Genomic DNA, 144,179 nt, shown 5'->3' with positions numbered 1-144,179 from the left:
GAGTCCTTCAGTCAAGTCAAGAGAGAGGGGAGAAAGGTATTTATGGGGGGGGGGGGGGGATCATAAACCTTAACCACAGGCCAACATCATGACACTGTTTTTCACCATAATTGCGCACACCTCGGTTTTGTTGCCAAACAACCAACCCATCTATAGTCAGATGAGAGTTGTTTCTTCAGTAGCTTACTTTTACTCTGGTAAAACACAATTTTCAACAGCACGTTTAATAACAGTAACTTATCAAATTACATTGGTTGTAATAATAAAGCCTAATATTGCAGAAGTCATTTACAAGCATTTTTTTAATGTTTAAGGTGCGCAGATGTGCAAAATCAGGGGTAAATATCTCGCACAACAGCCTCACACGAAGCTGCACACAGTGTGCAGTTTGACTAGGCTACTGATATTGCCTGGGGTTGTTCAACATACAAAATGACTTGTAGCTCAGTGACTGAGTGTCAACACAGTTACTTGCTTAGTTCAACACTGAAGGAGAGGACACATCAGTTGTCACAAAAGATTAGGTACTTTCAGGAGGTAGAAAGAAAGTAATTTGCAAAAAACATTTGTGAACCAATGATTCGTAGTGTTTGAATTGATTTTCTGACCTATGCATGCTTCATTTTGATCGTTTCGGGGTCCCGCAGACCGATGCACTTCTATCTTAAAAATACTAACTGGGGGCCGATGCTTATTGGTGAATTGTTACATACCTATGTTAACCTCTCTAGGATAGGGGACGCTTGCGTTCCACTAGGCCAAAAGCCAGGGAAAATGCAGCGCGGCAAATTCAAATAAAATGATATAAAAATCTAACTTTCATTAAATCACACACATAAGATACTAAATTAAAGCTACACTTGTTGTGAATCCAGCCAACATGTCAGATTTTAAAAAGGATTTTCGGCGAAAGCATAAGACGCTATTATCTGATGATAGCACAACAGTAAACAAAGTAGCATATTTCAACCCTGCAGGCGCTACACAAAACACAGAAATAAAATATAAAACATTCTTTACCTTTGACGAGTTTCTTTTGTTGGCACTCCAATATGTCCCATAAACATCACAATTGGTCCTTTTGTTCAATTAATTCCGTCCATATATATCCAAAATGTCAATTTATTTGGCGCGTTTGATCCAGAAAAAAACAGCTTCCAATTTGTGCAACGTCACTACAAAATATCTCAAAAGTTGCCTGTAAACTTTGCCAAAACATTTCAAACTACTTTTGTAATACAACTTTAGGTATTTTTAAACATTAATAATCGATCAAATTGAAGACGGGTCTATCTGTGTTCAATACAGGAAGACAACAAACCAACGCTACTTTTCAAGTCTTGCGCAACTTTCAACAGTGTTACCCAGTTCCTAGATGGCCGTACTTCTTCATTGCACAAAGGAATAACCTCAACCAAATTCCAAAGACTGGTGACATCCAGTGGAAGCGGTAGGAACTGAAACCAAGTGCCTAAGAAATATAGTTTCCCAATGAGAACTCACTGAACAGACAGACCTCAAAAACTAAAAAAATCTGAACGGTTAGTCCTCTGAGTTTTGCCTGCTACATAAATTCTGTTATACTCACAGACATGATTCCAACAGTTTTAGAAACCTCAGAGTGTTTTCTATCCAAATATACTAATAATATGCATATCTTATATTCTTGGCATGAGTAGCAGGAAGTTGAAATTGGGCACGCTATTTATCCAAAAGTGAAAATGCTGCCCCCTGTACCTTAAGAAGTTTTAACCTTTTTGGAAAATTTGGAAAAACCTTTAACATTTTGAGGGAAACTAAATGGAATATAAAAATGACAGATTTTATAGGGCCCTAATATTCCACGATATGCAATACATAGAATCATTGTAAGATTTCATTCGACAACACTCAACTTGGCATTAAATTGGCCTTTCATAATAACAGGGTACTCACACCAGAAAGAAATAGAACACAAGTCGACCTATTTTGTGGTATGTATGAATTATGCACATTGTACTAGTGGATATAGTCAGCAGATGATGGCCAGCAGTGATTTCTGCGTCCTGTGTGGAGCGGTGGGCATAATCAGGCCTAATTGCCTCTCCCAGGAAACTAAATTACTGTTTGACAGAGACTCAAGTCTCAGTGGGGGAGAAATATGATATATAGCAGCTTTCTGATATTTTTGGAGTTGATAGGGCTCCACAGTTGCCCGTTAGAAGGCAATAGGGGCACTAGTTGTTGGTCTAATAGGGTACATTTTCAAGAGGTTCTGATCAATCAATTTAGCAAGTGAAATGTAGAATTCAAGAAACAAACTTGACAAAACAACTGCTAAAACGGGAAAATGAACATACATGACTAAAACATGGGTCAAGAAATGCTGTAGAATAGCCCTGGACTAATTCAAACAAACAACTGTAGAATAGCCCTGGACTAATTCAAACAAACAACTGTAGAATAGCCCTGGACTAATTCAAGCAAACAACTGTAGAAAAGCCCTGGACTAATTCAAGCAAACAACTGTAGAAAAGCCCTGGACTAATTCAAACAAACTGTATAATAGCCCTGGACTAATTCAAACAACTGTTGGGGAGAGAACCTGTTCTGAGTGGAACAGCACACCCAACTGTACAAATTAGGAATCACAGCCTAGGCAACAGCAACAGACAACCCAATGAATTAATCTCCGCCAGCATGATTTGTTCATTGTTTTCTAAAAGTATATTGCATCATATCAAAAGACATGCAAGCAAGCAGAGTGCAACAACTAAAACACTAGGCCTACTGTGTGAATTGAAGCATAGTAAACACAATTGAATTAATTCGACAACACATTTTGCAATAACCGATTGCAGCAGTAATGTGCCTTCAAAGGGATCAAGCCGAGGGCATGGTCCAAAACTACACAATCACCATGGGGACTAAATAGCAACTCTGCTGCAGTTGAATAATTAGCATCTATCCCTGAACTTCTTTTCCATTCCACTGTCAAAGCCAGTTACTTAAGTGTCTTAAAGTGGGGTGTTTAGGCTTTCCGGGGGTGGCCTTGTCTGCTTTTAGCTGGGCAGTGTTCAAAAGGGACAAAACAGAAGAAAATGCTCTAAAACAGAGTAAAACGGGGTGGTACTATGTGAACTTGTCCAATAAGAAACAAATGTTTTTGTTCACTGCTACAAAAATAATTCTATGCTCTGACCTAATGGTGAAATTTCTGGCACAAAATGGATGCCATGGCATTATCCAGGTGGGTACTTCACAATTACAGTGGACGAGGAAAGTACTCCCAATACAATGTAAAGCGCCAGGAGCACCTAGAACAGCTAGCTGCAAATCCAATCCATTATAATCAAGTTATCAATGCCTACACACTGAATACAATATTGGATACAAACAGTGGGTTCTACAATAGTGTATACCTACTACTACTGCTGGCCCTATGATATAGTTGTGGGAACCTAAAGTAGCCTAGCATATACTACACTACGTGGCAGAGCACTAGCTCCTACCCTTCAGCGCGCTATGCAGTTTAGCCTTGTGGCTGACATGCTGTTTTCATTGCACTTCATTGCTGGTCCAGCAATTTTATTTTTTTATTTTACCTTTATTTAACCAGGCAAGTCAGTTAAGAACAAATTCTTATTTTCAATGACGGCCTGGGAACGAACAGTGGGTTAACTGCCTGTTCAGGGGCAGAACGACAGACACCTTGTCAGCTGGGGGGTTTGAACTCACAACCTTCCGGTTACTAGTTCAACGCTCTAACCACTAGGCTACCCTGCCGCCCCAATGACAGCTGGTATAGAGAAACATGACTAGAATATGGGTCGAGAAAGTCTGAAATATCCCCCTCTCTTTTCCTACAAGGAGTTAATAGTGTTAACCTTGTCTTCTGGCATACCACTTCTCACGGAGGAAAGGAAGCAGATGAGGACTATTGGATTGGGACACAGCCCATGAAGCTCAATGGCAGGCAGGTTCAAGAGGGATTTAAAACAGGATATGATGTCAAAGGGTAGATGTTCTGAATTGTTTAAAAAAAATTGAGAACGTCAATGTTCTCTCAGCCTAGGTCATAATGAACAAAAGTAGTTTCACCTAATGAGAGTCACATTACCATAGTGAACCTTATAAAAGGTGAAAAGAAATCACTGCAGTTTGAGGTCAGGACAGAAAGCTGACAAACACATGTTCGTGTTATAGCAGACACACAGGGCTGTTTAGAATGTGTTTTCCATTTCCGGAAACACATTAGCAGAACAGCCAAGCTTTACAGATCTCAAACATTGATGTCAACCACACATTAGTACATTACACAGCTTCCTTTTCAAGGGTCTTATTTCTTCATCCTTGTGTGAGGGGATGGAGTTTCCTTGTCAATGTTAAGGGGTGATTTTATTTGATTGCCTCTGTTTCTTGAGCAAAACCAAAGTTATGGGTTCAACTAACATAAGGCAAGAAACTTGTCAATAAACTACAGTAGTATACAACAGTTCTGACCAGTGTTGGTAAAAGCACATACCTCAAATAGTGCATTTCATCAGCTGCCTCTCTTCCTCTAAATGTCTATTCTCCTCCTCCTCTTCATACTTCTCCAGGCGGCCCTTGATCCTCTGATTTGGGATGCCTTTTGTCTCCTTTGGACTGCTTTGCCACCGAACGGGTGTTCTTCTCTATATGACACATAGGAGAGGGGATATTGGATGGTGCATTGAATAAACCAATGCATGAATGAATAAATAAATGACAAAACTTTATTGATCATCAGATGGGAAATTGCATGTGACATGTCACCCCACTTGTAGAGATACTAATGGGAATAACAATAGTGATACTGTATACAAACTATCCTAAATTGCTAAATTATCACCCATGGCTGTCACCCTTTAGTTAGAAATGGCTGCCTGTATTGTTAGGATGGAATGAATAAAATTCTGGAATTATTCTGGAATTAATCCATGTCAACTTTGTATTAATCTTTCTCAGTCTTATTTGATTGAATTTCAAATAATTTCATGACTTGGGTATGTTATCCTGTGCATGCCTATGTTTGTGTTGATTCACAGATCCCGCGGTTCCATAAGGCGTATTTTAACCTTTTTAATTCTGATTCTACTGCTTGTGTCAGTTACTTGATATTGTATAGAGTTCCATGTAGTCATGGCTCCATGTAGTACTGTGTGCATCCCATGGTCTGTTCTGGACTTGGGGACTGTGAATAGACCTGTTGTGGGATGTCTTGTGGGGTATGCATGAGTGTCCGTGCTGTGTGCCAGTAGTTCAAACAGACAGCTCAGTGCATTCAACATGTCAATACCTCTCATAAATACAAGTAGTGATGAAGTCAGTCTCTTCTCCACGCCAGGAGAGACTGACATGCATATTATTAATATTTGCTCTCTGTGTACATCCAAGTTCTGAACAAATTGCAATTATTATTAATTCAATGCTTGTCTTTCATAATTTGGTCAGATATACTTGGATGTGTAGTGTCAGCGTTTGTTGCTGGCATGTCATGACTAAGTTTGCTAATCTTGCCGATTAAAAAAATAATTAAAGTAGTTTACCGCCAGCAGCATACCACCCAGCATACCACTGCTGGCTTGCTTCTGAAGCTAAGCAGGGTTGGTCCTGGACAGTTCCTGGATGGGAGACCAGATGCTGCTGGAAGTGGTGTTGGAGGGAAAATGACTATAAAAACTGTTAAATCCCGGTGAATTGACGAGGAATTGAAAAACTGTATGGTTGAGAAGGATGAGGTAAAAGGAATGGCAAATAAGTCTGGCTGCACAACCAATTGGCAAAGGTATAGCAAATTAAGAAATCATGTGACTAAACTGAACAAAAACAAGAAAAAACTACACTATGAAGCAAAAACGATATAATGATAGTAAAAAGCTTTAGAGCACCTTAAATTAAATTTTGGGGAAACAAGCCAAATCGGCTCCGTCATTCATTGAATCAGACGGCAATAGTTTTGTGATAAATGAGCCAACTACTTTCATGACTTTTTCATTGGCAAGATAAACAAACATGGCAGCAACAAGTGCTGACACTACACATCCAAGTATATCTGTCAAAATGTAATTCCGTAAAGTGGGTGTGGAAGAGGTTAATTTTTTTGTTGTCTATCAACAATAAGCCACCGGAGTCTGACAATCTGGATGGAAAATTACTGAGAATAATAGTGGACGATATTGCCACATCTTCAATTTAAGCCTAGAAAGTGTGTGACCTCAGGCCTGGATGGAATCTAAAGTCATTCCGCTACACAAGAATAGTAAAGCACCCTTTAATGGCTCAAATAGCCGGCCAATTAGCCTGTTAGCAACCCTTGGTAGACTTCTGGAAAAAATTGTGTTTGACCAGATAAAATGCTATTTCACAGTAAACAAAATGACAACAGACTTTCAGCACGCATATAGAGAATACAGCAAGCACGGCTTTTACACAAATGACTGATGATTGGTTGAGAGAAATTGATTATAAACTGATTGCGGGGGCTATTTTGTTAGACTTCAGTGCAGCTTTTGACATTATCCTCTCTAGGATATGTGGGACGCTAGCGTCCCACCTCGCCAACAGCAAGTGAAATTGCAGGGCGCCAAATTCAAAACAACAAATCCCATAATTAAAATTCCTCAAACATACAAGTATTTTACACCATTTTAAAATATACATTTGTTGTAAATCCAGCCACAATGTCCAATTTCAAAAAGGCTTTACGATGATTATATTAGGTCAGCACCTAGTCACAGAAGAACATAGCCATTTTTCCAGCCAAAGAGAGGAGTCACAAAAAGCAGAAAGAGATAAAATTAATCACTAAGCTTTGATGATCTTCATCAGATGACACTCATAGGACTTCATGTTACACAATACATGTATGTTTTGTTCGATAAAGTTCATATTTATATCCAAAAATCTCAGCTTACATTGGCGTGTTATGTTCAGGAGTTCCAAAACATCCGGTGATTTTGCAGAGAGCCACATCAATTTACAGAAATAATCATAATAAACATTGATAAAAGATACAAGTGTTATGCATGGAATTTTAGATCCACTTCTCCTTAATGCAACCGATGTGTCAGATTTCAAAGAACCTTTACGGAAAAAGCACACCACGCAATAATCTGAGTACAGCGCTCAGACACAAAAACAAGCCATACAGATATCTGCCATTTTGTGGAGTCAACAGAAGTCAGAAATAGTATTATAAATATTCACTTACCTTTGATGATCTTCATCAGAATGCACTCCCAGGAATCCCAGTTCCACAATAAATGTTTGTTTTGTTCGATAAAGTCCATCATTTATATCCAATTACCTCCTTTTTGTTTGCTTGTTTAGCCCAGTAATCCAAAATCAGTAGGCGCAAGCACTAGGACCAGACGAAAAGTTCCGTTACAGTTCGTAGAAACATGTCAAACGATGTATAGAATCAATCTTTGGGATGTTTTTAACATAAATCTTCAATAATGTTCCAACCAGAGAATTCCTTTGTCTTTAAATTGCAATGGAACGCAGGTCACTCTCATGGGAGCGCGCCTGAATGAGCTCATGGCCTTCTGTCAGACACCTGGTTGAAACAGCTCTCATTCCCTCCTCCTTCATAGTAGAATCCTGAAACAAGATTCTAAAGACTGTTGACATCTAGTGGAAGCACGAGGGAAGTGCAATATGACCCCATAAACACTGTATATTCGATGGGCAATGACTTGAAAAACTACAAACCTCAGATTTCCCACTTCCTGGTTGGATTTTTTCTCAGGTTGTTCCCTGCCGTATGAGTTCTGTTATACTCACAGACATCATTCAAACAGTTTTAGAAACTTCAGCGTGTTTTCTATCCAAATCTACTAATTATATGCATATTCTAGCTTAAAGGCCTGAGTAGCAGGCAGTTTACTCTGGGCACCTTTTTATCCAAGCTACTCAATACTGCCCCCCAGTCACAAAGAAGTTATCGATCATAGTCTGCTGCTGGAAAAATGTATGTGTTATGGCTTTACACCCCCTACTATAATGTGGATAAAGAGTTACTTGTCTAACAGAACACAGAGGGTGTTCTTTAATGGAAGCCTACGCAAACATAATCCAGGTAGAAGCAGGAATTCCCCAGGGTAGCTGTTTAGGCCCCTTGCTTTTCACAATCTTTACTAATGACATGCCACTGGCTTTGAGTAAGGCCAGTGTGTCAACACTATATACGTCAGCTATTACAGCGACTGAAATGACTGCAACACCTAAAGAGCTGCAGTTAGAATCAGAATTGGTAGCAAGGAATAAGTTAGTCCTAAATATTTCCTAAACTAAAAGCATTGTATTTGGGACAAATCATTCACTAAACCCTAAACCTCAACTACATCTCGTAATGAATAATGTGTAAATTGAGCAAGTTGAGGTGACTAAACTGCTTGGAGTAACCCTGGATTGTAAACTGTCATGGTCAAAACATATTGATACAACAGTAGCTAAGATGGGGAGAAGTCCATAATAAAGCACTGCTCTGCCTTCTTAACAACACTAGCAAAAAGGCACCTGGACTACTGTTCAGTTGTGCGGTCATGTGCCACAAAGAGGGACTTGGGAAAATTGCAGTTGGCTCACAACAGGGCAGCACGGCTGGCCCTTAAAAGTACACGGAGAACTAACATTAATGACATGTATGTCAATCTCTCATGGCTCAAAGTGGAAGAGAGATTGACTTACTCATTACTTGTTTTTGTAAGAGGTGTTGACATGCTGAAGGTACCGAGCAATCTGTTTAAAATACTAGCACACAGCTCGGACACCCATTCATACCCCGCAAGACATGCCTCCAGAGGTCTCTCATCATCCCCAAGTCCAGAACAGACCAAGGAAGGCGCAGACTACATGGAACTCTATTCCACATCAGGTAACTGATGCAAGCAGTAGAATCAGAATTAAATAGCAGGTTAAAATACACGTAACATAACGTGTATTTTTACCTGCTTTTAAAATCTGATTCTACTGCTTGCATCAGTTACCTGATGTGGAATAGAGTTCCATGTAGTCATGGCTCTGTGTAGTACTGTGTGTAGAATGTAGTGTATATATACAGTGGGGAGAACAAGTATTTGATACACTGCCGATTTTGTAGGTTTTCCTACTTACAATGCATGTAGAGGTCTGTCATTTTTATCATAGTTTTTTTTTAAAAGTAATTAATTTGCATTTTATTGCATGACATAAGTATTTGATCACCTATCAACCAGTAAGAATTCCGGATCTCACAGAACTGTTAATTTTTCTTTAAGAAGCCCCCCTGTTCTCCACTCATTACCTGTATTAACTGCACCTGTTTGAACTTGTTACCTGTATAAAAAAACCTGTCCACACACTCAATCAAATACACTCCAACCTCTCCACAATGGCCAAGACTAGAGAACTGTGTAAGGACATCAGGGATAAAATTGTAGACCTGCACCAGGCTGGGATGGGCTACAGGACAGGCATGCAGCTTGGTGAGAAGGCAACACCTGTTGCCGCAATTTATTAGAAAATGGAAGAAGTTCAAGATGACGGTCAATCACCCTCGGTCTGGGGCTCCATGCAAGATCTCACCTCGTGGGGCATCAATGATCACGAGGAAGGTGAGGGATCAGCCCAGAACTACACGGCAGGACCTGGTCAATGATCTGAAGAGAGCTGGGACCACAGTCTCAAAGAAAACCATTAGTAACACACTACGCCGTCATGGATTAAAATCCTGCAGCGCACGCAAGGTCCCTCTGCTCAAGCCAGCTCATGTCCAGGCCCGTCTGAAGTTTGCCGATGATCCAGAGGAGGAATGGGAGAAGGTCATGTGGTCTGATGAGACAAAAATAGAGCTTTTTGGTCTAGAGTGAAAGCACCGCCAGCATTCAAAAGTGACCAAAACATCAGCCAGGAAGCATAGGAACTGAGAAGTGGTCTGTGGTCACCACCTGCAGAACCACTGCTTTATTGGGGGTGTCTTGCTAATTGCCTATAATTTCGACCTGTTGGCTATTCCATTTGCACAACAGCATGTGAAATTTATTGTCAATCAGTGTTTCTTCCTAAGTGGACAGTTTGATTTCACAGAAGTGTGATTGACTTGTAGTTACATTGTGTTGTTTAAGTGTTCCCTTTATTTTTTTGAGCAGTATATATATATATATATATATATATATATATATATATACACACACACACATATATACACACACAGTGGGGCAAAAAAGTATTTAGGCCAGCCACCAATTGTGCAAGTTCTCCCACTTAAAAAGATGAGAGGCCTGTAATTTTCATCATAGGTACACTTCAACTATGACATACGAAATGAGGGAAGAAAAATCCAGAAAATCACGTTGTAGGATTTTTAATGAATTTATTTGAAAATTATGGTGGGAAAAAAGTATTTGGTCACCTACAAACAAGCAATATTTCTGGCTCTCACAGACCTGTAACTTCTTCCTTAAGAGGCTCCTCTGTCCTCCACTCGTTACCCGTATTAATGGCACCTGTTTGAACTTGTTATCAGTATAAAAGACACCTGTCCACAACCTCAAACAGCCACACTCCAAACTCCACTATGGCCAAGACCAAAGAGCTGTCAAAGGACACCAGAAACAAATTGTAGACCTGCACCAAGCTGGGAAGACTGAATCTGCAATAGGTAAGCAGCTTGGTTTGAAGAAATCAACTGTGGGAGCAATTATTAGGAAATGGAAGACATACAAGACCCCTGATAATCTCCCTCGATCTGGGGCTCCACACAAGATCTCACCCCGTGGGGTCAAAATGATCACAAGAACGGTGAGCAAACATCCCAGAACCACACGGGGGGACCTAGTGAATGACCTGCAGAGAGCTGGGACCAAAGTAACAAAGCCTACCATCAGTAACACACTACGCCGCCAGGGACTCAAATCCTGCAGTGCCAGACGTGTCCCCCTGCTTAAACCAATACATGTCCAGGCCCATCTGAAGTTTGCTAGAGAGCATATGGATGATCCAGAAGAAGATTGGGAGAATGTCATATGGTCAGATGAAACCAAAATATAACTTTTTGGTAAAAACAACTCGTCATGTTTGGAGGACAAAGAATGCTGAGTTGCATCCAAAGAACACCATACCTACTGTGAAGCATTGGGGTGGAAACATTATGCTTTGGGGCTGTTTTTCTGCATAGGGACCAGGACGACTGATCTGTGTAAAGGAAAGAATTAATTGGGCCATGTATTGTGAGATTTTGAGTGAAAACACACCGCCCGGGCAACGAAGGAGTGGCTTCGTAAGAAGCATTTCAAGGTCCTGGAGTGGCCTAGCCAGTCTCCAGATCTCAACCCCATAGAAAATCTTTGGAGGGAGTTGAAAGTCCGTGTTGCCCAGTAACAGCCCCAAAACATCACTGCTCTAGAGGAGATCTGCATGGAGGAATGGGCCAAAATACCAGCAAGTGTGTGAAAACCTTGTGAAGACTTACAGAAAACGTTTTAACTCTGTCATTGCCAACAAAGGGTATATAACAAAGTATTGAGATAAACTTTTGTTATTGACCAAATACTTATTTTCCCACCATAATTTGCAAATAAATTCATTAAAAATCCTACAATGTGATTTTCTGGATTTTTTTTTCTCATTTTGTTTGTCATATTTGAAGTGTACCTATGATGAAAATTACAGGCCTCTCATCTTTTTAAGTGGGAGAACTTGAACAATTGGTGGCTGACTAAATACTTCTTTGCCCCACTGTATATACACACACACACACACACACACACACACACACACACACTACCGTTCAAAAGTTTGGGGTCATTTAAAAATGTCCTTGTTTTTGAAAGAAAAGCTATTTTTTTTGTCCATTAAAATATCAAACAATTGATCAGAAATACAGTGTAGACATTGTTAATGTTGTAAATGTCTATTGTAGCTGGAAACGGCAGATTTTTTTATGGAATATCTACATAGGCGTACAGAGGCCCATTATCAGCAACCATCACTCCTGTGTTCCAATGAAATGTTGTGTTAGCTAATCCAAGTTTATCGTTTTAAAAGGCTAATTGATCATTAGAAAACCCTTTCACAATTATGTTAGTACAGCTGCAAACTGTTGTGCTGATTAAAGAAGCAATAAAACTGGCCTTTCTTAGACTAGTTGGGTATCTGGAGCATCAGCATGTGTGGGTTCAATTACTGGCTCAAAATGGCAGGAAACAAAGGACTTTCTTCTGAAACTCGTCAGCCTATTCTTGTTCTGAGAAATGAAGGCTATTCCATGTGAGAAATTGCCAAGAAACTGAAGATCTCATACAGCGCTGTGTACTACTCCCTTCACTCGACCGGGGCAAACTGTCTCTAACTAGAATAGAAATAGGAGTGGGAGGCCCTGGTGCACAACTGAACAAGAGGACAAGTACATTAGAGTGTCTAATTTGAGAAACAGACGCCTCACACGTCCTCAACTGGCAGCTTCATTAAATAGTACCCGCAAAACACCAGTCTCCATGTCAACAGAGTCAACATCAGAACAGCTCACAGATTACTGCACCTGTACATAGCCCACCTATAATTTAGCCCAAACAAATACCTCTTTCCCTACTGTATTTATTTGTTTTGCTCCTTTGCACCCCATTATTTTTATTTCTACTCTGCACATTCTTCCACTTCAAAACTACCATTCCAGTGTTTTACTTGCTATATTGTATTTACTTTGCCACCATGGCCATTTTTTCCCTTTACCTCCCTTCTCACCTAATTTGCTCACATTGTATATAGATAGACTTGTTTCTACTGTATTATTGACTGTATGTTTGTTTACTCCATGTGTAACTCTGTGTCGTTGTATGTGTCAAACTGCTTTGCTTTATCTTGGCCAGGTCGCAATTGTAAATGAGAACTTGTTCTCAACTTGCCTACCCGGTTAAATAAAGGTGAAATAAAAGAAATACATAAAAAGTGAAGAGCCAACTCCGGGATGTTGGCCTTCTAGGCACAGTTCCTCTGTTCAGTGTCTGTCTGTGTTCTTTTGCCCATCTTAATTTAATATTTTTATTTGCCCGTCTGAGATATGGCTTTTTCTTTGCAACTCTGTCATCTGTTACTCCCCAACCTTGGATATGGCTACTATATCCAGGTTTGGATACTGCTTTCAAGCTCATTTCTGCAGCCTTAATAAATATGTGATCAATAGATTTAATTCCTGTCTGTTTGTAACTCCCCTGGTAGGTTGACTGATAACCTGAACCCGGTTGCAGGCACTGGTTACAGTAGCAAGAGTCAGAAGAAGTGCAATGTCTCCCCCTAGTGAGCTTCATAGGAGACACACCTGAGTTGGCATCTGGTTCATTAAAGTGATGGTGAGGCTATCCCACTGGTCCGACAAGTCGGTGATATGAGCTGAATAACTGCTTTTGGTTTTGCCACGCTCTGTTTGGCCTTTCTCCTGTCCTAAACTTTTTATAACGAATTAGACATGTCACGTGATATAGGTGAGGCCTCAATGCAACCAAAGACATTAGGAAAATCTAAAGGTAACCAATTCAGTGTGTTTGTATGGGTTCTGCTTTGTAGGTAATAAAGCCTCTACTGAAAACTATACACCATCGATCATTCAGATAAATGCTTAAGAATATGCTAAGTGTAAAAGGCTTCCGTTTTAACTCAAACAGAGACGCATATCAACATATGGTGTTTACCTTTGTGTGATATTGGTTTATATCAGTCAGGGCACTGGCACTAGCTACTGATAGACACTCACATTGAACCTCTCCGGCAAAGCCTTGTTTCTCCTCATCTCTTCGATCCTCATTTCCAGCTCTATGGCTGTATTGGATGGGTGTACAACCTCCATCTCTGCAGAACACTAGCAAGGGGAGAACATGGAGTTAATTAACAAGCAACTGTATAACATCTTTGTGAAAAGTAACTGAAAGGCAAAACAACATTTGCTGGAATGATCAAAAGAACATGGAACAATAACATCCACAATGGCCAATGAGAGAGAACCCTTACTATGGGCCTCTTGTCAGTGCTGCTGTCCTGAGCAGGTAGCTAGGTCCGTTTGAAAGAACACCTGCATTAACTAGTCTCACCTTGACAACAGTTTTTTTTCTTCTTCAGAATAATATTTCTCTATTAGGATGGTGCGGCATTCAGCGTTGTAGAGACATCGTTGTCTTGTTGACTCTTGCATTGGCATAGACCATCACCAAGTTTTCAAAACAGAATGAAAGTGTAGTGTTTAACAAGGACAATTTCATTTGAAAAACTGAAATAGAGTAAATATGTACCACTAGATAGCTGACTAAAGCTAACTTATTGCTTTGCTAGAGTTTTTTCCCAAAGCTAACTAGCAGCTATAACGTTAGCTAGCATTGCTAGAATTGTGACTTTGCCACAAAATTGACCGAGTAAAAATTCACAAAGTAGGAACAATGCTTGTAGCAACTAAATTACCTAGCTATATCAAAAGCAAACTTTGCTTGTACTTTATTTTACCTTTAATACTAACGTTATGGGCCATGATGAATTTGTAAACCAATACACTTTGGCAAGCACATTTTCGCCATCTTGTTTCTAGCTACCACCGATAGCTAGCAATATTTTGGGAGGAGTTGAGTGAGAGTTTAGAATGTGGGGGCAGTATTTGCGTCAAACAGAGCAGGAGGCACAGACGACGAACTAATCAATGATTTAATTAAAATGCCCATCTGACCAACATAGCAGGCCTAGCCTTCTCCAGGTACCACCTAGGTTTGATTTGGACAGTTATGCATGGTGCATTGACAAATAAAAGCAGTTTGCACCATACTTAACTTGGTTAAAACTATCAATCTCGTTTTTTCATGTCGTGCAATCAGTTGCTGTATCACGACCATTAACTTGTGTCTATCCTAAAAATACTCCATATCAAGAGTGTAGTTGCAGCAAAACCAATCATAATATACCATTTGCACATAGCTCTGTTATCTGCCCTGTTGGATTATACTCTAAATCATTAGAGTACAAACCAGGTGCTCGATCCCTCTGATATATGGTCTAGCTACATATCTAGGACTTCTGCCAGGTGCTGACTAGTGCTGACTGAGGGAGCTAGACTTATTTTGTATATTTCTCCATCATGAAATATATTAAATACTCAGTGCTTGACTCGGATGGAAATAGGTTTCGGTACTCATTTTGGGTGTCAGTACTGCTTATATTTAGGTGCAGGAGCTCCACAATACTTTTGAGCTAATATTCTAGAAGAGAAAGAGGAGCTCAAGCAGTATAATATATTTTCATAACTCAGCTCCGGCAAGCTCCTGCTGAAGTCAAGCACTGAAAATACTACAACCCTTGCCTAGATCCGTTATGATCTCTTCAAAGTGGGTTAACTCTATTGGAGCCATGGTTAGCAAGTTTGCCTCTGGGCTGTTGTTGCTCCCTACATTGTGATCAGAAGTGGGATGAGTCTATCAGAGTTGTGTATACACGTGAGGGACTTGTTATGTTGAAGCCAGGGTACATGCTTTTCCGAACAGAGGGGATAGGGTAACAACCCTTGACCTAAGTAGGCCTATTACGATTTCCCCCCACGTGGGTTACCGTTTTGGAACAGTGATTAGAAAGTTTGCCTGTGGGCTTTAAGACCCATAGGGGAGTTGCACTGTTGCTGTCTGCTACAATACTTTGTATATATGTGGTAATTAAGTAAATGGGAGACAACATGAAAGACTAATTAACATAACCCACTGGAGTTTGATAGAAACAAAATGTTTTTTCACACGGAGAGTATCCTCTTGGTTTATTCAGACCTTGAGAAAAAGCATCAATATCCAAATGAAAACATTAACATTAATCGCCCCTGAAGGGATGTCACCCTGTTAAGGTAACTAATAGACAATATCCATACATGGTTATTTTGTAAGCTACATTGTGATGGTTTAAGAGGCTTCACTAGCTCCCACACTAATGCATGTCGTGTCAAGAAGTTTTCAGAGATTATGTTCTCTCTGCAGTGAAACAAACAACATGATTGGCATTTCACAGTAGCAACATGTGTGTGATACTATCTAACATGCAGGAGACATATTGCTCAAGTAGTTCCCCGCAATACAACACCAATGTAGGACAAACCTTAATATTGGCTGTGCAATGCAATCATACAAAAAGGGCTGATCTGATTGGTCAAAAGACCAGTTAGTGAAATGGTCTGCCTGTGTAAATGCAGCCAAGTTAATACAAAGGCAAATGTAAAGGGAAGCTTTAAATGTAACACACATTTGACTTTGATACCTATCCAAGCTGAAGAGAAGGCTAAAGTAACATGAATGAAATAGAGATCACTTAGTACATAAAAGTTCCTAAGAGTGGATTCAGACTTAATGATTTTAAGCTGTGTACAAAAAGGAAATATTACCGTTTTTGATTTGTCTGTAAAGCCAAATTGATAGCTGTCCTAGTCACTGGGTACATAAGTTATGTTGCTAATTGTATAGGTAATTTACAATACCCCTACATTGCCATGAAATCTGAACAACAGATTAAATAATTGATTATGCAAAAGAGCGAGTGCATGCTCTTGCCTTTGTGGCATGAACAATTTCATAGGGAATTAAGTTATAACCATTGCCAATATTCAGTATGCATTTCTATTTGTTCTGGTTTCAACCAGTGGAGCAATTCTAGTGTTTTTGTGCATTGACATTATTTTAAATGTATAAGTGCTGGTACAGTAACTGCTCAACAAGACTATATTGAAGTGTGGATTCATATTACAATAATAATAAAAGAAGCTTAATTTGAATCCACTTCATTCCATTAACTGTCTATTGCATAGGCTGTTTGCTAGACACTAGATTCCAAAAGCATTAAAACATGAACAAATTTGCTCAGGATTTGTCTATAAATGTTTACATTTTTAATTTAACTAGGCAAGTCAGTTTAGAACACCAGCCAAACCCGGACGACACTGTGCCAATTGTGCGCCACCCTATCTGACTCCCAATCCCGGCCGGTTGTGATACAGCGTGTACTCGAATCAGGGAGTCTATAGTGACGCCTCTAGCACTGAGATGCAGTGCCTTAGACCGCTGCGCCACTCTTCTGTGTGTGGCAAATGTGCTAAGGATTTGTCTACTGTATGTGGAAATGTCATGAAATTACATTGTGTGTTTAGTACAGGGGTGGAAAACAAATAGACATCAAACTCAAAAATATATGCCTAAACTTTTAGGCAATAAGACACTTCGATTATGCATACATTTTGAAAGTGCAGATTTAGTAGGTTCTATTTTTTGGTGTTTAAGTGCATACATTTGTTCTCACGTTCATGACTTTGAAGTAACAGACAGACATTCATTCAAGCAGGACACAGTCTTTTGGTGTGTTTGGAGTTGTAGTGGCTCCGCATGTCCTTGCGAAGGCGAAACTTCTCCCCACAGACGCTACAGATGTACAGGTGCACGTCCATGTGCTTCTCCAGGTGCTCTCCGCTGGGGAAGATTTGAAAGCACACCTGGCAGATAGTCTCCCCGGCCGACAGGTGCGAGGTCATGTGGCGCACATGGTCGTGTTTGAGGAAGGTGCCCTGGTCGCACACGGGGCAGACGTAGCGCGCCATGCCCTTGTGCATGTCGGTGTGCAGCCGGAGCTGCCGCTCACGCAGGAATTGCTTGCCGCACGTCTGACAGCTGAACTGCTTCTCCTTGGTGTGGACGGTGTAGTGCTCCCGCAGGTGGCAGCGCTGGTAGAAGCCCTTACCACAGATGGCACAGAAATGCTTGCGCCGGTGGTCAGGCTCGACACCGTCATCCTCCAGCAGGACAGGGCGGAACAGCTCCTGCTCGTGGCAGGTCAGAGCGTGTTCCAAGGCCAGGCTTTCACTCTGGAAAAGCAGGCCACAGTGGGGGCAGGCCAGGTCGCCCCCATCCAGCAGCCCATCGTCCATGGCCTGCAGGTCCTCTGGCAGGGGCGTGTCGCCTTCCTCCCCATGAGAGTCAGTGTCCGCACTCTGAGGTTCGCCACAGCGCTCAGCATGCTCCTGCAGTTGCCACCCCCTGATTAGGACCTGGCCACACCTCCCACAGGCACAGATGTGTCCCATGTGGCTGGAGATGTAGTGGGCTGACTGGTACTCCTCCGTGAGAAGCTCTCCACACAGCTCACATGGCAAACTTTTCCCGTCCTTCTTCTCCTCTTTCATCTTGTGCATCTTAGGAGGTATGCCAGAATCCTCATTGCTGGACATGTGCCCTTCAAATGGTTTGTTGCTGTCGTTCATGACGGAAACACCAGCCTTGGGCTCCTGGTCAAATTTAATCGGGTCCCTCATAGTGTCATTGAGTGCACTGTGCCTCGCACTGATATCTTCCACCTGGACCACCTTAATGCCATCCATCATCTCGGACACCACGTTTTCTTCCGGCTCCACCTTGATGGTGATATTTCTGGCAGACCCAGGCTCGTTTTCCGTACCAGTTGCCACAGACCTGATCGCCGTGTCGGATTCAGACTTGTGGTCCGGCCAATCTCCTCTAGCCTTGCAGACCACCCTGTGCTCCCCCATCTCCTCAGAGGCCGAGCTCTCCGCCTTGCTGGAATCATTGTCTGCCCCTGCGCTGGTCCTGGGGACCTTGAAGGCCTTACGGTTGGTGCAGGTGAGGATATGCTCAATCAGCAGCTTCTCGCAGCTGAAAACAAAGCCGCAGTCATCGCAGGTGTATGTGCGTCCGAAGCGGGGGCGCTCTTTTAAGGTGGCGATCCGGGCGCTGGGCCTCTTACGCAGGTCACAAGGTTGCTCAGCTACACTGTCTAGAAACGGTGATGCTACTACTACCAAAGGGGGTGCCACTTCCTCCACCACGAGTGGAGGCCTGTTGACTGGGACAGGAATGCTTGGTTGCACAGCAGTAATTGCAACTTTGGGCTTGCTCTCTGGGGCACCTGGCTTCTGCTGCTCATACATGCGGACTCCAAACATCATTTTGCCGATAATTGCCGGGCCAGCGGAGGAAGAGGAGCTGGACGAGGAAGAGGAGGACGGTGTGAGGTTTGAGGCGCTTCTGATGTCCCCGAGGTCCTCCAGGGAGTCAGGGATGTAGTACATCTGCAGGAAGGCCATTGAGGCCTTGAGCTCCTCGAACTCATAGCTGCCCACCGCGATGCGGCCCAAGTACATGAGCTGCAGGATTAGGTCGAAGCACTCCGCACTAATCTGCATGTTGCTGAGGTCCATGCGCGCCGTCCCCTGTTGGTCTCGGATGAACATCATGCGGAAATAGGAGCTGCAGGCAGCCAGCATGGCCTTGTGGGCCCGGAAGTGGATGTCGCCAATGGCAATGCAGCAGTCACACAGGAAGCCCCACTCCCGCTGGTTGTTGAACTGCTGCAGGACATGCTCACTGTGGCTCGGCCTCGCCATCAAACTGGAAAAGGAGCAGAGAGGAGAGAATTAGCAAAGCAATGCTTAAATCTACAGATGCTAAACAACAGCAATGTAGCACCAAATCTGTTTGAAAACAAGTGTGTTAAACTTGTGCAGAGACCAATTGCATGTCTTACGATGTCTTTATAAGCTAAATTAAGCTGTTATTTCTTCATGATACCCCAAGAAAAATAAAGGTTAAATGCAACAATATAAGAGACATATCTGAATCAGTCTTTTCACAACACAAGAGGAGACCCAACAAACGCAACATAAAAACACAATTGTAGGTACTCCACACTCCTAGGCATTCGATAATTTACAGATTAATGGTTGCTTATTAAATTATTTTTAAAGATTAACACTCATGCCTTAAAGGTGGAATCCACAGGTCGCCCCACTTCTTGTGTTGTGTTTTCACTTTGAATGAATACAATAGGGTTGAGCCCTCAGCCGCCTTGGGCTGGCCTTTTGGGCAAGGTGTGTCATTGTGCTAAATCATGCCTACTCAAACGACGCTGCTGCCATGGCTTCGGGGCTGAAGAGGAAAGAAAGTCACCTGCGAGCTACAGCCGCCAAAAGCAAACACAGAGCAGACTAAGCCAACAAGCTAGCTAACTTGTTTGCAGATAATGTTGTCCCTGCTACCAGGACAGTTTTTCAGAAAATATCGACAGAAACAAGCATAATTCTCAGTTTTTGGATCTGAATCAACTCGACACCAAAAGAGAAAAAGAAGCGATAAAAAGACTGCTCATGACCAATCCAGAAACTGGATATACTTTGGAATACATTTAGAAAGTTGGAAGAGTGGCGCCGAAATGGCCCCTTTCTCATGGACTGGTAGGTAAGTGTTGGGTGGAGTTTTTAGCCAGCTAGCTACTAATCTTAGTGTATACAATGTTGAAGCTAGCAAACAGGGCTACTTAGCTGGCTAGCTAACATCTTCTGTATTCAGACTGTTTTGTTCTCAAAGGAATCAAACGATATCTATGGGATGTAAACAAATGTGTGTGCAAAATTGGAGAGAAATAAGCTTTTTGTGCATATGGAACATTTCTGGGATCTTATTTCAGCTCATGAAATATGGGACCTACACTTTACATGTATATTTTTGTTCAGTATAGCTTTAGCTAGCTAGCTAACATTAGCTAGTTGAAATAAAGGCATTGGGCTACTCATGGGTTTTATGCAGTGTAGCCAGCATCCCAGAGTCACCTCTTCACTATTGACATTGAGTCTGGTGTTTTGCGGGTACTATTTAATGAAGGTGCCAGTTGAGGACTTGTGAGGTGTCGGTTTCTCAAACTAGATACTCTAATGTACTTGTCCTCTTGCTCAGTTGTGCACCGGGGCCTCCCACTCCTCTTTCTATTCTGGTTAGAGACAGTTTGCGCTGTTCTATGAAGGGAGTAGTACACAGCGCTGTACGAGATCTTCAGTTTCTTGGCAATTTCTCAGATGAAATAGCCTTCAATTCTCAAAACAAGAATAGACTGACGAGTTTCAGAACAAAGTACCTTGTTTCTGGCCATTTTGAGCCTCTAATCGAATCCACAAATGATGCTCAACTAGAGAAGGACAGTTTTATTGCTTCTTTAAATCAGAACAGTTTTCATCTGTGCTAACATAATTGAAAACATGTTTTTCTAATAAACAATTAGCATTTTAAAATGATAAACTTGGATTAGTGAACACAACATGACATTGGAACACAGGAGTGATGGCTGCTGATAATGGACCTCTGTACTCCTATGTAGATATTCCATTAAAAATCATCAGTTTCCAGCTACAATAGTCATTTACCACACTAACAATGTCTATACTGTATTTCTGATCAATTTGATGTCATTTTAATGGACTTTGAAATGAGCTTTTCTTTCAAAAACAAGGACATTTCTAAGTGACCCCAAACGTTTTGAACGGTAGTGTATATTTGTGCGATGTTACTGTACCAAATGTAATAGCTAGATGCATTTTTAGTGGTGTTCCTGGGCTGACAATGCTGTAGACCACCTATCGGCCTCTAAAGTCAAATCGGCCTCTAAAGTCCATTGTGCGAGATGGAAAGATGGAAATGTCGAGCTTGATGAAACATCATTGAGCAAAAAAAGCACAGATGAGAAGTCCAGTGAGCAGAAGATGAGTGTAGCGGGCACACAGGCAGCAGAGGCACGCAAATTAAACTTGCAAGTGTGAGTTTGAGCATGCAGAACATCATTACCACTTGCAAAATATTCATTTGAGAGCAGAGATTTGTTTTGCAGAGATACTACATGTTGATACTCAGAAGTTACTGAGCTCTCACGTACACTCCGCACCCGACATGGATTTATTCTCTCACACCAAAAAATCTTGCTCTCGCAACTGCAATCTTTTACTCATCTTTTAATGCAGGTGACAATTATAGCCAATGAACTTAGTTGTCACTAAATAACACAGCCACAAAGTCATAACGATTAAACTCTCTTACTCACTTATTTCTAAGAATGTATCTTATTTAAATCTGATTTTGAACCTAACCACACTGCTAACCTTACACCTAACCCTAACCTTAAATTAAAGCCAAAAATAAAACATTTGTTTTCATACATTTTTACGATGTGGCTATGCTATTTAGTGGAAACCGGATTTTGATGGTGAAAGTCAAGGTGATGGTGAAGTAGGGACGATAATAAAAAGCTAAGCGCTATCATTTTTCAGTCCAGAATCTAACTAACCAGGTAATCAACTATGATTTCAATATTCAATTACCAATAGTTATTTATTTGAGCTTCTGTTATTAAAGCAGGCTATTGATTAGGCAAGCTCCAATCATAATGAGTGGAGGACAGAGGAGCCTCATAAAGAAGAAGTTACAGGTCTGTGAGAGCCAGAAATCTTGCTTGTTTGTAGGTCACCAAATACTTATTTTCCACCATAATTTGCAAATAAATTCATAAAAAATCCTACAATGTGATTTTCTGGATTTTTTCCCCTCATTTTGTCTGTCATGGTTGAAGTGTACCTATGATGAAAATTACAGGCCTCTCATCTTTTTAAGTGGGAGAACTTGCACAATTGGTGGCTGACTAAATACTTTTTTGCCCCACTGTACATATGAGATGAGTAATGTAGGGTATGCAAACATTATATGAAGTGGCATTGTTTAAAGTGACTAGTGACACATTTGTTACATCCAATTTTTAATTGTTAAAGTGGCTAGTGATTTGAGTCAGTATGTTGGCAGCAGCCACTCAATGTAGTGATGGCTGTTTAACAGTCTGATGGCCTTGACATAGCTGTTTTTCAGTCTCTCAGTCCCAGCTTTGATGCACCTGTACTGATCTCGCCTTCTGGATGATAGCGGGGTGAAGAGGCAGTGGCTCGGGTGGTTGTTGTCCTTGATGATCTTTTTGGCCTTCCTGTGACATCGGGTGGTGTAGGTGCCTTGGAGGGAATAGCTACACTGTTTGTGTTCGGTCATGTTTCCAGTCGCCTTGCCCCGATTAAAAGCAGTGGTTCGTGCTTTCAGTTTTGCTCAAATTCTGCAATCAATCCAAGGTTTCTGGTTGGGGAAGGTTTTAATAGTCGCTGTTGGTACAACATCACAGATGCACTTGCTAATGAACTCGCTCACCAAATCAGCCTATACATCAATGTTGTTGTTCAACGCTATCCAGAACACATCACAGTCCACGTGATCGAAGCAATCTTGAAGCGTGGAATCAGATTGGTTGGACCAGCGTGGAACAGACCTGAGCACGGGCGTTTCCTGTTTTATAGGCTGGGAGCAGCAAAATGGATTCGTGGTCAGATTTCCCAAAAGGAGGGCGAGGATGGCTTTGTATGCGTCGCGGAAGTTAGAGTAACAACGATCCAGAATTTTCCCAGCCTAGGTTGCGCCTTCCATATGCTGATAAAATTTAGGGAGCCTTGTTTTCAGATTAGCCTTGTTAAAATCCCCGGCTACAATAAATGCAGCCTCAGGATATGTGGTTTCCAGTTTACATAGAGTTCAATGAAGTTTGTTCAGGGCAGACACCTCGACTGCTTGGGGGGGGGGGGGGGGGGGGGGGGTGGACAAAAGGACTTGAGTTCCTGTATGTTGTTATGATCACACTACGACTCGTTAATCACAAGGCATACACCCCTGCCCTTCTTCTTACCAGAGAGATGTTTGTTTCTGTCGGCACGATGTGTGAAGAAACCAGGTACGTATACGATAACGTATCCCGAGTGAGCCATGTTTCCGTGAAACAGAATGTTAAAATATCTGATGTCTCTCTGCCACTGGATCCTAGACTTCCTGATGGGCCGTCCCCAGGTGGTAAAGGGCAGGTAACAACACATCTGCCACACTGATCCTCAACACGTGGGCCCCTAAGGGGTGCGTGCTCAGTCCCCTCCTGTACTCCCTGTTCACCCATGACTGCACGACCATGCACAACTTCAACACCATCATTAAGGCCTGATCACGGACAACGATGAGACAGCCTATAGGGAGGAGGTCAGAGACCTGACCATGTGGTGCAAGGACAACAACCTCTCCCTCAACGTGATCAAGACAAAATAGATGATTGTGGACTACAGGAAAAAGAGGACAGAGCACGCCCCCATTCTCATCGACGGGGCTGAAGTGGAGCAGGATGAGAGCGTCAAGTTCCTTGGCATCTACATCACCAACAAACTAACATGGTCCAAGCACACCAAGACAGTCGTGAAGAGGGCATGACAAAACCTATTCCCCCTCAGGAGACTGAACAGATTTGGCATGGGTCCTCAGATCCTCAAAAGATTTTACAGCTGCACCATCGAGAGCATCCTGACGGGTTGCATCACGGCCTGGTATGGCAACTGATTGGCATCCGACCGCAAGGCACTACAGAGGGTATGAGCGTACGGCCCAGTACATCACTGGGGCCAAGCTTCCTGCTATCCAGGACCTCTACACAAGGCGGTGTCAGAGCAAGGTCCACAAAATTGTCAAAGACAACAGCCACCCAAGTCATAGACTGTTCTCTCTGCTACCGCACGGCAAGCGATACCAGCGCGCCAAGTCTAGGTCCAAGAGGCTTCTAAACAGCTTCTACCCCAAGTCATAAGGATCCTGAGCAGCTCATCAAATGGCTACTCAGACTATTTGCACCCCACATGCTGCTACTCTCTGTTATTATCTATGCATAGCCATTTTAACAACCCTACCTGCATGTACATTATTATCTCAATTACCTCGACACCGGTGCCCCCCTACATTGACTCTGCACTGGTACCCCCTGTATATAGCCTCCACATTGACACAGTATCGGTACCCCTTGTATATAGCCTTCACATTGACTCTGTAACGTAACACCCTGTATATAGCCTCCTCATTGACTCTGTACCAGTACCCCCTGTATATAGCCTCCACATTGACACAGTATCGGTACCCCTTGTATATAGCCTTCACATTGACTCTGTAACGTAACACCCTGTATATAGCTCCGCTACTGTTATTCACTGCTGCTCTTTAATTATTTGTTTTTCTCATCTCTTACTTTTTTTTTTAGGTATTTTCTTAAAACTGCATCGTTGGTTAAGGGCTTATAAGTAAGCATTTCACTGTAAGGTCTACCTACACCTGTTGTATTTGGGGCATGTGACAAATATCAAAAGCATTATGTTATTAACTATTATCAACTGCTGTCTAATTGGTTAGAAAGATGGTTCTATACAGAGGATAATTCTGTACTGACTGGAGAGCCATAGGTTGACTTCATCCCTAAACACACACACACACACACACACACACACACACACACACACACACACACACACAGGTAAGGGATGAAGGGAACCTGTAGGAGGATAGCTCTCCATGACAAGGGTTGGGCGTGAAATGACAGTAGGCTGTTTGGCTTAGTATTATACTGACTGATGAGTGGCATGGATTGGTACTCGACTCAGTCCCACATAGTATGTTATCATTTATTTAGCTAAATGATTATCCATAGTTGCCTCTTGATACAGTAACAGTCTTAAAATGCACTGTTACCTTGAATGCAACATTAAGATGTTAAACTTTCCAACTCCAAATGAACTATGACATTTCCTATTTTTACTCTCTCTCTCACTGCAGTTGTTCTCAGATGACAGATCAGTGTGCGTAGAAAACATATCTGACAAGGTTAGTCAGGCTTCTACTTCATCACCCTGGACCACTACACCTACGAGGCAGAGGATGCCAATTTTGATCTGTGTGTTACCTTTGACCTTGACATAACTTTCTAAGGCTTTTGGGGTCATGGGAGTTCCCCAACTCATTTTGTGCCGTACACAACTTAACACATATGTATCCATTCACCTTCCTCAGTGGAGTCCTGACCTGGGGTATCAAACTCCAATATTTGTGAAATCAGAGGAAGGCTTCAACAGCAGAGGGACATCAGAGAAATGTGGCGTCTGTTTTTACTAAGACGTGGCTTACGAACAATAAACTCGACTCTGCTATAGATCCGGACGGCTTCTCCATATTTCGATTGGATTGAGTGGTGGCTTCTGGTAAGTCAGGGTTAGGGGCTGTGCTTTCTCAAACAATTCCTGGTGTCCCGAAGTTGAAAACATTGCAAGCTCCTCTTCACCCCACCTGGAGTTTCTGATGTTTAAATGCTGACCCCACTATATGCTGAGGGAATTCACGTGTGTTATTATCACATCTGTGTACATACCGCCACAAGCAAAACCAAGGCGGCACTGTCATGCAATAAAATGCAAATGAATTACTTAATCATACAATGTGATTTTCTGGATTGTTGTTTTAGATTCCATCTCTCACAGTTGAAGTGTACCTATGATAAAAATTACAGACCTATACATGCTTTGTAAGTAGGAAAACCTGCAAAATCGGCAGTGTATCAAATACTTGTTCTCCCCACTGTACATGTGTAGGTAGATGTGGAAAGATGGATACGAATAACTTGTTGCAAGTTGGGGGGGGGGTTCCACACCTAGCTTGGGTATTAGACAATTCTTTAGTAAAGGTTGGATAGTCTATTGTTTAGCTAATAGCCCATCCTAGCAATATTGTCAGCAGAATTCACTGCCTGCTATGCTTGTGGAAAACTAATAATAATACTTTGTCCCCTTTCCACTTGTTAAAGATTCCAATTGATAAAGTGTTTTTAGCTACAATTGGCCCCAACCCCAATTAATACATTTGGGCACAGTCGATAGCGTGCTGGACTTCGGGCTAGAATGTTGAGGGTTCGAAATCTGCTCCCTGCTTGTTTCATTACATCATTATGACGGTCTCAGAGCAAACAGCCTGGATTGTTCTCCCATCTTGTTCCTCGCTCTCTTCCACGTGTCATTCAGCACACTTGTGGGCGTGCTGGCAGGATGTACTGTTGTTATTCTGTATACAGTGGGGAGAACAAGTATTTGATACACTGCCGATTTGGCAGGTTTTCCTACTTACAAAGCATGTAGAGGTCCCAGACAGACTAAACAACTTCTTTGCTCGCTTTGAGGACAATACAGTGCCACTGACACGGCTCGCTACCAAAACCTGCGGACTATCCTTCACTGCAGCCGACGTGAGTAAAACATTTAAACATGTTAACGTGCAGGCCCAGATGGCATCCCCAGCCACGTCCTCAGAGCATGCGCAGACCAGCTGGCTGGTGTGCTTACGGACATATTCAATCAATCCTTATCCCAGTCTGCTGTTCCCACATGCTTCAAGAGGGCCACCATTATTCCTGTCCCAAGAAAACTAAGCTAACTGAGCTAAATTACTTCCGTCATCATGAAGTGCTTTGAGAGACTAGTCAAGAACCATATCACCTCCACCCTACATGACACCCTAGACCCACTCCAATTTGCTTACCACCCCAATAGGTCCACAGACGACGCAATCGCAACCACACTGCACATGGCCCTAACCCATCTGGACAAGAGGAATACCTATGTGAGAATGCTGTTCATCGACGACAGCTCAGCATTTAACACCATAGTACCCTCCAAACTCGTCATCAAGCTCGAGACCCTGGGTCTCGACCCCGCCCTGTGAAACTGGGTACTGGACTTCCTGGCGGGCCGCCCCCAGGTGGTGAGAGTAGGTAACAACATCTCCACCCCGATGATCCTCAACACTGGGGCCCCACAAGGGTGCGTCCTGAGCCCTCTCCTGTACTTCCTGTTCACCCACGACTGCGTGGCCACGCACGCCTCCAACTCAATCATCAAGTTTGCGGACGACACAACAGTGGTAGGCTTGATTACCAACAACGACGAGACGGCCTACAGGGAGGAGGTGAGGGCCCTCGGAGTGTGGTGTCAGGAAAATAACCTCACACTCAACGTCAACAAAACAAAGGAGATGATCGTGGACATCCACATCGATGGGACAGTAGTGGAGAGGGTAGAAAGTGCCTTGGCGTACACATCACAAACAAACTGAATTGGTCCACCCACGCCTCTTCAACCTCAGGAGTCTGAAGAAATTCGGCTTGTCACCAAAAGCACTCACAAACTTCTACAGATGCACAATCGAGAGCATCCTGGCGGGCTGTATCACCGCCTGGTACGGCAGCTGCTCCGCCCAAAACCGTAAGGCTCTCCAGAGGGTAGTGAGGTCTGCACAATGCATCATCGGGGGCAAACTACCTGCCCTCCAGGACACCTACACCACCCGATGTCATAGGAAGGCCATAAAGATCATCAAGGATAACAACCACCCGAGCCACTGCCTGTTCACCCCGCAAGCATCCAGAAGGCGAGGTCAGTACAGGTGCATCAAAGCAGGGACCGAGAGACTGAAAAACATATTCTATCTCAAGGCCATCAGACTGTTAAACAGCCACCACTAACATTGAGTGGCTAACCATGTGTATGTGACAAATAAAATTAGATTTACGCTACTTCATAAATTATCAGTATTTATTCATTCTACATAGCTGAGCATCTCAAATAACTTTTGAAATAAATTCTGTTCCCAAATAATGACATTAACATATTTTGCTAGGGATGTGAGAGAAGGGTGATTCGCTGCACGGGTGGGCAATTCCAGTCCTCGAGGGACTGATTGGTGTCACAGTTTTTACCCCAGCTAACACACCTGACTCCAATAACCACCTAATCATGATCTTCAGTTTAGAATGCAATCCGATTAATCAGCTGAGTTTGCTAGGGATGGAGAAAAAGCATGAACCCAATCAGGCCCTCGAGGACTGGAGTTGCCCGCCCCTGTGGCCTAGCGGGTCTCGAACCCAAGCCACCAGCACTAATGACTAACGCCATAATGTTGCAAGGAGGCATGAGGACTGCAGATGTGACCAGGGCAATAAATTGCAATGTCCGTACTGTGAGACGCCTAAGATAGAGCTACAGGGAGACAGGACGGACAGCTGATCGTCCTCGCAGTGGCAGAACACGTGTAACAACACATGCACAGGATTGGTATATCCAAACATCACACCTGCGGGACAGGTACAGGATGGCAACAACAACTGCCCGAGTTACACCAGGAACGCAAAATGCCTCCATCAGTGCTCAGACTGTCCGTAATAGGCTGAGAGAGGCTGGACTGAGGAATTGTAGGCCTGTTGTAAGGAAGGTCCTCACCAGACATTTACCGGCAACAACGTCGCCCAAGGGCACAAACCCACCGTCGCTGGACCAGACAGGACTGGCAAAAAGTGCTCTTCACTGACGAGTCACGGTCTTGTCTCGCCAGGGGTGATGGTCGGATTTGTGTTTATCGTCGAAGGAATAAGCGTTACACCGAGGCCTGTACTCTAGAGCGGGATCGATTTGGAGGTGGAGTGTCCGTCATGGTCTGGGGCGGTGTGTCACAGCATCATCGGACTGAGCTTGTTGTCATTGCAGGAAATCTCAACGCTGTGCGCTACAGGGAAGACATTCTCCTCCCTCATGTGGTACCCTTCCTGTAGGCTCATCCTGACATGACCCTCCAGCATGACAATGCCACCAGCCATAATGCTCATTCTGTACGTGATTTCCTGCAAGACAGGAATGTCAGTGTTGTGCCATGGCCAGCGAAGAGCCTGGATCTCAATCCCATTGAGCACCTGGTTATTCTTTAAAAGTGCCTTCCTCGCCATCTTAAATAAGCATGCCCCATTCAAAAAATGTAGAACCAGGAGCAGATATAGCCCTTGGTTCACTCCAGACCTGACTGCCCTTGATCAGCACAAAAACATCACGTGGTGTATTGCATTCGCATCAAATAGCCCCCATGATATTCAACTTTTCAGGGAAGTTAGGAACCAATATAAACAAGCAGTTAGGAAAGCTAAGGCTAGCCTTTTCAAACAGAAATTTGCATCCGGCAGCACAAACTCCAAAAGGTTCTGGGACACTGAAAAGTCCATGGAGAATAAGAGCACCTCCTCCCAGCTGCCCAATGCACTGAGGCTAGGAAATACTGTCACCACTGATAAAGCCACTATAATTGAGAATTTCAAGAAGCATTTTTCTACGGCTGGTCATGCTTTCCAGCTGGCTACCCCTACCCCGGTCAACTGCCCTGCAACTCGACCAAGCCTCCCTATTTCTCCTTCACCCATATCCAGATAGCTGATGTTCTGAAAGAGCTGCAAAATCTGGACCCCTACAAATCAGCCGGGCTAGACAATCTGGACCCTCTCTTTCTAAAATGATCTACCGAAATTGATGCAACCCCTATTACTTGACTGTTCAACCTCTCTTTCGTATCGTCTGAGATTCCCAAAGATTGGAAAGCTGCCGCGGTCATCCCCCTCTTCAAAGGGGAAGACACTCTAGACCCAAACTGCTACAGACCTATATCTATGCTACCATGCCTTTCAGATCACCGACCGTTTCGAATCCCACCGTACATTTTCCGCCATGCAATCTGGCTTCTAAGTTGGTCATGGGTGCACCTCGGCCATGCTCAAGGCCCTAAACGATATCATAACCGCCATTGATTTACTTCTTTGGGCTGGGGGCAGTATTGAGTAGCTTGGATGAATAAGGTGCCCAGAGTAAACTGTCTGCTACGCAGACCCAGTTGCTAATATATGCATATTATTATTAGTATTGGATAGAAAACACTCTGAAGTTTCTAAAACTGTTTGAATGATGTCTGTGAGTATAACAGAACTCATATGGCAAGCAAACACCTGAGAAAAAATCCAACCAGGAAGTGGGAAATCTGAGGTTTGTAGTTTTTCAACTCTTTGCCTATCGAATACACAGTGTCTATGGGGTCAAATTGCACTTCCTAAGGCTTCCACTAGATGTCAACAGTCTTTGGAGCCTTGTTTGATGCTTCTACTGTGAAGAGGGGACGAATGAGAGGGGAATGAGTCAGAGGTCTGCCAGTAAGCCACGAGCTGGACGCGCGTTCACGTGAGAGTTAGCTTGAGTTCCATTGCATTGCTACAGAAAAAGTAATTCTCAGGTTGGAACATTATTGAAAATGTATGTTAAAAACATCCTAAAGATTGATTATATACATAGTTTGACATGTTTCTACGGACTGTAACAGAACTTTTTGACTTTTCGTCTGCTCCTAATGTTCGCGCGTCATGAATTTGGATTACTGGGCTAAACGAGCGAACAAAAAGGAGGTATTTGGACATAAATTGACATTATCGAACAAAACAAACATTTATTGTGGAACTGGGATTCCTGGAAGTGCATTCTGATGAAGATCATCAAAGGTAAGTGAGTATTTATAATGCTATTTCTGACTTCTGTTGACTACACAGCATGGCAGATATCTGTTTGGGTTGTTTTGGTCTCTGAGCGCTGTACTCAAATTATAGCATGGTGTGCTTTTTCCGTAACGTTTTTTTTTAATCTGACACAGCGGTTGCATTAAGGAGAAGTTGATCTATAATTCCGTGCATAATAGTTGTATCTTTTATCAATGTTTATTATGAGTATTTCTGTAAATTGATGTGGCTCTCTGCAAAATCACCGGATGTTTTGGAACTACTGAACGTAACGAGCCAATGTAAGCTGAGATTTTTTTAAATAAATATGAACTTAATTGAACAAAACATACATGTATTGTGTAACATGAAGTCCTGAGTGTCATCTGATGAAGATCAAAGGTTAGTGATTAATTTCTCTCTATTTCTGCTTTTTGTGACTCCTCTCTTTGGCTGGAAAAATGGCTGGGTTTTTCTGTGACTTGGCTCTGACATAACATAATCTTTTGGTTTGCTTGCGCTATAAAGCCTTTTTGAAATCGGACACTGTGGTGGGATCAACAAGAAGTGTATATTTAAAATGGTGTAAAATATTTGTATGTTTGAGGAATTTTAATTTGGGGATTTCTGTTGTTTTGAATTTGGCGCCCTGCACTTTCACTGGCTTTTGTCATATCGATCCCGTTAGCGGGATCTAAGCCCAAAGAGGTGAAAGACTGTGCATCCGTATTCATAGACCTGGCCAAGGCTTTTGACTCTGTCAATCACCACATTCTTATCAGCAGACTCAACAGCCTTGGTTTCTCAAATGACTGCCTTGCCTGGTTCACCAACTACTTCTCAGACAGAGTTCAGTGTGTCAAATTGGAGGGCCTGTTGTCCGGACCTCTGGCAGTCTCTATGGGGGTGCCACGGGGTTCAGTTCTCGGAACGACTCTTCTCTCTTCTCAATGTCGTCGCTCTTGCTGCTGGTGATTCTCTGATCCACCTCTACGCAGACGACACCATTCTGTATACTTCTGCCCCTTCTTTGGACACTGTGCTAACTAACCTCCAGACAAGCTTCAATGCCATACAACTCTCCTTCCGTGGCCTCCAACTGTTCTTAAATGCAAGCAAAACTAAATGCATTCTCTTCAACCGATTGCTGCTAGCACCTGCCCACCCGTCCAGCATTACTACTCTGGACGGTTCTGACCTAGAATATGTGGACAACTACAAATACCTAGGTGTCTGGTTAGACTGTAAACTCTCCTTCCAGACCCACATTAAGCATCTCCAACCCAAAATGAAATCTAGAATCGGCTTCCTATTTCGCAACAGAGCATCCTTCACTCATGCTGCAAAACATACCCTCGTAAAACTGACCATCCTACAGATCCTCGACGATGTCTTTTACAAAATAGCCTCCAACACTCTACTCAAGAAATTGGATGCAGTCTATCACAGTGCCACCCGTTTCGCTGAAGCTGGAGACTCATGTCTCCCTCACTAGCTTTAACCACCAGCTGTCAGAGCAGTTCACAGATCCTTGCAACTGTACACAGCCCATCTGTAAATAGCCCATACAACTACCTCATCCCCATACTGTATTTATGTTGCTCCTTTGCACCCCTGTATCTATACTTGCACATTCATCTTTTGCACATCTACCACTCGTGTTTAATTGCTATATCATAATTACCTTGCCACTATGGCCTATATTATTGCCTTATCCCTTATCTTATCTAATTTGCACACACTGTGTATATACTTTTTTTCTTCTGTATTATTGACTGTATGGTTGTTTATTCCATGTGTAACTGTGTTGTTGTGTTTGTTGAACTGCTTTGCTTTGTCTTGGCCAGGTCGCAGTTGTAAATGAGAACTTGTTCTCAACTAGCCTGCCTAGTTGAATAAAGGTGAAATAAAATAAAACCTCTGGGACTTGTTGGATTGGAGGGTGAGGGCTAGGTCCATTCCCCCAGAAATGTCTTAATGCAGCTGGTGGCGACACCAGATACTGACTGTTACTTTTGACCTCCCCTTTGTTCAGGGACACATTATTCCATTTCTGTTAGTTTCATGTCTGTAGAACTTGTTCAGTTCATGTCTCAGTTGTTGAATCTTGTTATGTTCATACAAATATTTACACATGTAAATGTTGTTGAAAATAAACGCAGTTGACATTGAGAGGACGTTTCTTTTTTTGCTGTGTTTATGTCAAGGAAACAACTTTATAGGTGTAAGTAATAGAGTGAATGCACTTTGAAGTAAATCTCAGCTCTGCTAAAGTGGCAATATGTAACTTTTTGGGGTACCAGACCAAATTAACATAGAAATGTGAGTTATAGATCTGTCATTCGCATTGTAAGCAAGTCTAAGAAGCGGTAGATCTGTTCTATGTGCCCTATTTCTATGCTTTCAGTTATTTTTTTGAAAACACATTTTTTCTTTAACTAGGCAAGTCAGTTAAGAACAAATTCTTATTTACAATGACGGCCAACCCCAGCCAAACCCTAACGACGCTGGGACAATTGTGCACCGCCCTATGGGACTCCCAATCATGGCTAGTTGTGATACAACCTGGAATTGAAACATGGTCTGTAGTGACGCTTCTAGCACTGAGATGCCATGCCTTAGACCACTGCCACACTTGGGAGCCGTAAGTTTAGTTTTTGTGTCTTTTACTATTGATTTTGTACACCAGCTTCAAACAGTTGAAAATACAATATTTTGGGAAAATATATTTCACAGCGGTTTAGATGGTACAATGATTCTCTACACTATACAAGCTGATTTTGCCACAAACTGAAATTAGGCCAACTATTACAATTTTGCTAACTAGGAAATGGCTGAGTGATTTTTTCATAGTCTAACTATAAATGTACACAAAAATATTTTATTGATCATAGTGATTCAGGATTATCATTAAAAACAGGTTAACATGCCTCACCAACATTAGACAACTATACAGAAAGCTCTTGAAATAAGTAAATCAAATCAATGATGAGAACAGTCAGGGCTTGATGTTAGGCAGTGTCAGAGGAAGGCCCTAAAAATTGCAAAAGACTCCAGCCCCCCTAGTCATAGACTGTTCTCTCTGCTACCACAAAGTACCAGAGCACCAAGTCTAGGTCTAAGAGGCTTCTAACCCCAAGCCATAAGACTCCTGAACATCTAATCAAATGGCTACCCAGACTATTTTGACAGTGCAGCAGTATCTAACAGGTAATATCTAACAAAACCTAATATCTAACACATTCCGCAACAAAACCTAATACACATAATCAAGTAAATGAATAGGATGAGAAAGTAAAAGTATAAAATATATGGATGAGCAGTGACAGAGTGGCTAAGATGCAATAGATAGTAAAGAATAGATAGTGAAGGATACAGAATATACATGAGATGAGTAATGCGAGATATGTAAACATTCTTAAAGTGACTAGTGTTCCATTTATTAAAGTGGCCAATGATATCAAGTCTGTAGCTAGGCAGCCGTCTCTCTGTGCTAGTGGTGGCTGTTGAACAATCTGACGGCCTTTAGCTTTGATGCACCTGTACTGACCTCGCATTCTGGATGGAAGCGAGGTGAACAGGTACTTGTAACTTTTATTTCTTATTCTTATGTTTTAAACTGCATTGTTGGTTAAGGGCTTGTAAGTAAGCATTTCACTGTAAGGTCTACACCTGTTGTATTCGGTGCATGTGACTAATCAAATTTGTTTTGATAGGCTCAGAAACAGCAACAAGGTGTAATTAAACTCTTTGGGGGTTCAATTACACCTGACAACTGATACACAGAAATTATCCCATAAAACGTGTCTAGAACATTAACATCTTAGATTCTGATAAAGTAACCATATTCTGGGTAGGATCTATGTGACATTAAGTAGATGGTCTCTTAGAAACATTCATTACATCACACAAACATTCCTATGAAAACGTTATTTAATGACCTAATGAGATTCTTAAGGAACCTTCTCTAAAGTTGTGGGGACGTTCTTGTTAGCTGGGGTGGGCCTTCAACCAGAGGGTACAATAGGGACAAATCTGCTGTGATTCGGTTATTCTAGCAAGGCCCTTAATCCCTATACTCCAGGCGTGCTACACCGTGGCAGACTCTGGCATCCAGCCGCTCAGTACCTCGGGAAGCAAAAAGGAATGATTTCTATATAGCTTATCATTGTTGATGTGATATACAGCCAGCCTGTCAATGACATATGTTCTACAGTGTTGACATAGAGGAGTTCAGTCTGCAATAACTAAGCATTTGTAGCCTTTTTTATTTTAAGCCTTAGCTGACTAAAATCCACTCCATAGTGAAGGAAGTTGAGTTCATCAGAAATGTCTTTCAGCTATTCAAGCCTAGATCTATAAAAGTCTAGAATGCATTTGAACGTAGTTGACCACAATGAACTATCTGCTATCATCAATGGTCTACTTTGAGAATGTGCAGTCAGTAAAAATACCCTCATGTTTGTGGTTCAAAACAGCAGTTTCTTTGTCAGGACTCCACGACGGCTCAAATTGAGAGGTTTTACATCCCACCCACGCATCTTCATTGGCCTATTTTGGAGACTGTCGCGCGGACATCATGTCTGTCAATCATACCACAATAAATAGTAATAATCAGCTAGACAAATTTACAATCATTCCGATCGGAGCAACAGAGTGGTACTTCTTGAAAATATCGGGGGACCAAACAAAGTGAAACCAAAATGGAGAGCTCCACGGCAGTGTTGTCGGAAATGTCACGCAAGCACGCACTGCCACCCCGCGCTGCTTCCCGCATTCACGCTAGGTGAAAAAAGGCACAAGGTTTTTCTAAACGCAGGAATGTTGACCCTGTGAAACCACTGAATAAATACTCACCGAAAACAAAGGTGGCTGTAGTAAAACTCAAGTTGGGTTGTACTGTCCAGAAGTTCCACCTGAACCGCTTTTATCCAAGCATAAAGTTGTGACGAGGATAATCGCGAGGGCGAAGCCCCTTCTGCAGCACGGATGACAGAACTTCCGCACAGCCGCTGTTTGAGCTCGTTCACCGCACTGAGCCTGATCGAGCCCCACTCACGCAAATCCAACCCTCCCGAGACTGGGTGCACAGTAGAGTAACAAGGCAGGTAACATTACTCAGTTGAATGCTTGCAGTTAAAATGGACGAACATAGAAAATGTGATGTATGTGCTACTGGCATAGTAGGCTAGTTATTATATTATACATGTAGGCCTGTACAATTGAATTAGACATATCTTCCTCATCATTAATTTGATTAATAGACTATGTGTATTGCCTTTCGTCTCCACATGCACGAGCATTTACTATAATGACCGTCGATGATGTTTAGGCTACATTTCAGCATAAAGGCAAATTAGAATAAACTTTGACATCTCCAATGTATACGTTTATTAGAACTTTGCTGCACCCATTGGCTGAGCTTGGCATGTACATTTTATGATATATTAGAAAGTGTTCTCTGCTGCAAAGTTTGTTAACGAACATCAGATTTTTATTAGGATAGCGTAAAACACACTATGTACAAAAAAAACGTGCGTTCGCTACCCAGACAGGTGATTTTTACACATTTTATGACCTGACAGAAAATGTACATGGGACACACTCTTTTCACGCATTTTGCCCGGTGGGCAGTCCCATACGTGGGCGTCGGTTTCAAAGTGCAATGACTGTCCCAATGGCATGGGATTGTCCGATGCACGTCAACGTTCTGCAGAGGCTGGGTCCAGTTGTTTTAGCTAACATTCCACTCCCTGCCACTCCGGTCATTTCCCATGTCTTTGGCAAATGCCATGGAGTAGCCTACAAGGAGTGGAATGAACGAGCTGAACTGAGACCATAACCAGGCAACTCCACCTGGGATCTAATTCATACATTAAGCTATGAATACTGCCATAGCTACAACTGCAGCTATGGCAGTGGCAAACATCATTAATGCACTTGATAAAAAGCAGCGTTGTGCTGCTCTGTTTGTGAATTTATTAAAGGCCTTTGATTCCATTGACCATGAATAGTTGCTAGCTAGACTCAGTAACATCGGTCTCAGTGAAGGGGCAGTAAATTGGTTTAGGAACTACCTTTCTGACAGAACACAATGTGGGACAAAATAACAATGCAAAGCTGGCAGAGACTCTTTTACTGTGGCAGGGAGTGGGCCAAGAGGACAAAATAACAATGCAAAGCTGGCAGAGACTCTTTTACTGTGGGACAAGAGGACAAAATAACAATGCAAAGCTGGCAGAGACTCTTTTACTGTGGGCCAAGAGGACAAAATATGAATAATGAAAAATAAAATCACCCACTCGCTACTAGAGGGTCAATGTTTAAGGTAGTTTGGCGTTTTATTATTTAAAATGGAGAAACATTAAACCTGAGATTATAAATTATAAGAGATTAAGAGTTATAAATCTATCTATATTTACTCGGAGAGGAGACACGTGTCGACATAATAACCCATCAAATTAACGAGGCGGCTACATGGAAAGCGACAGTGTAGAGGGGAAACAAGGTAGCTAGTCACGCAATCCCCTTTAAACGGAATATACTATAGATAATCTCCTGTAAAGAGGAGCACTAAATTGCTTCCTCTAATTGCAATGACATTTTTCCCCTAAGAGGTTTAAATCAAAAATTGGTCACTGGTATAGATAGTACATAAAATTTTTGCCAGTCTGTAATGTTTTCTAGATGTTGAGGCCACTTTCGCCAGAGAGCTAGTTTCTTGTTCATATTTGGGTGCCACTTAGATTCAAATTCACATCAACAGTTTTGTAACATGAGTGTTCTGATGAGGCGGTCTTGCTGTAATTGCTTGTTTTTCAACAACAACCCTAATTCCTTAATTATTGCCAAAGATTCATGACATGCTTCCGGTGTATTAATCATAGGAGATATGTATCTGAAAATGTGTTTAGAAAACTTAGCCTCTATTCTAGCTGAACTAAGGATACATATATGTAAATATACATAAGCTACACAGATTTCCTCAAAACAAAACCCCATTTAGAACGAGGGAAGTCAGGAAATATATTAACACATTTGTATCATGTATACACTAATTTACGGCTCGGATAGAAAACCCAGAGCACAGATGAAAACTTTTAATCAAAGACCTTGGCGGTCCATCTCCCTGGGCATCATGCTAGAATAAGATAAACAAGAGAAGTCCAGAGGTACCTTCACAGTATTATCTGTATTCTCCCACTGCTTAACCCTTGTGTAGTCTTAACATTCTGGGTACTGTATAAAAATGACCCGCCTTCACTAAACCCCTGAAATAAATCAGCATAATTGAATTTTAAACCCCAAATCTATTTAGCATGAAGAAACAACCTGTCATTCATCACAAACTTTGAATATCTGGGTTTTCCCTCTTCACAATGCTGAAAGACTGCATTTAATCAGTGGACACCATTTGTTTTTATTACAACACACCTGTCATAATTGTTTTCTTTACTAAAGTAGAGGTTTATTATTATTATTATTATTATTATTATTATTATTATTATTATTATTATTATTATTGCTAAAGATACTGCATAGGTGAAAACATACATTTTTTTAGCAAGAGATATCACTTATATAGCCCAGGAAAGTAGCATGTGCAGAAAGTCGTTTTAAATGCATTTTATAGGGAAACAATATACTGACAATCACAGTCTAGCTTTCTTGAGATTAGTGTGCCCCAGGGTTCCATTTTAGCTCCTGTGTTGTTCTCAATTTTTATTAATGATTTGGGAAATGGGATGCAACCAGCAAAGTTATATCTATATGCAGATGATACGGTTATATATTCATGTGCTCCTTTTCTGGTTCAGGCTGTTGAAGAGCTCCAGACTGATTTTCAGTCACTGCAAGCTTCCCTTTATGGTCTCAAACTGGCCTTGAATATACAAAAACCTATATTCATGGCAGAGCTAAAACTCTGCCAGAGAATGTCAGCATTGTCACATCTGATGGCTTATCAACTGAAAAAGTGTCATCCTATAAATACCTACAGTTGAAGTTGGAGGTTTACATATACCTTAGCCAAATACATTTAAACTCAGTTGTTCACAATTCCTGACATTTAATCCTAGTAAAAATTCCCTGTCTTAGGTCAGTTAGGATCACCCCTTTATTTTAAGAATGTGAAATGTCAGAATAATAGTAGAGAGAATGATTGATTTTAGCTTTTATTTCTTTCATCACATTCCCAGTGGGTCAGAAGTTTACATACACTCAATTACTATTTGGTAGAATTGCCTTTAAAATTATTTAACTTGGGTCAAACGTTTCGAGTAGCCTTCCACATGCTTCCCACAATAAGTTGGAAGAATTTTGGCCCATTCCTCCTGATAGAGCTGGTGTAACTGAGTCAGGTTTGTAGGCCTACTTGCTCGCACACACTTTTTCAGTTCTACCCACAAATGTTCTATAGGATTGAGGTCAGGGCTTTGTGATGGCCACTCCAATACCTTGACTTTGTTGTCCTTAAGCCATTTTGCCACAACTTTGTAAGTATGCTTGGGGTCATTGTCCATTTGGAAGACCCATTTGCGACCAAGCTTTAACTCCCTGACTGATGTCTTGAGATGTTGCCTCAATATATCCATATCATTTTCCTTCCTCACGATGCCACCCATTTTGTGAATTGCACCAGTCCCTCCTGCAGCAGAGCACCCCCACAATATGATGCTGCCATCATTATGGCCAAACAGTTCTATTTTTATTTAATCAGACCAGAGGACATTTCTCCAAAAAGTACAATCTTTGTCCCCATGTGCAGTTGCAAACCGTAGTCTTGCTTTTTTATAGCAGTTTTGGAGCAGTGGCTTTTTCCTTGTTGCCTTTCAGGTTATGTCGATATAGGACTTGTTTTACTGATACTTTTGTACCTGTTTCCTCCAGCATCTTCACAGGGGCCTTTGCTGTTGTTCTGTGATTGATTAGCACTTTTTGCATCAAAGTACGTTCATCTCTAAGAGACAGAACACATCTTCTTCCTGAGCGGTCTGACATCATGGTGTTTATAATTGCGTACTATTGTTTGTACAGATGAGCGTGGTACCTTAAGGCGTATGGAAAATGCTCCCAAGTATGAACCAGACTTGTGGAGGTCTACAATTTTCCCATGATGTCAAGCACAGAGGCACTGAATTTGAAGATAGGCCTTGAAAAACATCCACAGGTACACCTCCAATTGACTCAAATGATATCAATTAGCCTATCAGTAGCTTCTAAAGCCATCACATAATTTTCTGGAATTGTCCAAACTGTTTATTAAAGGCACAGTCAAATTAGTGTATGTAAATTTCTGACCCACTGGAATTGTGATACAGTGAATTATAAATGAAATAATCTGTCTGTAAACAATTGTTGGAAAAATGACTTGTCATGTGTAACAGTATAACTTTAGACCGTCCCCTCGCCCGTACCCGGGCGCGAACCAGGGACCCTCTGCACACATCAACAACAGTCACCCACGAAGCATCGTTACCCATCGCTCCACAAAAGCCACGGCCCTTGCAGAGCAAGGGGAACCACTACTTCAAGGTCTCAGAGCAAGTGACGTCACCGATTGAAACGCTATTTAACGCGCACCACCGCTAACTAGCTAGCTATTTCACATCCGTTACACATGCACAAAGTAGATGTCATTACCGACTTGCCAAAACTATAGTTTGTTAACAAGAAATTTGTGGAGTGGTTGAAAAACTCGTTTTAATGACTCCAACCTAAGTGTACAGTCGTGGCCAAAAGTTTTGAGTGACACAAATATTAATTTTAACAAAGTCTGCTGCCTCAGTTTGTATGATGGCAATTTGCATATACTCCAGAAAGTTATGAAGAGTGATCAGATGAATTGCAACTAATTGCAAAGTCCCTATTTGCCATGCAAAGGAGCTGAATCGCCCCAAAATATTTCCACTGCATTTCAGCCCTGCCACAAAAGGACCAGCTGACATCATGCCAGTGATTCTTCTTGTTAACACAGGTGTGAGTGTTGACGAGGACAAGGCTGGAGATCACTCTGTCATGCTGATTGAGTTTGATTAACAGACTGGAAGCTTCAAAAGGAGGGTGGTGCTTGGAATCATTGTTCTTCCTCTGTCATCCATGGTTGCCTGCAAGGAAACACGTACCGTCATCATTGCTTTGCACAAAAAGGGCTTCACAGGCAAGGATATTGCTGCCAGTAAGATTGCACCTAAATCAACCATTTATCGGATCATCAAGAACTTCAAGGAGTGCGGTTCAATTGTTGTGAAGAAGGTTTCAGGGCACCCAAGAAAGTCCAGCAAGCGCCAGGACCATCTCCTAAAGTTGATTCAGCTGCGGGATCGGTGCACCACCAGGACAGAACTTGCTCAGGAATGGCAGCAGGAAGGTGTGAGTGCATCTGCACTCACAGTGAGGCAAAGACTTTTGGAGGATGGCCTGGTGTCAATAAGGGCAGCAAAGAAGCCACTTCTCTCCAGGAAAAACATCAGGGCCAAACTGATATTCTGCAAAAGGTACAGGGATTGGACTGTTGAGGAGTGAGGTAAAGTCCTTTTCTCTGATGATTCCGCTTTCAGATTGTTTGGGGCATCCGGAATAAAGCTTGACCGGAGAAGACAACGTGAGCGCTACCATCAGTACTGTGTCATGCCAGCAGTAAAGCATCCTGAGACCACCACCACCTCTCACAATTTTGCCTATGAACACAGCCATGAATAAAGAATGGAACCAACACATCATCCGAGAGCAACTTCTCCAAACCATCCAGGAACAGTTCGGTGATGAACAATGCCTTTTCCAGCATGATGGAGCACCTTGCCATAAGGCAAAAATGATAACTAAGTGGCCCGGGGAACAAAACATTGATATTTTGAGTCCATGGCCAGGAAACTCCCCAGACCTTAATCCCATTGAGAACTTGTTGTCAATCCTCAAGAGGCTGGTGGATAAACAAATACCCGCAAATTCTGACAAACTCCAAGAATTGATTATGCAAGAATGGGCTGCCATCAGTCAGGATGTGGCCCAGAAGGTAATTAACATTATGCCAGGGCGGATTTCAGAGGTCTTGAAAAAGAAGGGTGAACACTGCAAATATTGACACTGCATCAACTTCATGTAATTATCAATGAAAGCCTTTGACAATTATGAAATGCTTGTAATTATACTTCAGTGTTCCATAGTAACATCTGACAAAAATATCTAGACATTGAGGCAGCAGACTTTGTGAAAATGTATATTTGTCATTCTCAAAACTTTTGGCCACGACTGTATGTAAACTTCCAACTTCAACTTTGTTCTTTCTGGATTCCAATAGAGTGACAATCGCTGAGAAAGGGGCAGGGCAACACGTTTTACAATCAAATCCAGCTTTATTCACACCGCACATTTCAGACATGGCAACACAACGTGCGTTACAGGGGGAAAAAAACACTGAAGTTCAAAACTAAAATGTTTACTACACAACAAACATAAGAAGATTCAAAACAAAAGAATAACAATACAAAACTGAATGACTAAAAAGCACCCCGAGGAAAAGCGAAGAAAAAAAGATGTGTTTTAAGATCTCTTTTATACATGTCCACAGTTTTGGCCCCCCTCAGGTTCTCTGGCAGGCTATTCCAGAGGCTGGGAGCATAATAACTAGAGGCTGCCTCTCCAAGCCTCTTGTTCTTAGTGTTTGGGATAGTTAAAAGGCCAGAAGACCTGAGGGACCTACTGGGTACATAACTCTAAAGTATGTCCGACATGTATTGGGGTGTACAACCGTGGATTGATTTAAAAAAACTATATAAGTATAAAAATGTATTAGAAAACTTGCAGGCAGCCAGTGGAGAGACCTTAAAACCGGTGTAATGTGTGCTCTCTGTCTGGTCTTGGTCAGTACCCACGCTGCAGCATTCTGTATGTTTTGCAGTTGACCAATGGCTTTCTTGGGTAGACCAGACAGGAGAGCATTACAGTAGTCAAGGCTGCTTGTAATAAAAACATGGATGAGTCTCTCTGTATCATCCAGAGAGAGAAATGGCTGCACCTTGGAGATGTTCCTCAGGTGGTAAAAAGCTATTTTGGTCACATTCTCAATGTGTGATTCAAAATGTTTTACCTGGTGTTTTCTCTTTATTGCCTGTGAATTACAATGTGCGGCCAGATTCTCTCTCTGTGCTTTGGCTCAAACAATAAGTACCTCGGTCTTGTCTTGATTTAGCTGGAGGAAGTTGTGTGCCATCCAAGTATTTAAATCACTAATACAGTCTAATAATTTATCCATGGAGCTAAAATCCTCTGGGGACACAGAAATGTAAAGTTGTGTTTGGTCTGAGTAGCAGAGAAATCAACGCTGTTCTTTCTGATAACGCTGCCAAGGGGTAACAATATAGAAACTGAACAGTACCGGGACCCAAAATCGAACCTTGTGGAATGTCACATGTGATATGTATTTTCTATGAGTGATGTTCACCAAGGGTGACGACAACTCTTGACGGGTTAAATAGGTCCTAAACCAATTTAGATCTGGACCAGAGAGGCACACCCACCTCTCCAGTCTGTCCAGAAGGGCATCATGGTCAACAGTGTCGAATGTAGCTCTTAAATCCAAGAGTACAAGGACAGAGAGCTGTTTAGCATCTGTGTTGGCTCTAAGATAATTTACTACTTTACAGCACCCTCAGCACCCCTACATCCCGCGGCTATAAGCCAATCTACAAAATGTATTTGAATGAAATATATTAAACTGATCATGATTAGATTTAGCCTAATTTCAGGACCTCTATACCAGGCGGTGTCAGAGCAAAGCCCACAAAATTGTCAAAGACTCCAGTCATAAGACTGCTGAACAATTAATCAAATAGCCACCTGGACTATGTACATTGACACCCCCCGCCGTTGTTTTTACTATGCTGCTACTCGCTAATTATTATCTCTGCATAGTCACTTCACCCCTACCTACATGTACAAATGACCTCGACTAACCTGTACCCCCGCACATTGACTCAGTACCGGTACCCCCTGTATATAGCCTCGTTACTAATCTGTACCCCTGCACATTGACTCAGTACCGGTACCCCCTATTTCTTGAACTGCATTGTTGGTTAAGGGCTTGAAAGTAAGCATTTCACGGTATTCGGTGAATGTGACAAATAAAATTGGATTTGATTTGCTGATTGGTTAGTCAACATGCAATAATACCGGTATACTGTCAATCACTGAGACATGCATTTCTAGCTTAATTAAAAACTGTTAACCTGATGGATTTTGGATGTCCTTGTTCTTATTTATTTGTTGGAGGCCCTATACATGAGGCTAACTGTGACGTAACTAGGAGTGGTGGGTGTAACTTGACCATATTATCCTTTAGGCAAACTCACACAACCAGTCTCATTTGCATGAATTATATCTCTCAACTTTAAACAATGCGAAATTTGAATACAAAATAAGTTGTTTAGCTTTTTCCTTTGATATGGCTGCATGAAATTGCAAACAATGTGAATTCAGCGATTACATTTGTTAACTTCATCTTTGTGGCTCCCTGATGAAACAGTAACATCCATTACTGTAGTTAGGCTTAGAACATCTGAACTCTCTATTGCTGCTTTTCAACTGTAACACCAGTGTTACACTAGTGCAGGGTTCTCCAATTAGCGCCCCGAGAGTGGTTTTAGTTTTTTGAGCAAAAAAAAATATTTAAATTGTTCACAGTGTAGCCATTGTTATATAAATGCAGCTGAAAAGCCCCAGCAGCCTTGCCTTGGCCCCAGGGCCGGTGCTAGCGTTTTGGGGGCCCTAAGCCAGATTTGGTCGGCATGGCTAATTGAGTGATTGTCAGTGACTGACATAACAATAAAAAAATTGCTCAACCAAATTTCGAACTTGCACCTTGTGTATTCTACTATTCTAACTCTCAACAGTAAATTGAGACCCTGAGTTCCGCAAAAAATGTATTAAGTGTTCTGCAGTTCTACACATTTTGCCATAGGGTGGAGATACATTTTTTTTAACACCTTTCATGCAATTCTATTCATTGTGGCAAGGGGCAGAGATTTTTTTCTCTCTTCAGTTTTGTAGCTACTTTCCTGCAATTCTATGACTTATGCCATGACTTATGCCATGTTAATGATATCTCAGTGAGAGTGACTAACAAAATCAATTTGAGGTCAGGGCCCCTGGGCACGTGCCATGCATGACCGGTTGGTATTCGGCCATGATAACTAATTTAACAATCTAAAAAATGCTGGCTGACCTGGCTAATTGAGTAACTGTCAGTGATTGACATAACAAGATAATAATTGCTGATTCACAACCAAATTTCGAACTTGCACCTTGTGTATTCTACTATTCTAACCCTCAACAATAAGTTGAAATCCCGACTGGGGTTCGGGCCCCCTAGCGGCCTGGGCCCCCAAGCAACCGCTTTTGTCACTTATTCCTGAAGCCGGCCCTGCTTAGCCCCAAGTTAGAGCAGGTACCGGAGCTATGGTCAAGTGAGATATAGGTGCCTGCCTGCATAGAAGGAAACAGAACACGGTTAAATCATCAGTGGAAATGCCCCATATATGGCTTTGCGCAGTGTGTTGAATAGATTCCACGATCCGGACATGAGTGAGTGCTCGGCTCGTTCTCGACACTGTGCGCGTTGAAATCTACGCCCACGGTGACGTTAGCACCGCCTACCGGGCGAAATGCCGTGAAAGAGTACGTCCCAAATGTACGGCGCAGTACAGTCACGTGACGAATAACATGCTCAGTTGACAATCACATATGAAGACGTGAGAGACTGCGAGAATTTCTCTGCAGCAACAAATAGACTCCGAAATATAAACCTGTATTTCGCAAATAGGTGGTAAGAAAGACTCCCAATTATCGTATATGTTTTGTTTTGCAAATAGGAGGGGATATCCAAATGCATGCATTAGTCTAGAAGGAACACTTGATTCGGTCTGAAGGAACACTTGATTCAACGCAGACGTGTGTGAATGGATATTATGCTGTCGTGAAACAAGTTGGCGAATTTATAATGAAACTAGCTGTGGGTTGTAGGCTACATAGGGGACTGGCATATTGACCATCTTTTAGGATGGTATTTTCAGTTATTGATGTATTCCATTCGTCGAAAGCTGACCCTGTCGTGGTTGCAGAATGCATGCTTTGTTGCCATGTCTGACAGTTCATCGTATTGTCCCATCAGCTTTGAAGTAGATACCATGAATGTATACATTTGAATAAAGGCTTGCTACAATATAAATATGCCCGTCGACAATAATACTAATAATAATAATAGCTCAAATTCTCGCCTTTTCAAGGAAAACACTGTCATGTCCCTTGACGGTTATGATTGGGATAAAATATAGAGATTTACACTTTTTAACCTGTAACTAAGGCTTTATAGCATATATGGTTAATTATGGCTGGCATTGGTTAAAATCTGCCACAATATCAATGTTGTCAGCTAAGGTACAATGTATGAGGGGATAGTAGGTGGGTTGGACAAGGCTATCAGAATGTGCACATTATGGACGGTAGAGGTAGCCTAAATAGTCATTATTTAATAAAAAATAAATTCACTGACTATGTGACTAAAATGGCTGGGATTTAAAACTAAACTAAAATTGTTTTAGTCGAATGAATACTAGAACTAACGAAGGATGAAATAACACAAATGTAACAGCCTAAAATGTATTTTAAAACTTAATCTTAAATAGCTGCCAATATGAACACTGCAGTGTAACAGTACATTATATTGACCCCATGCTCAGTTGCAATGTACCATTATTGCTATAAGGCTACATTGACATCTGGAATAGTTTTTATGTCATAGTTTTTTAGGTTAGCCTACAGTTACTCAATGTTTCAAGTGTCAATGTTGTCACACCAGACGTGAAACTCCTTTACTATCTAAAATGTCTACATGTAGAAAGTTATGGAGATGCCAACATCTGGCCCAGTACTTTAGTTAGAGATGCTTCTTTCAGTTCTTTGACCAGCAGAGTATGCCATTGTTTCAACAACACCTTGAGAAATGCCTTAGTGCATGAGTCAGAGGTGTTACATTTACGAACATATGTTTGGTGCGTGTTTTAGAGCGTGGGGGAAGAGTGTAGTCCTATAGAACCACATTTTGTCATTGCACAGAAATCAGACCTGTCATGGCTACCAATAGTATTTGTGTGTTTGATCGTTTATTGAGCTTACCTGGCAAAATGGAATAGCCCCAGAAGTGCAAACCCACCACATTAAAAGTATTTGATAGGAAGGACATACTATTTTAACCCACGTCTGCACAATATATCCTCTCCCAAATTAATTTTAAGCTGTATATAATACAATCTTAATTACTGTGTGCGTGTAGCAGGAGGTCGAGAAGTGGCATCATGGACGTGTCCAGCCACAGCCTGTTCCTCCTGCAGCAGCTCAACGTCCAGAGGGAGTTCGGCTTCCTGTGTGACTGTACTGTCGCCATTGGCAACGTGTACTTCAAGGCCCACCGGGCCGTCCTGGCTGCCTTCTCCAACTACTTCAAGATGATCTTCATTCATCAGTCAAGGTTTGCTAGCTTTTATCAACAGTACTAGTCAATATCACACTCATGTTGTTGTTAAATACCTATGTTGAGGCCTTCAAGTAAGTACTTAGCATTGTACAGTAGCGTGGGCTAGCGTCCACATACGATGTAGGCTAGCATAATAGTGGTCGTCAGGGGTTATTTCAGTGGTATTGGAGATTCAAAGGAAGGTTGTGTGTTGACTAATATTTCACTGACTGTTAAGCTAATATTATCTTTGAGGATGGTAATATACAAAATGTGTATGATATGTGTCACAAATAGCTGTCACAAATAAGATATTTTGAGCTAGTTTTGTATTCATACATCTTACTCTACAAAATCCAAGAGATACTTTGATATAAGAGACAGGTCATTTTATGGAATCTGTCTTTGCAGACTAAAAGCTAATGGTCAGCAATAATACTTTCCCACTGTCTACTACCATCTCCACAGCGAGTGCATTAAAATCCAGCCCACGGACATCCAGCCGGATGTGTTCAGCTACCTGCTCCACATCATGTACACTGGCATGGGCCCCAAGCAGCCAGTGGACCAGGGCCGCCTACAGGAGGGCATCAAGTTTCTCCATGCCTACCAGCTGTGCCGTAACCCCGATGAGGGTTCCCCCGATGTTGGCGACCTGGTCCGTATGTCCAACCTGTACGGTATTCAGATTTCATCCCAGTTGGCCAACAAAGAGGGTACTGAGGGCCCTAAAGGTAGTGCAGGGGCCCGAGGAGGAGGCGGCCCGGAGGACGGGCGTTCGTCCACCCTGGCGGGCCGCTCCCACGCCGCACAGTTCTCGATGACCGTGGGGATGGAGGGCCTCCCCTCCTCGGACCGTCAGCCCTTCTCTGGTCTCCTCCATGGCGTCTCCTCAGTGGCTTCCGGCGACGACTCAGACATCTCGACACGCATCAAGCAGGAGAGGATGGAGGAAGGGGAGGGAAAGGAGGGCCACCAGGTGCTGGGAAGGGTAGGGTCTCCAACATCTCCCTCAGCCCAGGGTGGCAGCCCCTGCCAGGGCCTCCTGTTCAAGGATGGACCTCTGGTGCTGCTGTGCCCTCGCTGTGGCGAGCGCTGCTCTTCCCCCGAGGGGCTCCGCAAGCACCTGTTCAGCCATGCCGCCTGTTCCCTGGATCCCAGTGGACTAATGGAGGACCTCTCCCAGGGCAGGGTAGGGGACCCGGAGGGCCTTGAGGACAAGCAGCAACGTGGGGCCCCCCAGGATCAGCTAGATGCAGGCTGCTTAGAGGAGGCCCTGCGGCAGAGCCAGGCCCTAGCTAATGAGCTAGCTGCTGAGCTAAGTTGGAGCAGGGGCGGTATAGCCATTGGCACTAGTCCACCCCCCACCACCACCTCCAGTACCAGTCACGCACGAAAGCGCAAGATCGCTTGTGCTGTGTGCAGCTTGCGCTTCGCCCAGAAGAGCCAGCTGCAGGAGCACATGTATACTCACACGGGCAAGCCGTCACGCTACCACCGCTACAGCCGCCTTTGCAGCCAGCTCATCCACGCCTCCGGACACTTCTGCGAGGGGCCACCGGAGGGCGGTGTTGGGGTGGCAGCAAGCACCACAGTAATGTTGACGGAGGAGTCCAACAGGGAAGCTCAGGACAATGGCAGCTCCTGCTATTCGCTAGACTCTGAGATCTCACAAGAGAGCGTGGATGCCGTCACTGTGGAATGAAAGTGATAAAAAAAAACTGAGTTCCAAATATTTTTTCTTATTCTTAATTCCCGATAGTACCTCCTGTTTCAGTTTGTTTCTTTGGTTTGATTCCTACTGAACATGACCTTGTTTCAGTTATAGGGATTCCTTACATTTTGTCATTATCCTTCCACTTATCTGCTTATATCCTGTCTTTTGTCAATACTGTCATCTTTCTGTTGGTTAGATGAAACCCTGTGATGTGATTCCAGTGTAAACCTTATCTAATTTTATTCAGTGAATGTCTGAATAGAATAGAACATTGTTTTTACATGATACTTGTGTTCTCTCTCTGTTGTCATATGTTACCAGCTGATATTGATTGGAGTTGAGCAAATACTATGTATCTGCATTTATTTCTGAGAATTTGCACTTTCCGAAATAAGTAGTTGTTGAAACAGGTATAGTACCAGTCAAAAGTTTGGATACACCTACTCATTCCAAGGTTTTTCTTTATTTTTACTATTTTCTACATTGTAGAATAATAGTGAAGACAACAAAAATGTGAGAATAATACATGGGATTATGTAGTAACCCAAAAAGTGCCTTTATGACGGCTTTCCATTCTCTCAACCAGCTTCATGAGGTAGTCACCTGGAATGCATTTCAATTAACAGGTGTGCTTTGTTAAAAGGTCATTTGTGGAATTTCTTAATTAGTTTGAGCCAATCAGTTGTGTTCTGACAAAGTAGGGGTGGTATACAGAAGATAGCCCTATTTGGTAAAAGACCAAGTCCATATTATGGCAAGAACAGCTGTTATAAGCAAAAAGAAACGACAGTCCATCATTACGTTAAGACATGAAGGTTAGTCAATTCGGAAAATGTACAGAGCTTTGAAAGTTTCTTCAAGTGCAGTTTCAAAAACCATCGAGCTATAATGAAACTGGCTTTCATGAGGACCACCACAGGAAAGTAAGACCCCGAGTTACCTCTGCTGCAGAGGATAAGTTCATTAGAGATACCAGCCTCAGAAATTGCAGCCCAAATAAATGCTTCAAAGAGTTCAAGTAACAGACACCTCTCAATATCAGCTGTTCAGAGGTGACTGCATGACTCAGGCCTTCTTAGTCTAATTGCTGCAAAGAAACCACTACTAAAGGACACCAATAATAAGAACAGAGGTGCTTGGGCCAAGAAACACGAGCAATGGACATTAGACCTGTGGAAATCTGTCGTTTGGTCCAAATATTAGATTTTTGGTTCCAACTGCTGTGTCTTTGTGAGACGCAGAGTAGGTGATTGGATGATCTCTGCATGTGTGGTTCCCACCATGAAGCATGGAGGAGGAGGTGTGGGGGTGCTTTGCAGGTGACACTGTGACACTATTTTGAATTCAAGGCATTCTTAACCAGCATGGCTACCACAGCATTCTGCAGCGATACGCCATCCCATCTGGTTTGGTCTTAGTGGGACTATCATTTGTTTTTCAACATGATAACAACCAAACACACCTCCAGGCTGTTTAAGGGCTATTTGACCAAGAAGAGTGATGGAGTGCTGCATCAGATGACCTGGCCTCCACAATCACCTGACCTCAACCTAATTGAGATGGTTTGGGATGAGTTGGACCACAGAGTGAAGGAAAAGCAGGCAACAAGTGCTCAGCATATGTGGGAACTCCTTCAAGACTTGGAAAAGCATTCCTCAAGGAGCTGGTTGAGAGAATGTCAAGAGTGTTCAGAGCTGTCATCAAGGCAATGGGTGGCTACTTTGAAGTGTTTAACAGTTTTTTTGGTTACTACATGATTCCACATGTGTTATTTCATAGTTTTGATGTCTTCACTATTATTCTACAATGTGTTATTTCATTCTACAATGTGTTATTTAATAGTAAAAATAAGGGAAAACCCTTGAATGAGGTGTCTCAACTTTTGACTGTTACTGTATGTAATGTTGTTATGGATGTTTGTCAGAGTTACAGGAATTTGCAAGGGACAACTTCTTAAGACCACAATGTTGCAGTACACAATTAAAGTATGGAATATCATTATACATATTGGAGTTATTTTATATTTCTTCCCAAAATTGTGAGCAGTGCCTTGCTGTTTATTTTTTTTATTCAGTACCTCCTAACAAACTAGCTAAACAAACTAGAGAATTATCTTGAATTCAAATGATTCAGGAAGAGTGTACTACCTACTTAAGTGGACAAATATGCAAAAGTAGACTGTCACAAGTGTCATCCCAAGAAAACCTGGAAAACCTGAATCTCTATGTTTCAAGTGTCACAAGAGAGGTGATCTAGAATCAGCTGTTTCCTGTCTTATTCATTCTTGATCGAAAAGACAAAACCGATTCTAAATCAGTTGGGGGGGAGGGGGACTCAATATACTTTAAAATGACAAAAAAAAACAACTAAACTGTAGAAATGATAATGGACCTACATTCACACAGTTTCTAGACTGTCCAGCTCGCTAATAATCACTGAAATGAAAGGTAGACAGTGAGGGAGCATTTAAAATGTCCTAAATGATGGATAGAGGGCTATTTTTTTTGCTAATTTTGCCAGCAAGGAAATATATCACATTTTCAATGTGGCCCTCCGTACCTCGTTAAAGACCGAATGCGGCAAGGACCTTTAGCAGTGGGACCTTAGCAGAGTGGTTAAGTATAAAGTACACTTGTTGAATGTCCTTTCTCCTTGACTAGGAATATTTTCAACACTAAGAGGAAGGACTTATTTTAGCTCATAACAGGCTAACATGAGTAGAAGTGACTAAAAGAGATGTTCTGAAATTCGTTAGTGCTCTACAGCTTTATGATAGTGAGATTATAGTTTCACCTTTGATGGATATGTGCCAGTGGCCATCAGAATGTGTAGAAGAATGCATCTGGTAATGACAAACCAGGAGTCTGCATGTACTGTGATAGGTTTATACTGTCTCGAAATTGACGATCAGTGTTGCCATTTTGGGTGTTGCCATTTTTGTACTGTTGTGTGTGACTTCTGGTCTGTTTGAATTCGCTACTCTTCTATGGTGTTTCCACTTTGTCATACACTTTAAACATGAATGTGGTTTAATGTTTTGTAAATCTGTGTCACCTTTCCATAAATGAGAAATGTTTTGTAAATAAATGTTAAGAGACTGTCCAATGTAACTCTTCTCATTGATAAAAATCATTGGTTTCCACAAACCTGAGTCTGTTTGTGCTATACAATGCCAACTCCTTTGCCAACTCCCTCCTTGTCATGCCAAACTTAGACAAGGACTGCAATGGAGTAGGCAAGAGCACAAACAGATCTGGGACCAGGCTTTATGTTCCCTGTTCTTGTAGTAACAATCTCTTACCACCAGAGGCCACTTAAGAGCTGACGGACTCATCCCCAAAAGGTACCATCGCTCCTCTCCTCTACCCCGTGCTTAATGAGTCCCAATTCTCCACCCTTTTCCAGAAGTGTGCACTTGAAAAATATCTGACATGGATTTAACAAAGATGGAAACTCCCTCCAGCATATGCTTACGCCAATCCTATGCTTATAAATCCATAATGGGGAGTGTGCAAGTACACACTTCTGAATACGCGTGGAGAATTGGTAAGCAAACATGGTCCATTAGTAGCGCAGGGTAATGGAACGACTACACAGAATGTTTTATGCATCCCTCTACGGGGCTCAACAACAAAATATTAAAACTGACAGATGGCTTCTGACTCTGAGATAGCACACCTCTCAAGCAGTGGGTTAGATACATTCTAATTCATTCTTGGACAGCTAGTGCTGGAACCCATCAAACTGTCCAGTGTTGTATTGATGATATATATTGTTACATAAAGTAAGAGGCTGAGGCTGTAAGGACAATAATTCTCCCTCCCAAACAAATGGAAAACTATTATTGCACCTAATTTAAGAGAAAAACTGATAAACTCAGAAACAGAGCTGTAGTGGTAAAAACTGGCAGTTGCTTGATGATTTATTATAATTTAACTAGGCAGGTCAGTTAAGAACAAATTCTTATTTACAATGACGGTCTACCAAAAGGCCTCCTGCGGGGATGGGCGATGGGATTAAAAATTCAAAATAAAATACAAATATAGGACAAAACACACAAACAAGAGAGACAACACTACATAAAGAGAGACCAAAGACGACAACATAGCAAGGCAGCAACACCTGACAACAAGGCATGGTAGCAACACAACATGACAACAACATGGTAGCAACACAACGTAGCAGCAGCACAAAACATGGTACAAACATTATTGAGCAAAGACAGCGGCACAAAGGGCAAGAAGGTAGAGACAACAATACATCACGCGAATCAGCCACAACTGTCAGTAGGAGTGTAGATGAGTCTTTGAATGAAGAGATGAAGATAAAACTGTCCAGTTTAGGTAGGTTATAATTAAATGTAAGATAGTTCTATTGCTATAGAAACCAAACACTGCAGCATTCACTGGGGAAGATAATTTTCACCTTAATGAAAAACATTGGTAGACCAGGAGTGGGATTTTGCTTGTCTGTTCGATAATTGAATTAAAAATATTGTTATACTGATAAATACATACAGTGGGGGAAAAAAGTATTTAGTCAGCCACCAATTGTGCAAGTTCTCCCACTTAAAAAGATGAGAGAGGCCTGTAATTTTCATCATAGGTACACTTCAACTATGACAGACAAAATTAGTAAACAAAATCCAGAAAATCACATTGTAGGATTGTTAATGAATTTATTTTCAAATGATGGTGGAAAATAAGTATTTGGTCAACAACAAAAGTTTATCTCAATACTTTGTTATATACCCTTTGTTGGCAATGACAGAGGTCAAACATTTTCTGTAAGTCTTCACAAGGTTTTCACACACTGATGCTGGTATTTTGGCCCATTGTTTTGAGGCTGTTGCTGGGCAACACAGACTTTCAACTCCCTCCAAAGATTTTCTATGGGGTTGAGATCTGGAGACTGGCTAGGCCACTCCAGGACCTTGAAATACTTCTTACGAAGCCACTCCTTCGTTGCCCGGGCGGTGTGTTTGGGATCATTGTCATGCTGAAAGCCCCAGCCACGTTTCATCTTCAATGCCCTTGCTGATGGTATGCTCTGTTACTTTGGTCCCAGCTCTCTGCAGGTCATTCACCAGGTCCCCCCGTGTGGTTCTGGGATTTTTGCTCACCGTTCTTGTGATCATTTTGACCCCACGGGGTGAGATCTTGCATGGAGCCCCAGATCGAGGGAGATTATCAGTGGTCTTGTATGTCTTCCATTTCCTAATAATTGCTCCCACAGTTGATTTCTTCAAACCAAGCTGCTTACCTATTGCAGATTCAGTCTTCCCAGCCTGGTGCAGGTCTACAATTTTGTTTCTGGTGTCCTTTGACACCTCTTTGGTCTTGGCCATAGTGGAGTTTGGAGTGTGACTGTTTGAGGTTGTGGTCAGGTGTCTTTTATACTGATAACAAGTTCAAACAGGTGCCATTAATACAGGTAATGAGTGGAGGACAGAAGAGCCTCTTAAAGAAGAAGTTACAGGTCTGTGATAGCCAGAAATCTTCTTGTTTTTAGGTGACCAAATACTTATTTTCCACCATAATTTGCAAATAAATTCATTAAAAATCCTACAATGTGATTATCTGGATTTTTTTCTCTCTCATTTTGTCTGTCATAGTTGAAGTGTACCTCTGATGAAAATTACAGGTGGTTGGTGGCTGACTAAATACCTTTTTGCCCCACTGTATCTACCAGCACTTTATATACATTTAATAATACTGAAGCTGTTTTTATTGAACACAAACAACAATGTTGTGTAGATACTTTGTAGAAAAGACATGTATGCAATTCTTATATGAACATAAAGGAGCAGACATACAAAAACACCCAGAGTTTTAGGTACAAAATAAACAATACAAAACAGACATACAGAACAAGGACAGGTAAATAGAAAGAAGGCAGATGTCATCGCCCATGTCCATCCCGCCATCAACCCCCCCTCCCCCCAAATCCTTTCTAAGTGTAGAGTGTTTGCCAAATCGCTGAGCCATAACTTCCTTCTGTTGCAAAAACAAGATTCATTTTTTTTTGCTGAAATGAGACTGTAAGAGATGAGTTGTTTTAGGGGTTAATCTGTTTAGCGTTTATGACACTTACAGGATGATCAGAAGTGGGTCTGGGTCAATTGAAGTCTTCAGAAGATCCTAAAAATTCCACACCAATAACCATACAAGTTGGAGCATAAGGCAAAGCAGTGGAGTAATGTACCCTGCACAGCATGACATGTATCATATGTAAACAGACATTATGTTAACAGTTTTAGAAACGTCAGAGTGTTTTTTTATCCAATGCTACCAATCATATGCATATCCTAGCTTCTGGGCCTCAGTAACAGGCAGTTTACTTTGGGCACGTCATTCATCCGAACTTCCGAACAGTCTTAAGAGCCTTAAGAGGCTTATAGATAGGACCACTCAACTTGGTCAAAGGCCTTTTCGTTGTTAAGGGATAGTGTAACAAGAAAGTTAACTTTGGGTAACCTCTATAAAAACATAATGTTAAAGAGGTGCCTTAGATTGAAGAATGAGTTTATGTTAGGGATAAAGCCGGTCTGGTCTGAATGGACCAATTTGCCCACCATTTTGCCTGTTATCCAGAGTTTTTGCTAAAATCTTTTGGTCTGTATTAAGGAGAGATATTGGTCTGTATGACCCTACCTCTTCCGGATCATTACCCTTCTTATGTATAACTGTAATTAACCCCTAATCCAAAGTACGTTGGGAGAGCTCCAACCTCATTGGCCTGAACCAACAGTTTGTGCAGGTAGGGAGAGAGAATGTTGCTGAGTGTTTTATAGAATTCACCAGGGAATTCATCAGGCCCAGTGTCTTGCCACTCTTTAGAGATTTAATTGAGATATTTCCTTATTCAGGAAGTTAGAATCTTCCTGGTTCAGGGCAGGGAGATTACAGTCCTCCAAAACGTTTTGCAACGTTTTCGAAGTTGTCTGGCAAGTAATTTGTGCGGTTTATCACCAAACTCAAAATATTTTTGCTTGGTATAGAGAAAAGATTTAGCAATTTTAGCTGAGACAATCTGATTATATTCCAATTTAAAGTGGTTCTTTTTTTAATGTTTGATTTATGTCTGTGTTGTCATTGATATCAAAGAAAAATGTAATTTGGTCTTTAAGATGTTCACAGAATGTTGATTCTGTGAGGAGCTGAGGATTCAACTTCCAGACCCTCTCGTTTTATACGATGTCACCCAACCTCAGGGAAAAGGTGAGTGGACTGTGGTCCGAGATTATAATATCATGATATCTCACATTACAGGTAAAAGGGAGTAATTGAGCATCAACCAAAAAGTAGTCAATTTCAGCATAAACATTGTGAACATGAGAGTAAAAGGAGTATTCTTTACCCGTAGGGTTAGAGATCCTCCATATATCAATTAAGTTAGAATTGTTTATGTAGGTAGACAATAATTCACTTGAATAAGAGGTATGCCAGGTAGAGGATCTATCCAAATATTGGTCTAGCACACAGTGGGGTTATCAATGTTAGGCCCATAGATATTAAGAGGTACAGAAGTATAATGGATCTCTCCTATTACGATAACATAGCAACCCTCTTTACAGTGCCTTGCGAAATTATTCGGCCCCCTTGAACTTTGCGACCTTTTGCCACATTTCAGGCTTCAAACATAAAGATATAAAACTGTATTTTTTTGTGAAGAATCAACAACAAGTGGGACACAATCATGAAGTTGAACGACATTTATTGGATGTTTCAAACTTTTTTAACAAATCAAAAACTGAAAAATTGGGCGTGCAAAATTATTCAGCCCCTTTACTTTCAGTGCAGCAAACTCTCTCCAGAAGTTCAGTGAGGATCTCTGAATGATCCAATGTTGACCTAAATGACTAATGATGATAAATACAATCCACCTGTGTGTAATCAAGTCTCCGTATAAATGCACCTGCACTGTGATAGACTCAGAGGTCCGTTAAAAGCGCAGAGAGCATCATGAAGAACAAGGAACACACCAGGCAGGTCCGAGATACTGTTGTGAAGAAGTTTAAAGCCGGATTTGGATACAAAAAGATTTCCCAAGCTTTAAACATCCCAAGGAGCACTGTGCAAGCGATAATATTGAAATGGAAGGAGTATCAGACCACTGCAAATCTACCAAGACCTGGCCGTCCCTCTAAACTTTCAGCTCATACAAGGAGAAGACTGATCAGAGATGCAGCCAAGAGGCCCATGATCACTCTGGATGAACTGCAGAGATCTACCGCTGAGGTGGGAGACTCTGTCCATAGGACAACAATCAGTCGTATATTGCACAAATCTGGCCTTTATGGAAGAGTGGCAAGAAGAAAGCCATTTCTTAAAGATATCCATAAAAAGTGTCGGTTAAAGTTTGTCACAAGACACCTGGGAGACACACCAAACATGTGGAAGAAGGTGCTCTGGTCAGATGAAACCAAAATCGAACTTTTTGGCAACAATGCAAAACGTTATGTTTGGCGTAAAAGCAACACAGCTGAACACACCATCCCCACTGTCAAACATGGTGGTGGCAGCATCATGGTTTGGGCCTGCTTTTCTTCAGCAGGGACAGGGAAGATGGTTAAAATTGATGGGAAGATGGATGGAGCCAAATACAGGACCATTCTGGAAGAAAACCTGATGGAGTCTGCAAAAGACCTGAGACAGGGACGGAGATTTGTCTTCCAACAAGACAATGATCCAAAACATAAAGCAAAATCTACAATGGAATGGTTCAAAAATAAACATATCCAGGTGTTAGAATGGCCAAGTCAAAGTCCAGATCTGAATCCAATCGAGAATCTGTGGAAAGAACTGAAAACTGCTGTTCACAAATGCTCTCCATCCAACCTCACTGAGCTCGAGCTGTTTTGCAAGGAGGAATGGGAAAAAATGTCAGTCTCTCGATGTGCAAAACTGATAGAGACATACCCCAAGCGACTTACAGCTGTAATCGCAGCAAAAGGTGGCGCTACAAAGTATTAACTTAAGGGGGCTGAATAATTTTGCACGCCCAATTTTTCAGTTTTTGATTTGTTAAAAAAGTTTGAAATATCCAATAAACGTCGTTCCACTTCAAGATTGTGTCCCACTTGTTGTTGATTCTTCACAAAAAATACAGTTTTATATCTTTATGTTTGAATCCTGAAATGTGGCAAAAGGTCGCAAAGTTCAAGGGGGCCGAATACTTTCGCAAGGCACTGTATAGTGACCCACAGAATCTGACCGACCACTCCCCCAAAGCAAGCACCCTTACTCCCCACCCTGTCCCCCAATGCTCGCCAACATTTACCCTCCCTCTCAACCAACCTTCAACAAGCATATACAAATAGGAAAAAATTATTACAAATAAAAAACACACTGTTTGGCCGATGCCAGAAATGCTGGCATCGGCGCGACCTCGAACGAGAGGTAAAACAAAAATAAAATCCCAAATACATGTTCACCTCTCACTATCCTAGAACTTCTACTAACATATGAACTGAGGAGGCTCCTGCAAATTAAGTGCACATTTAGCATCTAATAAACCAAAACAGAATACATTGCAAAATAAACATATGACTCATTCAAGCACCTTCCTGGATTGACCCATGAGATAAGGAAGATATAACAGCTCAAGTTTATATTGCTGAGGAATGCAGGTCTAAACATAAACCATCAGCAACTGATACAGACAGCAGTACATTTACATATTGTGGGTTGGGAGATTGGAACAAGGATCTTGCTAAATTAAACGTACCCCCCAATCGCCCCCAAAAATGTGTAATTTTTTGGGGGGAAATATAACCAAATATATACGAATAAATATAAATATTCATACCAAAAATTTAAATTAAAATATACACATACATAATCATAAAATGATGAGAAAAAAAATAAAGTACAAATAATAATTATATGTACACACACACACAGCAAGAATGAAAGTGAAATGAAAGCTCAGATCGCCCCCCAGTGGCTGGATCAGCATCTTACATGTCCGCGTGGAACAATAAAACTTCATTCGGCAGCCATTGCTGAAATAGTTTAAGATTTCTCCCGCTATTGCACCGACAAACCTCAGAAATCTACCCACTTCCTGGTTAACTCTCTCCACCTGCCCGTTACTTTCGGGGTGAAAACCTGAGGTAAGGCTGACAGAGACCACCAGACGTTCCATGAACGCCCTCCAGACCCTCGACATGAACTGGGGTCCCAGATCTGACACTATGTCCTCAGGCACCCCGTAGTGCCGGAAGACGTGAGTGAACAGGGCCTCCGCAGTCTGTAGGGCCGTAGGGAGACCAGGCAAAGGGAGGAGACAATAGGACCGACAGGTGTGACCACGGCCGTTGTGGAACGGGTAAGGGTTGTAGCTTACCTCAAGGCAGGTGCCTAGGAGCCTTACACTGGGCGCACACCGAGCAGGAGAAAACATAAACCCTCACATCCTTAGCCAAAATGGGCCACCAGTACTTCCCAAAGACAGCGCACCGTCCGGCCGATCCCAGGATGACCAGAGGATTTTGATTTGATTTTGATTTTATTAGGATCTCTTTTAGTCCCCATTTGGACTAATCTTCCAAGAGTCCTTAACATTAAAATACAATTTATAATACAAACACACTTTCACATATAACACACTATTACAAACATACATAATACACTAGCATAATGACCCAATAAATACTCAATCTAAAAAATATATTAAAAAAATAAAATAAAAAATATTGATTCTTCATCTACTATTTAAACGTATATATTGAAAGGTTTCTAGTTTGCTCAGTTAATTTATTCAATTTCTTTATTGCTCTAAATCGAAATGTTCTTTTGCCCATTTCTTTTTTCTGTCTGGATAACGCATAGATGGTGGACAATCTATTCCTAGTATTTACGGAATGTCTGTCTCTTACAAACTGAATACCATTGCGAATAGAACTTGGCCGTTTTAAATGATGTATATTATAAAATAAGATAAGCATGTTTTTTTTCAATTATCTTGTCGATTGATGACCAACCAAGAACACTGTGCATGACTGCAACAGAAGAACCATATCTCCGCCTTAAAACAATCTTTGTTGCTTTATTCTGTGCATTCTGCAGCCTCCTAACTTCACTAGATGATGCATTTCCCCAGACCATCGAACAATAGTTCACTTGACTCTCAACCAATGCCTGTGTTATTTGCTGAAGGATTTTCCCTGGTAAATATTTAGCTATCCTTCTGATTATGCATGCTGTTTTAATATTTTTTTTTTTACATAGATTAGTTATTTGAGACGACCATGATAAGCAGTTGTCTAGCTGCACTCCCAGTAGTTTGGTTTCTGCCACTTCTTCAATTTGTACTCCTCCCATACTTAATTGTATCCCATGCTGTTTTGGCCTTTTCCTAGTTGAACAGACCAACATAACTTTGGTTTTCTTGGTGTTTAAAGCAAGTTTGTTTTGGCAAACCCATTTCCTGATAATCTCCAAATCTCCTTGCAAAGCTTGCTGTACCTGTTGAACCGATTGTCTTGCTGCATAAATTGTAGTATCATCTGCAAATATAGTAGCTTGAGTTTCAACCAAGGCATAGGGAAGGTCGTTGGTGTATATTAAGTAGAGAAGTGGCCCAAGGCAGCTGCCCTGCGGTATTCCACAGTTTAACCTTTAGCGTCGAGCAAACCCGTATCCGGGAGCGTAATCATAGCCTCAAGCTCATTACCATAACGCAACGTTAACTATTCATGAAAATCGCAAATGAAATGAAAGAAATATATTCACTCACAAGCTTAGCCATTTGTTAACAACACTGTCATCTCAGATTTTCAAAATATGCTTTTCAACCATAGCTACACAAGCATTTGTGTAAGTATTGATAGCCTAGCATAGCATTAAGCCTAGCATTCAGCAGAACATTTTCACAAAAACAAGAAAAGCATTCAAATAAAATAATTTACCTTTGAAGAACTTCGGAGGTTTTCAATGAGGAGACTCTCAGTTAGATAGCAAATGTTCATTTTTTCCAAAAATATTATTTGTGTAGGAGAAATCGCTCCGTTTTGTCCTACTTCCGGCGCCGACAGAGATGGCCGCCTCGCTTCGCGTTCCTAGGAAACTATGCAGTTTTTTGTTTTTTTACGTGTTATTTCTTACATTAGTACCCCAGGTCATCTTAGGTTTCATTACATACAGTCGAAAAGAACTACTGAATATAAGATCAGCATCAACTCACCATCAGTACGACCAAGAATATGTTTTTCGCGACGCGGATCCTGTGTTCTGCCTTACAAACAGGACAACGGAGTGGATCCTATGCAGCGACCCAAAAAAACGACTCCGAAAGAGAGGGAAACGAGGCGGTCTTCTGGTCAGACTCCGGAGACGGGCACAGCGCGCACCACTCCCTAGCATTCTTCTTGCCAATGTCCAGTCTCTTGACAACAAGGTTGATGAAATCCGAGCAAGGGTAGCATTCCAGAGGGACATCAGAGACTGTAACGTCCTTTGCTTCACTGAAACATGGCTCACTGGAGAGACGCTATCCGAAGCGGTGCAGCCAACGGGTTTCTCCACACATCGCGCTGACAGAAACAAACATCTTTCTGGGAAGAAGAGGGGCGGGGGCGTATGCCTCATGGCCAACGTGACATGGTGTGATGAAAGAAACATACAGGAACTCAAATCCTTCTGTTCACCTGATTTAGAATTCCTCACAATCAAATGTAGACCGCATTATCTACCAAGAGAATTCTCTTCGATTATAATCACAGCCGTATATATCCCCCCCCAAGCAGACACATCGATGGCTCTGAACGAACTTTATTTAACTTTGCAAACTGGAAACAATTTATCCGGAGGCTGCATTCATTGTAGCTGGGGATTTTAACAAGGCTAATCTGAAAACAAGACTCCCCAAATTTTATCAGCATATCGATTGCGCAACCAGGGGAGGAAAGACCTTGGATCATTGTTACTCTAACTTCCGCGACGCATATAAGGCCCTGCCCCGCTCTCCTTTCGGAAAAGCTGACCACGACTCCATTTTGTTGATCCCTGCCTACAGACAGAAACTAAAACAAGAGGCTCCCACGCTGAGGTCTGTCCAACGCTGGTCCGACCAAGCTGACTCCACACTCCAAGACTGCTTCCATCACGTGGACTGGGAGATGTTTCGTATTGCGTCAGATAACAACATTGACGAATACGCTGATTCGGTGTGCGAGTTCATTAGAACTTGCGTTGAAGATGTCGTTCCCATAGCAACGATTAAAACATTCCCTAACCAGAAACCGTGGATTGATGGCAGCATTCGTGTGAAACTGAAAGCGCGAACCACTGCTTTTAATCAGGGCAAGGTGTCTGGTAACATGACCGAATACAAACAGTGCAGCTATTCCCTCCGCAAGGCTATCAAACAAGCTAAGCGCCAGTACAGAGACAAAGTAGAATCTCAATTCAACGGCTCAGACACAAGAGGCATGTGGCAGGGTCTACAGTCAATCACGGACTACAGGAAGAAATCCAGCCCAGTCACGGACCAGGATGTCTTGCTCCCAGGCAGACTAAATAACTTTTTTGCCCGCTTTGAGGACAATACAGTGCCACTGACACGGCCTGCAACGAAAACATGCGGTCTCTCCTTCACTGCAGCCGAGGTGAGTAAGACATTTAAACGTGTTAACCCTCGCAAGGCTGCAGGCCCAGACGGCATCCCCAGCCGCGCCCTCAGAGCATGCGCAGACCAGCTGGCCGGTGTGTTTACGGACATATTCAATCAATCCCTATACCAGTCTGCTGTTCCCACATGCTTCAAGAGGGCCACCATTGTTCCTGTTCCCAAGAAAGCTAAGGTAACTGAGCTAAACGACTACCGCCCCGTAGCACTCACATCCGTCATCATGAAGTGCTTTGAGAGACTAGTCAAGGACCATATCACCTCCACCCTACCTGACACCCTAGACCCACTCCAATTTGCTTACCGCCCAAATAGGTCCACAGACGATGCAATCTCAACCACACTGCACACTGCCCTAACCCATCTGGACAAGAGGAATACCTATGTGAGAATGCTGTTCATCGACTACAGCTCGGCATTCAACACCATAGTACCCTCCAAGCTCGTCATCAAGCTCGAGACCCTGGGTCTCGACCCCGCCCTGTGCAACTGGGTACTGGACTTCCTGACGGGCCGCCCCCAGGTGGTGAGGGTAGGCAACAACATCTCCTCCCCGCTGATCCTCAACACTGGGGCCCCACAAGGGTGCGTTCTGAGCCCTCTCCTGTACTCCCTGTTCACCCACGACTGCGTGGCCACGCACGCCTCCAACTCAATCATCAAGTTTGCGGACGACACAACAGTGGTAGGCTTGATTACCAACAACGATGAGACGGCCTACAGGGAGGAGGTGAGGGCCCTCGGAGTGTGGTGTCAGGAAAATAACCTCACACTCAACGTCAACAAAACTAAGGAGATGATTGTGGACTTCAGGAAACAGCAGAGGGAACACCCCCCTATCCACATCGATGGAACAGTAGTGGAGAGGGTAGCAAGTTTTAAGTTCCTCGGCATACACATCACAGACAAACTGAATTGGTCCACTCACACAGACAGCATCGTGAAGAAGGCGCAGCAGCGCCTCTTCAACCTCAGGAGGCTGAAGAAATTCGGCTTGTCACCAAAAGCACTCACAAACTTCTACAGATGCACAATCGAGAGCATCCTGGCGGGCTGTATCACCGCCTGGTATGGCAACTGCACCGCCCTCAACCGTAAGGCTCTCCAGAGGGTAGTGAGGTCTGCACAACGCATCACCGGGGGCAAACTACCTGCCCTCCAGGACACCTACACCACCCGACGTCACAGGAAGGCCATAAAGATCATCAAGGACATCAACCACCCGAGCCACTGCCTGTTCACCCCGCTATCATCCAGAAGGCGAGGTCAGTACAGGTGCATCAAAGCTGGGACCTAGAGACTGAAAAACAGCTTCTATCTCAAGGCCATCAGACTGTTAAACAGCCACCACTAACACTGACACTGACTCAACTCCAGCCACTTTAATAATGGGAATTGATGGGAAATGACGTAAATATATCACTAGCCACTTTAAACAATGCTACCTTATATAAATGTTACTTACCCTACATTATTCATCTCATATGCATACGTATATACTGTACTCTATATCATCGACGGTATCCTTATGTAATACATGTATCACTAGCCACTTTATACTATACTATGCCACTTTGTTTACATACTCATCTCATTTGTACATACTGTACTCGATACCATCTACTGTATCTTGCCTATGCTGCTCTGTACCATCACTCATTCATATATCCTTATGTACATATTCTTTATCCCCTTACACTGTGTACAAGACAGTAGTTTTGGAATTGTTAGTTAGATTACTTGTTATTACTGCATTGTCGGAACTAGAAGCACAAGCATTTCGCTACACTCGCACTAACATCTGCTAACCATGTGTATGTGACAAATAAATTTTGATTTGATTTGATTTTGATTTGATCACGTTTGGCTAAGAAAAAAATCTGAAAATGCAGTCTCTACAACGCCAAACTTTTTACCAAATTAACTCCATAATATCGACAGAAACATGGCAAACGTTGTTTAGAATCAACCCTCAAGGTGTTTTTCACATATCTATTCGATGATAAATCATTCGTGGCAGTTGTGTTTCTCCTCGGAAGCAAATGGAAAAATACACGCAGCTGGAGATTCCGCAATAATTGCGACGGAGGACACCAAGCGACCACCTGGTATATGTAGTGTAAAATGGTCAATCTTCCAATGATATGCCTACAAATACGTCACAATGCTGTCGACACTATGGGGAAACGACAGAAAGTCTAAGCTCATTCGTGACCCATTCACAGCCATATAAGAACTCATTGGTACACAGCGCCTTCAAAATCTGGGGCACTTCCTGTTTGAAATTTCATCTTGGTTTCGCCTGTAGCATCAGTTATGTGGCACTCACAGACAATATCTTTGCAGTTTTGGAAACGTCAGAGTGTTTTCTTTCCAAAGCTGTCAATTATATGCATAGTCGAGCCTCTTTTCGTGACAAAATATCGCGCTTAAAACGGGAACGTTTTTTTATCCAATAATGAAATACCGCCCCCAGAGTTCCAAGAAGCACGTTAGGGGAAGAAAATGAACCATTGATATAGGTGGACTGTTTCCTGTCAGTTAGATATGACTGTACCCAATTCAATGCTACCTCCTTAAAACCATAATGCATTAATTTTGTCAAAATAATTTCATGATCCACTAAATCAAATGCTGCACTGAAATCTAAAAATACTACACCTACAAACCTGCCATTATCCATAGCATTGAGCCACTGGTCAGTCATGTCAACCAATGCAGTTGGTAACGTGTGGGCCCAATAGATCAGCCAGTCGCGGACAGCAGACGGAACGTACAGACGCACGGACGGGGGAGCGGGCTCTGCACGTGACGCCCGCTCAATGTCCGCGAACAGCTCCCACACTACCGGCGCCACCAAGCAAGAGGCGGGGAGTATGGGAGTGGGATCCATGGGCCCGCTCCTCTGTGTCATACAACCGGGACAATGCGTCTGCCTTAATAAAGTTTTAATTAAGGATTCTATTTATAAGGTTCTATGCATGTGGCCGCTTTTTCTAAATTCTACACTCTTGGGGATTCACAAGATTGTCAACATCAGAAAAATGTCACTAAAAACTGATTGTGAATGTGTTCTAACGGCTTCTTAGTTTAGAGAAACTGCATATTGGACTAATTCATTAGGTATATTGATTGGCAATTATAAAAGGCTGAATTATTACATTTAAGGATGTTGATAAGTGAGTAAATTAGTACAGGTGGGATTAGCCACATGAAAAAAATACTACAGTTTATGAAATATAGAATATTAATATAGAATTCTGTAGTAAACTGTAGAATACTATACTACACACTGTGTATATACTATACTACACACTGTAGTATTCCTCAATCATATGTAGTACTTATTATAGAAGTTTGTGGTATACTGTAATATACTATAGTAAATACTACAGTATACTACAGAGCGCAAAACCACTACAGTAAATACTAAATTATATACTACAGTATTTAATTTGCATATATCCTGGCCATTCCCCTTCCCCATATAAAAAGTTGTGCCTCCCATAAGTGAGAAACCTACATGTCAAGAATAGATTATGTATTGTGTTCCCTACAGCTTATGGAAAAGAGCAGAGGCCCTGAGCCTATCTGCTCAGATTTCAGTCCCACCTATCTATTGTTTATGGAAAATGAGCTATTTTAATATATGCCATTAAGTTTTCAACCAGGAGAATGGTTCCACTTCTATGTCAAATATAATAACACAGTAGTAAATATTACAGTAATGTCTGCAGAAACACTACAGTAAATATTATAGTTTACTACAGTCTGCAAAAACACTACAGTAAATACTACATTATAAACTGGGTGGTTTGAGCCCAGAATGTTGATTGACTGAAAGACGTGGTATATCAGACCGTATACTACAGGTATGACAAAACATTTATTTTTACTGTTCTAATTAAGTTGGTAATCAATTTATAATAGCAACATGGCACCTTGGGGGTTTGCGTCGTGCATAAGAACAGCCCTTAGCCATGGTATTTTGGCCATATACTGTACCACACCCCTCGTGCCTTAATGTTTAACTATACTACAGTCACCAAATATACTACATTAATTACTACAGTATACTACAGTCCACAAGCACAGTAATTATTTTTACTACAGTATTTATTACGGTATACTAAAGTCATGTCCATAACACAGTAAACACTGCAACATCACTGTACAGTGAATACTACAGTAAGGTTTGTAAAAACACTACAGTGAATACTATAGTATTTATACCACAGTGTACTATAGTATTTTGTCATGTGGGTACTGTCACTAAAGTGACCATTTTATCATCATGCAGTTTCAGCTCTTGACTCAGTTCATTTACGTAGTGTACAGACTTTATATGTTGTAGGTTGAATTGAATACAATAGTCCTGTGTGGCTCGGTTGGAAAGAACGTGTGGCCTGCAATATCAAGGTCATGGGTTAAAGTCCCACAGGGATCACATAAGCGTCATTGTACATATGCAAAACATTTATGCACTCACTGTGTGGACATATGGAGCCTCATTTGGCATTTTCAAAAACTATTACCAGAGGATAAAGAGCCCATGAAATATGTCTTAATTGTATATCCTAAAAAGACAGCATATAACTACAGTACAAAAAGACAACAACCAAGATAGATTTTATTCGCTCCTTCAATTATGCATTCACATTTCTGTAATACTTTTGTGGCCAAATGACATTTCCAAATGAAAAGTCAGTAATAAAAGCCTGCAGGAATAAGAAAAGGCCTAAAGCGCTGTGGTGATATCAAAGTATTAAAATATCAACATCACATTGGCAAAAGTGCTGTTCTTCTTAAAAGTCTTAATATGACCATATTAAACAGCATATGATTGGTCCTGTGGTATCTCAAATTGTGCCAACAAAACAGCATATGAGACTTTACGCAAGTAGGTGCGTGCACAGACACACACACTTCCCTTTCAGTCCATGTGGCTAGCTAGCTAGGTTCTTCACAATTCCCTTTCAGACTAAGTGCTGATGGACAGGCTGGCTAATTCTCCACAGCAGCAGTAGCACTGACTGGGGTCTATTCCTGGAGATGCTACCTATGTCTGTGTCCCAAATGGAACCCTACTCCCTTTATAGTGCACAACTTCTGGCCAGAGACCATTTAGAGTTAGATAAACTTTGAATTTTTGGCAAGGACATAACAAGACAACCTTCACTCCAAATCAAATCTCCAAACCTACAACCTGATTTTGGACAAAATAACCTGGGAAGATGCCTACTGCCTGTCACGGATCCCTCCGGAACTTTCCTTACGCACACCTGGCCCCTATTCCCATTGATTAGTAATTGTATAAGTGTGCCCTTTGTTCACCATTGTCCTGTCGATTATTGTTATAATGTCCATTGGTTTGTGTGAGTACCTGTGCTGTGTGTTTTGGCTTTCCTGCCATTGTGGATTGCTCAGATGATTACTGGTCTGTCCATCGCCGCTGCAACTTCTGCAGTTGCAACCTGGGCCGTCCGATGTCGCCACAAGGTGTCCGTCCAATGATGCAACTTCGCAGTTACAACCCGGGCAGCCCGATGTCGCCACAAGGTGTCCGTCCAACGATGCAACTTCTGCAGTTGCAATCCGGGCCGTCCGATGTCGCCACAGGGTGTCCGTCCAACGATGCAACTTCTGCAGTTGCAACTGGCACGTCCGACGTCGCCACATCCGCCACATCCGGTCCATCCTACGGGCCAGTTGCCAGTCCAACGATGACACAACTTCGGCAACTGCAACTGGCCCATCCGATGCATGCCACAACTTCGGCAGCTCCATCGGGTCCTGTTCGACCCGTACTGCGTTCCTGTGATCATCCTCATTGCACTGCTAGTGCGTCGGGGGGGTTACTGTCATAGATCCCTCTGGACCTTTCCTTCCGCACACCTGGCCCCTATTCCCATTGATTAGTAATTGTACAAGTGTGCCCTTTGTTCACCATTGTCCTGTCGATTATTGTTACAATGTCAGTTGGTTCGTGTGAGTACCTGTGCTGTGTGTTTTGGCTTTCCTGCCATTGTGAATTGCGCAGACGATTACATGTCTCGTCCCGTATGTTAATCATTGTGCGCTTGTGTTATTTATTCGAGGTACTCCTCGCTCTTTTGTTTGGATTTCAACCCTGTGTTTTGTATAGTGTTTGGTTGGTCTTTGTCCCTGTGCAGTAAACAGAGAACACCGGTATAAATACACAGGTAATAAAAGGATCAAATGGGAGACACCTGGTGTGGGGTGGAGACATGCACAAGAGAGGTGAAACAAATCAGGGTGTGTCTGTACATTACTTTACTACTTATATTTTTGACAACTTTTACTTTAACTTCACTACATTCTTAACGAAAATAATGTACTTTTTGCTCATTACATTCCCTGACAACCAAAAGTACTATTGACATTTTGAATGCTTAGCAGGACAGGGATATTATCTAATTCACACACTTATCAACAGAACATCCCTGGTCTTCCCTACAGCCTCTGATCTGGCAGACTCACTAAACACAAATGCTTAGTTTGTAAATGGTGTCTGAGTGTTGAAGTGTGCCCCTGGCTTTCCATAAATACATTTAAAAAACTAGAAAATCGTATGGTTTGCTTAATATAAGGAATTTTGAATCATTTATACTTGTACTTTTAATTTTGTTACTTAAGTATATTTTCCAGATTACATTTACTTTTGATACTTAAGTAAATGTTAAATCAAATACTTTTACTAAAGTAGTATTTTACTGGGTAACTAACTTTTACATAAGACATTTTCTATTAAGCTATCTTTACTTTATGACAATTGGGTACTTTTTCCACCACTGCTCATCAGACCAAAGGACATATTTCCACCGGACTAATGTCCATTGCTTGTGTTTCTTCGCACAAACAAGTCTCTTCTTTAGTAGTGGATTCACGCAGTCTCCTCTGAACAGTTGATATGGAGACGTGTCTGTTACTTGAACTCCGTGAAGCATTTATTTGGGCTGCAATTCCTGAAAATGGTAACTCCAATGAACTTACAGTGGCTTGCAAAAGTATTCACCCCCTTGGCATTTGTCCTATTTTTTTGTCTTACAACCTGGAATTAAAATGGATTTTTGGGGTATCATTGATTTTCGTTTGTATCATTTGAAGACGCAAACAAGAAATAAGACAAAAAAATGGAAAACTTGAGCGTGCATAACTGTCCCCCCCCCCCCCCCCCCCAAAGTCAATACTTTGTAGAGCCACCTTTAGCAGCAATTACAGCTGCAAGTCTGTTGGGGTATGTCTCTATAAGCTTGGATTTTTTCCCATTCTTCAAGGCAAAACTGCCTTCAAGTTGGGTGGCTTCCGCTGGTGTACAGCAATCTTTAGTCATACCACAGATGCCCAATTTAATTGAGGTCTGGGCTTTGACTAGGCCCTTCCAAGACATGTAAATGTTTTCCCTTTAAATCACTCGTGTGTTGCTTTAGCAGTATACCTAGGGTTATTGTCCTGCTTGAAGGTGAACCTCCGTCTCAGTCTCAAATCTCTGGAAGACTGAAACAGGTTTCCCTCAAGAATTTCCCTGTATTTAGCGCCATCCATAATTCCTTCAATTCTGACTAGTTTCCCAGTTCCTGCTGATGAAAATCCCCACAGCATGATGCTGCCAGCATCATGCTTCACTGTGGGGATGTTGGTCTCGGGGTGATGCGAGATGTTGGGTTTGCGCCTGACATAGCACTTTCCTCGATGGCCAAAAAGCAATTTTTTTGTTTCATCTGACCAGAGTACCTTCGTCCATATATTTGGGGAGTCTCCCACATGCCTTCTGGCGAACACCAAACGTGTTTGCTTATTTTTTTCTTTAAGCAATGGCTTTTTTTATGGCCACTCTTCCATAAAGCTCTGCTTTTTGGAGTGTATGTTTTAACCTCTCTTGGGTAGGGGGCAGTATTTTGAATTTTGGATGAATGAGGTGCCCAATATAAACTGCCTGTTACTCAGGTCCAGAAGCTAGGATATGCATATGCATGGTAGTATTGGATGGAAAACACTCTAAAGTTTCCAAAACTGTTGAAATAATGTCTGAGTAAAACAGAACTGTAATGGCAGGTGAAAACCTGAGGAAAATACATACAGGAAGTGTCTTTTTGATGTGGGTACTTTTCTATTGAATGCCTGCCTATACAGTATGTAATAGGATATAACTCAGATTCAGTTCCTATGGCTTCCACTAGATGTCAACAGTCTTTAGACATTGTTTCAGGCTTGTATTCTGAAATATGATGAAGAATGAGACCATTTTCTAAGTGGACTGTAGAATGAACCAGAGCTGTTTTGCTGGCATGACCGATTGCGCGCCGTTCATTGTTTTTCCTTTCTATTGAAGACGCTGTTGTCCGGTTGAAATATTATAAATTATTTAGACAATAGACAACCTGAGGATTGATTATAAACATCGTTTGACATGTTTCAACAAACTTTACCTGTACTATTAGGATGTATTTGTCTGCATGTCGTGACCGCCTTTGAGCCAGTGGGTTACTGAACAAAAGGCTCCAACAAAATGGAGTTTTTGGGACATAAAGAGGGACTTTATCGAACAAAACAAACACATATTGTATAACAGGGACTCTTGTGAGTGCAACCAGATGAAGATCATCAAAGGTAAGTGATTAATTGTATCGCTATTGTCATGTACTGTCATGTTGTGTCTTGTCTCTGTCCTTTCCCTTCACCCTGTCTCCCTCTGCTGGTCGTTGTTAGGTTACCTTTTCTCCCCCTCTTTCCCCCAGCTGTGCCTTGTCTCCTCCTAACCACCTCGTCACCCCTTTTCCCACCTGTTCCCTTTTTCCCTCTGATTAGTCCCCTATATCTCTCTCTGTTTTTGTTCCTGTCTTTGTCGGATTCTTGTTTGTTGTGTTTCATGCCTGAACCAGACTGTCGTCATGTTTGCTGTAACCTTGTCTTGTCCTGTCGGAATCTGCCGGTCCGTCTGAGCCTACCTATGTTTGGTAATTAAAGAAGCTCTGTTTAAGTTAATTCGCTTTTGGGTCCTCATTCACGCACCGTAACAGAAGAATCCGACCAAGAATGGACCCAGCGACTTCGGATCCTCTCCACTCAGCCGTCGGGATCCAGGGAGCGATGCTAGGCAGACACGAGCAGGAAGTGTCTGCTGCTCGACATGCCGTTGAGACCCTGGCCACCCAAGTCTCCAACCTCACAGAACAGGTTCACCATCTCCGCCTCGATCCACCGGCCACTTCCAGGGCTTTCGAATCTCCGGAGCCCAGAATCAATAACCCGCCGTGTTACTCTGGGGAGCCCACTGAATGCCGCTCGTTCCTCACCCAGTGTGATATTGTGTTTTCTCTCCAGCCCAACACTTACTCCAGGAGCACTGCTCGTGTCGCCTACGTCATATCTCTCCTTATTGGACGGGCTCGTGAGTGGGGCACGGCAATCTGGGAGGCAAGGGCTGAGTGTACTAACCAGTATCAGGACTTTAAGGAGGAGATGATACGGGTTTTTGATCAATCTGTTTTTGGGGAGGAGGCTTCCAGGGCCCTGTCTTCCCTATGTCAAGGCAATCGATCCATAACAGACTACTCTATTGAGTTTCGCACTCTTGCTGTCTCCAGTGGCTGGAACGAGCCGGCCTTGCTCGCTCGTCTTCTGGAGGGTCTCCGCGCAGAGGTAAAGGATGAGATTCTCTCCCGGGAGGTTCCTTCCAGCGTGGATTCCTTGATTGAACTCGCTATTCGCATTGAGCGACGGGTTGATCTTCGTCACCGAGCTCGTGGAAAGGAGCTCGCGCTCTCCGTCGCCCCCCTCTCCGCATCACTACCATCTTCCTCTGCCGGCTCGGGTGCTGAGCCCATGCAGCTGGGAGGTATCCGCATCTCGACTAAGGAGAGGGAACGGAGAATCACCAACCGCCTCTGTCTCTATTGCGGTTCCGCTGGTCATTTTGTCACTTCATGTCCAGTAAAAGGCCAGAGCTCGTCAGTAAGCGGAGGGCTACTGGTGAGCGCTACTACTCCTGTCTCTCCTTCAAGATCCTGCACTACCTTGTCGGTCCATCTACGCTGGACCGGTTCGTCAGCTTCCTGCAGTGCCTTAATAGACTCTGGGGCGGAGGGCTGTTTTATGGACGAGACCTGGGCTCGGGAACATGACATTCCTCTCAGACAGTTAAAGGAGCCCACGGCCTTGTTCGCCCTGGATGGTAGTCCTCTCCCCAGGATTCAGCGTGAGACGCTACCTTTAACCCTCACTGTTTCTGGTAATCATAGTGAAACCATTTCTTTTTTAATTTTTCGTTCACCTTTTACACCTGTTGTTTTGGGCCATCCCTGGCTAGTTTGTCATAATCCTTCCATTAATTGGTCTAGTAATTCTATCCTCTCCTGGAACGTCTCTTGTCATGTGAAATGTTTAATGTCTGCTATCCCTCCTGTTTCCTCTGTCTCTTCTTCACAGGAGGAGCCTGGTGATTTGACAGGGGTGCCGGAGGAATATCACGATCTGCGCACGGTGTTCAGTCGGTCCAGGGCCACCTCTCTTCCTCCACACCGGTCGTATGATTGTAGTATTGATCTCCTTCCGGGAACCACCCCCCCCCCCCCGGGGTAGACTATACTCTCTGTCGGCTCCCGAACGTAAGGCTCTCGAAGATTATTTGTCTGTAGCTCTTGACGCCGGTACCATAGTCCCCTCCTCCTCTCCCGCCGGAGCGGGGGTTTTTTTTGTCAAGAAGAAGGACGGGTCTCTGCGCCCCTGCATAGATTATCGAGGGCTGAATGACATAACAGTGAAGAATCGTTATCCGCTTCCTCTTATGTCTTCAGCCTTCGAGATCCTGCAGGGAGCCAGGTTTTTTACTAAGTTGGACCTTCGTAACGCTTACCATCTCGTGCGCATCAGGGAGGGGGACGAGTGGAAGACGGCGTTTAACACTCCGTTAGGGCACTTTGAATACCGGGTTCTTCCTTTCGGCCTCGCTAACGCTCCAGCTGTCTTTCAGGCATTAGTCAATGATGTCCTGAGAGACATGCTGAACATCTTTGTTTTCGTTTACCTTGACGATATCCTGATTTTTTCACCGTCACTCCAGATTCATGTTCAGCACGTTCGACGTGTCCTCCAGCGCCTTTTAGAGAATTGTCTTTTTGTGAAGGCTGAGAAGTGCACTTTTCATGCCTCCTCCGTCACATTTCTCGGTTCTGTTATTTCCGCTGAAGGCATTAAGATGGATCCCGCTAAGGTCCAAGCTGTCATTGATTGGCCCGTCCCTAAGTCACGCGTCGAGCTGCAGCGCTTTCTCGGCTTCGCGAACTTCTATCGTCGTTTCATCCGTAATTTCGGTCAGGTGGCAGCTCCTCTCACAGCCCTTACTTCTGTCAAGACGTGCTTTAAGTGGTCCGTTTCCGCCCAGGGAGCTTTTGATCTCCTCAAGAATCGTTTTACATCCGCTCCTATCCTTGTTGCACCTGACGTCTCTAGACAGTTCGTTGTCGAGGTTGACGCGTCAGAGGTGGGCGTGGGAGCCATTCTTTCTCAGCGCTCCCTCTCTGACGACAAGGTCCACCCATGCGCGTATTTTTCTCATCGCCTGTCGCCGTCGGAACGTAACTATGATGTGGGTAACCGCGAACTGCTCGCCATCCGGTTAGCCCTAGGCGAATGGCGACAGTGGTTGGAGGGGGCGACCGTTCCTTTTGTCGTTTGGACTGACCATAGGAACCTTGAGTACATCCGTTCTGCCAAACGACTTAATGCGCGTCAGGCGCGTTGGGCGCTGTTTTTCGCTCGTTTCGAGTTCGTGATTTCTTATCGTCCGGGCTCTAAGAACACCAAGCCTGATGCTTTGTCTCGTCTCTTCAGTTCTTCAGTAGCCTCCACTGACCCCGAGGGGATTCTCCCTGAGGGGCGTGTTGTCGGGTTGACTGTCTGGGGAATTGAGAGGCAGGTAAAACAAGCGCTCACTCACACTCCGTCGCCGCGCGCTTGTCCTAGGAACCTTCTTTTCGTTCCCGTTCCTACTCGTCTGGCCGTTCTTCAGTGGGCTCACTCTGCCAAGTTAGCCGGCCACCCTGGCGTTCGGGGTACGCTTGCTTCTATTCGCCAGCGTTTTTGGTGGCCCACCCGGGAGCATGACACGCGTCGTTTCGTGGCTGCTTGTTCGGTCTGCGCGCAGACTAAGTCCGGTAACTCTCCTCCTGCCGGCCGTCTCAGGCCGCTTCCTATTCCCTCTCGACCGTGGTCTCACATCGCCTTAGATTTTGTCACTGGACTGCCTTCGTCAGCGGGGAAGACTGTTATTCTTACGGTTGTCGATAGGTTCTCTAAGGCGGCTCATTTCATTCCCCTTGCTAAGCTTCCTTCTGCTAAAGAGACGGCACAAATCATCATCGAGAATGTTTTCAGAATTCATGGCCTTCCGTCAGACGTCGTTTCGGACAGAGGTCCGCAATTCACGTCTCAATTTTGGAGGGAGTTTTGCCGTTTGATTGGGGCTTCCGTCAGTCTCTCTTCCGGCTTTCACCCCCAGTCTAACGGTCAAGCAGAACGGGCCAATCAGACTATTGGTCGCATCTTACGCAGTCTTTCTTTTCGTAACCCTGCGTCTTGGTCAGAACAGCTCCCCTGGGCAGAATACGCCCACAACTCGCTTCCTTCGTCTGCGACCGGGCTATCTCCTTTTCAGAGTAGCCTCGGGTACCAGCCTCCGCTGTTCTCATCTCAGTTCGCCGAGTCCAGCGTCCCCTCCGCTCAGGCTTTTGTCCAACGTTGCGAGCGCACCTGGAAGAGGGTCAGGTCTGCACTTTGCCGTTATAGGACGCAGACTGTGAGGGCTGCTAATAAGCGTAGAACTAAGAGTCCTAGATATTGTCGCGGTCAGAGAGTTTGGCTCTCCACTCAGAACCTTCCCCTTAAGACGGCTTCTCGCAAGTTGACCCCGCGGTTCATTGGTCCGTTCCGTATTTCTCGGGTCATTAATCCTGTCGCAGTTCGACTTCTTCTTCCGCGATACCTTCGTCGCGTCCACCCGGTCTTCCATGTCTCCTGCATCAAGCCCGTCCTTCGCGCCCCCGCTCGTCTCCCCCCCCCCCCCCCCCCCCCCCCATCCTTGTCGAGGGCGCACCCATCTACAGGGTCCGTAGAATTTTGGACATGCGTCCTCGGGGCCGTGGTCACCAGTACCTCGTAGATTGGGAGGGGTACGGTCCTGAGGAGAGGAGTTGGGTTCCCTCTCGGGACGTGCTGGACCGTGCGCTGATCGAGGATTTCCTCCGTTGCCGCCAGGTTTCCTCCTCGAGTGCGCCAGGAGGCGCTCGGTGAGTGGGGGGGTACTGTCATGTACTGTCATGTTGTGTCTTGTCTCTGTCCTTTCCCTTCACCCTGTCTCCCTCTGCTGGTCGTTGTTAGGTTACCTTTTCTCCCCCTCTTTCCCCCAGCTGTGCCTTGTCTCCTCCTAACCACCTCGTCACCCCTTTTCCCACCTGTTCCCTTTTTCCCTCTGATTAGTCCCCTATATCTCTCTCTGTTTTTGTTCCTGTCTTTGTCGGATTCTTGTTTGTTGTGTTTCATGCCTGAACCAGACTGTCGTCATGTTTGCTGTAACCTTGTCTTGTCCTGTCGGAATCTGCCGGTCCGTCTGAGCCTACCTATGTTTGGTAATTAAAGAAGCTCTGTTTAAGTTAATTCGCTTTTGGGTCCTCATTCACGCACCGTAACAGCTATTTCTGACTTTTTTAAATTCCTTTACCTGGATGCAAAATGTTTGTTTGATTTGTAAGCGGGGCGCTGTCCTCAGATAATCGTTTGGTATCCTTTCGCTGTAAAGCCTTTTTGAAATCTGATACAGCGGCTGGAATAACAGGAAGTTAATCTTTAAGCGATGTATAAGACATATTTTTATGAACGTTAAATTGGACTATTTCTGTATTTTGAATTTGGCGCTCTGCAATTTCACCGGTTGTTGGCCAGGTGGGACACTAGCACTGCCCATAAGAAGTTAAAGCGGTCCTATGGACAGATACTCCAATCTTCGATGTGGAGCATTGCAGCACTTTGTTGCCTCTCTGATTAATGCCCACCTTGCCTGGTGCGTGAGTTTTGGTGGGAGGCCCTCTCTTGGCAGGTTTGTTGTGGTGCCACTTCTCCACTACTTTGTCTCTGACCTGTTTGGAGAGCTCCCTGATCTTCATGGTGCCGCTTGCTTGGTGGTGCCCCTTGCTTAGTGGTGTTGCAGACTCTGGGGCCTTTCAGAACAGGTGTATATATTCTGAGATCATGTGACACTTAGATTGCACACAGGTGGACTTTATTTAACTAATTATGTTACTTCTGAAGGTAATTGGTTGCACCAGATCTTATTTAGGTGCTTAATAGCAAAGGGGGTGAATACATATGCAAACACCACTTGTCCGTTTTTTATTTTATATAATGTTTTGATTATTTTTTTGCCATTTCACTTAACTAATTTGGACTATTTTGTGTATTTCCATTACATGAAATCCAAATAAAAATCTATTTAATTTACAGGTTGTAATGCAAAAAATAAAGTGGAGACAAATTTGACCCCAATAACTACCAATAACGTCAACAGCAACCTTGGGAAAATCCTCGGCATTATCATTAACAGCACACTCGTACATTTCCTCAGTGAAAACAATGTACGGATCAAATGTCAAATTGGCTTTTTAGCAAATTACCGTACGACAGACCACATATTCATGCTTTGTTGATATCAACAAAGTTTATGACTCAATTTGGCATGAGGGTCTGCTATACAAATTGATGGAAAGTGGTGTTTGGAGAAAAACATACAACATTATAAAATCCATGTACACAAACAACATGTGTGCGATTAAAATTGGCAAAAACACACATTTCTTTCCACAGTGCCGTGGGGTGAGACAGGGATGCAGCTTAAGCCCCACCCTCTTCAACATATATATCAACGAATTGGCGAGGGCACTAGAACAGTCTGCAGCACCCGGCCTCACCCTACTAGAATCTGAAGTCAAATGTCTACTGTTTGGTGATGATCTGGTGCTTCTGTCCCCAACCAAGGAGGGCCAACAGCAGCACCTGGATATTCTGCACAGATTCTGTCAGACATGGGCCCTGACAGTAAATCTCAGTAAGATAAAATAACGGTGTCCCAAAAAAGGTCCAGATGCCAGGACCACAAATACAAATTAAATCTAGAACTGTTGGCATAGAGCACACAAAAAACTATACATACCTCAGCCTAAACATTAGCGCCACAGGTATCTTCCAAAGGTGTGATCTACCTGAGAGACAAGAAGGGCCTTCCATGCCATCAAAAGGAACATCAAATTCGACATACCAATTAGGATCTGGCTAAAAATACTTGAATCAGTTATAGAACCCATTGCCCTTTATGGTTGAGAGGACTGGGGTCCACTCACCAACCAAGAATTCACAAACTGGGAAAAACATTAAATACAAACTCTACATGCAGAATTGTGCAAAAAACATCCTCTGTGTACAACGTAAAACACAGAATAATACACGGTGAGCAGAATTAGGCCGATACCCGCCAATGATCAAAATCCAGAAGAGAGCCGTTAACTTAGGGCTAGGCCCCTTTTTTCTCAATTTCCACCTGAATGATGAGCCCAAAGTAAACTGCCTGTAACTCAGGCCCTGAAGCCAGGATATGCATATAATTGATACCATTGGAAAGAAAACACATTATTTTAACATTTCAATGTAGGAGAATATAACACAATTGATATGGTAGGAGAAAATCCAAAGAAAAAAAAAGATTTTTTGTTGTTGAGAGAGACCATCCTCTTAGAAATGCAAGGGAAAGGTCATATTGTAAATTAGCTTCCTTTATGCAATTCCTATGGCTTCCATATGGTGTTAGCAGTCTATTTTCAAGGTTTCAGGCTTGAAACTTCAAAGACGAATAAGACATAACAGTTTTAGTAGAAGGACACAGTCTTGGAAATCCGTGTTTGCACGCGCCATGAAGAAAATACGCAAAGTAAATTTCCTAACTTTTTTCCAAAATAAATATTATAGTTTTATTACATTTTAAGGTATCTGAGGAGTAAATAGAAATGTATTTTGACTTGTTGAAACAAAGTTTAGGGGTAGTTTTTCGGATTCCTTTCTCTGCAAGTTGAACGAGTGGATTACTCAAATCGATGGCGCCAACTAAACTGACTTTTTGGGATATAAAGAAGGATTTTATCTAACAAAACGACAGTACATGTTATAGCTGGGACCCTTTGGATGACAAATCAGAGGAAGATTTTCAAAAGTAATTCAATATTTAATCTTTATATGTAAATGTATGAAACCTGTGTCGGTGGAAAAATATTTTGATGTGGGGCACCATCCTCAAACAATGTTTTCGCTGTAATAGCTACTGTAAATTGAACAGTGCAGTTAGATTAAGAAGCATTTAAGCTTTCAGCCGATATAAGACACATATGTACCTAAATGTTAAAATCCATAATATTTATTAGAATTCATTTGAATTATGCGCCCTCCAGTCCCCGATCCTTAAGGAGTTTTACATTCTACAGCCACCTAAAAGGAAGCAATTCAAAACCCTTCAATAACAAAGCCATCACCTCCAGAGAGATTAACCTGGAGAAGAGACCCTTATTAAGCAAGCTGGTCCTGGGGTTCTGTCCACAAACACAAACAGACTCCTATGGTGGGAGAATCAGAATTAGTTCGGTAACGTAATAATTAAGATGTCTTATCTGCTTAAAACTTCTTACGGATCATTGGGATGCTAGCGTCCCACTTCTACAACATCCTGTGAAATTGTAGAGCGCCAAATTCAAATGACAGAAATCGTAATATTAAACATTTATGAAAATACAAGTGTCATACATCATTTAAAAACTTCTAGTTAATCCAGCCACTTTGTCAGATTTCAAAAAGGCTTTACGGTGAAAGCACACCATGTGATTATCTGAGGACAGCGCCCCTGCACACAAATCTGAGTAACAGGTAGTTTAAATTGGGCACTTCATTCATCCAAAATTCAAAATACTGCTCCCTAGCACGAAGAAGTTAACATGCATATATGATTAAAACTGCTGAACTCTTGTTGTTTATTATATATAGATTATATAGATTATATCCCTTCACCTGGGGCCCAGAGAGGGGAGAAGTCAGGCTTGTCTTTCACATGTCCCTGGTGCTATGCAGAATATCAGAAAAAGAAGAGAACAGGAGGGAACATTGTCTTCAATGTTGTCAATGTTGTCTTCAATGTTGTGATTGTGTCTTTACCTATTTTAAACCATGTGACGAGATGGCGTGATTTATCGGAAACCATTTACTATTCTCCACAATGTCTGTGCGCCAGTCACTCCCTCTATTGGCCTTAAGGTCTGAGACAAGATGTGTGGGGTAGTGTTTGGAACCATTCTATGTCATCTCTGATGTTGCACCTATCCTTGGATAGTGATTGACCTAGAGGCTCACTCTCCTCAGTGAGCTTGTCTAGGCGCGTGGTTAAGGAGGGGATTTACTTGAGAAGGGGGTTTCTGGAGTTGACAAATTACTTATGCCATAGAATGTTTTGGGGGACAAATTTTGTACAATAAGGACAGTCTTCATAGCAGATGCTGGCTCGGTGATATTCCTTTCTCATTTATCAAGTCTCACCTTGTGACCCATTCCACAGGTCTGTTGTTTGTCATGTAGACTAAAGGGGTGTATCTTAGCTATGAAATATATTTGTATCCTTTGTCTCGGGGCTCTCAACAAGGTTGTTTTGTCGACCAGCCATACAGAGCTCTCACTAATAAAGATTCAGTTTAAATATAACTCTGATTTGTGTGATAAGTTTTTCTCTCCTCATTTGATAATACAGAAATTAACCCCCACACCCCAAAGAGCCCCAGAACAGCAACACAATTAGACCCATCCAAATCATGAGAAAACAAAAAGATAATTATTTGACACATTGGAAAGAATTAACAAAAAAACAGAGCAAACTAGAATACTTTTTGGCCCTAGACAGAGAGCACGCTGTGGCAAAATACCTGACCATTGTGACTGACCCAAACGGAAAGCTTTGACTATGTATAGATTCAGTTAGCATAGCCTTGCTATTGAGAAAGGCAGCTGTAGGCAGACCTGGCTCTCAAGAGAAGACAGGCTGTGTGCCCACAAAATAAGGTGGCTACTGAGCTGCACTTCCTAACATCCTGCCAAATGTATGACCAAATTAGAGACACATATTTCCCTCAGATTACACAGATCCACAAAGAATTAGAAAACAAATCCAATTTTGATAATCTATTGGGTGAAATATCACAGTGTGCCATCACAGCAGCAAGATCTGTGACCTGTTGCCACAAGAAAAGGTCAACCAGTGAAGAACAAACACCATTGTAAATACAACCTATTTAAATGTTTATTTACTTTCCCTTTTGTACTTTGACTATTTGCACATCATTACAACACATGATATGACATTTGACATGTCTTTATTCTTTTGGAACTTCTGTGAGTGTAATGTTTACTATTCATTTGTGTTAAATTCACTTTTGTTTATTATCTACTTCACTTGCTTCGGCAATGTTAACATATGGTTCCCATGCCAATAAAGCCCTTAAGTTGAATTGGATTAAGGGAAAGAGAAACGTCCAATGAACATGGTCCATTAGGGAGTGGACAGCAGGAGAACAGGTGTGAGATGGAGCATATTGCCTTGAACATTGGTTTGGTTCTATTGTAGTTCTCAATGGTTTGATCACTGGGTTTCCTGTTGCACTGTGGTTGACTGTTGCTGACAGTTGGAGGGGACAGAGGTCTTCACTCCTCTTGAGATTAATGATGTCCAACTCTTTTAGAAAAGCACAACGAAAGAAAAGGATTAAGGAGGGTGGGAGAATGACGGATGGCAAAGAGGAGATGGAGGAGAGAGAGAAAAGAGAGGCTAAAGAGACAGGCAAGAGAGGAAGGGATGGGAGAGAAACGCAGGGGAGGGAGAGAAGTGAAGTGGAAAAAAGGAATGGGGGTACACTCTTAGAAAAAAAGGTACTTTCTAGAACCTAAAAGGGTTATTTGGCTGTCACCATAGGATAACCCTTGGAATCATTATTTTTAGTTGCGGGTTAAACCCCTTTCGGTTCATGGATCCCGAAGGTTGTACATAGAACAAAACATGGTTATCCTATGGGGATAGCAAGATAATCCTTTTGGAACCCTTTTTCCTAAGTGTAGAGTGGGGAAGAGAGACAGAGGGTAGAGAGAGAAAAATAGTGTGGGTGAGAGAAAGAGTGGAAGAGGGAGAGAGAGAGAGAATGAGTTACACACTGACAAACAGGTGCAGCAGGGAACCAACACAGTCATTTTCAAAGCCTTACACAGACCTTGTCTACAGCCCAAATGTCACCATATTCCCTGTTTAGTGCACTACTTTTGACCATAGGGCCCTGGTCAAACGTAGTGTACTAAATAAGGAATTGGGTGCCATTTGGGATATAAGCATATTTTACCATTGGCTTTCAAACTGAATTGGATTCCAGACGAGAAACATTACTATTCAAATGAGAAACGAGATCAAATTACTCACAAGAGCAGAGGCACAACACAACCTCTTTCATGATTGTAAGTGAATTCATGTTTTTGATTCCATTTAATTATAAATCGATTATGTCAAACAAAGTAAAGGTGGTGATTTAGTCATTCAGCCCGTTGCACTGTGAACTCACCCGAGAGGAGGCAGGGACTATTTGCTCTCAGTGCTGAAGTCGTTGTCATGGAAACAGGAGAAGGCTGGAGATTGGGGTGCTACACTCGACTAGTATAGGGCAGATAGAGGAAGATAAGAAATGTGTAAGAACAATAATACAGTATCTGGAGAGCAGCAGGTTGCAATATGCTACCTTTTTTGTTACTACACTCAATAACAAAAAAAGGTGCTAGTTATTACCAAAAAATGGTACTTCATTTTTTCCCTGCAGGGAAAATTCTGCCATTTTGAGTTCCATTTAGAACCATCATAAACAACCCTCTGGTTCCAGGTAGAACCAATGGCAGGTTCTACAGTTATACCCATAGGATACTTCAGATGTGCTAATGGCACACACTGTTAGGTACTCACATGGTACTTACTGGTCAGTACCTTTAAGGGTAGTGACCAGTACTGACCAGCCCCCCAAAATTATTTTTTACATTTTTTAAACCTTGTACATGTGGGCTACATAGATGAGGTAGTCATATTGCACACAGAGTCCATGCAACTTATTATGTGACTTTTAAGCACATTTTTACTCCTGAACTTATTTAGACTTGCCATAACAAAGGGGTTGAATACTTATTGACTCAAGACATTTCAGCTTTTCATTTTGTTTTAATTTGTAGAAATGTCAAAAAACATAATTCTACTTTGACAAATCTAATTGTATTCTATTTTAAATTCAGGCCGTAACAACAGAATGTGGAAAAAGTCAAGGGGCATGAATACTTTCTGAAGGCACTGTATGTAAAAACACAAAATCACAAAAATCACCTAAATCTAAGTGTTAAATACATGTTATTCATGGGGTGCCTTTGATACAACTATGAAACAGAAAGCATGTGTTGTCACAGCGTAACAGATTTTATTATTACGACAAAATAAAACAAAATACCCCAACCACCGCAGTCAGTAAGACGCATGGTCAAATGATGAAAACATCAGTAGCCTAAACATCATTATAAGTGCCAAGTGTGCTTGATAAATAGTGAAAATCAGCACAAAAACAATAATGGCATTATAATGAATACATATAGTTAATTGTCAGCCCGCAGTGGCATCAGTTGGAGGTTGTCCATATCACATAAATAATGAATGATGGTGAGTGCGTTGCTGAAGTTGTTTTTTGCTTGAGATGTAGGGTCTGCTCGCTCAGTTAATCGGCCCATAGCATTGTCACCGGCTTGTTCTACCCTGTTTCATTTGGTGGTGGTGTAGACACCTGTCACGCTTACTCCCTCTCCCCCTCTCCAGCGCAAGATGTTGCCAGGCTACTAACCAACGGCCCTGGCAACCATGACCACACACACCTGCATCCCATCATTACGCACACCTGGAATTCATCATCACCTTGATTACCTTCCCCTTTTTTAGCCCTCAGTAGCCTCAGTCATCAGGTAGTATTGGTTTGTTTTGATTCACGGTCTCATGTTTCCCGGCATATACATACGTGACAGCACCTGTTTAGTGCGCACCATCCTGGCTTTTTTGCTATTAGGCCTCAGAGATGTATGTTCAGGCTGAGGGTCAGAATCAGAAGAACAATCAGAGATGTCATGATTCATTTCTTCCCCTCCATCTGAGTTGTTTTCGTTCAATTTTGTATCAATGCTAATGCAGCATGTGCATCCATTCGCCTTGGTATTCTTGCCATTATAAATTACGCACGGTTTCACTGTGTACTCCAAGTAGGCTAGAGTAGACTGACAAGTCTGCTTGGATTCGGTGGCACTCCTTGGGATAGAGAAGTGACAGCAGTTTCCTTCAGTACACGTCCATATTCAGAACCCCGGTGCAACCTAGCAAATATCGTTAAAAATATCCTCTGAGTAATTTTGGGCAACAGCTGTTCAGACAGCTCACCCGCATAGATGAAACTCAATCTCAATTAATTTGTCTACTCAGTTGAATTGTGTGTGTGTGTGTGTGTGTGTGTGTGTGTGTGTGTGTGTGTGTGTGTGTGTGTGTGTGTGTGTGTGTGTGTGTGTGTGTGTGTGTGTGTGTGTGTGTGTGTGTGTGTGTGTGTGTGTGTGTGTGTGTGTGCGTGCATGCGTGCGCATGTACAGTTGAAGTCGGAAGTTTACATACACTTAGGTTGGAGTCATTAAAACTTGTTTTTCAACCACTCCACAAATTTCTTGCCAAAATTATAGTTTTGGCAAGTCGGTTAGGAGATCTACTTTCTGAATGACAAAAGTAATTTTTCCAAATTGTTTACAATTTTACTTAGAATTCACTGAAGGTACAATGTTCATCTGTACAAACAATAGTACTCAAGTATAAACACTATGGGACCACACAGCCATCAGACAGCTCAGGAAGGAGACGCGTTCTGTCTCCTAGAGATGAACGTACTTTGGTGTGAAAAGTGCAAATCAATCCCAGAACAACAGCAAAGAACCTTGTGAAAATTCTGGAGGAAATATGTACAAAAGTACCTATATCCACAGTAAAACGAGTCCTATATCCACATAACCTGAAAGGCTGATCCGCAAGGAAGAAGCCACTGATCCAAAACCACCATAAAACAGCCAGACTACGGTTTGCAACTGCACATGGGGACAAAGATCGTACTTTTTGGAGAAATATCCTCTGGTCTGATGAAAGAAAAATAGAACTGTTTGTCCATAATGACCATCATTATGTTTGGAGGAAAAAGGGGGAGGATTGCAAGCCGAAGAACACCATCCCAACCGTGAAGCACGGGGGTGGCAGCATCATGTTGTGGGGGTGCTTTGCTGCAGGAGGGACTGGTGCACTTCACAAAATAGATGGCTTCATGAGGGAGGAAATTATGTGGATATATTGAAGCAACATCTCAAGACAACAGTCAGGAAGTCTCAAATGGGTATTCCAAATGAACAAAACGGCATAAGGACAACAAAGTCAAGGTATTGGAGTGGCCATCACAAAGCCCTGACCTGAATCCTATAGAAGATTTGTGGGCAGAACTGAAAAAGCGTGTGCGAGCAAGGAGGCCTACAAACCTGACTCAGTTACACCAGCTCTGTCAGGAGGAATGGACCAAAATTCACCCAACTTATTGTGGAGAGCTTGTGGAAGGCCACACAAAACATTTGACCCTAGTTAAATAATTTTAAAGGCAATGCTACCAAATACGAATTGAGTGTATATAATCTTCTGACCCACTGGGAATTCGATGAAAGAAATAAAAGCTGAAATAATTCTCTCTACTGTTATTCTGACATTTCACATTCTTAAAATAAAGTGGTAATCCTAACTGACCTAAGACAGAATTTTTACAAGACTTTTTAAAATGAAAATTTCAGGAATTGCGAAAAACTGAGTTTAAATGTATTTGGCTAAGGTGTTTGTAATCTTCCGACTTCAACTGTGCGTGAGCGTTTATGTTGAAGGAGGGGTTTTCTGAGTCCTTGTGAAATACTTGAATATGTCTTCTGATTTTATTGACATGTGACTTCATCCAAAGAAAAGTGACTGTCTAGTGACCTGTGCTTCATTGGGTTTCTGTTTTGTATTTGTCTCTTGAGGGCTTTTTGCACTAAACCAAGGCAAGCCAAACCATGCATTACTGAGCTGGCCTGGTTACCCATCCAACATAGTTGCTAAAAAAGCACAATGTCAGCATGGTAGTGTGAAAATGTTATTAGATTCTTTCTTGCCTTTCAAATTGTGCTTGTAGCAAAATGTGCACATTTTGTGAAGAGGAGACAAAACAATCCTCAAAACAATCGCCTGAGCATGCAACTGATCTTGGAGAAGAGGCTTTTGGTCAAAATAAGAGATATGTTACGTGGCAGGTGTCATCTATCTGTTAGTCAGAGATGGAATATGAGAGACGTGTGTGGTCTTAGTGAAAATCTCTGTGTGAATCTTATTTTTAGCTGAATGCTCATCGTTATTACAGGGGAGTTTCAAAAGTGTCTGCAGTGTCTGAATCTCTCTTGCAATGATTCTAAAAAGCTCAAGTCGTCACTCGTTTCAGCATTTCAGCTAACTGGCATTCCTCACTATACTCATGTGTCACATGCCCATGTATTCCATGTCATGTTCCAGGTCCGCATTCATATGAGTAACACTGAGTAACTCATATGAATGAGTGACAGCCCCAGTACTCACCGTGCCAACCAAGGGGTAGAGAAAACCAGCACCCAAATTGGCATGGATGTCCCTGATGGGCAAGGTAAAGCCGGTGGGCACCCCTTTCCTCTCTGGGTCGTGGGACAGGGACAGGTGGGTCTTTGCCATGCATATGGGCAGGTTGCCCAAGCCCTGGGGGAGAGATGGAGAGACGATGTGGTTAAGTTTCATTCACCCTGGTATGAGTTTATATGCATCACATTGAGAAGCTTTCATTGGCGTACAATAGCCAGTCCAGTGAAGTGTTAGCTAGGAATTCACCATTTGTTGTAGATGGCATTCATACAGAATCACAGCCTTTTTTGTAGGGCAGTATATTTTTTGTTTATTTTACAGTACCAGTCAAAAGTTTGGACACACCAACAAATTTTTCTTTATTTTTACTCTTTTCTTCATTGTAGAATAACTACGAAATAACACATATGGAAACATGTAGTAAAACAAAAAGTGTTAAACAAATAGTAGCCACCCTTTGCCATGATGTCAGCTTTGCACACTCTTGGCATTCTCTCAACCAGCTTCATGAGGTAATCACCTGGAAAGCATTTCAATGAACAAGTGTACGTTAAAAGTTAATTTGTGGAATTCCTTTCCTTCTTAAATGCAATTGAGCAGATCAGTTGGGTTAGGGGTGGTATACAGAAGATAGCCCCATTTTGTAAAAGACCAAGATCAAGTGTCTTCAAGTGCAGTCACAAGAACCATCAAACGCTGTGATGAAACTGGCTCTCATGACGACCGCCACAGGAAAGGAAGACCCAGAGTTAACTCTGCTGCAGAGCATAAGTTCATTAGAGTTAACTACACCTCAGAATGCAGCCCAAATACACAGTGGCAAGAAAAAGTATGTAAACCCTTTGGAATCACCTGGATTTCTAAGTCACAACAATAGACAAATTCAGTGTGCTTAAAATAAAACACAATTGATTGTATTTTTCCTGTCTATATTGAACACATAATTTAAACATTCACACTGTAGGTTGGAAAAAGCATGTGCACCCCTAGGCTAATGACTTCTCCAAAAGCTAATATGAGTCAGGAGTCAACTAACCTGGAGTCGAATCAGTGAGACGAGATTGGAGATATTGGTTAGAGCTGCTCTGCCCCCAAAAAAACACAACATTTGAGCTTGCTATTCACAAGAAGCATTTCCTGATGTGAACCATGCCTCAAACAAAAAGATATCTCAGAAGACCTAAGATTAAGAATTGTTGCCTTGCATAAAGCTGGAAAGGGCTACAAAAGTATCTCTAAAAGAAAGTCTGCGGTAAGACAGCATCTCTGTTTGTTGACAAGTCTACAATACATAAAACACTAAACAAGAATGTGTTCATGGGTGGACACCACGAAAGAAGCCACTGCTGTCCAAAAAAACATTGCTGCTTGTCTGAAGTTCGCAAAAGAGCGCCTGGATGTTCCACAGCGCTTCTGGCAAAATATTCTGTGGACAGAATAAACTAAAGTTGAGTTGTTTCAAGGAACACACAGCACTGTGTGTGGAGAGAAAAAGGCACAGCACACCAACATCAAAACCTCATCACAATTGTAAAGTATGTTGGAGGGAGAATCATGGTTTGGGGCTGCTTTGCTTCCTCAGGGCCGGGACAGCTTGCTATCAACGGAAAAATGTATTCCCAAGTTTATCAAGACATTTTGCAGGAGAATGTCAGGCTATCTGTCCGCCAATTGAAGCTCAACAGAAGTTGGGTGATGCAATAGGACAATGACCCAAAACACAGAAGTAAATCAACAACAAAATAGCTTCAACAGAAGAAAATAGTCCTTCTGGAGTGGCCCAGTCAGTCCTGACCTCAACCCGATTGAGATTCTGTGGCATGACCTCAAGAGAGCGGTTCACACCAGACATCCCAAGAATATTGCTGAACTGAAACAGTTTTGTAAAGAGGAATGACCCGAGATTCCTCCTGACTGTTGTGCAGGTCTGATCCGCAACTACAGAACACGTTTGGTTGAGGTTATTGTTGCCAAAGAAGGGTCAACCTATTATTAAATCCAAGGGTTCACATACTTTTTCCAATCTGCACTGTGAATGTTTACACGGTGTGTTCAATAAAGACATGAACAATTATAATTGCTGTTTGTTATTAGTTCAAGCAGACTGTGTGCATCTATTATTTTGACTTAAATGAAGTTCAGATCAAATTTTATGACCAATTTATGAAGAAATATAGGTAAGTCTAAAGGGTTCACATACTTTTTTTTCCCAGTGTAAATTATTCACAGAGTTCAAGTAACAGACAGCTCAACATAAACTGTTCAGAGAAGACTGCGTGAATCAGGCCTTCCCATGGTCGAATTTCCGCAAAGAAACAACTACTAAAGGACACCAATAAGAAGAAGACACTTGCTTGGGCCAAGAAACACTAGCAACATTAGACCGATGGAAATCTGTCCTTTGAGACCAAATTTGAGATTTTTGGTTCCAACTGCCGTGTCCTTGTGAGACACAGAGTAAGTGAACGAATGATCTCCGCATGTGTGGTTCCCACCGTGAAGCATGGAGGAGGTGGTGTGATGGCGTGGGGGTACTACACATTTAATCAGCATGGCTACCACAGCATTCTGCAGCAATTCCCCAAAACACACCTCCAGGCTTTGTAAGGGCCATTTGAAAAGGAAAGTCATGGTGCTGCATCAAATGACCTGGCCTCCATGATCACCCAACCTCAACCCAATTAAGATTGTTTGGGATGAGTAGGACAGGAGAGGGAGTAGGCAACGAGTGCTCAGCATATGTGGGAACTTCTTCATGACTGTTGGAAAATCATTCCTCATGAAGCTGGTTGAGAGAATGCCAAGAGTGTGCAAAGCTGTCTTCAAGGCAAAGGGTGGCTATTTGAGGAATCTAAAATCAAAAATATATTTAGATTTGTTTAACACTGTTTTGGTTAATACATGATTCCATGTGTTATTTCATAGTTTGATGTCTTCACTATTATTCTACAATTTAAAAAAATGGTAAAAATAAAGAAAAACCCTTGAATGAATAGGTGTGTCCAAACTTTTGACTGGTACTGTTGTTATTTTTAGGAAGGAATAAAGCACAAATGGAAGTAAAGGTTATGATGAAAATAGTTGGTGAAAAGAATTCTGGATTTTGAGTTTAATTTTCAGATTTTTTGGAATGAGTGTTTGTCTGGTTCAAGATATTGACGAAGTTTCCCCTTTCCACGGATCTAGGATAAGATTTCCTCAGACCAAGACCCTTAACCAATTGGGGTTTGCCTTAAAATATCTGACCCTGGACCAGCGGTTAGAGGCAAATTCTTCCAACTCTGTTGAGCTGTCTAACATAAAGGATGTCCTGTTGCATTGTGTGTCGACTCACTTGTTTTGAGAACAGCGCCACCTTCTGTTGGGCCTGAGGAAGGAGCTCCACATCATCCGCTCCATACATTGACTTTGCTATTACTCTGATTTTGTCGTCAATGGGCATCTGAAAAATATGCAGATTTTCTCAGTGAGTGTTGTCAACACATAGCTTGTAGCATGACGACACCAACAAGACACTGACTTTATTTGCAATGGGGTAACCAGCAGTACTGAACAATTAACACCTGAAGTAGAAAGCTTGTGACACATTCATTTTACAGTTTAAATTTAGTCAGTTCGAATACGTTTTTATCCAGAAAGACAGTTGTAGTTAATGCCAATGCTATGTTATTTTCAACAGGGTCATTGTGTTCATCAGGGCATGCAACAAAAACAGTTTTAAAACATGTTGGAATACAATGGCAAGAAAAAGTATATGAACCCTTTGGAATTACCTGAATTTGTACATAAATTGGTCATAAAATGTTATCTGATCTTCATCTAAGTTTGAGTTCATTTTATTTTTACAGGGACAGTACACATTAATCAACGTTTCAGTAAAAGTGCCGGTTTTAGCAAGCCGGCTAATTTTCAACCGCAGGTCCCTGGGCAGGTTATGAGTCACGACAATAGACAAACACAATCTGCTTAAACTAATAACAGAAAAACAAACGTTTTCATGTCTTATTGAACACACCGTGTAAACATTCACAGTGCAGGGTGAAAATCCAAGAATGCGAACCCTTGGATTTACAGTTGGGATGAGGTTTTGATGTTGGTGTGCTGTGGAACCTCCAGGTGCCCTTTTGTGAATGTATCGTAGACTCATCAACAGAGATGTTAGCATGTTCCAGATATTTTTGTAAGTATTTAGCTGACACTCTAGGATTCTTCTTAACCTCATTGAGCATTCTGCACTGGGCTCTTGCAGTCATATTTGCAGGATGGCCACTCCTAGGGAGAGTAGCAACAGCGCTGAACTTTCTCCATTTATAGACAATTTGTCTTACCCTGTACTGATGAACATCAAGGCTTTTAGAAATAATTTTGTAACCCTTTCCAGCTTCATGCAGGTCAACAATTATTTATCTTATGTCTTCTGAGATCTCATTTGTTTGAGGCATGGTTCACACCAGGCAATGCTTCTTGTGAATAGCAAACTCACATTTTGTGAGTGTTTGTTATAGGGCAGGGCAGCTCTAACTCCTTCTAACTCCCTTATCTTACCTCATTTGCACTCACTGTACATAGACTTTTCTTTTGTTCTGCTGTATTATTGACTTTGTTTTGTTTATTCCATGTGTAACTGTGTTGTTGTATGTGTCGAATTGTTATGCTTTACCTTGGCCAGGTTGCAGTTGCAAATGAGAACTTGTTCTCAACTAGCCTACCTGGTTAAATAAAGGTGAAATATATAAAAAATAACCAGCATCTCCAATCATTGATTGTACTACAGGTTAGCTGACTCCAATTAGCTTTTGGGGTTGTAAGAACATGTTATATGAGATTGAATTTAAGAAATTTTGCCTAATAAAATTAGATACATTTTATGGTGTTTCTATTTCAAGAAAAATTAAACATTAAAACCTCAGGAAAATATGGCACTGTGCAACGTGACTGTCGGGAGACTAGCTCCTGAGTGGCGCAGTGGTCTAAGGCACTGCAGCTCAGTGCAAGAGGCATCATCACTACAGTCCCTGGTTCGGATCCAAGCTGTATCAAATCTGACCATGATTGGGAGTCCCATAGTGCCTTAGACCACTGTGCCACTCAGGAGCCATAACCAATATGACCAATATATATTGTCCTGCTAATAGCCCATCCTAGAAACGTTTGCAGAATTCACAACCTGTTACGCTTGTGAAAAACAGGGTTATTAATTACAATGCTTATTCCCCCTTCCACTTGTTAAAGGTTCCATTTCTTATTTTTTATTTTATTTTTATTTTTTATTGTACCTTTATTTATACAGGGTTTTCCTCATTGAGTTAACATCTCTTTTCCAAGAGAGACCTGGTCCAATAGCAACAGAGGGAACAACATTTCAGACAAAACAACTTAGATACGCTAATACACTAATACAACATTAAACAAAACTATAAACACACTTACAGTACAAAAAAACACATTTTACATTAAAAACATGAACATCTTGACTAACAACAATTTATAACGTTTTTTGGATCAATTAGTATATTTGAGTTTAACCACAATATTTGTTGTATTATTTGTTCTGTCTTTTCTGGGGGTTTAAACTGAAATTGCAACCAACTTTCTATGGCTTGTTTAAAAAATAAAATAATATTTTGGAGATGATTTCATTTTCAAATAACTGAAAGTGAGCGAGAAAAAGTCCATTCTTGAACATGGGGTGAGACATTTTTACTAATTTGTAAATAAAGTCAGTTTGTTATTTAGAATTATTTATTTCTGTTTTTAGAGGGAGAGAAACCAAAAACCTGTATACCAAAAAGCGTATTTTCCAGTAAGCATAATCAGTGCTCTACTGTAACTTCCCGTTGTGCTGGTCTGGAGCAGTGACGCACCGTACTAAACCAAAAATTACCTCCAAGTCTCGCAGCATGATCTTCAAACTTTTAGTTGAGCAACCACTGTAGATATATTTGACGTTGTATTATTTTCACTTTCACTTTCTCTTACTTAGCAAGCGAATGCAGCTAGCCAGTTTAGCCTACTCAAACACCCAGCTCAAACAGAGTGGGATGCTCTGTTAGCTAGCTGGCTATGGATATCCAGCACTGGAACTCTTCCAAGTCAAGGTAAACTTATGGTTTTATTAATTTATTGCCACCAGAGCCTGCCGCTGTAACTGCTAAACTACTTGGACTGTCATGTACACTGTACTTCATGATTGTAGCGGGTTTACAATTGTGTTATTTCTTGTAGCTATGTTGACTAGGACGTTGGCTAATATGGTGACAACAATGTAGACTGTGTGTGTAGCGATTAGCCGTTATGATATGAAAGTTTGGCTTGGAAAGGTTTATTCATCTGGTCACAAGACAGCTGATGTGTTGTGCACTGAAGTCCACAAGTGAAGGGCAAAGGTGAGAGGAGGAATAGTATGAGCAAAGTGATCATGCTGTTTGTTTGTGGCTGCTATGAAAGTGAACTGTGTTTTCGTGTGATTAGGGGTGTATTCATTCTGCCGATTATTTTCTTAAACGGAAGCAAATGGAATTAAACGGGGATATACAGTTTTGTATCAGAAATCTTGCTTGTTTGTAAGTGACCAAATACTTATTTTCCACCATAATTTGCAAATAAATTAATTGAAAATCAAATGTGATTTTCTGGATTTTTTTTCTCATTTTGTCTGTCATAGTTGAAGTGTACCTATGATGAAAATTGCAGGCCTCTCTCATCTTTTTAAGTGGGAGAACTTGCACAATTGGTGGCTGACTAAATACTTTTTTGCCCCACTGTACATAGCTGAATTTGTCCAATAGAAACTCTTTTGCAAGTGTTGGAATAATGATTACACCCTAGATCAGCTAGATGCAGGCAAGAGTGTGCCTCATAGGCTAGGTTGTAGAAACCTCATGATGAGTATAAGGAATATTCAAGTATAATGTGAAGCAGCCTAAACCTATCGATGTTACATTGAGCTGGGTGAATGGAAGATGAATGACAGTCATCCAATATGCTGTAATAGAAATGCTCATGAAAAAATATTAAAATATATACAATATTAACTGGCACCAACCGCCACTGCTTACCACCTTATTACTTTCACCAATCCAACCAACTCAGAACCACCATTACTTCTAGGAAGGACTGATGCATTTCTGAAGTTTTCCAACAGCGTCACATCTGTAATGGGGTAGTCCAGGGTGAATGTTCCCGATGGTACAGATGCAGGGCCTGGAAAATGCTAAAACTGACCCAAGATCAACATCTAGGGGCAACTTACCCCTACGCCATAGCTGATAGTGGGAGCTTTTTACCTCCAGGTCATACAGGAAGTTAATCTGGTGTGGTGTCTCAGCTGCCCTCTGTACCGCCTGACCCAACGCCACCGCTCCGGCACCCCCTTCAGCCCAGTGTGAGCATGGCACCGCCTCCAAGGCCCCCGCCAGTTTAGCCTGCTCACAGACTAGGCCCAACTCTGCATCAGTGTCGGTGCTGTTGTAATCAAAGGACAAATACACCAATGAGTCTGATGCAAGGCTGGGCAGTAAGAAATGTTTTGCCTGTGACAGCAGGAATGAAAGTGTGCAGCTTCTCTTGAGTTGTGGTAAATTCCATTTCAATTCCGCTGAGGACCATTGAACTCTGAACTGACTGAGTTGAAATGGAAATAATCAGATCCCAATCTTGTAAATGACCCCAATGGAAATGACCTCAGGGCTTCTCGATCAGACGAGGAAATACAGTTCTATTGAAAAGGTCTGTAAAGAGACACCAGCTCTTGAATATGGTAAAGTCAACTTTTTAATTGGACTGAAAATCCACACCAGACCAATACCCTGAGACCATTCAAGACAGTGACACACACTGTGTGTGTTCAGCGCTGTTTTTAAAATCCGCTGACAGACACCCTAACATCAGTCTGGAATAGGAACACTGGAGACAATGGCCTACCTGAAGGTGTTGATGGCTACAACGACAGGTAAGCCAAAAGCCCGGGCATTCTCCAGCTGCCTCTTCAAGTGGTTGCAGCCATTTTCCAGTAACGTCAGGTTCTGCAAACAAAAATTTGAGAGACAGACCAACTAAAAGTGATTCTGACACAACTTCCATTGATGTGGGACTGTCCTAATATGGACACCGTACATTACTCTTTTTCCTCTTGATGGCTTGAAGCACATCTCAACCACAGGAAACAACGTCAACAGCAATAACAAAAAGTAATTGGACATCTCATTTCTATCTGTGTCTCCAATCCGACCACAACAACCTCTCTCCTCTACAATTCTCATTGAGGTTTAGCTCTGACAGAAAATCTCTAAACCTCCACTATATAAATAAGTTGAAATGTGTCAATGAAGGTTGTTTTAAAAATCTCCACAGAGTGAAAATAAATCCTGTATCATTTCGAAGGGGGACAGCCTGTGTCACGACTTCCACCAAAGTCTCCTCTCCTTCTTCGGGCGGTGTTTGGCGATCGGTGTCACCGGCTTTCTAGCCATTGCCGCTCCATTTTTCATACAGTATATCCATTTGTTTTGTCTTGTTTTCATACACACCTGGTTTTCATTTCACCAATCAATCTACTTGTATTTAACCCTCTGTTTCTCATCATGTTTTGTGTGTAATTGTTTTCATGTCAAGTGATGTTCTTTAGCGCTTTACTTTATTGTTCCGTTTTATGAGCGCGTTTGTTTTGTTGTGCTCCCGGGTTTGGAACTATAAAAAAGTGACCTTTATTTAATCATACTCTGCTGCACCTGACTTCGCCTTCATACACATCTTGACAGCCTGATACATATTTCAGCAGCTTGTGAGTGAGTGTATGGCTGGCTGGGAAGCCATGGGGAAATTACCTCCGCTGAGTACTCCTTCGGCATGGCTGAACCTGCCGTGACCTGTGGAAAAGAAGAGGAAAACCAACAGGGACATTACATTTAGTGTGCACGGCCACTACACTGTTAGATGTCTGTCTCTCCCACTCTCTTTTTTGCCTTTCTCCTCACTTTGATGTATTGGGTTGTTGGGTTGGGAAATGGTCTCGGTCGCTCTCTTTCTCACTCTCCTTCTTTCTGCTTCATTCTGGCACCCATAGAGATGTGCCATCAACTGTCCACTGTTTATTTTCTCTCTCTCACTGTATCGCTCTCTTTCGCGCTCTCTCTCTTTTTCTTTCAATCTCTCTCACACCCCTCAAGAAGCAGGCACAACATAAACCAATTTCTTAATTGTTTAGATTATGAGAATAAACATTTACTTTCTTTATTCAGGGCACTACCCCTGTGTTTTGGACAATTAGCATGTCAAATTACATTGACTTACAACAATTCCTGTACGGCTTTACCTCCCCAGTGTAGGCACTCAATGGACTCTGAGCGTCTATTCAATGAATAAATGTCACATGTAAGAATAAATGTGTGACCAGGTGTTAAATTAACGAGCGCTCAGCCCTTGAAGAGTTAGAGATCTCGAGAGATGTTACACGGTGTGTGTGTGTGTGTGTGTGTGTGTGTGTGTGTGTGGTGTTGATGCTAGAGACATCGATGCCAGCCAGTGGGGCCCATTAGCACGTTAAATAATTAGACATCTCTGTGTCATTGCCCAAAATGGAGGCATGTGTGACCTGTGACAGAAGAGGCTTCATGAAGACTGTATGGGCTTGACGTTTACATCGTAGTCTTCGGCTGTCCCCGTAGTTTAACCTTTTTTGGTTCCATGTAGAACCCTCTGTGGAAAGGGTAAACCCGGAACCAAAATGGTTCTACTTGGAACCAAAAAGGGTTCTTCAAAGGGTTATGATATGAGGACAGCCGAATAACCCTTTCAGGCTCTAGATAGCATGACGAGTGTATGTGTGGTACAGATTACTTTTCCAAAGTGCAAACTCCGTTTTAAGTTCATTACAGTTTCCCAGTTCAATTCAATTATATTATTTTTAATTGCCATGGCAGCTTCAGGTTTAGTGCACACTGTCATGAAAGTTCAAACCCATCGCATTTATCAACAGTCGATATCTGTGCAAGGTAGTTTGCCCTTAAACACAGATCTAGGATCCGATTATCTTTTCCCCGACCTTCATCTAAACCATAAGGGATTGAAAACATATCCAACCGTGTATCAGTGGATAGTGGCAATTTATGTCTAATCCTATAGTATGTTTGCGGTGAGAAATGATGATGGATGAGGTCGATCAGTCAATTAATAATTGATATCTAATGAATCCTCAGGGTTAGAAACTTTACATTAAAATGGCACCCTATTTCTTATATAGTTTATTACTTTTAACAGAGCCCAATGGGCCCTGGTCAGAAGTATAGCACTACATAGGGAATAGGGTGCTATTTTGGAGGCAACCATATCCAGGAGCCACTTGCCAGATGTTCTTAGATCTTCAAAGGGAGTGAATGAGAGGGGCCAGTGTTTAAAAAATAAAGTCTCATTTTTATGTTGTCCATGGAGTGCGTTCAGACCCTGGCTCTTTCTTAATTGTATGAGAAATATTTCCTCAACTCGCCTCCTTCATTGTGCTGATCTAAATGGACTGGCTACAGTAGGTGAGACTAATGATGAGCTTCTAGCATTTTGTTTTCACCTGTCAAGTCCTTTCAAATCAATGCAGATGAAGTGAAAGAAGACAGATTTTTAAGTAATTGAGATAGAGCACTTATCCAATTGACTGACTGGTATTTTCTACTCTCCTCCCTTACTAGCACTCCGCCTAGTGGTAGCTCACCGCAGGTCCACCCCCATGCATCTTCAGGGCAGGAACTGAAGCCACCATCACCACCACGTCAGGATGCAGGCCCGAAGAGCGACACTTGATGTCGAAGAACTTCTCCATGCCTAATTCAGCACCTCCTTCTGCCTCGGTGACTGGGGGAAGTTTTATTTGTGCGTGCGTGCGTGCGTGCGTGTGTGTGTGATGTTACATTGGTGATGTAGGATGAAGAGAGGTGAGACACAAACAACAGAATCATTATATATTCATAAGTATATGTCCCATTTATGTAACATTACAAAAATGGATCGTTTTATTGAACAGAAACAAAACCCTGGTCTAATATCCTTTCACTTGACTTTTTCTAACTGACCTTTCTAAACTTTCCCTCTATAATCCGATTGTATGACTTTGTGTCAATGCCAGCTTGTGACCATTCTGCAGCGCTGCCTCCCGTAAATGAGTCATTCCATTCCATGCAAGTTGTTTTTCAAAAGCCTTCTGCTATTAATTGTTGTTAAATGTTTCTCCTGTTGTCACTTATTTCACGGAATGTCCACCATTGAATGAAATAAAATGTGCTTTATTGTCCATTCAATTGACCTTCGACAGAAAATCACACAAAGTGCATACTAAAGTGCATGATACAGTTAGTGTGTCATATGTGATAAAGGCCCAATGCAGCCATTTTTATCACACTATCATATCTGGGTAACAGTATCTTACTGTAATAGCTATTCATTAAAACTGTCAAAAATAAACAAAAATAGCTTAATAGCAACAAAACAAATTCTCAAACAATAATTTTGTTAGGACTGTATGGGAGTGAGGGGTCTCATTGGAGGGGCCTAATGGGAGGGATATGTATGCTGAAACTAGCTGTTATTGGAAGAGAGGCTTGGAACTTTTGATGTCACCAAGCAAGCCAAAACTCCACCCATTCAAAACCTGCTGATTAGAAGGTCCTGTGTAAATTGTATTTTCAAACATCAGGAAGTAAAACTTGTATTTACACTTTTACAGTGTTAGTTTCATCATCTGTTTTACAATATGATACAAACACAGGAAAAACAATCATTTTGGCTGCACTAGGCTTTTAACAGCATTTTACTTACCCACAAACCCCTCTGGGCCCACCAGCTTTAAGGCGATCTGGTCAGCCAGGATGGACGAGTTGCCCTGGGCAATATCTGACAATGGACAGGTGTGAACAAACACAGGTGTCCCCTAGAGAGAGAGTGATAGAGAGAGAGATAGAGAGGTGGGGGGTGGGGGGTGGAGAAGGGGAAGAGAGTCAATAGTAAAAAACCTAAGACACAGAACCTAACCCTCAATCATTTAGCAACAACAACTTTTATTAAGAATTTATGAAGCAATTGTTATCTGGGCCTCACGGCTGTATTCTCTCCCTCTATCCTTTCCTCTGTCGCTCCCTCTATCCTTCCCCTTCCTTTGTCTGTGTCCTACGTGCTTGTCAAGATAAACATACAGTTGCCTGGTGGATGTATACAGTACCAGTCAAACGTTTTGACACACCTACTCATTCAAGGGTTTCTTTATTTGTACTATTTTCTACATTGTAGAATAATAGTGAAGACATCACAACTGTGGAATAACACAGATGGAATTAAAAAGTGTTAAACAAATCAATATATATTTATATTTGGGATTTTTCAAAGTAGACACATTTTGCCTTGGTGACAGCTTTGCACACGCTTGGCATTCTCTCAACCAGCTTCACCTGGAATGCTTTTCCAACAATCTTGAAGGAGTTCCCACATATGCTGAGCACTTGTTGGCTGATTTTCCTTCACTCTGCAGTCCAACTCATACAACTCATCCCAAACCATCTCAATTGGGTTGACGTTGGGTATTGTGGTATTGTGGAGGCCAGGTCATCTGATGCAACGCTCCATCACTCTCCTTCTTGGTCAAATAGCCCTTACACAGCCTGGAGGTATGTTGAGTCATTGTCCTGTTGAAAAAAAATGATAGTCCCACTAAGCCCAAACCAGATGAGATGGCGTATTGCTGTAGAATGCTGTGGTAACCATGCTGGTTAAGTGTGCCTTGAATTCTAAATAAATCACTGACAGTGTCACCAGCAGCCCCACACCATAACACCTCATCCTCCATGCTTCACAGTGGGAAATATACATGCGGAGATCATCCATTCACCTACTCTGCGTCTCACAAAGACACGGCGGTTGGACTCATCAGACCAAAGGACAGATTTCCACCGATCCAATGTACATTGTTCATGTTTCTTGGCCCAAGCAAGTCTCTTCTTATTGGTGTTCTTCAGTAGTGGTTTCTTTGCAGTAATTCAACCATGAGAAGGCCTGGTTCACGCAGTCTCCTCTGAACAGCTGATGTTGAGATGTGCCTGTTACTTGAACTCTGCGAAGCATTTATTTGGGCTGCAAATTCTGAGGCCGGTAATAATGAACTCATTAGAGTTAACTCTGCGTCTTCCTTTCCTGTGGCGGTCCTCATGAGAGCCAGTTTCATCATTGAGCTTGATGCTTTTTGCAACTGCACTTGAAGAAACTTTCAAAGTTCTTGAAATGTTCCACATTGACTGACCTTCATGTCTTAAAGTAATGATGGACTGTTGTTTCTCTTTGCTTATTTGAGCTGTTCTTGCCATAATATGGACGTGGTCTTTTATCAAATAGGGTCATCTTTTATATATCACCCCTACCTTGTCACAACACAGCTGAATGGCTCAAATGCATTAAGAAGGAAAGACATTTCACAAATTAACTTTTAAAAAGGCACACCTGTTCATTGAAATGCATTCCAGATGACTATGAAGCAGGTTGAGAGAATGCCAGGAGTGTGCAAAGCTGTAATCAAGGCAAATAATCAAATAAAATATATTTTGATTTGTTTAACACTATTTCATAGTTTAGATGTCTTCACTATTATTGTACAATGTAGAAGATAATCCAAATAAAGAAAAACCCTGGAATGAGTATTTTATTAAATGTTTTACCTTTATTTAACCAGGCAAGTCAGTTAAGAACAAATTCTTATTTACAATGATGTCCTACACCATCCAAACCCGGATGGCACTGGTCCAATTGTGCGCCGCCCTATGGGACTCCCAATCACGGCTGGTTGTGATAGAGCCTGGATTCAAACCAGGGTGTCTCTAGTGACTCCTCTAGCACTGAGATACAGTGCCTTAGACCGCTGCGCCACTCGGGAGCCCAAGTAGGGGGGCCCAAAGTGAAGCCGAAGCTCTGACGTCATCTATAGCATGTTACTGTATAGCCACTGCATTCCAATTTAGCCATTTATCATTGCCCAAATCTGTCATTTTGAACCTGTATATGGGTACGAGTGTAAAGTACTGTACTACGATACTCTTTAAAGAGGTAGGGATTCAGATGTTTTCAGAGGGACTCCACTGTCCTGACATTAAGGGAAAGCTTGTTCCACCATTGGGGTGCACACACACACACACACACACACACACACACACACACACACACACACACACACACACACACACACACACACACACAAAAAAGGCTTAAGGGTCTAATACGAAATATTAATCTCCTAGATCGGTCTGGGTCTCTGGGTCTCTGGGTCTCTTACCTCCATGGTCTGCATTAGACTGGGCTTCACAGCATCTCTCATCAATGTGGCCAGCACTCCACTAATACCCTGTTGGATGAACACAGTAAGAGACTCTAATAACATGTTATTCACTCAGAAACAATAAGAATAGCACTCGCTCCTGTTGCACACCATGATTGGAAATGATATAGAACAAGCACCATAAGTGGACACACGTTCGTCCGCAAATCAATATTTGCACACTTGTTAACGCATATCGTAAACTCTTTCTCTTCTTTTCAAATACACACACACACACACACACACACACACACTCTGACCAGGTCCTCTGTTGTGACAGGCTTCCCCTTGCGGCTGTAGGCCACCACCATCCTGGCCAAGCGGCGCGTCATGTCTGCCAGACTGGTACTGAGGGCCAACACCGCCATCATCTCACTGGCCACATATCCACTCAGCTGTTTGGAAGGTGTTTGGAACGAGTTTATTAGATAGAACCTTACAAATATACCTATTGGCCTACTACCTGCAGAGAGGTAAGGTATTTGTATTTATTATGGATCCCCATTACCTGCCAAGGCAGCAGCTACTCTTCCCGGGGTCCAGCCAAATGAAGGAATATATACAATTCTAAAAACAATACATTCATTACAGAATTCACAACACACTAAGTGTGTGCCGTCAGGCCCATACTCCACTACCACATATCTATAACGCAAAATCCATGTGTACGTGTGTGTATAGTGAGTATGTTATCAAGCATATGTTATCATGTGTCTGTGCCAATGTTTGTGTTTCTTCACAGTCCCCACTGTTCCATATAGTGTATTTTTATCTGCTATTTAATTCTGATTCTACTGCTTGCATCAGTTACCTGATGTGGAATAGAGTTCCATGTTGTCATGGCTCTATGTAGTAGTGTACTCCTCCCATAGTCTGATCTGAACTTGGGGACTGTGAAGAGACCTCTGGTTGCATTTCTTGTGGGGTATGAATGGGTCTCCGAGCTGTATGCTAGTATTTTAAACAGAAAGCTCGGTACCTTCAGCTTGTCAACACCTCTTACAAAAACAAGTAATGAGGAAGTCAATCTCTCTTCCACTTTCCATCTGACCACACTACTGAACAGTAGTCTAGGTGCGACAAATCCAGGGCCTGTAGGACCTGCCTTGTTGATAGTGTTGATGAGATTGGCAGAGCAGCGCTTTACTATGGACAGACTTCTCCCCATCTTAGCTACTGTTGTATCAATATGTTTTGACCATGTTGCTCAATTTCCACAATCATTATGAGATGTAGTTGAGGTTTAGGATTAAGTGAATGATTTGTCCCAAATACATTGGTATTAGTTTTAGAAATACTAAGAACTAACTTATTGCTTGCTAACCATTCCGAAACTAACTGCAGCTCTTTGTTAAGTGTTGCAGTCATTTCAGTCACTGTATTAGCTGATGTGTAAAGTGTTGAGTCATCCACATACATAGACACTCTGGCCTTACTCCAAGCCAGTGGCATGTCGTTAGTAAAGGGCCTAAACAGTTACCCTGGGGAATTCCTGATTCTATCTGGATTATGTTTGCGAGGCTTCCATTAAAGTACACCCTCTGTGTTCTGTTAGACAAGTAACTCTTTATCCACATTATAGCAGGGGGTGTAAAGCCATCACACATATGTTTTTCCTGCAGCAGACTATGCTTGATAATGTAAAAAGCTGCAATGAAGTCTAACAACAGCCTCAACAATAATTTCATCATCAATTTCTCTCAGCCAATCGTCAGTCATTTGTGTGCCATGCTTGTTGAGTGCCGTGCTTGTTGAGTGTCCTTCCCTGTATGCGTGCTGAAAGTCTGTTGTCAATTTGTTTACTGTGAAATAGCATTGTATCTGGTTAAACACATTTTTTTATAGCTTATCTCCGAATCCATTGATCTTTAGTCAAGCATGCTTATTCACAGTTGTTTTAAGAGACATTCAGTATCTCTGTGTGTTACATTCAAAATGTCACGGTATACAGTCGCTGAAGGAAGAATACTTGTGAATGGATGTTTATGAGGGAATCATTAGTACTCCTCATGTAGCCTGGTCCCAGATCTGTTTGTGTGTTCTTGTCAACTCCTATCATCATTGTCACGCAAATTCTCAAACAATAGGAGTTGTCAAGACAATATAAACAGATCTGGGACCAGGCTCCACCTCATAAGTGACATACCGTCTTGGTCTCTGGATCAATGTCCAAACGGATAAATCGGTATATCTCCTCTGGTTTCAGGGTTTCTGGTTTCTCTATACCCAGTCTCTACAAACACATCACAAGGCAAACAATCATCTGCAAGAATGAGAAGACCCCCCCCAACAAAAAGAATGAGCCCTTTAAACATGTCCCCCCATGGCCCATTTGTCGGCTGCTATTCGTTCTAAACCCTACATTAAACCCTACATTTGATTATAACTCTTTACATTCATTTCTACATTCACTATTCCTTCGTTGTTTTTTCGACAATGGTCTACACCCTTGACATTTTCTGTAAGTATTTTTCTTTACAGAAATGGCCCCTTACACAAATTTGCTTTGAGATTTCTGCTTTAAAACAATACTTTGTAATAACCACATCAATAAAGAGAGGAAGATATTCCACTTGCCTTCAACCTATTGAGTTGGGACAGGGAGAACTTCCTGTGACCGTCCCTCAGTGGCACCAGCCATTCAAAGAGAGCCTGTACGGGCATGGTAAAATTAAATCGCACCCTGTTATGAATTACACACAACTTGATTAACAGCCATTCCTCCTCCAATATATTTTGGTTTTACAAATCTGCTACGCTCTCGAATCTAGTGCCTTTAATAAGTATTCACACCCCATGACTTTTTCCAAAATGTGTTTGGCAGCGTGAGTGAAGGAGGCTTTGTTGCAAAATAGGAAGCCGATTCTAGATTTAATTTTGGATTGGAGATGCTTATTAATATGAGTCTGGAAGGAGAGTTTACAGTCTATCCAGACAAATAAAATGAAATAGGTTAGCAGATGTTAATGTGAGTGTAGCGAAATGCTTGTGCTTCTAGTTCCGACCATGCAGTAATATCTAACAAGTAATCTTACCTAACAATTTCACAACAACTACCTTTCACACAGAAGTGTGAAGGAATGAAGAAGAATATGTACATAAAAATATATGGATATGCGATGGCCGAACAGCGTAAGCCGGATGCAGTAGATGGTATAGAGTACAGTATATACATAAGATGAGAAATGTAGAGTATGTAAACATTATATAAAGTGGCATTGTTTAAAGTGGCTAGTGATACATTTACTACATCCAATTTTTTATTATTAAAGTGGCTAGAGATTTGAGTCAGTATGTTGGCAGCAGTCACTCAATGTTAGTGATGGCTGTTTAACAGTCTGATGGCCTTGAGATAGAAGCTGTTTTTCAGCCTCTTGGTCCCAGCTTTGATGCACCTGTACTGACCTCGCCTTCTGGTTGATAGCGGGGAGAACAGGCAGTGGCTCGGGTGGTTGTTGTCCTTGATGATCTTTTTGGCCTTCCTGTGACATCGGGTGGTGTAGGTGTCCTGGAGAGCAGGTAATTTGCCCCCGTGATGCGTTGTGCAGACTTCACTACCCTCTGGAGAGCCTTACGGTTATGGGCGGAGCAGTTGCCGTACCAGGCGGTGATACAGCCCGACAGGATGCTCGCGATTGTGCATCTGTGAAGGTTTGTGTGTTTTTGGTGACAAGACTAATTTCTTCAGCTTCCTGAGGTTGAAGAGAAGCTGCTGTGCTTAGGTATTTGTAGTTGTCCACATATTCTAAGTCAGAACCGTCCAGAGTAGTGATGCTAGTCGGGCAGGCAGCAATTGGTTGAAGAGCATGCATTTAGTTTTACTAGCATTTAAGAGCAGTTGGAGGCCACAGAAGGAGAGTTGTATGGCATTGAAGCTTGTTTGGAGGTTTGTTAACACAGTGTCCAAAGAAAGGCCAGAAGTATACAGAATGGTGTCGTCTGTGTAGAGGTGAATCAAGGAATCACACGCAGCAAGAGCAACATCTTTGATATAATGTCAAAGTGGATTTTAGTTTTTTGAATTTGTACAAATGAATAATTCATTAAAACTGAAATGACTTGAGTCAATAAGTATTTAACCCCTTTGTTATGGCATGCCTAAAGAAGTACAGGAGTACAAATTTGCTTAACAAGTCACATAATAAGATGTATGGACTCACTCTGTGTGCAATATTAGTGGTAACATCATTTTTGAAATACTACTCATCTCTGTACCACAAAAACCAGGGAGGTTTTCCAAAGCTTCGCAAAAAAGGGCACCTATTGGTAGATGGGTGAAAATAAAAAAAGCAGACTGAATATCTTAAGTATGGTGACGTTATCAATTACACTTTGGATGGTGTATCAATACAATTCCTAACTCAGTTGCCAAAGACGAAGGAAACCACTCAGGGATTTCACCATGAGGCCAATGGTGACTTTAAAACAGTTACAGAGTTTAATGGCTGTGAGAGGAGTAATCTGAGGATGGATCAACAACATTATAGTTACTCTACAATACTAACCTAAAGAACAGAGTGAAAATAAGGAAGCCTGTACAGAATAACAGTCTTTCGAAACATGCATCCTGTTAGCAATAAGGCACTAAAGTAATGCTGCAAAAAAAAATTGCAAAGAAATTGAAAGAATGCCAAGAGCGTGCAAAGCTGTCATCAAGGAAATGTCACAACCTGACCATAGAGAGCCCTTGGTTCTCTATGGTGTAGTAGGTCAAGATGTGACTAGGGGATGTTCTAGTTCAATATCTCAATGTTGGGGTTTTGTATGGTTCCCAATTAGAGGCAGCTGATTTCGTTGCCTCTAATTGGTGATCATATTTAGGTAGCAATTCTTCCCACCTGTGTTTGTGGGATATTATTTGTGTTTGTGCTTGTAGCACCACTGAGGTTACGTTTCGTTGCTTGTTTATTGTTTTCTTTGAAAGTTTCACTCAAATAAAGATGTGGAACTCAACACAAGCTGCGCCTTGGTCTCGTCCTTATTACGAATGTGACAGGAAAAGGGTGGCTACTTCGAAGAATCACAAATATAAAATATATTTTGATTTGTTTAATACTTTTTTGGTTACCACATGATTCCATATGTGTTATTTCATAGTTTTGATGTCTTCACTATTATTCTACAATGTCAAAAAGAGTAAAAAATAAAGCAAAACCCTGGAATGAGTAGGTGTTCGAAAACTTCTGACTGGTACTGTAAATTGGCTTACAAATGGTTATCTGGCAATGATCAACAACCAATTTGACAGAGCTTGAAGAATTTTGAGAAGAATAATGGGCAAATATTGTACAATCCAGGTATGCAAAGCTCTTAGAGACTTACCCCAAAACACTCACAGCTGTTATAGCTGCAAAAGGAGATTCTAACATGTATTGACTAAGGGGGTTGAATACTTATCTAATCAATATGTATTTTTCATTAAATTGTTTTAATTTGTATATATTTTTTTCCACTTTCACAAGACATATTGTGTGTGGATCATTGACAAAAAAAATATAATTAAATACATTTTAATCCCACGTTGTAACATAACAAAAGGTGTAAAAAGTTAAGAGGTGTGAATACTTTTGAAGACAATTTTATAATAAAGTAAAACATTCCATAATGTATCCCTTTTTTGTTTTTAGTGTGAGTAATGTAAAGAGGCTTTTACATACAATTTTAAATAATGCAGTTTTGCAAGTTTTGGCTTGGAAGTAACAGAAAGCACACATACCACATACTTTCCTAGTAAACAAAGTAAAGAACAATTTAAATAGGTTTTGAAATAGAGAGACCAAATAATATTGGGACTAATATTATGTTTTTTATTACCTTATCTGACTGTGTTGACTCGCATAACACACGTGCATTGATAGTGTCCACCACCAGGCTACTGGCTGCCATGACAGCTTGTGTGTCACTGGTGAGGTGGAGACTGACCTGGAATCAGTAAGGTAGAACAGATTAAAAATACTGCACTCAAATGTGAACATTGATGTATCTAAAGGAGGAGTAGAAAGTGCTTACCTCTTCCATAGGAATGACTTGGCAATAACCACCTCCAACAGCACCACCTACATAGAAGTTATATTCAAACTACCGTTTTATAATTGTTTAAACATGTGTGTATAACTATCTTTACAAATAATGGAGTAATTATTAATAAATCATTTAACAAACAATTTACAAATCCATAAATAAAGCTTTATGAAAAGGGGTATACAGAGTACACTTTGAGTGCCGAAACTTAACTTGAGAAACACGTGGTCACGTTAAGTTTTGCATAAATAATGTGCTTTTTATATATGGAAGACTTGTGCATGTGTATGAGACTACACAACAACAACTGAGTATGCTTTCTTGTGATTATTTTGATTCGTCAGTTAAAGGCTTGTGATTTGTCATAAATGAGTTGGATTAATATATTATTTTTAACAACTGGGTAATCCAGTGGCAAAATAATTTCAAAGACAGAAACACCAAGCAGTATGTTTTGTAAAAAAAAAACTCACCTTTGACCCCAAAGTTTGAGCCCCGGCTGGGTTGGCGCACACAGGCAAAACTGTTGACATGAAGGTGTGCCCCTAGGGCCTGTGCCAACCCTAGGGTGGTGGTTGTAGTTCCCTCACCCAGTGGTGTGGGTGTGATCCTGCAAGGAGGAAGTCAAAGAACTTGGCACAGATACGATGCTGTGCCATTTGCCATAAAACATTTGCCATTTCCGGGCACAGAGGCCATTTCCCATACAGGCTCATAATGAACTTTCCGTGCCAATGTTAATTGGTACACATACTGCATATCTGTATGTGATGTGACCTAGATTATTGCATACTGTCCCATTGGGCCCAGTCTTTCAAGTTTTACTACCCTTACCCTGTGACCACCAAATATTTCCCATTAGGCTGTGTCTTGAGGCGGTTCAAGGCCTCCAGACGAACTTTGGCTCGGGTCGTCCCGTAGGGCTCCACCTCCTCTGAGAAGAGGCCAACCTCCCGGGCCAGACGGCCAATTGACTTTGGCGTGAAGGAGTGTGCGATCGCGGCGTCCCTGAAAAAGGTCACACTAGCTACAGCATGTAGAGAGCTTCTTTGATCTCATAAATGACATCATACTGATGTAGGCCTACAGTGATGCCAATTCTCCCCATTCTCTTTACTAATGTGGTTGTGTCCTTATGGCCACTACTGTTAGGACATGACCCTTACTTATTGTCAAATTGATAATGTAGGAGCAATATTAAAATATAACTCTATTGGCTGTATTGGCTGGCTGACTGACTGACTAAATGGCTGACTGATCGATTGATTTATCATTTAATTTACTGATTATCGCGGGGTCACCTATATGAAACATAAATCCATTTGAGATAAGCGTAAAAGGCACAACTGTGGCAAGTCCTCTAAATTGTGTGAAGATGTAGCAAGAATATCAAATCTATACCTGGGTTGAGGTTTCTGTGGCTTTAGCTTAGCGTAGGAAATGTTCCACTTTCCTGGCTGGTACGTCTTGAGAAAGCGCTTTGCACTCTGGACAGTGTTCTAGAAATGACAAAGAAAGAAAACACGAGATTAAATAGTTAACAGTTGTTGTTTTTATTTAACCAGGATAGCCCCCATTTTTTCAATTTTCGCCTAAATGACATACCCAAATCGAACTGCCTGTACCTGAAGCAAGGATATGCATATTCTTGGTACCATTTGAAAGGAAACACTTTGAAGTGAATTGAATGTGAATTGAATGTGAATTGAATGTAGGAGAATATAACACAATATATCTGGTTGAAGAAAATACAAAGAAAATAAACAACCAGTATTTTTTTACCACCATCTTTGAAATGCAATAGATAGCCATCACGCTGTTATAGCCATCACTCTGGTTGTAATAGTGTCCACAAGATGGCAGCAGTGTATGTGCAACGTTTCAGATGGATAACTTCAAGTATGACTGAACGTCGAGACTTTTAGTGTGAAGTCACCAGGTACATTTGGGCAAATCGCAAAGGAGACATTCACATTCATATTCCATTTTTATGCAAGAATATCGTCAAATCTGTATACTTGGACTTTGATTTAGCTTTCCCAGTATTAGTAGCCGTATAATAAGTTCCACATTTCCAAACTACTATTTAACTCTGAATATCTTTATAATTTTTGTCCCAATTGAAAAGGCATGCTGTCGTACAAGGTTGGAAACTTCATTTTACGATATATACATGGTTTCCCATATACATGATACTCCCATAAAGCCCAGCTCATTGGCTATCTAGCTAGCTTTGTTTGACCCCGATTGGTGCTTATTTGACAAAGATACAGTCATTCAAGTGGTGACCGCCCGCCTCATTGGCGTGCCATGAAGACGTCGCTCTCTGACCAAATATGGAGTCCTATAGGATATACGACACCCCTAATGAAATAGTGAAGTCTTGTTAGCTTCTACGATCTCTGAGGAATAGATTCGAAAGTGATTTGACTTGCTGAAACAACGTTTAGGGTGAGATTTTCACAGATTCCTTTCTTTGCTAAATGAACAAGTGGAAATACAAAATTGATCGTGCATGCTATATGGACCTTTTTAGGATATGAAAAAGGATTTGATCTAACAAAAGAACACTTCATGTTATCTCTAGGGCGCTTTGGATGATAAATCAGAGCAAGATTTCAGAATGTAATTACACATTTCAAACCTATCACCATGAAAAAGCTGTTTTGTTGTTAGGCGCTCTCCTCAAACAACAGCATGGCATTTTTTCACAGTAATAGCTACTGTAAATTGGACAGTGCAGTTATATTAACAAGAATGTAAACTTTCAGCCGATATAAGACACTTACATTTACCGACATTTGTTGTTTATCTAAAATCTGTGATCTTGACATAACACACTGCATGATTTACAACTGTCCCGTTGACAGGTCGCCAATCTTTAAGATTAAGAAGAAAAAAAATCCCCAAAAGATAAACATCCTCATTTAAAACTACACAGAGAGAAAAGGGCATTTTTTTGTAACTATAGGTGAACATTGAACATTATAGCGTTGCGATCCTGACACAACCATTACAACTAAATGAGAAAACAAGGGAAAAAAATACTCCCTCAAAAAGCAATGGAGAAAGACAGCGATGTGTTCTAAATGGCACCTTATTCAGTATTTTGAGCACTACGTTTGACCAGGTCCCATAGGGATCTTTTCAAAAGTAGTGTCTCATATAGGGAATAGTGTGCCATTTGGGATGCTGCCAGTAAGTGCATAACTAGGGCCTACATTTGAATTACATTAACCAATAATAGATTTACTTCTGTGTTGTTGCCAACATGACAAAAAATAATATCTACAAGCAGCCATGGCAGGTTCAAAGCCAAGATATTTATGGGGTAAAGCCTATAAAATAGACTGGCAAGAACATTTACCAACAAGAAAAAGTCCTATCTATTATTTTGTATTGATTTAGTATCTTTATCTTAGAGGGGAAACTAAAAACAATTTAATCAGAAAGGTTCATTGTCCCCCTTAGCTCAAAATGAGTGTCTGTGCATTATTATACAGCCATAATTTGTTTCAGATAAATTATTTTAAAACAAAACTTATATCTACACAAATGCAAAAAGCCAAAATAAGTCTGTTTGACGTTCAGGTGGGAAAGTAAATTGAATGCACTTTTTAGCCGAAAAACACCCAAAAGTAATATAATTGAATTTATAACAGCCTACCTCCATGAGCATAGCAACGGTCATTGGTCCCACTCCCCCAGGCACAGGGGTAATAAACCCAGCCTTCTCCTTGGCAGAGGGGTAATGCACATCCCCCACCACTCGCATCCCATTGGCTTTGCTGTCATCTGTGGGGGTCCAATGGTCAGGGTCAAAGTTCAAAGGCTGAAGTTGAGGGTCACTGAGAACCCAAGCAGTAGCCTGGCTACTGGACTTTCTACATTCAAGATCATCACATTGTTGCATTAATGACAAGTTGACTAGAGCAGAAACAGACTAGCACCAGACAAGGAGGAATTTAAAAGGAGACATCTGCTTCCTTCTGAAAGTGTTAAATGGCTTCCTCTCCTCCTCTCCTGTTCTTCATCACCAATGATCGGTATGGACACTGGATGCTATTCAAGTCTGTAGCTCTTGGGTTGTGATTGAGAAAACGGTTGTTATACATACCTGGGATGTGGTTGATGCCACAGTCGATAACCACAGCACCCTCCTTCAACCACTCGCCTTTCACCATCTCCGCCTTGCCTGCACCCACCACCAATATGTCTGCCCTTCCCACCTGGAAAAGGGTTCAAATGTCATACATTCACGTAGATTTGAACCTTTTAGCTCTCAGTCTTATTGTTATAGGTTCCATATTTACATCTTATAAAATATGTTTTAACCAGGGGTGGGAACCAAAATTATTTCCCAACCGTTTTGCTCTGAACAGAACCATTACTATTTGTGTTCCGTTCCACAGTTCAGACCAGCAGTTCCACATTTAGCTCGATATTAAATCACTTCACCAATCAGTGTAGATAAAGCAGCATCTATAGTTGTTTGCATTGGGCAGACAAGTTTGGGGCAAGAGATGCGACTGTAATTGTGGGGAGAGAGGGCCTCAAACATGAATCCTTAAAGACATGGGTGGGGATAAGGCTTTAGAGTATGTGAACAATCCTGAATGGGTGTAGACAAAGACGAGCTCTCTAGTAGGTGTACCAAAACATTTAAGGGCCATTTTATAAAGATTGGGGTTACAAGTTTATCAACTTTCAATGCAGAATAACTTTCCCATTGTTCTTAAACTGCAGTGTATGATATACCATCTTGTAATACTATCCAATGTAAAAAAATACCACTTCAAATGTTGCTACATAAGACAATCGAGGCGGTTGGTCACATGAACAGTACATTTGGGAAAGTATTCAGACCACTTGACTTTTTCCACAAGTTGTTATGTTACAGCCTTATTCTAAAATGGATTCTTGTTTTTTTCCCTCATCACATTTACAAAAGTATTCAGCACCTTTGGCAGCAATTACAGCCTTGAGCCTTCTTGGGTATGACGCCTCAAGCTTGACACACCTATATTTGGGGATTTTCTCAGATTCTTCTCTGCAGATCCTCTCAAGCTCTGTCAGGTTGGATGGGGAGTGTTACATTACCCAGTTCCTGTGTTGTTGTGGGTTTGTATGTATGTGTATGTATTTCAAGAAATGGCTTCCTGGATTCCCCTAAGCCGCTGATTGGTCGGCCCCCATTGCTAATTGCAGCTGACCCCGCCCTCTCGTCAGGGGATACAGCTGTCTGCAATCACAGACTCCTTCTCCAGCTGTATAAAAGTCAGTGTTCCTGGGTATGCACTGTACTTGTTTGTTGCTCAGAGAGAGAGAGAGAGAGAGAGAGAGAGAGAGAGAGAGAGAGAGAGAGAGAGAGAGAGAGAGAGAGAGAGAGAGAGAGAGAGAGAGAGAGAGAGAGAGAGAGAGAGAGAGAGAGAGAGAGAGAGAGAGAGAGAGAGAGAGAGAGAGAGAGAGAGAGAGAGAGAGAGAGAGAGAGAGAGAGAGAGAGAGAGAGAGAGAGAGAGAGAGAGAGAGAGAGAGAGAGAGAGAGAGAGAGAGAGAGAGAGAGAGAGAGAGAGAGAGAGAGAGAGAGAGAGAGAGAGAGAGAGAGAGAGAGAGAGAGAGAGAGAGAGAGAGAGAGAGAATGACTGTGTTTTGATTATTGAAATTGTTCATGTTATGTTAGTATTATTCTGTTTTTGTTCCCAGGGGGGAAGGGGAGTGCACCTTGGGAGTGCTTAGGAAAGAGGCCTGCAGCCATACATATACCCGTAGTATGTACTGTCTATGCACACTAGGTAAGACCTGGGCAGACCACCCCCTGTAATTTGGTTAGTGAGCCAGGTGGTGCTAGTTAGGTAAGTTGTGGGTAGGTAGGAGAGGGGGCTCTTTAACTTTCGTTGCTTTGCACCAGTCCAGCCCCTTTTCCCCAAAGTACAGTGTGTAAAGGAATAAATTCCCTGTTAAAGGTAACATTCTCCGCCTCTGTCATTATTACCCGCACCTACAGTCACACACCTCTTTCACTCCAAGGGGAGTTGAGTGTAGCAGGGTGTTGCGTTCCCCCCTCCAAGAGGCGTGCGTAACAGGGAGCATTGCTGCACAGCTATTTTCAAATCTCTCCTGGGGGGAGAGATTTGTTCGATCGGGCTCTGGCTGGGCCACTCAAGGACATTCAGAGACTTATCTCGAAGCCACTCCTGCGTTGTCTCGGCTGTGTGTTTAGGGTCGTTGCCCTGTTGCAAGGTGAACCTTCACCCTAGTCTGAGGTCCTGAGCGCTCTGGAGCAGGTTTTCATCAAGGATCTCTCTGTACTTCGCTCAGTTCATTTTTCCCTCGATCCTGACTTCAATGGTTGCTCAATGAAAAGTGTTGTGATTATACTGCTGGACTTAGAGGTAATTTGTGGTTTAGTACAGTACCCTGCATCACTGCTTCATTTCTCCAGACCAGCACAAGGGGGAGTTAGAGCACCGATTTTATGATTTTGGGTCCCAATATATAAGCCAAGTAGAAACTGATAATTGTGCACTACTTCAAAATTGAATGATGAGGATGAAGAAGGTGATTGAATTTAGAACAATAGTGTAAGAATTGCTATTCCTCTGTCCTGCACCCTGTTTGTTTCTACTCGTCAGTATTACTTACTAAAACTGTTGTTACACTAAGGTTTTTATTCTAAGAGAAACAAAAATGTTTGATTATTCCATGATATTCTTAAGATATGTGTTGACTGAATATAAGTGATGTCTGCTAAATAATCAAGTTGATGGCACAGTCATATAGCCTCGGCACCTACATCAAGCTGAGTGACTCAGTCATATAGCCTCGGCACCTACATCAAGCTGAGTGACTCAGTCATATAGCCTCGGCACCTACATAAAGCTGAGTGACTCAGTCATATAGCCTCGACACCTACATCAAGCTGAGTGACTCAGTCATATAGCCTCGACACCTACATCAAGCTGAGTGACTCAGTCATATAGCCTCTGCACCTACATAAAGCTGAGTGACTCAGTCATATAGCCTCTGCACCTACATAAAGCTGAGTGACTCAGTCATATAGCCTCTGCACCTACATAAAGCTGAGTGACTCAGTCATATAGCCTCGGCACCTACATAAAGCTTAGTGACTCAGTCATATAGCCTCGGCACCTACACAAAACTTAGTGACTCAGTCATAGAGCCTCGGCACCTACATAAAGCTTAGTGACTCAGTCATATAGCCTCGGCACCTACATAAAGCTGAGTGACTCAGTCATATAGCCTCTGCACCTACATAAAGCTGAGTGACTCAGTCATATAGCCTCTGCACCAACATAAAGCTGAGTGACTCAGTCACATAGCCTCGGCACCAACATAAAGCTGAGTGACTCAGTCATATAGCCTCGGCACCTACATAAAGCTGAGTGACTCAGTCATATAGCCTCGGCACCTACATAAAGCTGAGTGACTCAGTCATATAGCCTCACCTACATAAAGCTTAGCGACTCAGTCATATAGCCTCACCTACATAAAGCTTAGTGACTCAGTCATATAGCCTCGGCACCTACATAAAGCTGAGTGACTCAGTCACATAGCCTCGGCACCAACATAAAGCTGAGTGACTCAGTCATATAGCCTCGGCACCTACATAAAGCTGAGTGACTCAGTCATATAGCCTCGGCACCTATATAAAGCTGAGTGACTCAGTCAGTCATATAGCCTCGGTACCTACATAAAGCTTAGTGACTCAGTCATATAGCCTCGGCACCTACATAAAGCTTAGTGACTCAGTCATATAGCCTCTGCACCTACATAAAGCTGAGTGACTCAGTCATATAGCCTCTGCACCTACATCAAGCTGAGTGATTCAGTCATATAGCCTCTGCACCTACATAAAGCTGAGTGACTCAGTCATATAGCCTCTGCACCTACATAAAGCTGAGTGACTCAGTCATATAGCCTCGGCACCTACATAAAGCTTAGTGACTCAGTCATATAGCCTCGGCACCTACACAAAACTTAGTGACTCAGTCATAGAGCCTCGGCACCTACATAAAGCTTAGTGACTCAGTCATATAGCCTCGGCACCTACATAAAGCTGAGTGACTCAGTCATATAGCCTCACCTACATAAAGCTGAGTGACTCAGTCACATAGCCTCGGCACCAACATAAAGCTGAGTGACTCAGTCATATAGCCTCGGCACCTACATAAAGCTGAGTGACTCAGTCATATAGCCTCGGCACCTACATAAAGCTGAGTGACTCAGTCATATAGCCTCACCTACATAAAGCTTAGTGACTCAGTCATATAGCCTCACCTACATAAAGCTTAGTGACTCAGTCATATAGCCTCGGCACCTACATAAAGCTGAGTGACTCAGTCACATAGCCTCGGCACCAACATAAAGCTGAGTGACTCAGTCATATAGCCTCGGCACCTACATAAAGCTGAGTGACTCAGTCATATAGCCTCGGCACCTATATAAAGCTGAGTGACTCAGTCAGTCATATAGCCTCGGTACCTACATAAAGCTTAGTGACTCAGTCATATAGCCTCGGCACCTACATAAAGCTTAGTGACTCAGTCATATAGCCTCTGCACCTACATAAAGCTGAGTGACTCAGTCATATAGCCTCTGCACCTACATCAAGCTGAGTGATTCAGTCATATAGCCTCTGCACCTACATAAAGCTGAGTGACTCAGTCATATAGCCTCTGCACCTACATAAAGCTGAGTGACTCAGTCATATAGCCTCGGCACCTACACAAAACTTAGTGACTCAGTCATATAGCCTCTGCACCTACATAAAGCTTAGTGACTCAGTCATATAGCCTCGGCACCTACACAAAACTTAGTGACTCAGTCATAGAGCCTCGGCACCTACATAAAGCTTAGTGACTCAGTCATATAGCCTCGGCACCTACATAAAGCTGAGTGACTCAGTCATATAGCCTCACCTACATAAAGCTGAGTGACTCAGTCACATAGCCTCGGCACCAACATAAAGCTGAGTGACTCAGTCATATAGCCTCGGCACCTACATAAAGCTGAGTGACTCAGTCATATAGCCTCGGCACCTACATAAAGCTGAGTGACTCAGTCATATAGCCTCACCTACATAAAGCTTAGTGACTCAGTCATATAGCCTCACCTACATAAAGCTTAGTGACTCAGTCATATAGCCTCGGCACCTACATAAAGCTGAGTGACTCAGTCACATAGCCTCGGCACCAACATAAAGCTGAGTGACTCAGTCATATAGCCTCGGCACCTACATAAAGCTGAGTGACTCAGTCATATAGCCTCGGCACCTATATAAAGCTGAGTGACTCAGTCAGTCATATAGCCTCGGCACCTACATAAAGCTTAGTGACTCAGTCATATAACCTCGGCACCTACATAAAGCTTAGTGACTCAGTCATATAGCCTCTGCACCTACATAAAGCTGAGTGACTCAGTCATATAGCCTCTGCACCTACATAAAGCTGAGTGACTCAGTCATATAGCCTCTGCACCTACATGAAGCTGAGTGACTCAGTCAGTCATATAGCCTCGGCACCTACATAAAGCTGAGTGACTCAGTCATATAGCCTCGGCACCTATATAAAGCTGAGTGACTCAGTCAGTCATATAGCCTCGGCACCTACATAAAGCTGAGTGACTCAGTCACATAGCCTCGGCACCAACATAAAGCTGAGTGACTCAGTCACATAGCCTCGGCACCTACATAAAGCTGAGTGACTCAGTCATATAGCCTCGGCACCTATATAAAGCTGAGTGACTCAGTCAGTCATATAGCCTCGGCACCTACATAAAGCTGAGTGACTCAGTCACATAGCCTCGGCACCAACATAAAGCTGAGTGACTCAGTCATATAGCCTCGGCACCTACATAAAGCTGAGTGACTCAGTCATATAGCCTCGGCACCTATATAAAGCTGAGTGACTCAGTCAGTCATATAGCCTCGGCACCTACATAAAGCTGAGTGACTCAGTCATATAGCCTCGGCACCTATATAAAGCTGAGTGACTCAGTCAGTCATATAGCCTCGGCACCTACATAAAGCTGAGTGACTCAGTCAGTCATATAGCCTCGGCACCTACATCAAGCTGAGTGACTCACTCATTCATGGCTTTGGATCAAAGTAAATAAGTACCGTCATTCTAACTGTCAGTCTTTAATAAAGAAACGTTCTGGTTGTCCTGACCGGGACACCATGTACAGTATTATAATAGCCCGTTATGGGCTGTTAGCAGGACAATATACGCTTACCAACACCTTTCTGTAGTTTGATACTTTGTGCTTCAAATCCTATAAATCCAAGGCAATAGATCAGCGTTAAAAACTTTGTGGATGGGGCCTCCCGAGTGTCGCAGCTGTATGAGACACTGCATCTCAGTGCAAACTGCGTTGCTACAGATGCTAGTTCGATGCCGGACGCGAATGGGAGACCCATGAGGCCTTTTGTTGGTTTTTCTCCCTATAAAAACAGAAATAAATCATTCTAAATAACAAACTGGCTTTATTTACAAATTGGTAAGAATGTCTCACCCCATGTTCAAGAATGGCATTTTTCTCGCTCAAGTTATTTGAAAATGAAATAATTTCCAAAATATTGTTTTTTTAAACAAATTGATTATTATTAATTAATTTAGAATGATATAAAAGCCCCTTAGATATTTTCACAGATCAGATTTGCCCTAATTAAAAATGCCCCATAGATATTAATTTAGAATACTCCAATCCTCTAAATGTAATTATTGTTGGAGAGTCACGTCATTGAAAAAAAATATTTTCGATATACTGGTGGCCTACCATTGGCGACATGAGTCTCACTAGTGTTGAGTAATGTGGTGTAGGTCTTATTTATTTAAAGAGCATATTGAAGTTAGAAGGAACACGATTTGAAGCAATAGTCTACAACTATTTTAGCACCGTTTTGCGCTGCTCTGAGACAAGCATGGGGACTGGTCTTGATAAATCAAGAGATTTTTACTTTCACTATCTCCATTGGGGCATTGGTTAGACTACAATTAGGGTGTGGAAATGTTATTCTCGTTGTACTCCCGACTGTAGCCTACTCCCGACTGTCCCTTTGTACTGTCTCAGAGCTCTATGGACAATTCCTTTGAACTCATGGCTTGGTTTTTGCTCTGACATGCACTGTCAACTGTGGGACCTTATATAGACAGGTGTGTGCCTTTCCAAATCATGTCCAATCAACTGAATTTACCACAGTTGGACTCCAAGTTGTAGAAACATCTCAGTGATGATCAATGGAAACAGGATGCACCTAAGCTCTTATGTAAATAAGGTATTTCTGTTTTTAATTTTAATACATTTGCTATTTCTAAATACCTGTTTTTGCTTTGTCATTATAGGGTATTGGGTATAGATTGATGAGGGAAAATTATAATTTAATCAATTTTAGAATAAGGCTGTAATGAAAAAAAAAATACGGGTCTGAATACGTATGTATTTATATACACACTACCGTTCAAAAGTTTTGGGTCACTTAAAAATGTCCTTGTTTTTGAAAGAAAATAAAATTGATCAGAAATACAGTGTCGACATTGTTAATGTTGTAAATGACGATTGTAGCTGGAAATGGCTGATTTTTTATGGAATATCTACATAAGCGTACAGAGGCCCATTGTCAGCAACCATCACTCCTGTGTTCCAATGGCACGTTCTGTTAGATAATCCAAGTCTATCATTTTAAAAGGCTAATTGGTCATTAGAAAACCCTTTTGCAATTATGTTAGCACAGCTGGAAACTGGCCTTCTTTTGACTAGTTGAGTATCTGGAGCATCAGTATTTGTGGGTTCAATTACAGACTCAAAATGGATAGAAACAAAGGACCTTCTTCTGAAACTCGTCAGCCTATTCTTGTTCTGAGAAATGAAGGCTATTCCATGTGAGAAATTGACAAGAAACGGAAGATCTCGTACAACGCTGTGTACTACTCCCTTCACATAACAGCACAAACTGTCTCTAACCAGAATAGAAAGAGGAGTGGGAGGCCCCGATGCACAACTGAGAAAGAGGACAAGTACATTAGAGTGTCTAGCTTGAGAAACAGACACCTCACAAGTCCTCAGCTGGCAGCTTCATTAAATAGTACCCGCAAAACACCAGTCTCTACGTCAACAGTGAAGAGGCAACTCCAGGATGCTGGCCTTCTAGGCAGAGTTGCAAAGAAAAAGCCATATCTCAGACTGGCCAATAAAAAGAAAAAATTAAGATGGGCAAAAGAACACAGACACTGGACAGAGGAACTCCGTCTAAAAAGCCAGCATCCCGGAGTCGCCTCTTCACTGTTGACAGTGAGACTCTGTACGCCTATGTAGATATTCCATAAAAAATATTCCGTTTCCAGCTACAATAGTCATTTACAACATTAACAATGTCTACACTGTATTTCTGATCAATTTGATGTTATTTTAATGGACAAAAACAAGGTAATTTCTATGTGACCCCAATCTTTTGAACGGTTGTGTACATACTGAACAAAAATATCAACACAACATGTAAAGTGTTGGTCTATAGTAGATGAAGAATCAATATTGTTTTAGATTGAGTACTTATTGGGTCATTATGCTAGTGTATTATGTATGTTTGTAATAGTGTGTTATATGTGAAAGTGTGTTTGTATTATAAATTGTATTTCAATGTTAAGGACTCTTGGAAGATTAGTCCAAATGGGGACTAAAAGAGATCCTAATAAAATAAAATAAAATCAAATCAAAGTGTTGGTTCCATGTTTCATGAGCTGAAGTAAAATATTCCATAAATATGCACACAAACATATTTCTCTGGTGCTGAGGAGTATTTCTGTCTGTAGCCCTTTTGAGTGGAAAAACTCATTCCTATTGGCTGGGCCTGGCTCCCAAGTAGGTGGGCCTATGCCCTCCCAGGCCCACCAATGGCTGCGCCCATTGCCCAGTCTTGAAATCCATAAATTAGGGCCTAATGAATTTATTTCAATTGACTGGTTTCCTTCTATGAACTGTGACTCAGTAAAATCTTTGAAATTGTTGCACGTTGCATTTATATTTTTGTTCGGTATATACAGTATATATATTTTTACACACATTACATCTAAATAAAGGTGCTTAGCCAAATAGAACATAACTGAGCGCATTTGTGGAGTTAGCTGATGAACGCAACTTTTTTATGACAATTTTGAATCTATTAAAAATAAGTGCACTAAATGGTGCTCAGGGATTCAAAAGGAGGTGACGATTACAAGAGGGGACCATTTCATGCTTCAACAGATGCAGTAAAAAAATCAGTGAGAGGAAGGACGTGAACTTTCAACCAAGTGATTATAGGACGCAGTTGGAAGATTGTTCAAGAAGGGTATGGGATGCTAGCCTGAGTCCAGATATGTTTGTGCTGTTCTGCCGTCTCTTTATTTCTATCACTGTCACACCAAATGACAGCAATGCAGTTGGCAAGACAGCGCACACAGATCTGGGGTCAGGTTAGATGGTGTTACTTGTGCAGCCAGGTCAGTTGTTTTGGAATGACAGGTCGTCACGGTGGCATGGCTCCATAGAAGCAGGTCGTGCATGGGCGCTCCCACAATCTTGCTACGGCCAATCACCACAGCGTTCTTCCCTGCCACTGACGTGCCTATACGTGCAGACACAATTGGGGACCATTACACATTGCTCCATTTCATTCTCACACATACACATACTTGGCAATTTTCAAGTAATGATTTTTTAAATGATTACGTACATTTTTATTTTATAATGTTATATAATGTAAATATTGTTAGGTCGGTCATACAGTATGATACATTTATCAGTAAAGCACAAACCCAATTAAGACCCTGACAAGCATCCTAAACAAGGAAAACTGCCTTTAAGTATCCAGTTTCGTGCTTATGTGCGTTTCAAGGGAAGTGTTTGTGTATTGTTCGGCTACTATACAATAATCTCCATGGCAACAATAAGAGGTGTGTGACCCTCACCTGTCTGACTAATGAGCTTCATGCAGCCTTTAGGAGTACAGGGGATGAAACAGTCCCCCAGGTCCCCCCGAGAGAGCTTCCCCGCGTTGATACTGGTCAGCCTGAGAACACACACACACACATACAAATCTATAGCATCACATTTCACATGCAATGGATGCTAAGGAATAGGTAGCATCTCTCTCTCTCTTGATCCCTAACCCCACACTCTCGCTCTCTCTATCTCTCTATAAAACACACACACACAATCAAACAAACAATGCCGACTGTGCCAGACACACACACTTCCATAAACTGAGAGCTTCCGGAAATGTTCTAAACTTCCAATCGGCGGAAGGTATTTTGGGGACATGGATTGATATTGGGGCCTCCTCTGACTTGTGTCATAGTTTATATGACCTGCAGAACAAATCACTACTGCCCTAAGATGTGGACAAGGAATCAATTGTACTCATCACTTGCATAAATTGGACCAGCTCGTCTAAATTGGACCAGCTCGTCTAAATTGGACCAGCTCGTCTAAATTGGACCGGCTTGTCTAAATTGGACCAGCTTGATTTCCATGCTCTCCGACAGTGTGAGAAATGACTTGTACAAGTCTGCCTAAACACTATCCAAACCCCTTCAAAGAGTCCACTCTGTCGCCTCCAACAAATCTTACTGATGCGCTAGCTCGATCACGTACCCTCAATATTAATGCTCTAGTTCCACACCAGTGCTTGAATCAAACGGCTGTGTACACACACAAAAAAAGATACTACACTATTTGCCCTTAGGAGGTCTGCGTCCTGAATGGCACCAAATTCCCTTTATAGTGCAATTATTTTGACCAGATGCCCAAATGGCCATGACCATAGAAGTTGGCAAGACAGCACAAATCATGGTGGCTGAAACCAGACCAAAGGGAGTCAGATGGAACTGGAAGAGACCGGAGCCTCAGGGAGTGGTTGTGGTGTGTGTGAAAGTGTTTGTTTTTTTATGTGTTTGGGAGTTGTTTTGGGGGGGTGGGGGGGGGGAGGGGGGTCGTAGTGGTGGTAGTGTTTGTGTGTTGGGTGGGGAAACGCTTATTATTATTTTATTTAAAAAAAATATTTTACCTTTATTTAACTAGGCAAGTCAGTTAAGAACACATTCTTATTTACAATGACGGCCTAGGAGCAGTGGGTTAACTGCATTGTTCAGGGGCAGAACGACAGATTTTTACCTTGTCAGCATTATGACCAATAAACATATATTTTATATGTTTACGATATTTACATCTGACAGACTTATCTTTTGCTCAGAAACTGAAGAACAATTAAACTAAATAGTGACTGATTTCAGCAGGTCATGTTACTCTCAAGACAGGTCAACAGCGTCCATTGTGCTAATAGGCTGCTGGATTGCAAGTGCAGTATGACTCTCTTTTGCTCAAATTAGGTTTGTCCCTCAAATATAAATAACTATACACTGTGTTAATATCGAAGTATTTCTTAAGTGTAAAAAAGTAAACGATTGATTACTTAAAAACCCTGGTGACAAACAGCTCCTCACTGCCACTATGAGCTTATTGTGAAAGGTGTGACCGTGTAAGCTAATAGTAACAGTAGTAACAGAAGTAACAGTAGTAACAGTAGTAACAGTAGTAACAGAAGTAACAGTAGGCCTACTACTCACAGTACAAACAATAGTAATAGTATGTTTCGATGTTAATATCAATAGTAGCATACAGGGGTTGGAACCGGTTCAGGGAACAGAACTGAAAACTGGAAAAGAAAGGCATCAACAAACAGGACCAGAACCCGGTACGAAAGTGATCTATAATGTTCTGGAACATAACTGTTATTTTAAAAGCATGTGAACCGGTTAATAAAGTCTTTTATCCAGGCATTTTTTTCTAGGCCCACAAAAAAATGCAACAAAGCACCAATGCAAAGCCCTCCCTTTTTGTCAATCAGAAACTTATTCCATCGTCTGCCTGCCAGCTGAAAATCTTTCTAATATGTGTGCGTGTAGGCTACCTACCCATCCCCCCCCCCCCCCCCCACCCCCGAAAGATAGCAGTAGCCTACTGATGTTACAAACGTGATATTTTTAATTAGAGAAGAATGGATGTGTCACGTTCTGACCTTTATTTCCGTTGTTTTGTATTTATTTAGTATGGTCAGGGCGTGAGTTGGCTTGTTTCAGCACAGGTCTCTTTTTGTAGCTTCACGGTCGAATTTGGTTTATTGTTTTTGTTATTCGTTTGTATAGTGTTCAGTCTTTCTTGATTAAAGATTTACCATGGACACTTACCACGCCGCGTATTGGTCCTCAGATCCATCTCGTCTCTCCTCTTCAGATGAAGAGGAGGACGGCCGTGACAGGATGTACCTTTCCAGTGCTAGTTAGGGATACTATAGTTATCACATGTCACATTAGATCCATTATCTACAAAAAGGTAAGAAGGGTTTTTAATTTTGGTGCCGCTCTGCACACACACGCTTGTTAGCTAGCTAGCTTCTCTGGTCCAACATTAAGCCAACTTTGAAGTTAAAATACATTCAAAGTTCCTCCATAAAAGCCATAGGTATAATTCTGTGGGCCTAATTCAGATAATGCATGTCATCACAAGATGCCCAGTGCTTCAAGCAAAGCCTTCTCGTCCACCCTCTCGCTCTTTCCCCACCCGCAAAATCTCAGCTGCATCTTGCGCCTGACACTTGTCTTTCCATCATGCGTGTAAACAACTCACTGAGCTATAGCTTGTCTGCTCCATAGCACACTGCATGGTTGGTGAAGTAATTTAAAGTTGAGCTAAATGTAAAGAAAAGAGAAGGATTTCAGAGGTTTAAAAAGGACAGAAAGGAACTACATGAACCGGTACTTTTTGGGGGAGTTCGAACTTGTTCAGAACTTTATTTTGCTGGTCGAAACGGGAAAAAAATAATAATGGTTTTGTTCAGAACAAAACAACTGGAAAATGATTTAAGTTCCAACCCCTGGTAGCACATGCAGGCTCCCTGTGAGAGTTGTCACTTACCCATCCACATCCTTTTCTGGGGCCACGGCATTAGTCACCTTCTCTGTGTCCATGGGGTTGATAGAGTCCAGTGGCAGCTGGACAATGAGGCCGTGGACCTCTAGGTTCTCATTGACCTCTACAATTCTACGGAGGACCTGTACAGGCCAAGGTTTTAGAGTGGTGGTCAGGGATTGGTGAAGAAGTGCTAGTACAGAATAACAACATAGCCCTATTATTAAAATAATATCAAACTTGTTTAAAAGTTCATATCTGAGGAGTAATCACAATATCAAACTTGCTTGATTTTTTATATTTCAAATGCTTTTCAAGGCCTGTATTTGTTTTGCTTAGGTAGAGGATTCAATGCCCCTCTTACGCAAATGTGCCAAATGTTGTATCCATATCTATGTTATATTTTAGATGCTCCTTGTTCAGGCCCTTCCCACTGGTCACAAACATCAATTCAACATCTATTCCACATTGGTTCAATGTATCTTCATTGAAATTATGTAGAAACAACATTGATTCAACCAGTGTGTTCCAAGTAGGTTGAAATACACACACTACTCTGGCCGTATAGGGGCATGTACAATACCAGTCAAATGTTTGGCACACCTACTCATTCAAGGGTTTTTCTTTATTTTGACTATTTTCTACAACTTACAACAATTTTCTAGTAACCAAAAAAGTGTTAAACAAATCAAAATGTAGTTTATATTTGAGATTTTTCAAAGGAGCCACTCTTTGCCTTGATAACAGCTTTGTACACTCTTGGCATTCTCTCAACCAGCTTCAACTGGAATGCTTTTCCAAGAGTCTTGAAGGAGTTCCCACATATGCTGAGCACCTTTCTTGCTTTTCCTTCACTCTGCTTTCCAACTAATCCCAAACCATCTCAAATGGGTTGAGGTCGGGGATTGTGGAGGCCAGGTCACCTGATGCAGCACTCCATCACTCTCCTTCTTGGTCAACTAGCCCTTACACAGCCTGGAGGTGTGTTGGGTCATTGTCCTGTTGAAAAACAAATGATAGTCCCACTAACGGCAAGCCAGATGGGATAGCGTATCGCTGCAGAATGCTGTGGTAGCCATGCTTGTTAAGTGTGCCTTGAGTTCTAAATAAATCACTGACAGTGTCACCAGAAAAGCATCCCCACACCATCATTATGCTTCACGGTGGGACACACATGCAGAGATTATCTGTTCACCTACTCAAAGAAACAACGGTTGGACCCAAAGATCTCACATTTGGACTCATCAGACCAAAGGACAGATTTCTAATGTCCACTGCTCATGTTTCTTGGCCCAAGCAAGTCTCTTCTTATTATTGGTGTCCTTTAGTAGTGGTTTATTTGCAGTTATTTGACCATGAAGGCCTGATTCACTTATTTGGGCTGAAATTTCTGATGCTGGTAACTCTGATGAACTTATCCTCATGAGAGCCAGTTTCGTCATAGCGCTTGATGGTTTTTGCATCTGCACTTCAAGAAACTTTCAAAGTTCTTGAAATTTTCCGCATTGAATGACCTTCATGTCTTAAAGCAATGATGTACTGTCATTTCTCCTTGCTTAATTGAGCTGTTCTTGCCATAATATGGACATGGTCTTTTACCAAGTAGGGCTATCTTCTGTATACCACCCTTACTTTGTCACAACTGATTAGCCAAACGCATTAAGAAGGAAATAAATTCCACAAATTAACTTTTAACAGGGCTCAACTGTTATTTGAAATGCATTCCATGTGACTACCTCATGAACTGGTTGTGATAATGCCAATAGTGTGCAAAGCTGTTGTCACACCAGCCTTCGCTTTGGCTCCCCCTCCTGTCCAACTCAGGCATTCGGTGTCGCCGGCCTTGTAGCTGCTGGCGAACCTACTGCTGGAAAACGCCTTTCACTCATCAACCCAGGACTTGTCTCGTCATCATTACACACACCCGGTTCCAATCCCCACTCTGTCACTGTATATATACTCCCTCTGCCATTTGTCTTTGTCGGTCATTGTAAATGTTACTTGTTTTCCTGAGAGGAATCTCTCCTACTATTTCCTGAATGCTTTATATTTTGCACTTTGGGTTCACCCTGTGCCTTTTTGTTTCTGAAGATGTATTTTTTTCACAACAGCATTTAGGTTTCTTCCCAGCTTTGATCTATGTTGTTAAAATAAACTCAGTAGTTCTAAACCTGCGACTGCCTCCTGCCTACTCCTCTCTACTACCACAGTGACAGCTGTCATCATGGCTACTTTGAAGAATTCTCCAATATAAAATATATGTAGATTTTTTTAAACACTTTTTTTGGTTACTACATGACTCCATATGTGTTATTTCATAGTTGTGATGTCTTCACTATTATTCTACAACATAGAAACTAGTAAAAATATAGAAAAACCCTGGAATTAGTAGGTGTGTCCAAACTTGCATCAAAACATAACATGGATGTAGTGGCTGTACTTCTTACCTCATCCTCTGTTGCAGTCTTTGGCAGTCTGACATGGCTGGCATTGATTCCAATCTATAGAAATGGTGGCAGTGATTAGCATTCTCATTGCAGGTATACATCAAATAGCTAGCATGTGTTACTATCGACGCTCTGCTGCCACAGTGCTTACCTCAGCTGCGGCTTTTAGCTTCATGCTAATGTAGAGGTTAGAATCGTCTCTGTCACCCACCTGAAACACACACACAGTCCTATATAACTAACCTTGTGCGGACACACAATTCAGTCCCATTCAAAATCCTATTTTCCCTAACCCTAGATACTAAAACTAACCTTAGCTCCTAACCGTAACACTAATTCTAACCTTAACCCTTAAACACCTAGAAATACTATTTGACCTTGTGGGGACAAAAATGTCCCCAGTTTGTCAAATTTTGGTTTGCTTAAAACTGGTTGCGACTCTAGGGGCAGTATTTTCATTTTTGGAAAAGTAACGTTCCCGTTTTAAACAGGATATTTTGCCAGGACAAGATGCTAGAATATGCATATAATTGACAGCTTTGGATAGAAAACACTAACATTTCCAAAACTGTAAAGATATTGTCTGTGAGTATAACAGAACTGATGTTGCAGGCGAAAGCCTGAGAAAAATCCAATCCGGAAGTGCCCCATATTTTGAAAACGCTGCGGTCCAATGAGTCCCTATTGAGCTGTGAATGTGCTATCAAACAGCTTACGCTTTCTACGTATTCCCCAAGGTGTCTACAGCATTGTGACGTAGTTTTACGCATTTATGTTGAAGAATAGCCGTAGGTGGCTACATTGCGTAAGTGGTCACCTGATGGCTCCCAGGGTGACTCTCGCGTAAAATACAGAGGTAACCATTACTCCAATCGGTCCTACTGAAAAACGAATTGTCCCTACGGATATATTATCAAATAGATATTTGAAAAACACCTTGAGGATTGATTATAAACAACGTTTGCCATGTTTCTGTCGATATTATGGAGCTAATTTGGAATATTTTTTGCTGTTTTCGTGACTGCAATTCCCGGGCGATTTCTCAGCCAAACATGAAGAACAAACAGAGATATTTTGCCTACAAAAATAAACCTTTGGGAAAAATGAACTTTGGCTGTCTACCTGGGAGTCTCATGAGTGAAAACATCCGAAGTTCATCAAAGGTAAACTATTTAATTTGATTGCTTTTCTGATTTGTGAAAGGTTGCCTGCTGCTAGCAAGGCATAATGCTATGCTAGTCTATCGATAAACCCACACAAATGCTTGTCTAGCTTTGGCTGTAAAGCATATTTTGAAAATCTGAGATGACAGGGTGATTAACAAAAGGCTAAGCTGTGTCTCAATATATTTCATTTGTGATTTTCATGAATAGGAATATTTTCTAGGGATATTTATGTCCGTTGCGTTATGCTAATTAGTGTCAGGCGATGATTACGCTCCCGCATGCGGGATGGGGAGTCAGTAGAGGTTAAAATAAGTATAGTTAAACACATCTAGAGATGCACACACCAAATAGGATTTTAATAACAAAACAATACTAGAATATACTGTATGTATGTTGTTTTATCAAGTTACACAGCTTCAAATGCTAAACATGGATCTCGAATGCTCTCCAGTTACACATCAAAAACAAATAAAGAGCATGTACCATGTTCCCAAGTCTGTATATCAGCTATCCTACCACAGAGTAAGCTGAGCAAAAACTGATGAATAAGTGTAGAGATTAAATTAATTACTAAATGTACAACTAAATGCAAATGATTCATTGTAGTTGATAAAACAGAAGTTATACAAAAGAAATAGAAAGCAACAATCTACTTGTGGTGTTGGGATACATGTTACTCAACAAAACAATGTTTACAATTTGAAACAAAAAAAGAACACTGAAAACATTTCATTATTCACTGAGTGCACAAAACATTAGGAACACCTGCTCTTTCCATGACAGACTGAGCAGATGAATCCAAGTGAAAGCCATGATCCCTTACTGATGTTTCCTGTGAAATCCAGAAGGGGTTGAAGTGGAGGAGACAGGTTAAAGAAGGATGGTTAAGCCTTGAGACAACTGAGACATGGATTGTTTATGGGCAAGACAAGATATTGAAGTGCCTTTGAACAGAGTATGGTAGTAGGTGCCAGGCACACCGGTTTGAGTGAGTCAAGAAGTGCAACGCTGCTGCATTTTTTTTTACACTCAACAGTTTCTCATGTATATCAAGAATGGTCCACCACCCAAAGGACAACCAGCCAACGTGACATAACCGTGGGAAGCATTGGAGTCAACATGGGCCAGCATCGCTATGGAACGCTTACGACTCCTTGTGGAGTCCATGCCCTGATAGATTGAGGCTGTTCTGAGGGCAAACGTGGGTGCAACTCAATGTTAGGAATGTATTCCTAATGTTTTGTACACTCACTGTATATTCTGTTGTTTTGAATGAGTTGGGCCTATGAATATTTTAGCAAGGTTATTTAAGACTTAGAAGGGTTACAGAGAGGAAACCTCCCAGTTAGAAAACAAATCAACAGTAAAGTAGCCTATAAGGCGAGCAAAACAATCAACACATTTACTGAAAGCTCATCTGAAGAAGTGTGGAATTAGAAGAGTAGAAAAATAATTAAGTAAAGAAAACAGCTCAAAAGAACACACTCTGGTAATGAAATAAGGAAACATACACAAAAGGGCCTTTCACACTACTGTGCAGAGTTGAGCCAAACTGAAGCAAGCTGTACTGAGCCGGCCTCATTATTAAGCCTCCACCACAGTTGCTGGAATTGTGCTGGAAAGGACAAAGTGAAGAGAAAATATCCAAGCAAGCACGACACAGTTTGGGTTGGCAGGATAATGGGAAAAGGGTAAAAGACACACCTGCAAGACTACCAGACCTGGCCGGAAGCCAGGGAACTGGCCCCTCATCTTGTCCAAGTCCTCTTTCAACCTTTCTCTCACCAGCCTGTGTTGAACAAGAACAACCACATTGTAACATTAGTTACACTTTCTATGAAGCTGATATAATGCATTATAAACACACTTGTAGAACGAACAACCACATTGAAACATTGGTAACATTTTCAATGAATCCCATGCCCATAATACCTTATAAACACACTCATTGTCTCTACCTTCTTGCCCTTTGTGCTGTTGTCTGTGCCCAATAATGTTTGTACCATGTTTTGTGCTGCTACCATGTTGTGTTGCTATCATGCTGTGTTGTCATGTGTTGCTGCCTTGCTATGTTGTTGTCTCAGGTCTCTCTTTATGTATTGTTGTCTCTCTTGTCGTGATGTGTGTTTTGTCCTATATTTATATATATATATATATATTTTTAAAGTTAATCTCAGTCCCTGTCCCCACAGGAGGCCTTTTGTCTTTTAGTCGACCATCATTGTAAATTTGTTCTTAACTGACTTGCCTAGTTAAATAAAGGTAAAATAAATAAATAAGAAAGAAAGAACAGACACAATATAACATTCAGCACTCCCCCGTATCAAACTCCATGACCTCCATGAGGCACCTTCACTCCAACATGCTGTGATATCACCGAGTCATAGGCTACTCACTGAGACGTCTTGTTGCCCGAGACAATTGTCGCCAGGTTGCGCCTACCTCCTCTGCATCCTGTGGACCCTAGACGGAGGGTGAGAGCGGCGAAGGAAAGCATGGCTGACAACTGGAGAAAGATGGATGGATGGCTGGATGGCTGGATGGATGGATGGATGGAGAAATGAAGATAAATAATAATGGATAGATGGTAATTGGCTTTTAAGAGGCCCAGAGAACAGAAAAAGGAACTGCATCCACTACAACTACAGTGCAGCATATATCCCATTATGAACAATTGAAAACATCAAAAGTGCCATTTACAACTATAATAATAATAAATTACATTTGGAGAGCGCTTTTCATTTACCGATGTAAATCACAAAGCTCTTATAGTGCAAGCCAGAAAACTGCAAACCCATACAACAAGCCAGAAAACTGCAAACCCATACAGCAAGCCAGAAAACTGCAAACCCATACAACAAGCCAGAAAACTGCAAACCCATACAACAAGCCAGAAAACTGCAAACCCATGCAACAACTGGCTCCAAAGTTACTACTATTGACTACAACCATGACTACTTGCAGAAGTTGTTAACATGCAATGTTGCAATATCTTATAATAATGTAATAACAGATTACAACAATATTATTATACAATAATTGTATTATTATTTTTGTTATTATAAATATTTGAAAAGTAAGAGACATAAAAATGACTTACCAGAGTTAATGCAATGTCCAGAAGTGGATCTAGTCTCTTGAGGACCAGGTCAGCCACCAAGTGATCCACACTCCAACATAGTGGTCTAGGCAACTCCTCTTATCAGTGTGTGTGTGTGTGTGTAGCGCCCACTCTTTCTCACTCTCTGTCTCTCGTTCTCTCTCTCAGTGCAACTGGGGAGGCTTCCAGCAGTATCTTATCACAGTCTATGGACTTTTCCGTGGCATTCCTGCCTACTCCGGATTGAACGTGAACTAGGTACATACATTTCTCACTGCCAAGGCTATTGGGTTAGAGAGAGGGTAAAACATAGGGAAAGTTGCAACTCGTAGGCTCAAACCAAAAATCCAAGGGGAATGGAGTTTGGTTAAACAGAAACCCAGAGGTTGGGAAGTGTATTGGGCCATCCCACTACTGGGTCTACTCCCAGCCAATCAGAATCGATTCAGTCTGAAAGACAGTCTGAAATGTTTTTGGCAACCAAGCTTGTTTTTTTCCCTCATTTACTACCAAAAGTCACTACTTTTCCACAGAGTTAAAGCAATTATTTATATCCAAGGAAGATTATCTTAGGTAGCTATCTCTTCAGGAATGAGCCTGCCCTCTGCTTTCTCTGTTATTTCTCTTTCAGCCATAACTTTCTTTCTCTTCCCCTCCTTCTTCTGCATGTCAAAGACAACAAAACAACCTCCCGCGAGAACTCAGCTTTGGACAGCGTAAGAGCAAAGGCCTGGGACATGTTCATTGGGCACCAAACAGGAAAAAAACTGACTGGAACAGGGAGGGACTACTGCGGCTTGTCCAGTAAGTAACACTTCATTTCATGTTCCATTGCAAAGCATTTTAAAACATTTTCCATTTTATGCACTAACGAACGCAAGCTCTGCTAACCCTATTATTTCTCTGTGTGTACATTGCAATAAATGAAGCAGTCTGATTTAGGTTTGTCCAGTTTCACAACATGGCATAACCAAAGCCTCAGTGTTGACCACAGTGGGTGTTAATCTCCACTACTACAACCAACACATTCAATAACCAGACCAGACCAGACTTACTGGAGTGAGTACAAAGGTCCTCTTGAGTTACTGAGAAACGGTTGCTGAAAAACAACACGATTTTCCAACAGCAATAAATCTGGAGAAACAAAACTTATCAACAGTTTGCATTTGGGTAGATGAAACCATGACTTGAAATATAAAAAGCTCCATTAGGCATTGCCTTAGTGCACATGTGTACTTTTCACTAAACCTATTTGACTCCATTTTTTTGCATCTCTTTGACGAACTCAGTCAGAGGAACCGAACAGAACACACTTACAAAATGGAGCCATGATGTGAATTGAGCATTGAAGCCAGAATACTTTAATTACATATTGTTTATTAATGTGTTATCAATTATTATAATGGACATTCATTTTAATGCTTATAAATTTTCACAAACAACAATGACCGCTAATCTTCAAAAGAGACACAATTAGCCTACCTGTAAATAGTGGGTTCAATCTGCTTCTTACATATTTATATCACTTCATTGCCTCTGGTTTTGTTTGGTTGGTTTAAATGCCTTTTTTCTCATGTCGTCTCCCACTCCTCCAGCTGTTTGATAGAGATAGTAGCCCTCTTTTAAGAACCATAGCGCCCTCCAGTGTTTACTTACTGAATTACAGTGGTTTTGAAAACAGTACCACCACACATGTGGACACCCTTGGTCGATTGCAAAAAAAACAGGCATAATTTAACATTGGTTGTCTCTTGATTTCTACAAAATGTTACTAACGGGAGATTACATCCACCTGTTAAAACACACTTGATTGAAACCAATAGATCTCTTGCTGTTTCCATGTCAAGTGATATGATACTAGACAGCTGCGTCTATGTTCTGTGCTCCCGCCTCCAATGAAAAACCAAACTATCAGGAGTATGGGAAAAATTATTAAACTTCTATTGTACTTTTCATAATACAAATTGTAAAGCGCTTCATTAGCAAACAAACCAACAATAATGCAGCTAGATAAACTAGCTTGTCAAAGCAACCAAATTCATATAGAAATGTGTGTTATAGATCTGTCATTATCATTGAAAGCAAGTCTAAGAAGTGTTAGATCTGTACTATGTGCTCTATTTCTATGCTTTCCGTTCTTATAATTTTTTTTTTTGCATCTTTTATTTTCGGTTTTGTACACCAGCTTCAAACACCTGAAAATACAATATTTTTGATTATGGAAAATATATTTCAGAGGTTTAGATGGTACAGTGATTCTCTACTTGCTTGTTTTGTCACAATATGAAATTAAGGGAACTATTAAAATTTTCTGCATAGTGCATATTTAAGTGAAAGCATTTTTTTTAAATACTACAAAATACAGCTCTCTCTTGCTCCTCCATTTTTGAAGAAATTAATTTGTTGAAAATTGTTCAACAATTGTCTTTTTCTCTGAGTCAACTACTCACCACATTTTATGCACTGCAGTGCTAGCTAGCTGTAGCTTAGGCTTTCAGTACGAGATTAATTATCTGATCCTTTGATTGGTAGGACAACATTCATACAGTCAATTCATGCAGCAAGAGCTGTGATAGGTTGGATGACGTCCTCCAGAAATTGTCATAATTACTGTGGAAGGTGGTGAGAACCATGAGCCTCCTAGGATTTGTATTGAAGTCAATGTACCCAGAGGAGGACGGAAACTAGCTGTCTTCCATCAACACTATGGTGCAACCCCAGAGAGTACTTTTGAGGCTACAGTAGACATTCATTGCAAAACAGTGTGCTTTAATCAATTACTTGTGAATTACGTGAATATATTTAGTATATTTTAAATAAAAAGTATAACTTTTTAAATGTGGTGTGGGCATGCGTACGATGGTGACAGGTGTGCACCATAACGAGCAGCCTGGTGACCTAGGACGTGCAGCTCCAACCGCATGACGCCGTCCAAAATTACGATTACGGGGATCAGGAGCGGACCGGTCACCTCTGCTGTGGCGTGGGAAACCTACCAGTCCGGCTGAGACGCAGGAGCATGGCGACCTAGAGCGGCGGAGATAGCATACGTGATGGTACCCCCTCCCTGACGCGTTCGGCCCCAGCCACAGGACGCCAACATAAGGGACAATCCCGGGGATCAGGAGCGGACCGGTCACCCCTGCTGATGAACCTGACAGACCGGCCGAGGCAGGGGAGCCTGGCAAACCGGCTAAGGCATGAGAGCCTGACGAACTGCCAGAGGCAGAGGAGGCCTGGCGATCTGTCCGAGGCATGAGATCCTGTAGCAGCTTCCGGATCCGGGGTCATTCCCACCGGGGAAAAAAATTAAAAACACTCCCTGTTGCTTCCTTTAGGTGAGGTGTCATTCGGTGACGAGTGTGCTGAGAGTCGGGAACCAAGTTCAGAGAGTGAGTGTTTTAATAAATGAATGTAACATAATACAAACAAGAACACACGAACAGGACACAGACATGAAACAGAAACAATGACGCCTGGGGAAGGAACCAAAGGGAGTGACATATATAGGGAAGGTAATCAGGGCAGTGATTGAGTCCAGGTGAGTCTGACGACACACAGGTGTTCATAACGATGGTGACAGGTGTGCGCCATAACAAGCAGCCTGGTGACCTAAAAGCCGGAGAGGGAGCACGCGTGACACACAATCTTGTAATTATTCTACCCATACTGCCATAGGAGTTCACCCTTTTCATTTAATTATGTTAATCTATTATCTATTTATTAATATATATTAACTCATCTATTAATGCAAGGTGATGTTTATAAATTTATACTTTAGATTAAAGATCATAAACTAGTCACAACAATGATAGCGTTTGTTGACTTATTAATGAATTGCTGTTACTGTAAATGGTTAGCTCACTGATATTTCCTAGATACCTAATTAACTATTGGCAAACTGAGCATTTTAGACTATATCATTTCTGAGGTGTCATTTCAGAATGAGTGGCGCTGTAGCTCTGCTGGTGTTGCTCTTCTGTCTGTTGAGGGCATGGGCTCAGGAAAGGAGGAGAGTGGAGGGGTCACAGAATGACATCACAAATGACTGGCCAGGTCACCACACACACTCCTGCAGTAGACTCCTCTCCCTGCCCCCTTCTCCTGCCTACCACTTGCTCACTCACACACATAACATTTAGGGAAGATCTAGGCCTGTATTCACAAAGTGTCTCAGAGTAGCATTGCAGATATAGGATTACTAATCAGGTCCCCCTTGTCAATGTAATCAGCAGATGCAGATGCTATCTCAGCACTGTTCAGCACTCAGGACCAGTCCCCTGGTTGAGTTATCATTATAGGAAAAAGTTCCATTCACAAATTATCTTTATATTGAATTGTTGTGTCCATGTTTGACATTTTAATATAGGGAACATCATTGAAAGTAACTGATATATCCTATTGTACAAAATGTGCAAGACATTTAATTTATTTTACATGCTCTCACCTATGCAGAACTTAAACTCTTCAGAATGGCAATCAGATACGTGCTTTGATTGATAGAAACAATGATTTTAGGGGTTCTTATCAATAATTTCCGAAAAAGGCCTATTTAATTCATTTCAATTGTATATAATATTATGTTAAATTCTACTAGATGGCTGTAATGAGCAGCAATTAACCCTGGACACTATTTGAACCCTGTTGGTATCTTGTGTCAGACTTTTGTATCACTATGCTTATGTTATGGTTATTTAGCATTTTACCCATGCACCCACTAGCCGTCAAATCCTTGCTTCATCTGTCCTTGTTTACTCAATTCCTCACTGCTCTTTCAAAGCGCATTGGATGAGGAGGAGGACTAAGGGGATGAACCTTCAATCCTCTCTCCCATTGTGGTTTCAGAGGGAGGTAAGGCATTAAGGAAACAAGGACAGAGGAAGCAAGGATTTGACGGCTAGTAACATTTTCAGACAGTGCATGAGTGAGTGAGTGAGTTGCCATGATACCCAGGCCTTGTCATGACACAACCGCTAGGCTAGCCCCTACTCTCTAGACACTTGTGGAGATATGAGAGGATGTGTGGTAATAGCTCCACTTTGCCCTCTGATAGACTTGCTGGAATTTTGTCCATATTGCTAACACCTGTCCAATCCTTTCATACCTCCACAAGAGTCTAGCGGTAGGGGCTAGGGGCTGGAAAGGACACCAGAACCCTGTGTGGACCATTAGCACCAGTGTTAATTTTGGCAACAATAACTATGACAAAAACATGAGTCAATTACCTACTTTTCCCGACAAAATCTATTCTAATTTTATTTAATTTTTATTTATTTATTTATTTTATTTAACCAGGTAGGCCAGTTGAGAACAAGAACAAATGAGAACAACTCATTTTCAACTGCGACCTGGCCAAGCTAAAGCAAAGCAGTGCGGCAAAAACAACAACACAGAGTTTACACATGGGATAAACAAATGTACAATCAATAACACAAAATAAAAATAAAATTATAAAAATCTATGTACAGTGTGTGCAAATGTAGAATAGTAGGAAGGTAGGCAATAAATAGGCCCTAGAGGCAAAAATAATTACAATTTAGCATTAATACTGGAGTGATAGATGTGCAGAAGATGATGTGCAAGTAGAGATACTGGGGTGCAAAAGAGCAAGAGGGTAAATAACAATATGGGGATAATGAGATGCCCTGAATAAAACGATAACCATTACAAATTATTTTTAATTTCAGTTGACAAAAATGTAATGAAACGGGAATAACATGTTTGACTAATAGATATTTAATCTCACATAAAGCTCTTTTTGATCTGTCTTGTCCAATCATAATCATGCATGCCTTTGCAGAATATAATGCAATCTATCACTAGTCTTTTAGCTGGAGGGCTGATTGAGCTGATCTGCCTGGCTCTCCAACACACACATCTACTAGGTGGTCACTTCAGTCACTCGTCTGTCCTTTGAATTGATGTGCAGCCAGGACACTTCAATTGTGACTTACGTCAATTAGAAACAATAATGTCTTCGATCATCTTTGCTTTCAGAAACTCTATTTTGCCATGTGCACCGTCTTGTCACCTGTGTTGCCGCTCTCATGGTCGGCAAATGCGAGTGCAGTTGCTTTTTCCCAATTGGAAATAGTAATGCAATTTGCTGAACAGTAGGAGCACAGTAAACATTCCAGCATTGTTGGAAAGCTCATAATCTCCACTTTTTAAAGCCAGACTCAGTAAATCCCAAATAAAATAAGGAATTTTCGCATTTATTTTTTATCACTCAAGTAAAGAGATATTTTGTCTTAAATTGAACTATTCAATGCTTTGACGGCACATCACTTGAAATACCGGAGCTCTTAAGTTCAAGATTGTTTACATTTTGCAGCTGATGTCTCAGCCAGGGGAAGTGATGACGTAGGCCAAGATGTAATCTCGCCCACGAGCTGAGTGATGTTTACAACTCAACTCTCAACCTGCCGCAGTACCGATTAGCCTTACAGTTAATCCCATCCAATTATCTTATGTAATTAGCCATCATCCATTATATTGTACACTTTGTTCTGTTCTGGAAAATAGCTAGAATCTGCCAACCTGTTCTGCATGTTCCGTAGTGTTTTGTTGTGTTTTTCCTGTTGGCTAGACTAGGCAGCTAGCTGGCTAAATTAGCTAGCTAGATAGCATGCTAACAGTTAACTCGGCACATCGTAATCAAAAATGCTTTTTTTCATTTAACCTATAAGCAAAATGTTTCGAGTATATTTGTGTTAGCTAATTAAATATGTTTTCTTTCCACAACAGAAACATCCAAAGTGATCGTGATTATTGAATGATTGTTTTAACGAGTCTCCCACCTCAGCTGTAGATCTCTGCAGTTCATCCAGAGTGATCATGGGCCTCTTGGCTGCATCTCTGATCAGTCTTCTCCTTGTATGAGGAAAGTTTAGAGGGACGGCCAGGTCTTGGTAGATTTGCAGTGGTCTGATACTCCTTCCATTTCAATATTATCGCTTGCACAGTGCTCCTTGGGATGTTTAAAGCTTGGGAAATCTTTTTGTATCCAAATCCGGCTTTAAACTTCTTCACAACAGTATCTCGGACCTGCCTGGTGTGTTCCTTGTTCTTCATGATGCTCTCTGCGCTTTTAACGGACCTCTGAGACTATCACAGTGCAGGTGCATTTATACGGAGACTTGATTACACACATGTGGATTGTATTTATCATCATTAGTCATTTAGGTCAACATTGGATCATTCAGAGATCCTCACTGAACTTCTGGAGAGAGTTTGCTGCACTGAAAGTAAAGGGGCTGAATAATTTTGCACGCCCAATTTTTCAGTTTTTGATTTGTTAAAAAAGTTTGAAATATCCAATAAATGTCGTTCCACTTCATGATTGTGTCCCACTTGTTGTTGATTCTTCACAAAAAAATACAGTTTTATATCTTTATGTTTGAAGCCTGAAATGTGGCAAAAGGTAGCAAAGTTCAAGGGGGCCGAATACTTTCGCAAGGCACTGTATATATATATATATATATATATATATATATATATACGGGTGTACGGGTGTGTATAGTGCGTATGTTATCAGTAGGCCATCATTGTAAATAAGTATTTGTTCTTAGCTGACTTGCCTAGTTAAATAAAGGCCTGTAGGACCTGCCTTGTTGATAGGGTTGTTAAGAAGGTAGAGCATCACTTTATTATGGACAGACTTCTCCCCATCTTAGCTACTGTTGTATCAATATGTTTTGACCATGACAGTTTACAATCCAGGGTTACTCAAAGCAGTTTAGTCATCTCAACTTGCTACATTTCCACATCATTCATTACAAGATGTTGTTGATGTTTAGGGTTTAGTGAATGATTTGTCCCAATTATTAACCATGTATGCTGTCTGTATTTCTTGTTACTGAAATAAGTCAACATCTAAGTATTACGTTTTTTTTCTTTTTTAAAAATGTTTTTACTTTTAAACTATTATGGCTGTATTATAAAAATAAAAATAAACAATGTTGTGTGTCCATCAGACCCAGGAACATTGGGTGAATAACAAAAATATGAACACCACACAAGGATGAATTATTCCCTTTTTGTTAACAAAGCTCTACTACACAAGCTTCCAACGTATCTAATTGGTTAACTCTTGAGGTCCCTCTGGTCTCGATTAACTTAGGTAAATCCTCCCATTGTTTCAATAACTTGCATCTTGATTACCTGGTGCCGTTTCAATTGATTGTAATGGTTTATTTGTTAAAATTGTAGTATTGTAATTGTACCTTTTTTTTCTTGTTTCAAAACTTCTTAGGGCTGCAAGGGCAGTATTGAGTAGCTTGGATGAAAAGGTGCCCATTGTAAACGGCCAGCTCCTCAGTCTCAGTTCCTAATATATGCAATTTATTATTAGTATTGTATAGAAAAACTATTAAAAAAAACAGGAAGTGGCTTTGAAAACTCCATGTTCCATAGCCTCCCTTTGCTGGATTTAAAGGGATATGAACCAGATTCCTTTTCCTATCGCTTCCTCAAGGTGTCAACAGTCTTTAGACATAATTTCAGGCTTTTATTTAGAAAAATGAGCCAGAACGATAACATCGCGTCAAGTGGTCACATGAGTTTTGCTCGCGCAACAGAATTTGGAAAGGTATTGCTTTTCCCTCTCCTACTGTGAAAGACGTTTGCGGTTGATATATTATCGATTATATATTTTAAAAACAACCTGAGGATTGATTATAAAAAACGTTTGACATGTTTCTGTGGACATCATGGAAACTATTTAGAATTTCCGTCTGCGTTGTTGTGACCGCTGTTTCCTGTGGATTTCTGAACATAACGCGACAAACAAACAGAGGTATTTTGGATATAAAAATAATCTTTATGGAACAAACGGAACATTTTGTTGTATAACTGGGAGTCTCGTGAGTGAAAACATCCGAAGATCATCACTGGTAAACAATTATTTTGATTGCTTTTCTGATTTTCGTGACCAAGCTTCCTGATGCTAAGTGTACATAATGTTATGTTATGCTATCGATACATTTACATAAACACTTGGATTGCTTTCGCTGAAAAGCATAATTCCTAAATCTGACACGACAGGTGGATTAACAAAAGACTAAATTGTGTTTTCCTATATTGCACTTGTGATTTCATGAATATAAATATTTATAGTAATATTTATTGTATGTAGCGCTATGCTATTCAGCGGTTGCTGATGACACTTATTTGCAGCCTTATAACAAGTTCATTTGAAGTGTTTGTAGTCAGGGCACTACTGTGAATGAGACCCTGGTCTCAATTGGGCTCCACTGAATGAATAAAAGTCTAAACTGATGGGGTTGTTTATTATCAATGGACAATATCCGTTCAATGTACTAATCATTTCACATTCCCAACAGTTTCAAGAGTGCCAGAACAAGGAAATGGGAAACTGTTGTGTGTAAATTCACAATCAAACCTACAATACACAACATATTCCCACCTAAATTGATCACATCCCCTGTGTCACGACTCCGACCGAAGGTAGCTCCCCTTCCTGTTTGGGTGGCCCTCGGCGGTCGTCATCACCGGCCTACTAGCTGCCACTGATCCCTTTTCCCCTTTTCTGTTTATTGGTTTCACCTGTGTTTGTTTTAGGCTGATTGGTTGGGCTTTATTTACCAGCAGGGCCCACCTGCTGTGCGGGATAGTTCGGGATTGTTCGATGTCTGTGTGTCACGGTTTTCCCATGTGTTTGCGTTTTTTGGCTGGACTGTTTAAGTCCCCCGTGTTTGGGGCATTTGTTTTGGTTGGCGTATGCTCACCATTGTTGTGCATTAAAAGTTAGCACTACCCTGAACTCTCTGCTTCCTGCGCCTGACTTCTCACCCACTACACCCCGTTACACCCTGCCAATTTGGGCTGCCACTGTTACCACCATCATCCACCCTTCCAATTCCCCTAGAAGATATAAACCCTCCATCCATTCTGTCGTACCACTTGAATCAGTAATTAAAGAGGCAGTAAAATGGCAGCCATAGAGCACCAGTGGTAGAGGGAGACAGATGGGACATAATCAAGCTTTAAAACAGTCAATATAAAAATGCAGTTAAAACCCAAAACATTTCCCCTTTCATCCGGTGCCAATTTGGTTCCGAATCGTTAAATTGGCCACGCAGGTACAAATGGGATATATTCATTAGTGCATGCCATAGCAAACTGTAGCAAAACATTTCACATTGAAAACAAGCGGGGGGGGGGTTTGGGGGGGGGGGGGGGTTCAGGTTAGTCCCTCCCCGTTTCAGTCCATTTGCTTCCATTTAGTTCCTAGTGAATACACCCGTGATCTGCTCAAACAAGCACAGGTGGCTTGGAGAATGCAAGTTTTTTCAAAAGTCAGCGATTATGGCAGATACCATCGGTGTCCCTGAGAATCTATTCAACCTGTCGGACATCTGGCACTTGTGCTGTCAGAAAGATAGAGACATATACACTACCATTCAAAAGTAGAAATGTCCTTGTTTTCCATGAAAACATACATGAAATGAGTTGCATAATGAATGGGAAATATAGTCAAGATGTTGACAAGATTATAAATAATGATTTTCAATTTAAATAATAATTGTCCTTCAAACTTTGCTTTCGTCAAAGAATCCTCCATTTGCAGCCATTACAGCCTTGCAGACCTTTGACATTCTAGTTGTCAATTTGTTAAGGTACTCAGAAGAGATTTCACCCCATGCTTTCTGAAGCATCTCCCACAAGTTGGATTGGCTTGATGGGCACTTACGGTCAAGCTGCTCCCACAACAGCTCAATAGGGTTGAGATCCGGATACTATGCTGGCCACTCCATTATAGACAGAATACCAGCTGACTGCTACTTAACTAAATAGATCTTGCATAGTTTGAAGCTGTGCTTTTGGTCATTGTCCTGTTGTAGGAGGAAATTGGCTCCATTTAACTTCTTATGGCTGGGGGGCAGTATTGAGTAGCTTGGATGAATGAGTTGCCCAAGGTAAACGGCCTGCTCCTCAGTGTCAGTTGCTAATATATATTATATCATTATTAGTATTGGGTAGAAAACACTCTAAACACTCTAAAGTTTCTAAAACTGTTTGAATGATGTCTGTGAGTAAAACAGAACTCATATGGCAGGCAAAATCCTGAGGAGAAGTCAGGAAGTGAGAAATCTGAGCTTTGTATGTATTCACCACAGTTCCCAAATAAATCCCCTTAAGATATGAATGATGTTGCACTGCCTAGGGGTTCCACTAGATGTCAACCATCTATAGAAATTTAGACTTCTACTGTGTCTACTGTAGAAGTAGACTTCTACTTCTACTGTGTTGTGGGACTCAATGAGAGCAGAATCTATCTGTGATATCGGTGACTGGCAGTCAGACATTTTCTGATCACGCGCATTCCTCATGGTATCCACTTGCATTCCATTGCTCATCAAGACACAAAGGAATACTCCAGTTGGAACTTTATTGAAGCTATATGTTAAAAACATCCTAATGATTGATTCTGTACATAGTTTGAAATGTTTCTTCGACCTGTAATATAACTTTTTTAAGTTTTTGTCCGACGTAACGCTGACCAGAATGAGCGTTTGGATATGTATACCAAACGTGCTAACATAATAAAGTATTTAGACATAAATAACGGACATTATCGAACAAAACAAAAATGTATTGTGGACCTGGGATTCCTGGAGTACTTTCTGATGTAGATCATCAAAGGAAAGGGAATATTTATCATGTAATTTCTTGTTTATGTTGACGCCATCATTGCGGCTATTGTGACTTATTCTTCTAAGCGGTGTCTCAGATTATTGCATGGTTTGCTTATTCTGTAAAGTTTTTTTTAAATCAGACACCGTGGTTGCATTAAGGAGAGGTATATCTATAATTCCATGTGTATAACTTGTATTATCATCGACATTTATGATGAGTATTTCTGTTGACTGATGTGGCTATGCAAAATCACTGGATGTTTTTGGAACTAGTGAATGTAACGCGCCAATGTAAACTCATATTTTGATAAATATGACCTTTATCAAACACAACAAACATGCATTGTGTCACATTAAGTCCTATGAATGTCATCTGATGAAGATCATCAAAGGTTAGTGATTAATTTGATCTCTATTTGTGCTTTTTGAAACTCGCCTCTGACTGGGAAAAAAATGGCTGTGTTTTTCTGTGGCTTGGTGGTGACCTAACATAATCGTTTGTGGTGCTTTCGCTGTAAAGCTTATTTGAAATTGGACACTATGGTGGGATTAACAACAAGATCACCATTAAATTGGAATAAGATACATGTATGTTTGAGGAAATTTAATTATGAGATTTCTGTTGTTTTGAATTTGGCGCCTTGGACTTTCACTGGCTGTTGTCACATCATCCCGTTAACGGGATTGCAACCATAAGAAGTTTTAAGAGCCGTCCACAGGGTATGGCATGACATTGCAAAATGGAGTGATAACCTTCCTTCAAGATCCCTTTTACCCTGTACAAATCTCACACTTTACCACCACCAAATCACCCCCAGACAATTACATTGCCTCCACCATGTTTGACAGATGGCGGCAAGCACTCCTCCGGCATCTTTACATGTTTTCTGCGTCTCATGAATGTTCTTCTTTGTGATCTGAACACCTCAAACTTAGATTCGTCTGTCCATAACACTTTTTTCCAATCTTTCTCTTTCCAGGTGACTCCGGGTTGCTGGCATTCTAGGCAGAGTTCCTCTGTCCAGTGTATGTGATATGTTGCCCATCTTAATCTTTTCTTTTTATTGGCCAGTCTGAGAGATGTCTTTTTCGTTGCAACTCTGCCTAGAAGGCCAGCATCCCGGCTGTTGACGTTGAGACTGGTGTTTTGCGAGTACTAGTTAATGAAGCTGCCAGTTGAGGACTTGTGATGGGTCTGTTTCTCAAACTAGACACTCTAATGTACTTGTCCTCTTGCTCAGTTGTCCCACTCCTCTTTCTATTCTGGTTAGAGCCTGTTTGCGCTGATCTGTGAACGGATTAGTACATAGATCTTCAGTTTCTTGGCAATTTCTCAGATGGAATTGCCTTAATTTCTTAGAACAAGAATAGACTGACAAGTTTCAGAACAAAGTAATTTGTTTCTGGCCACATTGAGCCTGTAATCAAACCCACAAATGCTCCAGAAACTGAACTCGTCTAATGAAGGCCAGTTTTATTGCTTCTTTAATCAGGAATCAGCCGTGCTAACATAATTGCAAAAGTGTTTTCTAATGATCAATTAGCCTTTTAAAATGATAAACTGTGATTAGCTAACACAACGTGCCCTTGGAACACAGGAGTGTTGGTTGCTGATAATGGGCCCTTGTACGCCATTGTAGATATTCCACAAATATATCTGCCCTTTCCAGCTACAATAGTCAATAGTCATACAATAGTCATTTCCACATTAACAATGTCTGTATTTCT

General features: G+C 41.7%; 3 protein-coding genes across 5 annotated transcripts; 1 reads left to right on the top strand and 2 right to left on the bottom strand.

Moving 5' to 3' along the window:
- Positions 1-15,731: 15,731 nt before the first annotated feature.
- Positions 15,732-36,136, bottom strand: LOC110521992 (zinc finger and BTB domain-containing protein 1). Of its 2 annotated transcripts, none has more exons than XM_021600027.3 (2): positions 35,899-36,136; positions 15,732-19,382 (listed from the first exon to the last, which is right to left on the bottom strand). In XM_021600027.3, exon 2 carries the CDS (start codon positions 19,376-19,378, stop codon positions 17,318-17,320), a length of 2,061 nt encoding a protein of 686 aa, XP_021455702.3. In that variant the 5' UTR covers positions 19,379-19,382; positions 35,899-36,136; the 3' UTR covers positions 15,732-17,317. The 2 variants fall into 2 exon arrangements, with proteins under 2 accessions (XP_021455702.3, XP_021455704.3); XM_021600029.3 differs by lacking the exon at positions 35,899-36,136 and adding an exon at positions 35,496-35,767.
- A 9,600-nt stretch (positions 36,137-45,736) lies between these two features.
- LOC110521991 (zinc finger and BTB domain-containing protein 25) lies at positions 45,737-52,365 on the top strand. The gene is made up of 3 exons (XM_021600026.3): positions 45,737-45,862; positions 47,369-47,563; positions 48,017-52,365. The coding sequence occupies exons 2-3, from the start codon at positions 47,391-47,393 to the stop codon at positions 49,251-49,253; spliced, it is 1,410 nt and encodes a 469-aa protein (XP_021455701.2). The 5' UTR covers positions 45,737-45,862; positions 47,369-47,390; the 3' UTR covers positions 49,254-52,365.
- Positions 52,366-81,266: 28,901 nt separating this feature from the next.
- LOC110521990 (C-1-tetrahydrofolate synthase, cytoplasmic) lies at positions 81,267-132,415 on the bottom strand. Of its 2 annotated transcripts, none has more exons than XM_036975521.2 (29): positions 132,274-132,415; positions 130,792-131,925; positions 130,088-130,227; positions 129,396-129,480; positions 126,677-126,736; positions 126,526-126,579; positions 124,085-124,221; positions 121,081-121,181; positions 120,601-120,737; positions 111,234-111,345; positions 110,784-110,911; positions 108,518-108,615; positions 107,951-108,124; positions 107,590-107,726; positions 107,105-107,151; positions 106,910-107,017; positions 103,673-103,747; positions 103,242-103,328; positions 101,356-101,490; positions 101,054-101,122; positions 98,560-98,671; positions 97,460-97,599; positions 95,583-95,624; positions 94,681-94,781; positions 94,044-94,221; positions 90,092-90,199; positions 86,722-86,874; positions 82,595-82,683; positions 81,267-82,093 (listed from the first exon to the last, which is right to left on the bottom strand). In XM_036975521.2, exons 3-28 carry the CDS (start codon positions 130,186-130,188, stop codon positions 82,612-82,614), a joined length of 2,751 nt encoding a protein of 916 aa, XP_036831416.2. In that variant the 5' UTR covers positions 130,189-130,227; positions 130,792-131,925; positions 132,274-132,415; the 3' UTR covers positions 81,267-82,093; positions 82,595-82,611. The 2 variants fall into 2 exon arrangements, with proteins under 2 accessions (XP_036831416.2, XP_021455699.3); XM_021600024.3 differs by having other exon boundaries at positions 81,267-81,723.
- Between the last annotated feature and the right edge of the window lie 11,764 nt (positions 132,416-144,179).

This window comes from Oncorhynchus mykiss, chromosome 4 (genome assembly GCF_057628025.1).
Source record: "Oncorhynchus mykiss isolate SJ-2025 chromosome 4, ASM5762802v1, whole genome shotgun sequence".
Lineage (NCBI taxonomy): Eukaryota > Metazoa > Chordata > Actinopteri > Salmoniformes > Salmonidae > Oncorhynchus > Oncorhynchus mykiss.
Note: the sequence above shows the minus strand (reverse complement) of the source record. Positions and strands in the feature narration are given on the sequence as shown.

Bases quoted from the DNA above. Each gene is read 5' to 3' on its own strand.
- LOC110521991 (XM_021600026.3), top strand. From the start codon at position 47,391: ATGGACGTGTCCAGCCACAGCCTGTTCCTCCTGCAGCAGCTCAACGTC. The intron at 47,564-48,016 runs GTTTGCTAGCTT...CCATCTCCACAG, and splicing joins ATCTTCATTCATCAGTCAAG to CGAGTGCATTAAAATCCAGC.
- LOC110521992 (XM_021600027.3), bottom strand. From the start codon at position 19,378: ATGGCGAGGCCGAGCCACAGTGAGCATGTCCTGCAGCAGTTCAACAAC.
- LOC110521990 (XM_036975521.2), bottom strand. From the start codon at position 130,188: ATGCTTTCCTTCGCCGCTCTCACCCTCCGTCTAGGGTCCACAGGATGC. The intron at 111,346-120,600 runs GTAACACCATCT...ACCCTTTTCCAG, and splicing joins CAACTGACCTGGCTGCACAA to GTGGGAAGGGCAGACATATT. The intron at 108,616-110,783 runs GTAGGCTGTTAT...TGTCATTTCTAG, and splicing joins CCGTTGCTATGCTCATGGAG to AACACTGTCCAGAGTGCAAA.